Genomic DNA, 144179 nt, shown 5'->3' with positions numbered 1-144179 from the left:
CTTTCATCTTATCTTTTAACATTTCAAACAAATGGAATTCCATGAACTTGTATTTGACAATGCTGTAGTTCGTCTGCCAAAATTATGCCATCTGTGCAGAACAAAAAGAGGATTTCTCCTCAAATTAGCGCATGACAGAAAATCAACAAAACGCTCTGAGCTTACTGTTTTTTAAAAGGTATTTGGACTACAGTAGGAGTTTCAAAATGCTGCTTGCTTTCTCACTTTATTCCTAGGTATCTAAATTCCTGCACAGAGCTAACACTTCTAATGATGTAGTGGATTTACATGGCAAAGTTTTGGTGCCAGGGGGCCATAGGGGTGGCTTCTGTTGGAAGAATCTAGAAGCTGCCCCATGCTAGATAAGGGCCCTGCTGCTGACCAGAGCCGAACCAGTAAGTGATGTTGTTTGTGTCTCTGGGAGAGCATATTTACGAAAAGGAAAAATAAATGCTGCTACACAGCAGCTGGGAGAGAGAGAAGAATGAGAAACAGCCTTGCAGGTGCCAAGGTCAGTGAAGGAGGAAGGGGAGAGGTGCTCCAGGCGCCGGAGCAGAAGTCCCCTGCGGCCTGTGGTGAGGAACATGGTAGAGCAGGGTTCCACACCACAGCCTGTGGAGGAGACCACGGTGAAGCAGGTGGACCTGCACTGACGGAGGCTGTGGTCTGTGGAGGACTCCTGAAAGAGAAAATTTGGGGCTGGACCTGTAGGCCATGGAGAGGAGCCCACACAGGAGCAGGTGACCTAGCAGGAGCTGCTGCCCGTGGGAGACCCAGGTGGGAGCAGTGTACTCCTGATGGATGGACCCTGTGGTACGGTCCCATATCTGGAGCAGTTCCTGAAGAGCTGCTGCCTGTGGGAAGCCCATGCAGGATCAGTTCAGGAAGGACAGCATCCCATGGGAGGGATCCCATGTGGAGCAGGGGAAGAGAGTGACTGAGAAGGAGTGGCAGAGACAAAGTGCTATAGACTGACCAAAACCCTTATTCCCCCAACCTGCTCAGGAGGAGGTGGAAGAGGGAGGATGGGGGAAAAGGCATTTTTGGTTTCTTTTCCTTTGTTTCTCACTTCTCTAGCTTGTTAGTAATAGGCGATAAATCTTACTATCTCCCTATGCTGAGTCTGTTTTGCCTGTCATGATAATTGTTGAGCGATCTCCCTGTTCTTACATCAACCCTTGAGCCTTTTGCCTTTGAGGAAGGGGAGTAAGAGAGCGGCTGTGGTTGAGCTTGGCTGCCCACCTGAGTAAAGCCACCACAGATGAGCACTTGGGGAAGCCCTAGCAAAAGCAGAGCTTGTCAGGACACGTAAGGTGTTCCATTGTTATTCTTGCTTTATCAATCATTGTCTGTCAAGAAAAAAGTGAGCTTAGGCACTGAGATATAGACCACTCATCAAGGCTAGCAGAAACAATAAAGGAAAAACTTTGTTCTGTGAGCAAATGTATGGGAAGCAGCAGCAGAAAGAAAGATGAAGACAAAGCGGAAGGGACTGCACAGCTGCTTGCTGGACAGGGCAAACAGCAGCTGCTAGCACAGGGGATGTGCAGACATGAAAAGATTCATGGTGTGCATGCACTTCAGTTTTAAAACATTTACACTGGCCTTTAGATTGTATGTGAAGCACCAGTTTTAAGATACCTACCCAGACATACAGAAGGAATGAGATGTTAATCCAACCGTGGACCTGAACTCCCTGAGCAGGCAGGTCACCAACTGCAGAGCAGTGCTGTTGGAGCTCATACATCACTTGGTGTCTGACAACCTGCAGGCACACATCAAATTTTGCTAAATATACGTAAAAGATCTACAAACTTGTCCTGTTGCAAATAGTATCTCAATGTTTTCTCACAGTATGATTTACTTTCCCAAGCATTACATATTGCTAAAGAACAGACGCACAAATTGCTAAAGAACAAACGCAATGGATATCAGCAACCTAATTGCTGCTCTGAGGTACCAGCAGGGTGTACTAAAGGGTATTTTTTCTTTTAATTAGGATTAATAAACTGAATTCGCACACCATTGTAAGGAAACTGCATCCCATCATACCAGATTTATTATTTATTTAGGCCTATTTAGGGGCCGTGACTAGGCAGAAGGCTCACCCATACCTCCATTAACCATATATTTAAAGCCCTTTCAGCTATATCCACACAGTTTACTTTTAAAACTCTGCAGGGTGATTTCAAAACTTGATATAAAGATGTTTATTTCCCTGAATAAGGACTAAATAGTAAAACTTATGCACAGCTGGATACTAATTTTTATTAAACATGTGCATGCAAAAAAGGTACAGAAATGCAACTTGCAGTAGTACTTTGTAAGAAAAAGTATTATATCATAGAATCATAGAATCATAGAATATCCTGAGTTGGAAGGGACCCTTAAGGATCATCAAGTCCAACTCTCGACACCGCACAGGTCTACCCAAAAGTTCAGACCATGTGCCTAAGTTCACAGTCCAATCTCTTCTTAAATTCAGACAGGCTCGGTGCAGTGACCACTTCCCTGGGGAGCCTGTTCCAGTGTGCAACCACCCTCTCTGTGAAGAACCCCCTCCTGACGTCCAGCCTAAATTTCCCCTGCCTCAGCTTAACCCCGTTCCCGCGGGTCCTGTCACTAGTGTTAATGGAGAAAAGGTCTCCTGCCTCTTGACAACCCCTTACGAGGAAGTTGTAGACTGCGATGAGGTCTCCCCTCAGCCTCCTCTTCTCCAGGCTGAACAGGCCCAGTGACCTCAGCCGTTCCTCGTACGTCTTCCCCTCAAGGCCTTTCACCATCTTCGTAGCCCTCCTCTGGACACTTTCCAACAGTTTCATGTCCTTTTTATACTGTGGTGCCCAGAACTGCACACAGTACTCGAGGTGAGGCCGCACCAGCGCAGAGTAGAGCGGGACAATCACCTCCCTTGACCTACTAGCGATGCCGTTCTTGATGCACCCCAGGATACGATTGGCCCTCCTGGCTGCCAGGGCACACTGCTGGCTCATATTCAACTTGCTGTCTACCACGACCCCCAGATCCCTCTCTTCTAGGCTGCTCTCCAGCGTCTCATCGCCCAGCCTGTACATGCAGCCAGGGTTTCCCCGTCCCAGGTGCAGGACCCGGCACTTGCTCTTATTGAACTTCATGCGGTTGGTGATCGCCCAGCTCTCCAACCTGTCCAGATCCCTCTGCAAGGCCTTTCCACCCTCATTTGAGTCCACAACTCCTCCAAGTTTGGTGTCATCAGCAAACTTGCTCAAAATACCCTCTATATGTACTATTATAGTAAAGAATCTCAAATTTAAAATATGTTACTGTGTGACCAAACATAGAAAACAGAACTTGAAGTAATTTACATTGGCCTGACTGTTACTTTGCACAGAGAAGTGCCAGCATATATTCAGGAGTCTAGATTGGGAAATTCTGTTGCATATAAATAACTTGAAACATGAAAATGCATGCTCCATCCTCAGTGGTCTGAAGGGAATCAGATCAAGTATCTGACTATGTGTTTTCCAAATTAAAATTCAAATCAGAATGTGTAAAACAGTTTATAATAATAATTACATGAATTCCAACTAAGTATTACACAGTAATTACAAGGAGCGCTATTAGCAAATTCAAATACAATTTCAGTTAAAGCTACTATCGTGAAATACCACAACAGACAGGTGCATCCACACATCAACAAATGGCAGAGAAATTACAGATGCTTGTACATTACGAAAAAAATGAAATTATCTCATTTCTCTGTGTTCTATACTATGTCAGTCTACAAGAATGTTGCTGTTTATATGCCTTGGCAATAGGTTAAAGTGTTCTTGAAGAATGAATGCGGTGAAGAAATTAGGAAACAATTTACAACACAAAAACCATTTAGAACCAGAGAAATCTGTGTGTATTTGCCAATAACAAAAACAAACAAAAAAAGATTTATATAGATGTAAAGATTCGGTTTTGTTCTTGTCTATGCACCACGTGCTTCAGAGAACAATGCAAGTGATGTCCTGATTTTAATACATATAATCTGAACATTAGGAACATTTTACATCTTACATTTAATAAAAAGGTAAGAAAAAAGCAAGAGAGCTCACTTTAGATCACTTTAAAGCTCACTTTATTTATCTGTGCTTTAGTCTGTAGCCAAAAAAGCATGATTATATGTTGTGAAAAATGTCTTTGAAAAATTTAGCATCATTGGAAATATTTAACTTGAAGAAGCTGCAATTTTGGGGACATCAGTTTGTTTATTCTCTACCACGTGCTAAAAGCAAAATATGTAAAACTGAAATACACAGAAAAATGAACATGGTTCATTTTGATGAAACATTTAAGAGCATCTCTGCAATCCAGACTCTACAAGTTTCCAACTGTACTGTAAATAAAGAACTACACATTATATATCTGCCATTAAACCCAATTGAACCTCTGGTGGGCTCCTCCCTTCAACTGCTACAGTGATGCACTCAGAGTCTGTGGTCTGATGCTTTCATATTTGACACTATCTTTTCCTTTACAGCCTTCCACTAAATTCACCTGGAACTTCCTTTAATTTTCATCTGGATAGACTTTGTCTAACATACCAAATTTCATTTAGTGTCTAAAAATATATTGGTCTTACAAATTCTGTGGAAACCCCGTTTGATGCAACCACAATTACTAAATCGTTTCTTCAAAACAGAATAGAGAAGGTGAAGTCTCCCAGAAAAATTTCCAATCTGGTGGCACTTTCTATTTTCTATGATATAGCCTACTCTATATTCTAAAGCTGCACCTGTAATTATGCTTTTTCAATCGTAGTATTTTTCAGGGATCTGATTCCAAAGTGTTCCTTCACTAAGGCCTCAGACTGTTCCAGTGCTAAAATTTGTGGGGTCCAAATCACATCTGCTGGGACAACTAGAGCTAGATTCAAACAAAGCCTTGGAAGAGGGCTGAATCAGCTTTGCAAGCATGGTGGAAACTGCATATCATCAGTTTTCCATGTGTGTTCTCTTTGAAAGACCCAGAAGAAGTTCGGTAACAATTTTTCATTTGTTTTTCCTTCCAAATTGCAGTGATTTTACAAGCCATCTGATGCTCTCTTCCATTTAAAGATTTGCTATAGGTGGGAGCTTACTTATTCCTACCTGATTCCTAAGATTTACCACTAGAGAGATCCCTCCTCATTATGGAGGTGAAGACAGCTCACATTCTCAGACACAGACAAGTGTCCCTGGCTGCTCTGCAGCAGGATGCAGCAGCAGGACAGTGCTATATGTTGGCAACTTGGGCTCATTTTACTTGTACAGTGCCCAAGATTTCACCACTCATGGGATTCATCTCTACTCTGGCATTTGTCTCATTAATTTGCGATCCAACATATCCATTGTCTAATTAATGTAAATCACACCTTTGTTTGCACGGAGACACATTTACATTTTCCACACCCAGGGAAGCTACTACCCTATGGAAGAGTAGCATCATCTGTTCTAAGTTCACTTTACCACTAAGCTGCATATTTTCACTAACCCCTTTCATTTCTCAGTCCAGTCATAAACAATGACAATTTTGGATTTTCCCACAATACATCACATGAAGCTAAATAATATTCCTTGCCTTTCATTTCCTGATGTTTAAGTTTGCTTATTACTTTTTTCCTATTCTCAGTTCTTTACACCAAGGAGCTTCAGTATGGTCCTCCCAAGGTGTTGTGGTTTAACCCAGCTGGCAGCCGAGCACCACACAGCCGTTTGTTCACCCTCCCAGCAAGTATGCTCCCAGCAGCATATTTCTGTATAGAAACAGCATACTGAACAATGAAGTCAAGATTTCTCAATTTTTCTCCCAATTTTGCCTTTGATTTGCAAAGTAATAAGAACAGCGAGCTGGGAAGTTTACTGACCTAAATCTGTCAATACTTGCCAGCTTTTTTGAGTGTCTTCACTCATGGCAACCCATACTTACAAACTGACATATTGCTCTAAATGACAATAAAAGATGATACTGATACATCATCATAACAAATTTAAACTCGTAATTAAAGTGAACAAAGTTGAACAAATATGAAGTTATGTAAGCCTGGTGAAGGGAAAAGGAAAATGCTGAAACAGGCAGGGAGAGGATAGAAAAATACACGTGAAAGAATTCCAAGTTTCAAGAAGACCACAAATTTATTCACTTACTAAACAGTGTTATCTCACTCTTGCAATTGTAAATTAAAGAAATACTGTCTTAAAAAAAATAAGCTACAAATTACTACTGATGCTAAATCAATTAATCCTGTATATCTTTTATAGCCTTTCTTCCTGAAAAGTTCTGAAATATTTATTTAGGATGACGTCTAATTTGTTTTTGGTCTTTCATTTTATGTTACGTAGAGTATTGGAGTTTTAGTAAGCAAGGAGGAAACACAGCAGTTACAAGAAAATGTATGGATTTTTAATATATAATTTATATATATCAGGATAAGAAAGGCAAATGTATGCAATTCACATATTTGGTTAAAAAACAAATATGCAAAAATGCTTAAAATATTTATGCTGGCCCACTCTGTTTGAAAGCTCTTTGGTGAGAAGCAATTTTCATGAGGCAAGTGGAAGTACCATTTATCTACAATATTTCAAACCACAGTCACTTTAAATCCCATATTTCTCTATTCATTACACCACTAAGAAGAGAAGTCATGCTGCTAAAATATTAGATAGTTCTTTTAGAGCAGTATCATTACATAATCATTTTGAAATAACCTTATTTTTTCCAAAGTGAAATAGAAACAAATATGTATTACCTTGACTTTTAGGAGGTAGCTTGGGCAAGTCAGACCCAACTGTGCTATGCACATTTGGTGTAGGGAAAAGGGTAGAGTACGCCCAGGTGAGACCACACATTATGACAGAAATACAAATTCCATAGCTGCAATCCCAATCTGGGAATTTCACGTGCTTACGTGAAAAAAACAGAAACATCTTCTGAGTCCTATTCCAAGAGGTTTTTATGCCTCAACAGTCTACAGAAGCAGCAGCTGCTCCAAAGCCCAGAAGTCAATGCCCATGATGGTCAGTCACAGGGAGTCAACATGACATGTTTGTCCCCAAATCATTCTGACCTGTTTTAAAAATAAACAAATCAATTTCATTTTCCAATACTTTTCCAACTGTGATAAGATGTCTGATTTTCTATTGCCATTACCTTCATAAGAGTTAGTAGCTCAGTCCCTACGGTACTGTTCCTGATATTCATGTAGGAAAATGCCCAGAGTTGCTTCAGTAGCAATTAGCAATTACCTTTAAATACAAATCAGAGAATCACAGAATGGTTTGGGTTGGAAGGGGCCTTTGAAGTTCATCTAGTTTTGACCTCCCTGAATAGCAAAGTAGTATTTCCTATGTTTGAGCAGAAAAAAATTTTGCAGCTGTAATTTGTATTTATACTACTTCATCATATAGCACTGACAGTGCTGTGATGGTACAATGCAGCACTGATTTTCTATTTCATTTTAGAAACAGGAGTCTGAGAGATCTGGTGCCTTATTATAGCTTCAATAGACAGAAACTAAAAGACATACAACTATCTAAAACCCTACCTAAAACCCCTAGGGAAGGGGCGTATGACGATCATCAAGTCCAACTCCTACTTATCCTATTTTCATTATTATTATTATTTTTGTTTGTTTGTTTCCCACGGAACCTATATTTTACACCCAAAGTGCATGCAAATATGAAATGATACACTCCTAGAGCTCTGGATGACTGCAGAACTGATATGCAAAAAATGACATGCACATTTATGGCAGTAATCTAGGAACACATGCACCTACCCACAGAGACAATCTTACCTTACACTACATAAGCCAGATAGCTGAAACTGCTCAAACATCCTAATTATTATTTACATCAGTTCAGGTAAAAGAGACCAAACAAACACATGAATATATATATTTTTAAATATACCAAAGGAAAATGATCCAGAAGAGTCTAGAAAAGAAATTCATTAAATGGACCTGTACGTTTACAATGTTCATGAGTTTCTAAGCCTAAGTAAATAAGTCAACAATAAACAAATGGAAGCAACTCAGAAAGCTATCTGCAAATATCAACATTTCAGGAAGAATTTAGATTTACCCATTCCTTATTTCTCAGTTCAGGAAATTGAAACTGTTTGAAAACCTCCTCTTCCATAATGGGATAGAACAACACTTTCCTTCCAGAGAAAGGAAAAATAAGACCAAGCATGATATAAGCATACAAAAATGAATGATTCAGAATAGGTCTCTCTACGCTCCTATATAGAGTAGCCAAAGTACTAGTTACCATTTTGTAAAAAGAACGATCTATCATTAATTCTAGTGATATCTGATATGGGGTAGGCACACTACTGCTTGACCATACTTAGAAGAGGGGTTTAATTATATCCAAAATTTAAGTCCTGATTCCACCGAATTTATATTGAAAATTGTATACTGTTGTGCTGTTGGTCATTTTTAAGTTAAACTATCAGCCCTTACTTTACTGAATATCTAGAGAACATAATTTCACTGAAAATTACCTATGATTTTCTTTTCTTCATAGGTATTTTAAAGTAGTATTATTTAAGTTGCACATCCAGTGATTTACTGGTATTGTAGAAAGGGCACCTCTATGTAATTGCATCAAATTGGCTGATGACACATTTATTGATAAGATAGATGTAGATAATTTCTGTGCATTCAATAATCTGTGTTGGCTATTACTGCATCTATAGCATGGAATTGTTATTAGAAGAACAGATTCAGTCCACAATTGTTTAATAGCAGATGAAAATTACATAGCTGAAGGCAAAAATCACAAAGCAGACATGACAAAATGAGACACCCTCCTCCCCCCCCCCCCCCCCCCCTTTCTTAATATGCATTTTTAAAAATAATTTTCTGGAAGAATACATTGGCAGCAGCCATTTACTGTATCTGTTCATTTGGGAAGCAGCTTCCCAGTCTGAAGGATCAAATTTGACACAATTCATCAGACAATAACAGTGAAATCAAAAAGACAGTAACTGGAAAATGTAATCCTCCCCTGAAATTTCCTTCATCTCACCATCTGCTACCATTCTATTATGTCCCACCGGGGACTCCCTGTCTTGCAACTCGTTCTCTGGGTAGACCTGCTGCAAACCTAACAGGCAGGACTGAGAGCTTTGCTGAATGCCTCCACCACAAGGTTTTAGGTGATACAAAACTAGGCCTGCATGTTAATCTCTCTCTGACGGAGGAGAAAAGCAAACCAAGTAAAAAAATACTCACACAGAACCAAACACTGGTGCACTGCACTGGCGCAAAGCTTGCTCTTAGGTAAAACACCAGCTCTTCCCTTCAAGGATTGAGCCACCACAAAGGCAAATTTGCGAGCATTTTACTACACATGTTACTTCTTTGAAATATACTTGAATATAAGCATTCCGTCCTGCTGTCATTACTGGTTAGCTGCAGTGTTGGTGCGTAAGTTGGTTGTACAACATAACTACTTTGGCACAAACATCTTTCCTTAAAGAAATGCCTTCTGAGCCAACTCCAAAGGCTAACACCCAAGCAGTGCTTTTTTCTGTCTTACAATTTGAGTAAACAAAATGGTGAAATTCTATATTCAAAAGATACACAATCCCTAAGCATAGAGAGGCTATGGGCACGCTGAGACTGCATGGAGAACTGGAGGGTGAACACCAGCAGCCCACCCAGCTGCTCTTTCACTCCCCCCCTCAGCAGGATGGGGGAGAAAACACGATGGGAAAAACTGGGTTGAGATACAGACAGGGAGATGGCTCTACAAGCAAACTAAAACCACCTTCCTGCCAGCCCTCTTCTTCCCAGGCTCAACATCAATGTGCAAGGCATATGATATGCTCACAGACCTGAGAGCCTGAAAAAAAAAAAAGATCTATTTCTCTAGTAATTTGTTCTTAGTTTTCTAAAATTCCAAGTGCATGCTCTTTAAACACTATGTATAAATGAACATTACTGCTTCCAAAGAAAGCCTTTACAGCAATAAAAGAACAATAAAAGCAACCACTTTTTAACATTCCTCTGAGCATCAGCTCCAGTTGACTTCATTGTCCTGAAAATCTGATTCCTAAATCCCCCACCCATTCACTCAAAACACCTTAAACTAGGAGCAGCTAACCCGAGTCATTTCAGGGGGAGAACAAACTGCAATACCTAAACAGTCCTTAGTTGGTACATTCAGAGATTATTCAAATTATCAGGTAAAGTGTCCTACCCAAAAATTCAAAGGAGTTTTAGCCCAATTTAGGTAAATTCCTTTGCTCTAAAAATACCTATCTGTGCTCCTCCTTAACATTTTAAGATGTGTCAAGATGTGTTTAAGATGTGTTATTTTTTGTGTGTTGAAATTCAGGTGGTGTCTTCCTAAAATGCCCGAACATCCAAAGGCTTAAATGCTTGCACCTGATTTTTATACAAGGTCATGTTGATTTTTCACAATGAAAATTTCATACCTACCTACTTAGCAAAATCAGAAAATATTCAGAAAGAAAACAAAGTATGCTTAATGATTTACTGTTGATTTGCTGTCCCAGACAGGTAAACTAAACCACAGAAAAAAATAGTTCTTTACAACAGCAGTCAAGGATCATACTACATAATAACAGGACACTCCCAAAAGCTTTAAAAATCCTTTTGAATACTTTTTGCTAAGACTCATTTCAGTTCCTTCAAGTCTAGAAGCCTCCTGGGACTTTGGGCCAAAGTGTAGGGTCAGAGGGAGCTAACACCAAAATAAACGCAGGTTTGTGTCAGCAGAGACCATGATTCCTTGTGGCATAGGTATGAATACATCTCTGAAAATATACCACCTGAGGTCTGAAAGATTACAAGATCTATTATCGCAATGCATGCTGTCAGGGGACTTGAAATTTAATAATTTATAACTTTTTTAATAACTGTTTTAGAAGGAAAGTTCTGGGACCACATCACCGGTTTATGTAAATTTCTGTTTTAACGAGCCCCACCTGTCCTGAGAAGGTCAGGGATGTACCTGACAGATACTACACTTTTCTGTTCTTTATTTGTTAAATATCTTGTATATTCTACTAAAGATTACAAGACTATTCAAAACATTAGATAATTACTGAAAATGATGGTGTTTTCCAGTCATATTTTTCAGGTGTATTACCTCTGCTACAGCTGCCAATAACTAGCTTTTAGTCAGCTGTTTATGCCAGTCACCAGAAAGGCGCCTGTGATCTCAGCAGTCAAAAATTCTGTCCTACCGATATTTATAGCTCAGTAAATGGCAGGTGACCTGCACCAGATCAGTGCATGACACCAATGTTCAGTGTCCCAGTTCTCAATTTTAGAAAAGACCCTTTTACAACATCTTTCATACTTGCAATAATAAAATACAAAGCCCATCAACCTCACTCATTTTTCCCTGTAAAATTCACCTTTGCTTTAATGCCTTGCAATGCCCACCCCAGTTAACAAAACTTAGATTTATTTAGATCATCAGCTTTGCAAGGTAAAAACAGGTTCCTGGACTGATTTTATAGAGCAGCTAATATGCATGCTTAATGCAATACTGTGGCTACTAGGAATTGTCACCAATGATGAAAGTAAAAGCAGTAATAATGATGTGTGTGAATTATCATTTGAAAATCAGCATGTCAAGCAATTACTTCAAAATATAACATCGGTGCATTATTTTCTAAGAAACCTCAAAATGTGTGTCTTGGTTAAACAAAGAGACAAATTCAACTCCAACTAAGCATGAAATATTCTGTAATGTTTTCAATATGAGGTTACATACCAAGGTTGCTCATTAGAGTAAATAAGTAGGTGATAAATAAAAAATGAGTGAGAGAAATGTTCAAGGCATCAATGTAAGCTCAGCAGAGCTTCTGTTTTTCTTCGATAATCACTTTGTTGAACCTTTCTGGACTTCTGAACGCTAGAAGACCACTTCTTCCCCTTGTCAGTAACGCTGCAACTGTGATGGGTCAGGTGAGACTGCAGAAGCTGTCTGGAGGTGTCCCCAGCTGAGCAGGAAGGCTGCTGGCTGCTTCGCTCCATGGGCTGTGTGAGCACTGGGCTTCGCTGCCAAACTCAGCTTTGATTCGTGGTTTAGCGAAAACCACTTCATGCATTATAGAGTGAGAACTTATTATTCTATTTGATTTTAAAAAAGGCTGCACTCGACTGGTTTAAGTACAACTGCATGGAACCTAATGACAGGGAATCTGGAGTGGAAAACATCTTTTCCTTTACCATGCCTGCAAGTTGGGCTTTGCCCTTTGTTTCTTAAAGATCATTACAGAACAGAATTAACAGTATTTCTAGGATATATATACATTCATGTGTAGCTGTCCATTAGGCAGCATCAGAATCATTCTTTGCTTATCTGTTTTGTTGTAAAATAAAAATATGAGGAAAATATATACAAAGTATTTACAAGTACATTGTTTCCCTCTGAATGCACTCATTTTGATGATATTCAGCATCATTAACCATAGGGTTTTCTTCCATTTCTGTTTCTTTCTGTGAAGAGAGCTTTCTCATCAGCAGTGTTTGCACTTCTACAGATTTAAGCCCTCCCACTGGTGGGTCTTTGTACAAGTTAGATTCAATGAGAAAATCTAAATTACAGAAATATGCATATAAATATGCATTTCTTTAGGTTCTCATTTCCTCCACTTTCAAAAAAGCCTGAGTACTATAGTCAGTGGATTAAGGAATGGTCAGAGCAAGAAGCATGGAAAGATACCAGCTATCGTTCACTAATGCAGTGACCTTGTTTCTTGTAGTGAAAAGGACTCGAGACATTTTTTCTTAAAGAGTGGCCAGGCACTGGGATGGCCAGCCCAGGAAGGTGGTGGAGTCATCATCCCTGATGGTGTTCAAGGAAAGGTTGGACAAGGTGCTATTAGATATGATTTAATAGCTTAGTGGGTAGTTTTGGTGATAGGTTGGACTAGATGATCTTTTAGGTCCTGTCCAACCTTATGTTTCTATGATTCTATGTTACATTGTTCTATCAGAAATAAGTGTCTGCTGACTAATTAAAGCTATAAAAATAATAGAAACTATTAAAAAATAGAACCATAATAAATAATAATTTTGAGGTTGATTTCATGGACATTGAATGCAGATACAGTGATTACTACAGTATTCTTGGATAGATCTCTTTCAGATTTCCTTTTTGTGCGCATAGTATTTCAAATTCCTAGCGTCTTTTTCTCAAATGTGAAGGAAGAGCTACTAAGATAGAACATTTGTGAAAGGGACCTTTAAACCAGTTGGGCAACCAGATGACCTTTTTCATGGTATCTGCACTGAGACGTTAACATGTAAGTTATTTTTTTGGCATTGAATATTTCAGCAAATTGCAGAAGATAGAAAATAATTCATTCTATTTACATTAATGTATATACAACAAAACATTTATTACTGACTCATTAGCTATTATCAGTGGAAGAGTTTTCAGACATAAATTTTGCCCACAAAACTCTGGAAATGCTTAGAGCAATAGCTGCCTTTATTTATGAACAGCAATGATGATTCCCAATATAGATTGTTTCTTTTTAAATAAATCTGTATAAATAATAAATTTATAAATATATAATATTTATAGTATATAAATAATTGTGAGTGTTTTTTCGACTCTTTTGATGCTGGAATAAGGTGTCTGATAACTTGCTCTATTTGAGCATTCAAGGTCTCCAGCATGATTTTGGAGATTTGGTGCAATCCCCTTTTAATTAATCACTTTAAAAGTGCAGTGAGACTGAACAGCAAGATTGAAAGAGTGAAAGTTTTAAAATTAAATGACAATTATTCATGGGTCATCCTTTCTCAGATTTCATTTAATAAAAGACACAGTAAAATCACACACTGTAAGGTACTTTTTTTTATATAATTTAAAAAATTAGATTAAAAAGTTAAATTATTAAGAGTCATTAAGAGACTAATCTTGAGATTCCTCCAGTTTTCTTAATCAGGCACATTTCATTCTGGCGGTGGTAGCTGTCTAGTAAGACTCATTTAGTCAAGTAGTTAAATACCTGTTTAAGTATATCAGGGTGGCAGTATAGCGTTGAAAGTACATGTGTGCAGAACTAGAGTGCATTGGTAAATTGTGCCTACAGCATTATAATGTTAAGGAAGTATCCATACTATCATTAAGCTGATGATGTAATTTGAGCTGAATACATTAGGAAATTCCACTCTGATTTGGTATCTGTTTTCATGCAGGTTACCTTAAAACCTTCCTATGATACTGCAACAAATGAAATTTTAACTATGTACTGATCAAATATAGTCTTTACTTCTATCTGTTTTAAGATGTACAAAGCATAATTTATCACTTCTTTCACAAAAAATGCACTGTAGCCTTCTGTCTCTTCTTCCATATCAGATGAGAGGATAAAGCAGAAAACATTACCTGGCTGAATATGGCAGAAACCACAAATTTGTATTTGATTTTCATAGCTTTGTGAGTGAGGAAAAAAAGAGTTGAGAATACTGACCAAGCTGTAAATGATTGAGCCTGCAACTCAGGAAGTCATTGGTAAAATTCCTTCCCTTAAATAAGTCAGAAACAGCACTCTAGCTGTTCTATAGCATAATCCTCCTCACTGCTTCATGAAGACTGGTTTGTTATTTTCATTTTATACTTAAACTTTTGTATCAAATACATTCACTTCCATCCTTTACCACACTAAAGCTCAACTTATGAATTTACCAAGAATTACTGAACAATAAGCAAAATTTCTTAATTTAAGTAATCAGAAATATTTATTCTTATTTAACTCCGGGATGGAGTCTGAAACAGAACAGAGTGTACACCAATGAAAGACCTGATGAAGAAAAACAGAAAGGGGGTCCTGGCTATGCACAAATTCAAGTGTCATGGTCAGAGATGAAACCCAAAACTACAGTTATAAACAGGATTAAACTGCATTACTGCTAATGTGGCTCAAAAGCACACTTGAAAATTCGTCATGGTCACTAAATGACATACAAAATAGTCAGTGGTCTAACTTCTGCTGAGATATGAGTAGAAATCGCAAATATTCATCATTAAGCCTTCCTATGTACCACATAATCAAACTGAAACAGAAGCACACAATCGTTACAGCCATGATAAGGAAAACAATGCAACAAATGCCACAAGTACATGAATAACCTACTAGATACAGTACTAGGGCAAAGAACAAACTTTGCAAACTTTCTTTGCGTTCAGCATCTCAGATCTGACTGTCTCTGGGGCTTGGACATTTTTGAAAGAAGTCCATTAAAACAAGATTACAGAGTTCTTATAATGACAGCTTCAAAGCAATTCTGAACTTTGTCATCCACGACTCAAGTTATACATATAAATAAGAAAATACCTACTTTATCTGCCTGTAGTCTACCTTAATGGAATGCAGGAATCAAGGTAAATCAGTTCATCTTTTTATGTAAGAAACTTTTCAAATTGCTTATCTCTCTACTGTTTCTCTGAGGGTAATAGAAATCTGCTCTTTCTTTTGGAGCCTCACTTAAGCTGTTAAGCATTCAAGCTGCTGTTTGGTTGGTTGTGTTGTGTTGTTCTGCTCTGCTTTTTAACCTACTTAGTAGTTTGTAGAACAGAGGTTGAACTAAACCAAAATATTTTTGCTCTTTGCACTATATTTGCGACCTTTCTAGTATCTAATGTGTAATCTATATTAGGGAGGTAAAAAGAAGGTTTGGATATACAAGCTAAGTGCTCATGAACTCTTCTGTTCAGGGGTGAAGGGGTGACTTTACCCTCCCTCCCCCCCCATCTCCTGCTGGGATCTCTGCATGTGCTGCATACATAAGCACAAGCACATCTTGCCATTGTCATTCCCCATAGATGCTAGAGCACAGAAGTTTCTGCATCAGCAGCCCAGGATCATAATGGGCTGCAAGGTAAATTGAAAGCTGTTCATTTCCCTTTAAACTGCTGTGTTGGGGTCCTGATGTGCTTCACAAACAATTAAATTTAAAACATCTCCAGGAGATTTTGCTCTCTTCCAGAAATGAGTTAGTAAGAATTTTCAATTACTTGTTATAAGTCTTAGCCAGAGCTGGCAGAGCCAAATCACTCTCTGCTGTGTTTAACTCAACATAGTATGGTCTCTGGAGCCCTTTCCCCATGTTTTCTGCTTGTTGTCCAACATCTGAACTTTAGGTGGACCCTCCAATTTTGGTACATTTCACTCCCTATATAATGAGATCAATTACCATCATCTCCGTTTCTGTTACGGTAACAGAAAATGAAGTCTGTGACTGTTGTATATTTATATATAATATACTTACTGCCTCAACCTTCAGAGCTGTACAGAGATTCAAACAAACAAAAAAAATCACGTCCCATTACACAGATATATGGATGTTTAATATACAATCCTCAAACCACCTGGATACTGGCATGCAGCAGAGGAGGAATAATTACACTTAGAAGAAAAGGTGCAGAGAAATATTGCCCTATTCCGTACTATAAATTCAACACTAATAAGTAGTGATCAGTATCACACAAGTAGAGCTGTGTGAAGGAAAAAGTATTTTAAGATCCATATGAATTTTCAGATGAATTACTTTCAGCCGCTATCCTAGATGCCCACTTTCATTAAAAACAAACAAAAACAAAAAAAAAATTGTGACTAGTTAATACATTGTTGAGAGAATCTCAAGCCATTCTGAAAACCGGAAAGATATATATTTATTATGAAATATTCATTTAGCTCTGCACACAACTCTTTTCCTTAACCCAAGGGGATTTACTCTTTTTAGGCGATTATCTTCTACCGTAGCTCTGCTGTACTATAGCCTAAGTGAAACCATGTTTATAACTATAGATTGGTTTCCAGGAGTAGCTGTACTACAGCCATGATGTACTTAAAGAAACAAAACAGGGCAGGTGTTGGGACTACACTATTCCACTACAGCTGAGCTGACTGCCATTACCTGAGATCTGAAGATGAATTGCACCCTACATCCTCTTACTGAGAAGGTATTTTGAGTGAGGCACTGCCTTCAAGGCAATTGAGATACAGCACGATTTCATTCTGTAAATACAGGAAAGACCTTGTTATTTTGCCCTTCAGAGCACTTTTGTGTATGGATGAAATATGCTCTGCAAGCCTGTCAGGAAGCTTACATGCTTATGTGCCCTCCCCTCTTTTTTTTTTTTTTTTTAAATCTCCTGGGCAGTGCAGAAATCTTGCAATGTAATGATTGTTCCTTACAACACAAATTAGCATTCTCTGTTTTTAAGACAAAAATCAGACAAGATCATAACATCTGTTTACTGATGCAGTAGTAACCAGTTACTGCATAGAAATATACAGGTTGAGAATAAACACCTTATGAATATTTGTTGTTTCATTTTTCTTAACATTACAGATTACATGTACTGCCATACTTTAATTGTCTCCCTTTCCCACAGCAGACCCTTGCCCCCCTTCCCTTTCTTTAAAAGAACTGCTTCTATCATTGAATGGAGAAGCAACTCTTCTCCAGAAATCTATGTAACAAAGAAATACTAGAATTTCTACTGAATGCAGAAAAATAACCATACAATGATATAGAAGCAGCCATAAAATTCATACATCAAAGTCAAGAGAAATCTTTGTATTCCACTGGTAATGCTTACAAGGTAAGGTGGCATGCAGATTTCTTATTTAATAAATTCCCACAGAAAATTAGTTTTTCACAGTGGGAAGAATTTCAAGGCTCACCGCAATGAACAGGCAGGATCTAATCACTGTTCAGGCTTTGTAGATACACCAGGGCTTGCAGATATTTGAATGATCCAATTATTCTGTTGAGACACAATCACCTTACCTGCATACTAATCAAGTAATATGCAACATGAAACAACTCTGTTTTTTCTGGAAACTCTAGACTTATAAGGCTCCCTGGTTGACCTTCTGTCAATTACATTAATTTCAATTCTATTAGCTCATCTTTTGCCCAAAGGTGACACATGCACAGATCTATAGGGAAAACTGCCTATGTCAACTTTCTGCTCTACACAATGCAGAATAGTTGCTCAGCGATGTGAATACAAGGTATGAGTTGTAAAGCTGGCTTACAGTTTCTTGTCTGAAAAATGAATTTTTCAGACAAGAAACCTCTTCAGAAACTGTATAGTTACATTCCATTAAAAAGAAAAAAAAAATCTGTTTACTAAACAAAACACAATCCATTATTCAATTTCATACTTAGTGAATGGCAAATAAATAAGGATGGACATAGGCACAAGAGCATTTGTGCTATACCAGTATTTAGAGTGAGTATGGATTGTTGGGTTTCCCTTTTCTGAGGAGTCCTTTACATGAGGTAGTTTTCTCATGTTCCATTCTTATTCTTTGTGATTGTAAATTCAGATTTTGGTAAGCACACTGACATGAATTCTTTACTGACAGAATTCTGCATCACAGCCAGTAGACAGCTTTTTAATATTATATTTTCCAGCTGTGTTTCATTACAGAAAAAAAAAAAAAGTTTATTGCAGAGGTTTTTTTTTTAACAGCTTTCTCCTCAAAATAACATCTTAAGGAAGCCTTTTAAATATTTGTCTATTTCGGATAGTCATCTGTCATATTATTGTCTGGGATGGAGTTAATTTCCTTCCTATGGGCTCGCACTTTTACCTCTCTGATTCTCTACCCCCATCCCACCTCGGCTGCTTGGTGCTGAGACACCTGCAGGGTTAAACCACGACAACAACTCAGCTTGTAAAAGTCACCACCATTTTGTCATAATATTTCTGATGCCCCAAAACCTAGTAAACTAAGCAAATTTATTATTTTTTTTAGGCATAACTAGTTTAGAGAAATGATACGCAATTACTTTTTATTATTATTATTTTTATTCCAGCTGTAACATTATTTACATCAAGTGCCTGCTCTTTTTAAAACTGTATGACCGTATGCAATGCTGCATGTAAGGAGGGAGAGGTGAATTACAAAGGACTTTGAAGTATCAAAAGGTACATTATGTCAAGCCATTAATCTTGGAGCTCATCATTAACCAAAGTGACAGAATTAGTAGCTTGAGATGATGTAGTACAAACACATAACCAACAATATGATTTGGAAATATTACTCGTGATTAACAGGACTTCCTGTATTGTGCTTGTGACTTTACAGAAAACCCTCTGGTTTCTCTTTAATCTCTCTCTTAGATTGTCTTACTATTTTAACCTCTCCCACGTGCAAGGGCAGCTGGACAGGCCAACAGTACTGCCCCTTTATGAAGTACATGTGTGATGCCTCGAGTGACCCCCACAAACTCCCTCACCAGGCCCACTCCCACACCTCTGGAATTCCTAACTTCTGACAGTGTGGAGCTGGGGAAACTCATCTTTATTACCTGCAGAGCTTCAACTGAAGCACTAGACAAGGCACTGTCATTTTCTTGAGTCTGTAATTACCGTAGCAGTAGTTGTTTTAAATACTCTAAAGGTCTTAAGGAGAATTTTGCTTCATTAAATGAGAGGTAAAAGACAGATGTTACGTTTCTATTTCATTTTTCATATAAGGTGCTTGTTCAAGGTAGTAAGAAAATAACTTCTCAAGAACAATAATGAGGTGAATTTCTATTCCTTTTTGTACTGCAAGCATCTTACAAGGAATAAAAAGAAAGAATCGTATAGATTCTCTGGAAGAATAGACTTTGTAGAATAATAATATAGAAGGAGCACAGAAGGAGAACAGAAGAATAAGTTGCATGCACTGTCTTAGCAACAAAAGCACGCTTTATTTATTTTTCAAGGCCATTAATAATGTGATTATCCCCATGATAATTTTCTCCAAAAAGAACAGGAAAAAAAATAACAAGCGGGGTAAAGTGCTGAAGTACTGTGTATTTCATGAATATAAAGTTCATTTTCTAAAAAGGAGAAAGTCTGGTAAAAGCTATATCAGTGTTTCTGCACCTGCATTCTACCATTTAAATAACTAAACAAACAAAACAGAATAAAAAGGAAGAATTCTACCACCTCCTTGCATTGCACTGCTTATTACAACACAAATTTCTTACAGAACTAAAGATAGTTCCAAATTTTATAACCATTATTATGAAATACAAAATAAATTTGTTTCCTCTATAAGATTCATTGATAAGTTTCAGTAGTTCTAATTGTGGTGGCTGTTGTACTAAATACTAGCTGGACAAACTACATTCTTAAAGTATCGTATGTCTCTCAGAACAATCTACACGAATCTAGATATTGAGTGTCTAAAAAGAGAGGAGTCAGTTTTATGTATTTTTTCGATTTGTCTGAATAACCCCTTCCTTAAAATACCTACTGAACACTACATCCTGCTTACCACTTTCCAACAACTTTTATGGCACAATGTACTTCACATTAAACATGTGGACTAGAAGAAGGGGAAAAAAAAAAAAAAAAAAAAAGTCCTTTGTGGGGGGCATTGACTCAGCTACTCTACTGTCACCTTATAAAGCAAATAACTGTTCACTGGTCAAAGAAGTTACAGAGCCTAGTCTTCTACTTAGTATCTCAATTTCTAGGAATTATTCTTTCACATGGACTTAAGTTAAGTTTGGACCATTACAGTCAACAGAATCATGATAGGAGAACTAATTAAGCATCATCACAGATGAAAACAAAAGCTGTTTCCTTGACCGTGGTAGGAAAATTAGCTGTTCTATGCTAAAATAGTATTTCTAATATTTCTATAGCAACAGAAATCAGTTGATGACATAACTTAAAATTATAGAGAAATAAAGTGAAATTCTACACCTTGATCTGTGACTTCATAAACTGAAGTAAAACTACTTCCCACATCCTAACCCCAAATTTTCCAGCAAGTATTAAGTACTCAACAGTAACCTCAGTGACACCTCAAAAACTATGTTAAATAACTCTCGCTATAAGTATGATAGAACATAGAGAAGGGACAATTAAAGCGTGCATGGACAAATCCATGTAGCAAAACTAACAAATAAATATTAATTAAATATTAATTTATTTTTACCTCGCAAAAGAGACTGGAGATATTCCTAAAAATGTATAAAAATGTATAAAAATGTAAGTGTAATTTTCATAAGTATAATGGAGAATTAATATTAATATAGATTTGTGAAATATTTTTGATGTGATATCTTGGGCTCTATTTGAATTATTCACAAAAGGTTTCACTGGACATTTCATGTTAGTTAAAGCTAACTTTAAAATAGACAATACTGAAGCAAAGGTTGTACTGTGAATTTTTAATTTAATTCACAATGTTTATAGATTGCTCGATCATCTCTTCTGGTCTGAGTGTAGCAAATAGATATTGTTTAACATAATCATAGAGATTGTTTTGCCTCTCCTCTCCCCCCCCTTTTTTCTTTAAGTCCCTCAAGTATTTTATGTCCACAGAAAGAAATGTGTATGACCCTCTGTGGGTATATCGTCAAATATCGCAGACCTTTCAGGTTAGCCACACAGACTGTCTAGGCCATAATATTCTGGAAAATGCAGACAACTGAATACATGCTGTAATCATATCTCCTCTGGTCCTGAGTTGTTTCCACTGGGAAAACAACTGCATTAACTGGTAACTTGTTCCATCTGTAGAGTCTTTACAGTTTCTATAAACAATTATTTTTGAAAGTCACCGCACAATAACATGAATTACCAGAATGAAAATACTGATCCTTTTCCAGGCTTGAGCAAACACTTAGTGGCTTAAGCATCAATGTCTGATGCATCCATACTCTGCAGCCCTAAACTGCAGAGTGGATTGGTTTAAATAAATTAAAAAAAAAAAAAAGCCATATAATACACTATAACACTGCAAATAATTTTATTATTATTACTTGCTTGCTGAAATAAACATCAGAGACAATGTTTTGTTCTTTTCTTTCTTATTTTAATTTCACCCCCTCAGTCGCCCTGAAATTGCAATACATGGGGAAATAAATATATATTTTAAGAAACTTGCACAATTTTTATTTCTGTGAATGCAATAGCTACTGCTATTTCTCCCAATAGCTGCATAAAACTGATATTTTCGGTCTGAATATTGATGTACATTTACAGGCTGTGTCACCCATACCAACAAGCACTTGAGTGGCCTGAAACAGTGCCTGAGGCTTTTAACCCTGGAGAAAAACACATTCACAATGGATAACGCAGTCCTAATGTGGACTCTTGGGTGAATATTTCTTGATGAAAAGGAAGACAATAACTTTACAAATGTTTTCTGAATAATAATCCAAAAATTTGTGAATCACCATAGAGAAAACTTGCCATAGATACCTGTGAAATATCTCCAAGTCATCAGTTTTCAACCACATAAATGGAACCTTGTTCTGAATCAGTGATTTACCCAGCTGATACCAGGGAAATTTTAAAGATGAGGGTAAAAATGACAACCGGCTGGCTTGTTTAGGTTTTCTGATTTATGAGCTGATTCCCTCCAACACTAGTCATGTAGCATTTCTACCAGGAGGCTGGATGATTTCTGCTCTCATTCCAAACTTTTGTTGACTGCTTCTTTAACCTACCTAAAGCAGAGAGCCGAGCTGTCTTCCCCTCCTCCGGAGAGCTAAGGGAAGAGAACTCTAGGAAAGTCACTCTTCAGGGACTCTACAGGGCCAGCCTACAGAGGCTAAGACCTAGAAAATGAATTCTCATTCTCTAGATTTGTTACGGGGGTAGGCGGGGGGGGGGGGGGGGGGGGGGGGGGGAAGAGTAAGACCTGGCTCAAATCCTGAATTTTGGTCTGATAAGACTAATAGCACAGTCATGTAGTCACAGACAGGCAAGCAACTAAAAACTACCACCACTATTCCCCACCTACGACCAGAGCCTCACTGGACTTCACCTCCATTCCTGTAAGGCAGGCTCACAAAGCAGCTGAGGAAACTTGTAGTTTCCTAAACCAGGAGGTGCCTGCGTGCTGGGCACAATGTGCAGTGGGAGCTCTTAACAACTTTGCAACTTTAACAACTTTGCCACTCAGCTGATGCCAGAACATGACTCACAGCTATGGAGGAAAACTCCACTGGCTTTTGCTTTTTCTACTTCATCTTTGCTCCTGCAATCCAGGCCACAGCATTAGGTGACAGCATGATTAAGAATTCTCCAAAAGAACAAGAGATAGTTGCAAACCCATTCACTGCTTGGAGAGTAGACCTTTTGCCATCAGTGGCGTACATGTGTGCCTATACATACAACACCTGGCACGAAGAACATCACGAGTTTGTGCAGAATCAGAGCACTGCAAAATTTCTTAGCAATACAGAAAAATTCTATTTTGCAGTTGTGGCAAATTGACTTCATCAAACATTATTTTTTCCACAGAAAAGCCAGTATGGGTAAGCTGTCTCCAGTGAATACGACGGTGCTGGTGCCTGTGTATGCCTCTCAGTGTCCTTGCCCATGTGAAATGCAGGCATCTGCGCACCTTTTGATAGCAAAAGCCAAGCAGTGAGGGAAGTGTGGGCTGTCAGCAGCATCTGCCAGCCAGCCCTGCATCACCTCACACCTTACCTGTGAGTTACCAAGCCTGGCTATTAGCTCTTGGCTGTAGAGCTGCTTTGCTGTCACTGCAGGGTGAGGGAAGTTGAGGCAAGGTGCCACAGCTGCTGCTGACAGATGCAGTGAAGTTCTGTCACATCCGAGATTGGGATTTCACTGCTCTTGTCAGTTTGCAGTCCTTGGAAGCTACCTGTTTGCTCGTGCCTAAACCTGGTCCTCAATTCAAGTTTCCCTGAAGGCCACTGTAGCTCATTTAAAAAGTTAAATAAAGAGTTGGGTTTGGTCTAGGAGAGGTGGCCCTACTACATGACTGAAAAAGTAGAATAAACTACTGGTAAATGAATATTCACTACTGAATTTCCTTCTAACAGGTATGGGTTAAATGCAAACATCAACAACAGGATCCCAAGCTGTGCTCAGTTTCATCAGGGAAATGGTCAGTGCAAGCGACTGACTCAAAAGATAAATATTTAAAATAAAAATATGAACATCAATCCAGAGAAACATGTACTTGGCAAATCCAATTAAATAAAACCCCCAGGACAGGTTTTATAGTAATGATATCCCAGAAGCATTTATGCGTAGTTTTGTGTTAAATCAGATTGATACAGGAATTTACTTATAACCGATTTTTGAGAGATCTAAGCAATACACCATTGGTTAAGTACGAAGAAATAACGTCATTCCCTATGAACAAAGAGCAAAGCAGTTACTTCAGCATACTGTGCTGATGACATACTGTGCTGAGGTATGTGGGCTCCATTAGGGGTGACCAGAGCCTTCCTCATCAGTGGCATAGAAGACAAGAGGAGTAACCTGTTAAACCTACTGATGACCTGAAAAGCTTTGCAGCCACTTGGGGGACTTCTTGATTTTCTGACTGCTTGCAGAGTTTTACTCTTTTATCCTACTAGGTGCCTGAGAGATTGTAAACCAGACCAATAATCTGACGGAAAAATAACTCCAATGAAAAGCAATATTCTATAGGAAAAGCTCTCCTGGATTTCTTATTTACTCCCCCAACCAAATTCTCTTTCTTTTTTGGGACCACAATCTCCAGGGAGAACAATGCATCAAGGATCATTCAACAGGAATAAAGCATTAAAACACTTCACTTCCTGATCTGTTTTTATTCTCCAAATGAATTATCAAACGTTGAAGAAATACCACAAATTAGAATAGCAGACTATTTTTTTTTAAGTAATTATTTCCATTTCATTCATTTCAAGTGCCATCATTAACCTGAGCATGTTGACACTTGCTTTTGCAAACTGCATGACTTTTAACCTGACAGTAGCCATCCAGATGCTGCTAAAACCTCTTTGCCTTCAGAAATGACAACCGAAGGGCCACTTAACACCAAGCACTCTGACCACATATTTAACTATGTTCTACTATACACTAGCTGACAACCTTACAAGCATAGGAACATTTACCCATGAAGAACACCATCAAATTAAATTACTGTGCTAACAAAAGCAAAACAAAAAAAAATATTTAGAAAAATAAAAAGCAGTGAGGTTATCTAATTAAAAATATTCAGACTTACTTCATAAAAAAAAAAAAACATTTTTAAAGAATGCCACCATAGTACCGTACCCAGTCCATGTGAATTTATTAGCTTTGAGCTTTAACCCCAGAACTGTCAGCAGTGATAGGAAAAATTATGTTCGAGGTTTTGTAGCAAGAAGTGATTAAATGCATTTACAAAGTGAGGACATCAGTTCCCAACTTACCTAACATCAATTAAAGAAGGCCAAATTAAATCGATGTTCTAATTCCACAGAATTAATGGCAACTTTTTTTTTTTAATAGATGTAACAACATTTCCCCAAGGTCCTGTAATAAATTCTTATCACAGCAACTCATGTTGAAAGTAAATAGGTACCTGTCCATGAAAATCCAATGTTTAAAGTCAGCTATGGGCACAATAACAATAAGGTTTCTAGTGGCTTTCTGTCCATGTTCTTGTTCTGGGTTTGTTGTTACAAAGATCTCTACTTTTAAACACTAGAAAAGCATGAAGGAAAAAAGTCTTATTCATTATAGAAATATTAATTTTAAACCTTAGTTCATTTTAAGTAGAGCATTCCACTAGACTCACGGGATGAAGAGCTAATTAAGGTCACTTGTAATTACTTTTAATCAGAATGCAATCATATATCTTAACAACATTTCATAGAAGGAAAAAGGGATTTATATGTATATATATTTATATTATATATATATATATATATATATAATTTATTATTTTTTTTTAAGAGTTTGGTGACATAATTCAAATACTTCAATTTTCCACATCATCAGTCCTGCCCAGGAACCTGTGGTTGCTGCCTGGCAGTCAGGAGGGCAGAACTAGAACACAAAACAGATATGAGTGAAGAATTGAGAAGCACCTTAAAATTTTGCCATCAACTGGATGTGGACATTATAATACAGCTGAATCCAAATTCTTCTAAAAATTCTTAAAAAAAAAAAAAAAAAATGCAGACAGGACCAGAAACTGTTGTGATTGTTTCTGAACACTTGGAACTATTTTAATACTCTTTGATTTTTTTAAAATATAAAGGAATATTTGTAGAAATATATGTAATTGTACCTTCCCTAAGAGCCCAGTTGCCATTAGGCTAGAATTATGAATTTAAAAACAGCACTAAACTGCATAAAAAAAATACATTAAAAAAAAAAATCTATATCCATAACTTCGAGAACAAATTTGGAGACTTCACCTACCTTACATCAGGTCACACAACACTATTAGAACTCCAGCAGACAAGCCCATAGTCCTGCTAACATGGGATTGCTGCAGTTACGTTTTACCCCTGGCAATTATTTGTGCAAACAAATCAGGTAAAAACACATTTCAAAATTCAGCTTGAACTCTGGGCTGAGAATTGGCACCTGAAGCTCAGTTGTATGAAAGGCTACACCTGTGCAATCCCTTCTGTTCACAGACTTATCATGGCTCTTGGTGATAAGGAATTAAATGCCAAATCAGCTGTAGGAAAAGCAGCTCAATTACTATATCATCTGGTTCCTAATCTTTCACATTCTCTTCACCATAAAGCACTTCTAATAATTAGAAGTGACACATTTGACTATTCCATATATCTTCTTTAATTTGGTATTTGAAACATTCACTAAAGATCCATAAACATAACAGTCTTCTACCTTTCCTTCAGTTTTTGTAGCTTCTCTCCTAAAACACTGTCCCAAGCAGTACATAATAAATTCACCTGTATAACAAGGGAGGAAATACAAGTCAAAGACTTTAACATAGACATGAATAAATTAGTTTGCCTTTTTGGTTTGGCTTCTGGCTAATATTTGGCTAGGCCTTTATCTGCATATGATTCTCTTCTGAAAAGTAGACTTCAAAACTAACTTGCAAACGGCATTCATTTGGCTTCTTGCAAGTCAATGCAAGACATTAAAGCAAACATGAAAGGGAAAGCAAACATTTCAATATAGCAGTCCAACGAAAGAGAAAGAAAAAAAAAAAAAAAAAACGCCTTACCAGTCTGCCTATTCACTGTTGCAGCAAGCATTGCTTACAAAGGAAGTTGGGTTTTTAAGATGAACAACACCTTTCCAAATCCTCCTGGTGAGGGAAATAAATCCCAAAACAAAATACTGCTTGGCTCTTTATCTCCTTCTTTGTGACTTTGCTTATGGAAAAGGTACAACCTCCTTGTTTCCCCCAAACAGGAGAATGCAGTAGTCTGTAACTTCTGCAATCAAAGGTTTGCTCAATGTGCTGATGGAAAACCGCATTGCTTCAGCACTTCAGGGACCTTTGGGTTCTCCAAACTATTCACACTTTGTTCAGAAACTTTTGTGAGAATACTTATTTTGCCCATTTCATGCACCATGTTAAGTAACAGTACACAGCTTAATTAAGAGCAAATATGATCCTCTCTAAAATCATGTTTATCACATAACATAGGTTTTAACAAAATCTCAGGTAGTCTAATGACCCTTTAAAACACGGATCGCTCTTTCAGTGATTTGACAGGTGTATTTCTGTGTTTATCAAGTCCTGCCTTACTTCCAGTATCAGTGGACCTGCATCTTTTACCTATACAAAAGAAAAGTATATACCAAAAGTACTCGTATTTATGTACATGCATGCACCTAGAAACCATCACTATTACTTTAACGTCAGCTCACAGCCAACAAATGAGAAAACCTATCACATTTTATGCTTAACAGATCTTAGATGACTGAGAAACTGACCGAGACCAGAAAGGGATACATTGCAGTGCTTCTGTCTATTACATTAACTAAAGCATTAAGTTATACAACTATATAACTGCCAAAAAAATATTTTTGACCAGACTCTGCAGTCCCCAAGCCAACGGGACTTTTGCCTCCTTAACAATGAGTTGTGCTGGGATGGATAACTAGCAATTTAGACTCTTTAAGCTTCTGCCACCTTCTACCTAAGATCAAACTCACTGCTCTTAAAAACTGGCTCCATTAAATTTTATGAAGCTCTGACAATTTACATAGTAGAGAACTTGCCCTGTGGTTTGTTTAAAGGTTATAAGCTTTGCCTCTGACAACTGCAATTCCAGGGAGAATTCAGCTAGTCTTTGATTTATACAGCTGCCTGTGTCAGCCAAAAGGTCGTTTCTTTAGACTATCAATTAAATAGAGCCATGCTAGAAAATGCATTTTTATATCATGTTTTACATTGTACCTATGAAATTCCATCTTTTTCCCCCACTGTTATGAATGATTTTTGGTCAATATTGAGAAAAAAGATGAAAACTTTTTTTTTTTTTTTAATAGAATACAATGAAAAGAAAAGTCTTTATCTTGTCTACTTCCAGTAACAGAATTTCCAGTGTACACTGACAGTGTATAAACTGATTAACTAACTGTAACCTTGATAACCGATTTAGAATAGTCAAAAGAAAGGGCCAGACTTTACAGACTCCTCTGCTACTTCTATGAAATTTTTGGCAGAACTGCTGGGTCAGTAATTGATCCTTTATTACAGACTGCAAGAGATTTCAGTTGGAGAAGTCAACATAGCTGTCCCCTACTTTACTTGCCTGAGTGGATTGCAGCAAAAGTAAGCACCAGCCCTGAATTTGAGTCTTCTCAGTGATATCCCGGGCAATACAAATTTGCTCAGAGAGCAGTCCCCCCCAAATTTCACTAGATCTGAAGATGAAAGAAAACATTTATAAGCATCAGAAAAAACTTTACTTCACAATGGGTATCTTCTTATTTTAAATAACCACTGGTAAATACTAATGCATTTTCATTTAAAACTTCCTTTTGAGTTTTTCTGTGGATTACACTTTGTTATGTATTTTATAAACATGACGATTGTTGCCAGCCATTTTTCACAGCATATGGCCACAATTTTAATAGGTAGAGCATGCCTTCTTAACATTAATCCTTGCAGAAGGAAGAGGTTTATCTTCAAACAAAGATCTGCTTTGAGATGTTTCTGACAGCTGAGGAATTTATCTCCAACTCCTATTGCCTGTGGTGTGCCACATTACTATTTTTCCCATAGCAACATGCAAGAAGCAAACTAAGATTTCATATACATAATATGGAGATAAAAAATGACCCTATTTCCATGTCCATGTGATAAATGGAATGAAAGTTCAGTGAACACATATTTGCACATTAATTGAACTGCATGAGTCTGTCCTGTTCAATCAAGTCACTAGCATATGTACTGCAGGAAACATTTCCCCAGGAATCATTAAACCAACTTTATCGCTCAAACACATACACTTTTTCACCTATTTATCATCTTGCCTTGCCAAGTTAGAAAAAAAAAAAAGTTACCTCTGCGTATTCATATGATTGAAAACACATACACATGAATTTAGATATTACTGCTTCACATTAATATGACAAGAATATGAACTGTCACCCTTTGGTTTAATAATCACAGAACAAAGGCATTTGATCAACTTTTGTGGCTTATAAATATTTAGGAGACATTTGAGCTTTGAGAATATTAAGTTTTCCCTTAGAAATCAAGTTTCCTTTGGTTGATTTAATCATCAGGATCAATATGACATATCTATAGTTCTGACAGCATGATACTCTTGAAATTCTCAACAAAAGGACTGAGGAAAGTGTGATTAGTAGGGCATCTTTAAAATCTTTATCAAAACATGTTAGGATTCTTGTACGCACAGTAAAAACTTACAGCATTCAGCAAGGAGACACTGAGGTAACCTAAGAAACAGAGACAATAAACAAAGTACATTTTCATGTCAATTCTTCAGCAAGGCTAGCTTATAATCACTTCTGTTGCCACCGAATTACTGATGAATATTGCTGAAACATATTCTGGAGCCACATTGTAACAGGCGAAGATCAATTCTAAAAATGTGCATATATATATATACATGGAAGTATGTATGTGTGTATATATGCATATACAGTGTGTATATATATGTGTACATAAATATACACAGTATGTATGTACATATAAATACACACACACACACACATTGTCTTTTTATTATTATTATTAAATCTAATAAACTTCAGAAGCCTTTGTAGATGTCCCATCCAAACAAACCCTGATAATTTTTCAGTCTTGAACAGGGGTGTCAGAGGGTGATGGATGGGAAAACAGGTCACTCACATATATCCCTTCTCCTTTCCTTCCAATCTAGATGTGGAGAACAAAGTTCAGTTTCAGAGTTCCTGGTCTATATTAACCTAAACAGCTTTGTCAGAAATTGGGTAGATCTGTATAAGAAAGAACACTTCCCCTACAATAGCACACTTTCCAAAGCACGATGAAATACCAGTCCAAACGAAAAGCCAGATGTACGTTACACTATGTACTGTAAGCAGATTTAGAGCCCTGAGCAAAAGGACCAAGTATTGGAGTAACAAAAGGCCAAAAAGAAGCCTAGGTCAATTTCTCAAAACAGATCTCAAAAGACAGAGGCTTCAAAAATAAAATAAATCTATCCCTGCTTCCAGGGATTGAAAGTATATTAGGGAAGACTGTGCATCTTTAAATGAAGTCAAATAAGTACCATAGTCCATTGAAATTTTTTTGTATACACGTTAAAAAAAAAAAAATCCCAGTCTGAAACCTGCAGAGGTTATGGATTCTCAGCTAGCAGAACCACACATAAGAATCCATATGGCATGATAATAATAAAGATCTCAGTCAACAAATATTGCAATGCCCTTTTGCAGTAACTCTCCTAAGAGCAAAGTGAGCTACTTGGGTACATCCTCACACTGTGCTGGAACAGCTGAAAAAAGGCAATGTTAAGAGTTTACGAGACCTGAGCTTTTGTCACTGGAACTGCAGACGTAAGAAAAGACAATTTACATAAGCAAGTCTTTGGCAAATTAGATGACGGATAACACCTTGTATTTATTTAAAGAAATACAAAAATGAAGGCTAAAGTCCCAATTATATCTTTTATAAATGCTCTTTTTCATAATTTCTTATTAGTAAATTATTAGTAAACTGGATATGTCTAAAGTGATGTATTGCAAGATTTAACGTATTTGTTTTATGAAAGTTTGTAATTTCCATTCATTTTCTTATGTTGAACTATTTGCTTTCCAATGGTAGAAGCTTCTACTTATATCAGTAAAGAAGTCCTCAAACCATAAATCATACCCTACAGTTCTGACATCATTTATTTTCATAGCATTATGCATGCCAACCTTTTGACTACTCAAGATCAAAAGAGTTGCTCTCCAGGCTCGTATTTCACTGTAGGTCTCATATTTTATGCAGCAAATTAGACTTTACAGCAGCAGCTACAGAGAGACAGTCTCTCACTGCACAGCTTAATATTACTGTAGAGGATTTCACATTGAAGGAGAATGATCCTATAAATTCATATTCAAGTTAAAAAATGAATGAGAACTTTCTACAATTCCTTTCCATCCATTTTGTATGGTTTTTATACATATACATATGTAACTAACATGGCTAAACTTTTAAACTGTTAAAGGTAGTCAGGATTCTGCCTTTGATATGAGAAGTTGAAGGGAACCTAGCAACTGCAGCAAAGGCAGGTATTTCAAGTGTTCAGAGGGGGATGCACTCAGATCACGTTCAAAGGTCACCTACCAGGTATGCACTGCCATGAATTTCTTTTCTGACACATTTGGAATGCCCATATTAACTTGTCAAGATAATTGCTACAGCTGGGAGCTCCCATGACTGGCAACTGAGAGTTTATTAGGTATCTGAAGGCATAGGTATGTGCTCAGCAGGATTTATATGTGACATTGAGTCAGCTGCAGACACTTTTCAGTGGGAGTTCAGACCCTTACTCAGCTTGCATGCTTGTACTTTTCATTGGAAATTGCTTGCAAGTAAACACCAAAATCACAACTTCTGGATTTGTAAATACAGTTCTAAAAACATGACAAGTAAAGTTAACCTTGACACATAATTCATGGAAGTTACGCTTAAAATGATTAATATGCTAAGTAACAGTATAACTATGCAACCAACTAATAATTGATTGCAATGATACGTAGGTATGTACTTTACTAGTGATACGGTCCTGTTCATACACAACTTACAGCAGCTTATGACAGTCAAATTGCAGGATTACAACAGGTCAAGCAAAATGACCTCTTATTGTAATCCTTTTTATAAATTCTAATAACTAAAAAGTTGATTCAATCCTTATAATAATCATCATTATGATAATATGGAAAGCATTGGGCTGCACTTTTATAGAAATTGCTACTGCTCTTTAAAATGCAAGTACCTTCTTGCTCTAAATAATTTAAAGTTGTATATGTTAAAATCAATACTAATAGCAATTTTTCTCATCCGTTTTCTTATTCATCAAAACTGATCACTCAGTGCTCCATTCCTTTTTAGGGAAGGGGGAGTATACAGCTAGCTAGGAATAACACTTTATAGTGTTATTTTATTTTTATATTATTTAAATGCCTTGACTGATGCAAAGTATTGATGCACCAGGAAAAGGAGAGGCTACAATCCATTAATTCATTCTGAAAAAACAATCAGAATATAGAAATGGAAATGTCTTGTGTCCTGGGCATGTACTTACCCTGCTGTGATGGCAGAGTAGGTCCTTGTGTGTACTTTGGAGAAGAAAGCAGTGCATAGGAAGACTAAATGAAATATGTTTTTATCTATCATTGATTTTTAATACAACACCTGCAATTTACCCTAAGAGCATCTGACCAACTATTCATGTTTCCCCAAAGCAAGTTTCCATTGATATGACAGTTTTCCCAAAGAAATTAATCACAGAGACAACAGGATTTTAAAATTACTCACGTAGCAGCAAAAAGAATAAGACTGCTAGGTACAGAGCCCACAGCAAAGTACTGAAACAACTACAGTAGAAAAACCGGGGAAGATCAACGTCTTCTTAGAAAGTTCTCCTATCTGTTTCCATATACTCTTTTACTGACTTCATTTGAAAAATGATTTTTTGGCAGCAAAATTAGGAAAAACAAATAGTATGGTCCTGATGGCAGTAGAATCCTGCGGTTCTGCTACTGACTTGCTATATTTTTCTTCCTTCCTCTCAAGCTGTTTTGTGCCTAAACTACATAAGTGTGTAAGAGCTTTTTACACATGGACTATGTAACACATGCCTGTACATAACCTGAACAACTAGGATTCCAGCTAAGGCTGTAGGTATTAGTGTAATGCAAACAATGATATCAACAACCAGAAATTCTCTGAATGGCTTTCATACCGTATCTGCTCAGGACACCTTGCATATGCATCTCTCACATCATTCATACAAACGTATTTCCACAGCACAAGCACACGTGATTTTCATAAACGTTTTCTGAACAAAAAATAAATGAAACCATTGTCAGCCCTGTCAGAGGATTTTTCTCTACTCCCCACCCCACACACAGAGCAGCAAAAGGGCGACTGAATTGTAATACATTTATTGGCCTTTTCAGAAACATGCTGCTCACTAGGCCTGACCTATTCGTTCAATGTAAGGAACGTAGGGGGCTTAACAATGACATTTCCTGATAATCAAGGACCTTATGGATTGCAGTATAAATCAGCCACATTTTTTTGTTTTATTTATTTATTCATTTGTTTGTTAGAGCTATATTCTCTGGCTTGCTATTCTAAGGGTTTCTTTACACTCTGATTTAATAACCTCCTTAGCTTTGAACTGATTTTGATTTCCATTTTTATTGAGACATATTGGCAGCCTTTTCTTTATGAGAATAAAAAAGGCTACCTTGACATTACTCATATAAAAGTTCCCAGAGAACTTACGTGCAATTATACTAAATTTATGTTTCAACCATGACATGACATCTGAATTCTCCAAAGATGGCCGTGAACTACATATACACAAAGTATTATTTTTTAAGATGCTTCTAGCTTGTGTATTTACAAGACCAGGAAGCTAAAAGGCAGCATGGGCAGATTTGGCAATTATCCATGGAAGGTTTCATGCCTACAGTTTTGACTCTGTCACTACCGGTTGCCCCTTTGTGTTTAAAGACAGAATAAAAGTTTTTGGAGTACTTGACAACTTCTTGATCTAGGTATTTTTCTATAGTTTCTCTGTGCAACCAATGAAGGAAGGAAGGAAGGAAGGAAGGAAGGAAAGAAGGAAGGAGGGAGGAAGGGAGGGAGGGAGGGAGGAATTTATATCTTCCTAAAATATGCAAACGGAATGGAAACATGGTAAGTTTTCACTCGTACTTCATACAAAATTCATTAAGGGAACTTATGTCAACTAAGAAGAAGAAGAAGAATCAAATTTCCAGACTATTTGGATCAACAGCTCAAGAACTACCAAATAGCAGCTCTAATGAAATATTTTAGAAAGCAAACATATGTACTTGTTATTTAAAAAGCAAAGCAGACATCTTGCACCAGAAGCACTATACTGAGTTTTTCTCAGTAGCGAAGAACTGAGGAGCTTAAATGAGCTCCTCTTTAATGAGACCTAAAGCAAAAGTAAGCCGTAAGTCTCATGTATCACTCAGCACTGTTCATAAAGACCAAAGAGTAAAAAATAAAAATCAGGCAAAACAGTAGGTTTTAACTTGAGGAAATGCCCCATGTATTATTCATACAAAGAAATACTTAAGGCATGTCAGCCTCAACAAAATACACCAAAATTGTACTATGTTCTGCACGGCATGCAGTGCACTTATGTGGGTCCCAGGAAGAAATCTTGGGAAATTTGCTATTGTGTCAAAAGTGTCATTTCCCTCAAGTTGCAAATTGTCTCTAATACAAATATTCAACAACCACTTCTGCATGCTTAGTACTCTTAGTTGTTATTATTCTGAGATACTCCACTGAATGCATTAGGACTATTTACAAACAGCATTACTGCCCTTATTCAGGAAAGCACTTAATTATGCTTTACCTTCAATAAGCACTTTCCTGAAGAAAAGTAAACTTTGGCATTTCTTAGAAATACTTTTATGAGAAGGAGAACAGTGTCTAATGAAAACCTCTTGAAGATTGGTGCCTGTCAAGTCAGCTGGTCTACAGGCTGAAGCAAAAAGGCCAGCTGATAAGCTTTTTAATAGAACAACCATGTGTTAATTCTCTTAAAGTTTTCAAATGATAAAAGCACAAACAAACAAACAAACATAACTCAGGAACTTGTAATGTGTCTATAATTGTATATATGCAAAAGAAAAAAAAATGGGGGAGAATACTGATACAAAACCAACAGGCATTTAAACCAATGCCACAGTGAAAAATCAGGTACAAACCTACTTCCGAAACGCTCTGAGATGAGACAAGCATGCAACTGAGCCAGACCAGCAAGGTTAAACACTAACATTACAGTCTAAATCTAAATACAAATGAATTTTTATTCTTTTACAGTACATAAATGAACTTGTGTCCTCGCACTTCAAGGTAACCAGCATAGTTTATCTAGTGTCTCTAATAATGCAATTTAATTTACCGAAGTGTCATATTAAAAATTTATTTGACTACGGCTGTTGGAGTAACCTAGACATTTTGCTATACTTAATTGTTAGATTTGGAATTCATCACAAATTCCCTGCTGTGACTCCAAGACCAGATTCATATAGAAAAATTCTGATCTTTCTAATTGACATTAATTTAAATGAGTCAGTAACTGTGCACTGAATAAAAATACCAGTCACTAAAAGTGACTTATTCAGCAATGATGTTCAAAAGAGACCAGTGCAGTATAACAAACATCAGTGGTTACAATAGACTGCCATTTTTGCTTTAGCAAACAGCTATCCAAGATAAACTAATAATAATCATAATTATTAGAGTTATTCCACTTTACCTCTAAGAACAGTGTAAGACATACCATATAAAGTATATGAAAGATACTTTTAAGAATACTGATAAGAAAGATGCTGAGAAGAAAGATGGAGAGAGACTTTTCACACGGACAAAAAAGGAGGAATGCTTTTAAACTGAAAGAGGGTAAATCTAGACTAGATGCAAGGAAGAAATTTTACTATATTAGGGTGGTGAGACACTGCAACAGGTTACCCAGAGAAGTTGTGGATGCCCCATTCCTGGAACCTTCTTTTTTTCTTTCAGTAAAGAAATTATTTCATTTCATTGCTCTTCATGATTATTTTTTAGCATTAGCAGCTATTTTTCCTTTCCAAGACTAACCTTACTGAAAGTCATCACATCCATTCTTTGCTGTCAGTCCATTAGGCTTAACTGTCCCACTGTTAGTGTCCCCTCACAAGAAAGTCTTTCTACTGATAAATTCAGTACAGTCTCACTCTATTTACTACTTTTTTAATTACATCTTTCTTCACAGCAAGTGACTAGAAATATACATTGTAGAGGATATACCCCAAACCTAAATTAAAAAAAAAAAAAAAATCATTTGAAGTGGAGTTTCCTGATTCTATCATGGATCCTACTCTAAACCATCTTTTAGAGGAGCCTATCTATCAGCTATGTTTAGTACTGTGACTATAACTGAACAACAGAACAACATGACTATTCCAACTCTTTATTGCCTTGCAATGTAATTAAATACTCTTCCATTTTGATAATTCACCTTATATGTCCAAAGACTGTATTTGTCTTTTATACAGTTAAATCTTTCTGTTCCTCTGTAGTCATGCAGTGGTCAACTGGATTACTATATGACATATTGCTATGTCCAGATCTTTCTTCACCAGGTTATTATCTCATAATCCTTGCTCCATGATTGGATTCTTGTTAATTCCTAGAAATATGACTTTTTACTTGGTATTACTAACATTAATTCACTTCTCTTTTTCCTACCTGTGAAAGCATCCATCTCTTCCTGGATAACATACCAGGCTCTTGTATACTAGCAATTGCTTAAAGCTTTATTGTTATTTTTATTTATTTTTAACAAATGTCATTAAATCACTGTTATGCCAAGTGTACTAATGAAAAATTATTAGATGAAATGAAAAATCACTCAATATAGCTGCATCAATATATTGAAACTGCTACAAAAAGCATTATTTTGAACAACGCAACACCATGCTTTCACTTCTATAGCAAAGAAGTTTACCATGCAGTTACACCAGTTACGTTAGTGATATAGTCACCAGGCCTAGCTAGAGAGTCAAGAGGCTAGACGTAGTGGTATAAACATATCCTGTGGTACTTCTGAAATTTCTGTAAAGTGATTTTCATACCAGAGGAACTACTATCTATATAAAAGTATATTCATCACCATATAAATGGAGACAGAGATCGAATGTTTCTATTTAAAATAATGGCATTCCTCAAGCTAATGTTTAATTAATAAATAGTAAAACACATTCATTTTGTGTTATAGGTCAAATAACTCACATTAAATTAAACTGACTGTTGTTAGTCTCTGAAGACAATTATCTAAAAGATTTAAGAGAGTTTTATTTATGTATCTTTATGCAGAGCCTTACTATTCTGTATGACTGATTTCTTCTTTCCCCCAGCCTTGCTCCCCTCCCTCAGTTCCTGAAAATTAATAATTTCTAGACCAGCAGCTGTAACTTCTGCCATACTTTAAAAGTAAGCAAATGAAGACATGAGAGTACAATAATTTATACAGCTACTAAAGAATAGCAGTTTGGAACTTACTCTTTGCTGTAGGCTTTTCCAAAAACTGTCTGTATGTCACAGTGTGATTTCTCAATTAAATCCTCTGGGAAAGTACTGCCAGATATCCTGCTCCTTAAGCAGAACATACACTGAGATCTGTAGCCAAGGCACCTGAAACACAAAAGCACTTCATTCATCCCCATCCTGGGCAATCCCAAAGGAAGCTCTTATAATTGTATCTGAAATACCAATGGTTACCCGACTTTTAGCCTAAACAGGAGGTACAGTGCCGAAGTCTCATGCTAGTTTATGATATTGGAAGTACTTATAACCTAAATGCTTTTTAACCTAAATACCTGAATAATATCAAAGATCTATATTAAGTAGCTGGAACAGCTCTTTTTTTATTTTATTTTTTATTTTTTTTTTGGCAGCTATGGACTTGCATTATTATATTTTTAAGCCCTCTCCCTCCCCTGCCTTAGCTTTCTAACATGTCAGGCTCCTTGTTACAGACAAGCTGGGGAGGGAGCTAAGCCTTGGAGAGGAGAGGAGAGAGAAGTGGAGTGTAAACAATGTGCCTGTCGTAGCTACTTGATTGTGCTTTATAAGGCTGGTGGCTTTCTTTGAAGATCATTCTACCTGCCATAGCTTATTGTTCTTACCCATGATTTGTATTAAATGTAACATTCTTTTACTTTCTCTTGCTGCGTCCCTGACATTTTTGTACTACTTAATAATGCAGCAATTTCAGCAAGAGAAATCACAGCTTGGGTGAGGGACTCCTGTCTTTCTCACAATAATCCCTCTGTGACACACAAAATATGGTCATATGTCATTTTCCCAGGGAAGCTGCAGGGTTGTTTTTGTGTGTCTGTGTGCGTGTGCAAGAAGCTATGCACAGAGTGACAAAAACATCATTAAAAATGGCTTTTTTTGCTACTCATGAAAGTTGTACACACTTCAGAACTTCCCATTCTATATAAGGAATCCTGTGAATACCAATGAAAATGTATATACAGTGATAACACTGCAAAGACAATAAAAAGTCTTTTAAACTATTTTTGTTTGGTTGGTTGATTTTTAGCATTTATAAAGGTCTTTATCTTAGGCTGCCTGAACAAGCATGCATACATAGTTCTGTTTCTCCAGAATTAGTTAAAAGACTATTATTTGCAATTCAAAAAGAGCATTTAGATTGATGTTATGTGTTATTTATCTCAAGTCGATACATTATCACAAAGGAATCACAGATTCTCAGAAGGACTGAAGTTGGAAGGCACCTCTGGAAGCCATCTTGTCCAATGCCCCACTCAAGCAGGGCCACTTGCAGACAGTTGCCCACAGCAATGCCCACAACCGGACCTCTTTTGAATACCTCCACGACAGGAGACTCCACCAACTGACCAAAAGGATATTCCATACTCTATGACAACGTGCTCAGAAATAAAACAGGGGGGAGTTGGCTGGGGGAGCTGCCATTGCTTGGGGACTAGCAGGGCATCAGTTCACTGGTTGTGAGCAATTGCATCACTCAAAGTTTTTTTTTTCATTTTTCCTTTGGTTGTGGGTTGTTTTTTGTTGTTGGGTTTTTGTTTGTTTGTTTGTTTGTTTGCTTTTCTTTCTTATTCAACTGTCTTATCTCAACCCATGAGTTTTCTCACTTTTGCTCTTCTGATTCTTCCCTATCCAGATGGGGAGGAGTGGGGGAGTAAACAAGTGGCTGTGTGGTGCTTAGCTGCCTACCAGGGTTAAACCATAACAGCTGCTTTTAGCAGCCTGTAGAAGGCCTCATCCAGTTTTATTCTTGGTCAGGTGGCCTATGGCAAACATCCCCTACGGTGTCACCCAAAGCAATTTGCTCTTCAAACCTCAACCGTAAGATCTCAGTTGGCCCATCATCCATCCCCAGGCATGGATGCCATGCATTCCAGCTGCTCTCTCACGGAAAGGGCAACTTCACCTCCTCACCCTTCCCACTTGTCCCTCCTGAAGAACCTGTATCCCTCCTTTGTAACATTTCAGTTGGGTGAGTGAAGCTGCTGCATCTCCATGATTACAACAATATCATAGCCTTGTAACACCACTCACACCTCTAACTCACCACAAACATTATCCATACCATGTGCGTTAGTGTACAGGCACTTTAGAGAGGCACCCCAGCATTGCGGGATACTTGAAATGATTTGAGTGATTTCTCCACAATGATATCTCTTAGGCACTTCCTTGCTTATAATCAAGTGCTGGCAGTGACTGCCTAAGCCCCATTTTGTTAATTTTTTTGATCTCTCAGTCACACCACCCCTTGAGTTTTGCTCAGCAGCACTGTCTATTGCTGCCTCACAGAGCTACTGGATAGTCTCTTCTTCCCTCATCATTCCTGGTTTAAAGCCATCCTGATGAGGTCAGCCATCCTGTTGGATGACAAGAGGGGTGTTTTATTCCATTTTCTCCCATTGTTGATGTTATTGAAGTGACCTGAGAATTTTTTCTTTTAGCAGACAAATATTCTAGAAGGTAATTTTATTATAACACAGCTTTTGATGTATATGAGCCACCTCTCACATTTTTGGTAGGCTGCTGAAGACAAACATGAGTATCACTCATGATCATATACAGAACTATTGAAATTCTGTGCAGCAGTGAGGATGGAACATGTGGCTAAAAGGGCAGGTTGTATCTCATTCAAATTCTGCAATGAAAGACAGAAGTAAGACACAGTGAGCGAAGTTCCATCTCTTTTGCGAGGGTTTCAGTTCTTAAGAGTAGCATATGATACGTGACCAATAAGCAATTCTGGAAGAGACTGTTGCTATTTCTCACTGTTAACCAATACCTCCTCTGCTGAAGCAGTTGTACTGCAGTAGACACACTTGCAAAACAACTAAGATTTGCACAAGGGCAGAAATTTTACAAGGTTTTATGAATGGCTTCTTATTTATATAAAAAAATGTGAAATAGTACTGCTTAAGCATTGCCTCATTGGCTCAGGAAGTTTTTAAATTTTCCATATGAAAAAAGGAAAAATGAAAAAATGGAAAAATGAAAAAAGCTGCCATGGTGCAGCTTTTTATTAATTTGTAAATTCACCTGCAATTTGGGACAGTTTTTCCCTTTTTCATTTGCCTGGAGCAGTCCTTAGTCTGGCTCCTCGGGATTCAGCACTTAATTCTAACTATGATTCACACTCCATGCCACTGAATGTAATTTGAGTTTTTGGAGCTATTTTGTACCAGGTGGATGAAGAAACTAGCCTTACACAGTGTTCCTTGCTATTTCAGCACTCCATTATGTGAACAGTTACCTGCAACATCACTGATAAACAACAGCAGTAGAACAGGCTACAAAAAAAAAAAAAAAAAAAAAAAAAAAAAAAAAAGGAGCCAACAGCAAATCTATCCCTTTAAAAATATCATAATATAAAGTCTGACACTTTAATTTAGTATTGACAAAATTAGAAAAAAAAAAAAGCAAGACTAAGACTGTATTGTATTAATTCCTAAAGCACTGTGCCTATGAAACATAAAATCATAATGTAGCTAACCAAATTTATTGAAGTAATCATGATAAACAAAGCTATATATCTAAATTGTTCTCTTAACACATCTAAATATCTCCTTCATCATAAGCATGCAAAAATATGCATGCAAGGGTTATCACCTTCCTGCTAAGTCAGTCAGGATTCATTAGTTTTTAATCATAACCTTCATGTTTTTTAAAAGCAATACTGGAAAGCACACTAAAATTAAGTTATGCACCTACATTCTTTAGACTACCAAGAAATTCTAAACCTCCGGTTATAAATTTAAGTCCTTTAAGGAACTTGAGACTTGATCCAACAACATTAACACAAGTAGATTTTGTTGATGCTGTTGTTTATGTTCTTAATATTGTGCTGATTAATGCTAAGATACCACTGGTTTTTATTTATTTATTTTAAACTGGCTGTGAAGGCTTCCAGAGGCCTTATGATATTGACAGTCTATTGACAGTCTATAAAGAAGAGAAATTTTGGTGTAGTCTTACCTGGCCATTGAAAATAAACAAGTATATATTCAAAAGCTAAAGATTAATTTTAAAATGCCATCTGTAAATTAAGCCAGCTACCAAAATGTGTGCACACACATATGTAAGTACATAAAGCAGCTGGCAATGTTAAATCTTAATAATCAGACAAAAAAGATTTTTTAGGAAAAAATTTAGTCAAACACAAAGCTGGAGACAGATACTCCACAGAATATTACTAGCCAGGGCCTGAACTCAAGTGGGACTCCTAGGTCACAGTCCGATGAGGCTGCTCAGAGCAATTAAGGCTCATTTGTCTGTTCAGTTTTCACCCAGAGCTGTGGATGCAGCTTTAGTGAACTGCTTAGCATTGAAGTCAGCCAGTTCATGGGTGTATTATCATTCAGACCACAGTCCCACAGACATTTTATGCCATTGTGAAGTAGTTGTGCTGCTGGAAGTAGCTGTCTCATCCTTCTCCTGCCCTTGGCTTTTTTTTAATTAATTTATTATTTATTATTAATTAATTAAATTTTTTTAATTAAAAAAAAAAAAAAGAATGAAAAACAACACCATGTTCTCTCCTTACATCCACATAGTTGCTCTGCTCAAATAAGCTGTTTTATGGATATACACCAAACTGGCTGGGGAACTCCTCTGAGCTGAAACTAACAAGGACCTCATCCCCACAGAAGTTGTGTGGATAAAACACTCTTAAACACCTCAGCAATTGATCATGAAAGTCCATTTGAGAACCTGCTAGAATATACTGCAGCGCTGACTCTGGATCTTGCACCAAACATAATATTCTATAATATTCTGTTGCACATGACTGACCATTAAAAGAATCCAATATATTAAATACATACATGGGTGGAATGGAGAACAGGTAGAATCAAGACTCGTATTTCCTAGATATGTATCTTTAATTACCTTTTGCTCAGTTTACTTGCTGCTACGGACAACAGCATTAGATTACTCCAAGTGTATGGAAACTCAGTAAGTATACAGGCAATAACTTTAGCAGCTGATGAAAAATACATCTGCCCTTAGCTACTTTATAGTAGCATTTACAATGCTCAGTTAATATTGGCTAACTGTTTATGATATTCCAACCAAATTCACTATATATAATCAGGAAGCAAAACGTGGAATAGTTATCATGTATAATTCATCTCATACATTAAGTCTCTTTTGGTCATTGTGAAGTGAGGTAAAGAGCAAAGAACTGCCTCCTCCAGCTGCTCCCACCCAGGGCCATTCCTGCCTGGCTGCCGGGGCCCAGCCCAGTGCCACAGGTCTTGTCCAGGCTGGCGGACGCAGCTGCTGTTTTCCCCTTTGCAGGTTCAACTGGTAGCAAAGCTGAGCACAGATCCTAGAGACACACAGGACAGTGACATGGCTGGTCACACAGGCTGGCCCAACCAAGGCTGCCCCCAGCTGGTATTTCATACTTTTGGGTCACATGTACACATATATAAGAGCCCAGTCACACCAGTACTCCCCACAGCAGCTGGTTAGGGAGCAAACATCACTCCTGCCCCAGTGACCAGGAGCGGAAGACCCCGCTCACTCTAGGAGCTAGCACCACAGGCCACAGGCCTACACACCAACCCGACTCCAGCAGCTGGCATCAGCCTTCACTTATACCAGTCCCCCCAGTAGCACTCCGAGCACAATGTCTGTAGGATCCTTCCTAGATCCAGAGAGCTATGGTCACCCCCAGTTAATGACATAAGGACCTCCACTTGCTCCAGGAGCTGGCACCACAGCTTAGAGGCCTACACCCTCAGCATAACCCCAGGAGCTGGCACCAATTCTATTTGCACACACCCACGTCTCATCAGTGACTGACAATGAAACCCCAAAATCGCTCCAGTAGTTTTTTTATTATTTTGTGCAGGGTAATCTGAGTAAATCCTGCAAAGTAAGTAAATCAATGGAAAACTGCTCCCCAAACATTTGTTTTTATTAACATATTGTACATGTATATACTTCATGAAGGATGCTTTGTGCCTGTTACAAAACAGACAGAAAATGATGTGTTGGTTTTTTTTCGTTTGTTTGTTTTTGACAGAAATTGCCAAATTGTTGTCCTTTAATATTGGGAATAAATGCTATTACTCTTATAATGAGATAATGAGAGAAAACAGAAGTGCAAAATTAGTTGATCATAAAAAGTGCAAAGTTTTTGTTAAGAGTAAAAATATTTGGATGTTGTTAACTGTCCTTTTAAAAGTAAACCTAAGCCTAATTTAAACCTTCTGCAAAATATCCAGATATACATTTTTTTAATTTTTATTTGTAATATTATTTTTATTTTTTTAATATTATTTTTAATGTTTATTACAATTTTTTAAATTTCCATAGTTTAACCCAAACCAGGATTTCCCATTTCTTAGCTAGTAAAAGTTTATGAACCACTGAGAGCATGACTGCAATAAGCCATATCTGGAATTCAGGGTAAGCAAAGCATCTTTAAATAAACTGTTAAGCCACTAGAGCTTTTACATGGAATCTCATAAAAATTACACTGACGCTCCCTGCTTGGCTTCTTAACTTAGCAAGAAGAAAATTAACTTGAATGTAAATATAGGCACAAAGATCTCTGACTTTTTTTTTTTTTTCACACTATCAATTTTGTAAGGTTTAGAGAGTACTCGAGTGAGAGGATAGAAAGTATGAAAACAAAACAATTCTCTTACTCTCTATGCATTATTACAGCCCAGAAGCACAATTTTCATTAGTCACTTCACTTACAAGCAATAAATTAATATTTTTTTGCAATGTCCACATTATGTCAGAATAACATAAAAACAAATGATGAAGCAAAAAGGAGACAAATTTAACTCCAACATCCTGCAGTAGCTGCAATAATTGCACAGCTAGTTCATTATATAAAGTTAGTCCCTTGAGCCTGCAATGTCCCAGTTAAACAACAGTAATAGGAAGCAGCTGTATGAGGACATTAGGTCAGCAGAATCATTAGCCCCTAAGATTGCACCACTATCACTCCTCTTTGACAGCAAGGCTTTCACACATCATCAGGCTTCTAAACAGAAGGTCAAACATTATGATGAACTTAACCCAATAACTCCATTAACAATGAACTGTGGCTCAGAACTTCAAGGAAATCCACATCTCTGGAAACTTTCAGGAGCTTAATGATTTTCAATAGTCTCCCTTGTCTGTCTCTCAGGTTGCTCTGGAAATCAGGTAGCACATAAAGATGATTAGCAAAATGCCAGTGCCTGATAATTTCAATTAAAATTATCTTTTGTTTCCTTGAGGTTTGTACCACTGTCTCTCTGGAATCCAACAAACAAGAATAGCTTTCATTCAGAATACAGAAGTTGTGTAAAGATGTATTTATTGCTAATTTCTGTTAGTTGCAGGACCGGCCTAGTATGTACATAGATGTCTCTATTCCAAGGGAACAGTGCTTAGAGTCTGTAATGCACATAAATGAAGACAAAGTTCTTTGTCAATGCTTGTATATATTCAGATTAAAAAATAAGCCTGTGAAGTTAGCCAAGGTTTTCTAACATCTTTACACTCATTTACACCTTTCACAGGTGTTAGTAAAAGTGTCCCCAGTGTGCTGAACATTTTTGCAGTATTTAGGTAAAGCAAGGGCCTTGCCTTTGTGGTGTTGATGAATTTCAGTGAGAAAAACAACAACCCTTCTATCAATGTCAAAGACTAAATAAGTTTGACTAGATGCTGATGTTCTTCAAATTGTTTCTACTAGCAATAGTTCTGGATGGTTTGTTTTCGAGAAATTAATGATGATACACCAAGGTCATTGTACCTCTGCTGTAGTGAACAGATGTTAACATATTAGTGCCACATTCCAGTGCAGTACTAAACTAAAGCTACTTGTGGTTGTCATTGCATGAGGCAAGGCAAAACCAACCAAACAGAAAAGCCCAGTATAATAAATTCATTCTAAAATGGAAATATTTGAAGAAAAGAGCTATTGAACTTCTAAATGTATCATCCTCATCAAAACCACTAAGATTTTTTTTTAATCAACCCAAGCCTAGCAAAACAACAACAACAAAAAATTTTTGTTCCTCTCAGCAGTATAGACCGTTTTCAATGTCATTTATAAGCTATTTATTTCTAACACTCACAGATTTAGTATACCACAGCCTCTGTTATATTGAGGTAGAAATAGTCAAATATTTTTCCATCTTTTACTGGGATTCAGAGCTAGTCATAGTTATCCACACCTTTGCAAAACTTGTATGAGATTATTGTGGCAAACTCTGTATAGGATTAAGATTCTAATACTTCCAGAATGTGTATAGTCAGCAAACAATGCAATAGCTTGTTTATTGTGAGGGAGGAGGACTGGAATAGGTGAATGTGTAAAGTTTAAATATATTTTGACCTATAAGTATCTGTTGTTTAGGTCTTTTTTTAACCATTTTTTATTTTTATTTTATCCTCTCTGCCCCTTATGTCATACCACGAGAGACCGAGAACTGTAACGGAGAGATTCTGCAGTCTCCTTCCTTGGAGATCTTCAAAAGCCATCCAGACATAGTCCTGGACAGCCTGCTCTGGGTGGCCCTGTGGGAGCAGGGGTTGGACCAGGCGGTCCAACCCAGAGGTCCCTTCCAGCCTCAGCCATTCTGTGATTCTGGGAGATCCAAGCCTATTAAGTATTAAGGTCCTTCATCTAAGCTTTTCAGTTTAATTTAAATAAAGAGATTTCAGGCTATTCTTAGCAAGGCAACATTTCCTATCTAGTTCACTGGAGCCTGGTCTTGGCAATCTTAGTGATACGCTACAAAGGACTACTTGCTCTCCTCAAGCTGGTCTGTGAAAGAGGACAGCTTTTCATCTGTGTAGGGAACAGTACACAGCATTGCCTGTTTCTGGTTCTCCCTAGAGGGGAGCTGAATTTTATGACTGATGTGGACTTCTGTGGTAAAAATGTGCATGGCTTAAAGGAAAGAGATGAATGCTAAACTGGAATAAACACTTTCTTCTTAATAATCTCATTAACAACAATGCTTTTGATGATGCATTACATGGGGATACATCAGTATGATGAAATCAATGAAGTAATTCACCAGGATAAAGCAATACACAGGCCCTTTACTTCACAGTGATGTTTAAGATTTTCAGTCACTGTTGGTTTTAAATATTTAAAGCACTTTCAAGTAACTTTACTGTGTTTGAGAGATACTGATAGAAAATAAATTATTTAAATTGTCTCAGTACCTTAAGAGACACAGAGAATATAGGTTCAATGTATCAAAAATTCAAAATTGAAGTCATAGTTTTAAATGTCTGACTCCAGACAAAAAGGAAGTCACTTTAGCTGGGAAATGGATAGCATCAGGTTGAAATTCCTAGTTTTCTAAATCAATCTTGCAATTAGTATAGGGGGCATGAAATTACCTAAATCAGTCAATAGACTGCTTACACTAATTATTGTCATTTTGCTACTTAATTTTGTTTTTTGTTTTTTGTTTGTTTGTTTGTGGTTCATTGTTTAACACTTAACAAAATCTTTACCACATAAGTAATTTTTATTTGAGGAGATACTAATTGTAACTTCCTTATGCAAGAAACTGAACTGCATGAAAGAACCATTTCCTTTCATTTTCTGATGTGAAGCATGATGTAGCTCATATGAGGATGACTGCATTTCAATATAAGTTTAAGAAGTAATCTGTTTTGTTTGTAGATTGGAAAAGCAGTGTTCAACTGCCTCCAGTTCTGTTTTACCCAGAGAAAACTAAGGATTATGGAATAGCATCTTCAGACAACCATGTTTTCATTTTGACCAAAATAAAATTTAAAAAATGCTTGGTTGCTAAAGAAATATCAGTACCAAAGATGACCTTCTTGCATTTCAGTTTCCATTCCTTTTTTTTCACAAAGCATGTTCTTACATAAACAAAGCTCTAGCAGACAAATGAATACTTTTCTTTTGCTTGTTTAAGCCACCTCTGCTTGACCTGTATGCTCATCTCAATCCAGACATGATTCTTTCAAAGCAGATGAAAGCTTTCCTACTTGTAGGTGAGCCTTGAATTCAGGTCCTTAAATCTGTTTAGATGAAGAAGACAATGCAGGGCTCCACCAGTTCAAGAGGATAACCCAGAAATAAAAAAATAAAAATAAAATAAAATGAAATAAAACAGATTCTGTAGAGAGGAATCACACCAATATAAGACAAATGTAAATTCTCTTTCACTAGAAGGGCATTGTAGTGGTAAGTTGCCACTTACTAAAATAAACAAACAAACAAACAAACAAATAAATAAGAGGAAAATGGAACCATCTTAGAAGTAACAAAGAATGCACCAGATTGCAGCCAGACTGAATCCAGGACTGCAGAAATGTACACAATTGTGCAGTGATGTGCTAAGCATGGTATGTTTTGGCCCTAGGAAAGATATGTTGTACATTCTTTGGGTGTACACGTGCTGTTGGCTCATTGTTTTTTGTTGTTGTTGTTGTTTTGTTTTGTTTGTTTGTTTGTTTTGTTTGTTTTTTATGTAACATTTATTTGATTGTAAGGGAGGTGACTTTTTTAAATGATGACTAAGTTATTATTTGATGTTTCATAAAAATGAAACAAAACCTTTCATATCCAAGCGAACTAGGCAGAGGTCACCATACTAACTAAAGTTTATAAAATTATGCTAGTGATTAGTCACAGTCTTAGCACCATAGGCAATTTCTACATTAGCTGTTACTAATGGGCTTTGGGTGGCCTGGGCTGGGGAAAGTGTCTCTGCCTGTGGCAGGGGTTGGAACCAGGTGGGCTTTGAGGTCCCTTCCAACCCAACCCATTCTCTGATGCTTTGATAAATCATGGCTGACTGAACACACCTACCAATAAGCAAATAGGCTTCTTGATGCAGTGTAATAAATCCCTCACCTTTAAAAAGAAAATTAAACATGTTGTTGAAATGACTGTAGCTTTTTTATTGCACACAGGTATTTAGCTGTGACAAAGCTTGCAAAGATGGATGGAATGCGTTTTTTTCTATTTGAAAAACAAAACAATTTTTCAGAAACTTTAGTAAAGTTTAACACATAGTTAATGTTTTTCATAGCGCATCTCAGTAAACTAAATGTCTTTCTTTTTCTATAATTTCTGACATCTATTTAAAAGACCTACAATGAACAGCTATTACTGACAGCCTATTTCTGTCTCCCATTTTCAGAATCTCAGATTCACAGAATCCCAGGATGGCAGAGATTTGGGAGGGCCCTCTGGAGATGACCCAGTCCAACCCCCTGCTAAGCAGGGCACCCAGGTCACATCGCACAGGAAGGCATCCAGGTACATTTTCAGTGCCTCCAGGGAAGGAGACTTCACAACCTCTCTGGGCAACCTGTGCCAGTGCTCCGTCACCCTCACTGTCTCAAAGTGTTTTCTCACCTTCAGCTGGAAATTTCCATTTTACCTCAAATATTCTAGTGTCCCTTATTTCCTTTGGTGAATAAAACTGTTTCTACAGTATTACCAACACAAGATATTTGCTAGATTTCCACTAATTAATTTTCTGTTGTTTACATCATGAAGAACATCATATTTCTGCCTGAAAATGAATTAAGTCTTCTCCATTTCTTTATGAATTTATATTCAGAGCTCATCTGTGCCACATATTCTTTATAGATAATGAGCAAGGCATCTTCACTTAGCTGTCACTGTAGAAGTGAAATGTTTACAGTGTGCACTTCAGAGATTCTGGCAGCTTACATTCTAAGAATACTTTTTTCTTCCCGACAATAAGCATTGCTTTAAATTTCTTTTAAACATGAACAGAAAAAAATGTTATTTGAAAAATCCTTGAACTTTGTTTTCGCTTAGTAATGCTGTTATAAGAAATGCTAGTTTAGATACAGCATGCTGATGATATGTTTCATGAGATGTGACAAAGACCATTAGCCTCCTTAATGCCTTGTAGAACTTCTTGGGAAACCGCAAACATCTCACAATTAATTGACAGAGCGATAAATATATTTGTCAATGAAGCTTATGAAAAAAAAGATCCATCATATAACTTTTAAATGTATTTTCCAACATATTTACACAGAAATATTTTGGGAATCCACTACTGATACAAAAGAGAAACCTCAGTCATGAGTCTCCTGCCAGGTTTGAGCAGGTACATGAAATTCACTAAATATATTTACCTTTTAATTACATCTCTGAAGTCATCCTTTAATGAATTACATATGAATATACCTATAGTGAAGACTATTTTAAGATTTCATTTATGAGCACATGTCCAGTCACAAGCTTACATGCTTAAAAGCCTGGTACTGAACCAGGTTCTGAAAATATATGTTTTGTTCTTCATTCTTGGGAAACCTTGCATGGTTTGAATAAATCTTTGAAACATGACGACAAGAATCTCACATTAGATTGTCTTTCATTGAAATCATAATGTAAGATTCATTGTAGATACAGTTCAAAGCTGTCTGGTTTTGAATCTGTGCTATAAAAGGCATAAAAGTGACAGATTCTTCCCACCAGAAAGGATAAAAGTACCTGCATACAGACTTCCACAAGCCTTTTCTTTATATGCTTTGTCCTTCAATTAATCTGAGAATACTTGAACCTGCTGGGATTGCTTTCTGTAATCAATCAAATTTCCAAGCATAATTAATAACATAGTCTTAAATTAAATACATTAGATCATTGGAGCCAATTCTAAAGGAAAGACAGTTCCTGGATGTTGACAGTTCAAGTATCTCCAGTACCTACTGGAGTTCTGATTTAGAAAAACCTGGCTTGATTCCCAAAGATCATTTGGATTTCTTTTACTCCTGGAACAGTATCATTGGGTGAACACATCAGTCTTAACACCACAAATAATTCAAAAGTGTTTTGTTTTGTTTTGTTTTTTAGTTAATATTTGATTCACTGATAAAGCATTACTGATTTAACTTGTTTTCCTACAAACAAAAATTTGCAGATCTACATGTCCCAGTATAAAATTCCCTATAATTACTAGTTCCAAATGTATTCTTAAAAAATATTTAAAACTAAATTTACAGTATATTATCACTCTAAGACTACTGGAACTAATCACATTTTGTAGAATGCAGCAACCTCTGCCATTGTTAATTCTGCTAGTAGAATGACTCTTTAGGCATATTTACAGTTGTTTGGGTTTTTTTTTGTTTATTATTATTATTATTATTTTATTATTATTATTTACCTTAGAAAACTTATCAGGGAAAAGATATTTTTGTTGCATAAGATACTGTTACAGTGGGTAGAATAACAAACCTAATAAAATTAGATGGTCTCAGCTTTACTAACAAAGAATTACTTGGCATAGACTGAGCTATTCATTGATATCCTTTGAGAATACGAGCGTAACTCTTCTTTTAGTTTTCTACTAGAATTATTATCTGAAACTGTTAACCCTTCTCATTTTTATATCAAAACTCCAATCTAAATCAGGGACATTATCAGACAAAATAACAATGATTCAGTAACATCTTTAGTATTTTCTCCATCATAACATAGTAGTAAATCATTTTCAAAACATCTAGCCAAATGATGGTAACAGACATAATTCCAAATGCTCACAAGAATAAAGAAGTTCATTTGGAAGAACAAGGTGACATCAAAAGTTTAGGCTGAGTATCAGAAATGTTGAAATTGATCATCAGAAAACTTTCTTATTGTGACAGTAATGTAATCATTGTGGACAAAGACTGGTTAAACAAAAAAATCCCTCATTGGCATATTAATTTGTTTTGAAAAAAAAAAAAAATCCCACCCTAACTTTGTTTCTTCAAACATCATCTAAAGTAAAACTACAGAATGTTTCAAATCCCACCTTGCCCCAAAAGACTCAATTACCTCCACTGTATGTGTGCCATTTTTGTCCCCTTCTTAAATCCAGCTTAATTCACAGAACTAGAGAATAATAAACTAGAATATGGTCCTACTGTAACTGAAGAGCAAGAGGGGACCAGCTGTGGCTGAGCTGGAAGCAGAAATGAGTTAAACCACATGTGCCATCATTAGAATCAGTCTTGAAACTACAGTCACATCCCAGAAACATTACTTAATTCTGTGCTGCTACAACAAGCTTGTATGTTGAGGGAAACTGGCTATAGTGATTCAGCAAATTATCTAAACCAAAATGTAAAATTGCACACCTCCTTGAATAACTTTGTGAAATGATGAAGTAAACAATTAGCTTTTTCTGCCATTAGTCTTTTATTAGCTTTCTTCCTAATGCTGTCAAATTACCATCTTTACATCTGTAGAGTTTGCACCATTTTCAACAGATGCGCTTAAGTATCAATCACTGTCACACAGTTATAATTACTTTGCAGAGGTTGTTGTGCTATCTCCAACATGTTTTATGTTTCTTTCCATGAATCTCTCCTGACTTTGTGAAGAAAGGCTGCCCAGAACTCAACATGAAACTTCAAGCACAGCACCAGGAAAGCTTAATACAGAAATAAGGTTTCTGCAAACTCATGTTATACTGATCTAAAAATGGTTTTAAAAAACAGAATCTATCCATTTGCTCCCCTCATGCATGTTCTACAGTTTGCTGTTATTTGCATGGACTCTGAAGCATGTCTGCATCCTTTGTTCTGGTCTACCATCTTACACTGTCTCCTGGCTTTGTACTTTCCACAGTCAGCAGTACAGTGTATTTAAGCAAACCCTAATGTTAGAAAGTGGGGAGAAACCTATTTTGTATATATGGCCAATTATAATTGTCACTTCTCTCTAGCTAAACCAGGACAATTAAGCAGAAGCCAAAAATATATGGCAGCAGGCTGTACCAAAGTAACTCCTGGTAAAGCAGGAGAAATAACAAAGGTAATGTGGTAATGTCAATAGAATGAATAATGTAATGCTAGTACAATACAATACAAAAAAGCCAAATAGACGAATTTAGAGCAAATTATTATTGTAAAGACTTAGTAATCACAAGTAATTAATTCTTAATAAAATTATATTAATATTAGAATTTAATCATAACTTAAGTACTAAATTTAGTCACTGAGCACCAACCCTGAGAATATGAATTTGTTCTGAACAGAAATGAAGCAGGATTCTGTGTAAAAGAAACAGTATTGTGGTCTGGAATTTCAGCACCTTACAGAAGGTGCTAACAGATAACTGATACCATCAATACCAAAATTTTCTAAGGGGTTCATAGTACGTATAAAAATATATGTACCTGCTCCTGCATGGGCTCTTCTCCACAGCCTATGGCTCTGGCCCAGAATCTGCTCTGGTGGGGGTCCTCCACAGGCCGCAGCCTCCGTCAGTGCAGGTCCACCTGCTCCACCATGGTGTCCTCCACAGGCTGCAGCATCGAACCCTGCTCCTCTGTGGTATGCCATGGGCTGCAGGCAGACAGGCTGCTCCTCCATGGTACTCTCTGCTGGCCGCAGGGGAACGTCAGCTCTGGCACCTGGAGCACCTCTCCACCTCCTTCTTCAATGACCTAGGTGACTACAAGGCTCTTTCTCAACGTGGGGAGGGGTCAGTGTTTCTCACTCCTCACTCGCCCAACCATTGTTGCACAGCAGTTGTTTTTTTCCCTTTCTTAAACATGCTCTTACAGAGGAGCAGACAACATCGCTTATTGGCACGGATCTGGGCAGTGTCAGGACCGTTTGGAGCTGGCTGAAACTGGCCCTTATCTAACGTAGGACAGCTTCCGGAAACCACCTTTTCAGCTCACATTTTTGTTGGTGACATGGATGGTGGAATTGAGTGTACCCTGAGCAAGTTCGCAAATGCTGCAGCACCTCTCCTGTGAAGAGAGGCTGAAGGAATTGGGGTTGTTCAGCCTGGAGAAGAGAAGGCTCCGTGGAGGCCTTACAATGGTATTCCAGTACTTAAAGGGGGCTTATAAAAAAGTCAGAGAGCGACTTTTTATGTGGGCAGAGAGTGATAGGACAAGGGGGTAACAGTTTTAAACTAAAAGAGGGTAGATTTAGGCTAGATATTCAGAAGAAATTCTTCACTCAGAGGGTGGTGAGGTCCTGGCCCAGGCCAGGAGGAGCTGTGGGTGCCCTATCCCTGGCAGTGCCCAAGGCCAGGCTGGGTGGGGTTTGGGCAGCCTGGACTGGTGTTCCTGCCCATGGCTGGGATTGGAACCAGGCAGGCTTTGAGGTCCCTTCTAACCCAACCCATTCCCCAATTCTCTGGTTCTTTGATAAGCAACAATATTTAAGGAACAGAGTTAGCTCCTGATTATCAGCTTATTTAAGTGGTAAAAGAAGAATTAAGACTAGAATAGTGAAAATTATTTCAAATAGATATGAGTACCCATTCTTGGGAAAGATAATATTGTAGTAAGAATGAAGCACTTTTCTCCATGAATAAATGAGCAGTATCACCTGTATGGATCCTGTGTATTTGGTTTTATTTTATCAGTAAATTGTTTTGTTTCAAACTTTATAAAGATTGTTTGAATATTCTCCAATATGAAGATAACTTTTGCTGGCCTTGGACCTGATCTATTGTATTTGACTAAAAATATGTTTCAACCAGACTTTCAAGTAGACTTAACAACTGTTATTTCCAAAGAACTCAGAGACTTACAGAGATGAACTGGAATATTAGAGTCAATGGCATCTTTGGCGCATTCTCTGTACAGGACTGGTCTGTGGGGACAGTCATCTGGTTATATTATATGGGTTATCCCACTACTATTAGACACACTACTCCAATATAACAAGTGGAGCAGGCACTTGTGCAGAAAGTTACCAGACAAACTGAACAAAACAAAAACAAAAACAAAAACCCTGCTAAGTATTTAAAACCAATAAAAGCCGTTACAGTAAGTTAATAAAACTAGGAGTGCCTTCGCAGGATTTTCAAGATGGGCATTATGAGACCTTCCAGTCAGGTCAGTATACAGCACATCGTTACTACAGAACACACCACTCTAATTCTGGTAAAAATGTGGGCCATATGTGCAGGGGAATGGTGATCCTTGCTGAAAGCAATTAATATCTTCCCTCTGTATAAAAAGTACACTGCTATCAGTTTAAAAAGCAGAAAACTTTAGGGAAAAAAAGCTGATGTTGCCAATTTTTCAAATTAAATAAACTCTATTAAATTAGTGGATTTTACTCAGCAGTAACTCTCAGAAAACATCTACAGAATTTTTGTGATCCAGTTTATTCTTCTTTTTAGCCATTAATTAAAGGTAAGGGACTTTAAGAGCAGAATACTGAAATTTAGCTAGATTTTTCTTATTAAAAGAAGGAAATTCTCCAATAATTACCTCTTCCCCTAAATGCTTTTTGGCTCTCATTACAAGCAAAGTACTATGCTAATATACCTCATCTTGAAAAAGTCTCACAATTCCTGCTAATAGAATTAAACCTAATCCTCAACAAATAAACTCTCAATGCAGTTAATGGAAAAAAAAAAAAAAAAAAGGAACAGAACTACTTTGTCTGAGAATGGGTCATTACCACAGTTCCTAATTACAAATACCTTAATGCATAATGTAAAGCACAACATTATGTAGGCTCTTAAAAATTAAAGGTGTAGCAAGATCTATGATCTGATGTGTCCTTGGAATTTTTTATATGTACATTTCAAATGCTCGAAAGACAAAAAGAGCAAGCCTACAAAATACAAAGATTTACTCACCCTTCAAAAATGTTTACTAATAATTTATGCAGTTTACAAGACTGCATAATAAGACTTGATTTTGACTTCGGCCACATTCTGAAACTGATTTTAATTTGTCCACTCCTCAACCCTCTTGACAGAGGAGTTTTCACACCTACTAGTTAATGAAGGATTAGTACTTTCCTCTAGAGTAAGTTGCAAACACAACCAAGGTTAAAGCAAAGGACATTCATCCTGAATTAACTGACATAATGCTATTGAACATGAACACACGCGACTAATGATATATTCCTATTACCATACCAAGCATTTATCAATACTATACCACAAATTATTTCCTGTATCAGTTCTCTTATTGCCATGAGATGGTATATTCTGTTGAATTTACTTCACTGAAAAAGTACATAGAGAAAAGCACTGGTAACAGAACACATAGTAAATCACAGTAACCAAATTACAAAATACAGGATCTGACTTGCTAGTCAGAGTTTTGCTGTCTTGAATGACTTCACAAAACTTGTATTTTTTTTTCTCTGATATTTCAGAAGCAATCTGCAAGAAAGAGTATAGCAGTGATGCAGACCATAAAGCAGAACTCTTCTGAAACTGTAGGTGGACTATACCTTAACCAAGACTTGATGAGTTAAAACACTGCTTAGAGTGAAAAAGTCTGTTTTACCAAAGCAAAAATTTCCACTTTTTTTTTTTTTTTTTTCTGAAAATACTTTTCATGTATTTATTTTCCAGGAGGATTATTATCTAAAACTTTGAAACTTTCACTAGCATGAATATTTTATGCTCTGGCTAATTCTGGAAATAAGGAATTTATATAAATTTATATCTGGCACACTTATAAAGCTTCAGGATTTTACATCTGCAAAATTACTGAATGTTGTTGCCAAATTCATTCTTTATCTTCTCGTTCTCGTAATTGTTATTAATGCAAATGTCTGCCTTTCCCTATCGCCCTGATAACATAGATTCTGTAAAAGCTAAGGTCTTTTGATTTCTTTAGCTTTGTAGATATACTCTTCCTGAGGGACATGTAGGCACAGACTGGGAATTACGGCTATTGAAAGAAAATTATTTCCTATTTGGCATTGTGCAGAAACAGACTCTGGAGAATCCCATCTCTCAAACTGATCTTGTCCTGCGCCCCACAGACAAAAATGATTATTGTGAACTTAAGAACAGCAGCTCCTTCATGGCCACAGCGCCCTCCTTAACTACACCCCACAGTGCCCGGCCACATACACTCTTTTGCTCTCCTTTACAAGAAAAAGGTAGAAAGAAATATAATTAATGATGGAAAAGGCTTCTCCTAGGGGGTATACAATTCAGTCAGGTTGACAAATATTTACTTGAAGTTCATGCACAAGTAAGAGGAATTCACAGAATCATAGAATCACTAAGGTTAGAAAAGATTTCAAGATCATCAAGTCCAGCCATCACCCTACTACCAATGTCACCTAACCATGTCCCTAAGCACCATGTCCAACCTTTCCACAAACACCCCCAGTGACAGTGATGCCACCACTTCCCTGGGCAACCCATTCAGTGCCTGACTGCTCTTTCTGAGAAGAAATGTCTCCTCATTTTCACCCTGAACCTCCCTTGGCACAACTGGAGGCAGACATTCCATTCTCTTGGGAAGATAAAGAAGAATGGGAATGGCTCTCTAGAGGAAAGGGTCTCAGGAATAGGGGTTCCAAGAACAAATATGAGGAGTAGCCAAACTACAAAGCTTGGAGTAGAACAAGTCACTATGGTCGGTCTCTATATGGTCACTATGGACAGACTATGGCCATCCTCCCTAAAACTGAAGAGCTCTGTTTGAATTCCAACAGAATTATGGCTGCTAAAAGAACTGAAATATTTCTGCAAGTGCTTGGGATGGCATGTTGTTGAACATAGATATATGCAGTATCTACTTGCAACAATGCATAATTAAGGGTTAAAAAATAGTTGCAAATATAAATTGGTTATGATAAATAGCCTTCCATATCATTGTTCAACTAATATTGCTTACTTCATTTTAGTAGAAATTAAACTGAAAGTGGTCTAAGTGAAATAAATCTATCTGTATTTAATAACCAAGGATAATTAGTGTGTGCAGTATGAATAACATAAGTTACCACAAGGAAGAACATGCATTTACTTTGAAGTATGACAGCAGCTAACGCTGTAATCCAAAATGTCACAAGAAGTTAGGCACCTGGCATGCCAAATAAGCTCTACAGAATTTTCTTGTACCAGGACATTGTAATATCTTCAGCTGTCACTGCCATAAATGTACTTTCAGCTACCTTCAGGTAGCTGCTATTTATTTCCCAAATGTGCACAGAATACCAGTGTAGGTCAGAGCTGCAATTTTCTGTTTTAGGACTGAAGTTAGCAGTGTGGTAATGCCTGTGGAACCAGTAGAACAAACAAACAACTCTTTCAAATAAGACTTGATGTACACCATTTCAAATGCATCATGTGTCAGATGATCTAGTGTCAATCCCAGCCTGTGCAACACCTCTGTCTTCCTGTCTTTTGCCAATATGTAAAACATCTGTGTTAATATAGAATCAAATAAATTCTTTGAAGTAGCTTGAAAAACGCTGACATCACATCTGAAGTGCCTTCAGCATCACTTTCATGGAACTGAAAGCCACTAAGGCAAATACTTACTCTTCCCTTTCACACACAGCCTATCACAGAACCACAGGATTACAGAGCAACTCAGGTGGGAAGGGACCTCTGAACAACAGTTATGAACTGTCTATGTCCCCTCTTCTTTTCACCTTGATATTTGGTGCTTGGTCCACTTGCCTTCTTTCCTACGTAATTTTACTGTTATCTTTAAATGCTTATGTTAATATTTTCCTTCTTTTCTGTGGTAAAAGCCATGGAACTTTAAATGTGTGTAGAAGGATAACATTTGAGTTTGCCACACAAATATATGTGCGTGTAGCTGAGCATCAGAACTGTGCCCATATACACACACTTTTCTCATTTTCCCAGCTGGTCTGGGCTCAAGACAACTAGTGTGATGTGACTGACTGAACCTGCAGCTGCTTTCACAAGGTAAGCTCATCCAGTCTGCACAAACCTGCCCTTGCAGAGATGCTCCATACAGTGGCTGACCATCCTGCTTGGGAGACCTGAATCCTACATGAGTGCTATTCTCTACAGAATGTCCTAGCAAATGAGATCAGTTGTCTTTTTTTTTTTTTTTAACCAAACAGTCTGTCTGTGCAACAGTTCATAAAACCAAGTAATGAAGTCTAGTTGTAATGACAGAAGGCTGGAAATTTGGAAAAGAGGCTGAGGGAATTTTGAAAACTCATGTTCGATTACTTTTGTAAAAAAAAATCAGGAAAACTTATTTGAAAGGTTTCAGGGTAAAGTACAAGCAACAGTTGTTGACCTTTTTGAAGTAAAATTCTTTATATCTTTCTTTTTATTTTGAACAGTTAGTACCTAAAATGCTGAAAACAGAACACTAATAGTGCAAACCACAAAAAGCACATTTGGATTGAGACATTAAGTAACTAATGGTATTATATTTCTTTATAATAGTGCAGCTTGAAGAGCACAGTTAAGGATTATGTATATTTTGTGTATAGTTAAGTAATTTTAGCCTACAACAAAGGAATTCCAGTCCTTGAGTCCTGCAACTGCTGGTCACAGAAAAGCCTGAATTTCTGAATTGAAATGCTATAAGACCAATATATTCAAAAGCTATTCCATTGTTCTTTGCTAATACATGTTACATAAAAAGTATCATTATTTTTCTATATTAGCCTTAAAGCAAGAAAAAAAAACAAAAGATGTTATGATCCTTATATTTCCAGCCATACATACAAGATGTTACCCATTCATAAAGTGTTCCCAACAATAGAAGAGAGAGAAACCAAAGTCCTTTCCCCAGTACAGAGAGGAACTTCTCACTTTAACTCTGTGCTACTTGCTTTGTGAACAATGTAAGTCAAACCCAGATGATGCTGGGCATACCTGCAGTACACACCATTACACATGACAAAAGCAACGTCTCTGCCTGTATTTCTGCGGGCCTTAGTCGGCTCATAGGTGAAGCAGTGTGCCACGCAGCCAAAGAGGCAAACTGTACATACAGACTCAGGTGGCAGCAGGTTGGCTGTTCTTTACTGATGTGAATGTCTCCCTGTGCTGCGAACTTCCCCTAGACCTGGGACTGCTGCTAGTTAATGTTGTCATGCGGAGCATTGAAATTCTTTGGAAATAATGATTTAAATCTTTAGATATTTATTGATCTGGTTGTACTTAGATTCCTAAGGAACATCTGTGCCTGTCAATGCTTTCTCGCAGTTGTAGTTATGGAAATAATTGCAGTAATTTTTCTCTGGCTTAAAACTTAACATAATGGAAAAAGTAAATGTTCAGAATAATTTTTAGGGGAACAGACATGCAAGGAGCAATTGGCTCATGAAAAAAAAAAAAAAAGATCAGGTCTTCTGAATCCACTGGGTACTCCGTACCCCTTTAATGAGCACAAGAAGGTAAAGCAATATCGTGTTTGAGACCTCCATCTCCTCCTAACTGATTCATTTAAGGTTATGTGACTCTTGTAACTTCTGAAAACAAAACACCACAGAAAATGCATTGCTTTTTCCACTTTAGTTTGTAACAAGGCTATAAACTGTGTGACTGATGAAGTAAATTGCAACAGGATACAAGCTCCTGTCTGCTGCACACAATACAGATACAGCTGTGTTCCAGCATTACTACTGAGCTTTGCTCAACTATGCAAGTTACAGTCAGTTCAGGCATTGCTCAAAATGACCACCAAACCTTTCAGTTATTACAACGAAACAGCAAAACACAACCAAGAGCATTTTACAATGCTGTTCTTAAATGCCTCGCTCCTCAGATTTTGACAGCACTCAGGTAAGTATCAAACAAACTTTGTCACCAAAACTCGAGCTGGCAGACACCCAGCCTTCCTGACAAGACAGCTGCTGCAGGGCCTCAAGAGGAAAAAGAGTTTATGAACTCTGGAAGAAGGGCAGGCAGCTCAGCAGGGCTATGCAGCCCTAGTCAAGCTGTGCAGGGAACAAGTTAGAAGGGCCAAAGCCCAGCTGGAACTCAATTTGGCTAGTGTAGTAAAAAGCAATAAAAATGCTTTTGGAACTACATCAACAACAAAAGGAGGATTAAGGAGAATCTCCATCCTTTACTGGATGTGAGGGGAAATGTAGTGATAAAAGATGAGGATGAGGCTGAAGTACTTAGGAACTGAGTTGGAAGATAATGATGGAGAGCAAGAAGAAACCTGTATAAACCAGGGCGAAATTGTAAATGACCTCCTACATATTCTGAATGTTCATGAGCCTATGTGGCTGGATGGGATTCATCCAAGGGTGCTAGAGGAGCTGGCAGAAGTGTTCACCAAGCCACTTTCAATAAGTTAGCAGCAGTCTTGGCTAACCAAATCCCAGCTGACTGGAGGTAGTGAGTCTACAAGGACAGAAAGGAGAATACAGTAAACTGGCAAGAGTTCTTTACATCAGGAGTATCATGAAGGCTATTGATCTAAGCATCATTTTGATTATCAGTAAAGGCTGTAACTCTCAGCCTGCAAGAGCATGGAGCTAGGCTATGGATTAGGGTTTTTCTTAAACCTATTGATGTGACACACTCAAAGTTTCCGTTCTTGGTCCCAATTTGCAAATCTGTTATGGATAAGGAAATGACACATTGAGAAGTCATGACAGAAGAGAACATATTGTGCTAACTCATGAAATTAAAGAAATTAAAGTTCCTTTCTGAACTGCTCTGTAGATCTACACATGCTTTCCATGCTCAGTAAGTTTACAGTCATACTGTCCTTCCAAATCAGAAAATAAAGAACAACTCATCCCAAAGGTTTGCAAGTAAATTCATCCTGCTTTTGACTACTCATTACAAATGATCAAACTCCCTAATTTTTACTTCATTTGTAAATCATTGTGTATCAGCAAGAAGACAAGATACCCGCCACAGAAAACAATGAGCCAGTGTTTTCTTAAAAGGTTGCTGTTCATTTTAATAAAAAACAAGAAGAAAAGGCTCACATTTCTATCTAGAAGAAACTACAGCTCTAAGGTTATTACATTTAAAATAGGATTCATACACCTAAAACACTGCAAAATCAGTACTAACTACAATTTAGATTCATATTCAGAGTCTAATTTTTTTGTTCCTTATTTTTCAGTCCTTTCACACAGACACAGCACAGAAAGATTTTGTACTCTGATGGAGAGAATGAATCAAGCCTATTAAATGAATGGAGTCCTGTCAAAAGCATTTTGTAATCAGCACTCTGCCCACTCTGATGTGGTGACTGCTGACTTGCTGACTCCTGTAGGAACTCTGCTTTAATAAAATAATGTAAGCTGAAATTCACATTAAGCATCAATATATTTTCACAGTAGGTGCACAACACGGGGGGAGGGGGGAGGGGCAGAAAGTGACTGCATTTTCTTTGCTTAGTTTATGAAAAATGAATCCCAAAATACCTTTAAAGAACCTGTTTTTCTAAGTACCGTACAGTGTTTTGAATCTCTAGGAATTCAATTTTTGTTGCTGCACTGATTACATGTAATTGAGTCATGAAAGTGACTTGCTAAAGATTACAGAAAGAATAAATAAAATAAAAATGCAAAACAGTATTTTTTTAATAGGTATATATTTTTCCCTAGGTTTTCTTTGCTTTGCTGCTGATCATCACACTCTAGATATCTGAGATACTTTTCCTAAATGGCATATTTATTCTGTTTTTCTGTCATCTACCTCATCAGTTTTAGTACCTTTCTGCACTGTCTATTTTTGATTTTCTGTTTTGTTGTTCTGATTCTGTTGTTTTCATTTTGTGGATGTCAAAAATTTACTAAATTAATTTCTGCCTATTCTCTTTCTGACTCTGCTAGTCAGGATTTTTGAAGCAACTCATGTGGCTTTGTAGCTTCAAGTGCAATAATGCAGTTTGTATGAATTAACTTTACTACTCACTCACTTAACTCAGAAATACAATCTTTTTACCAGCAGCAGAATAGAATCATAGAACCATTAAGGTTGGAAAAGACCTCCCAAGATCTTCTGGTCCATCACCCTACTACCAATGTCACCCACTAAACCATGTCCCTAAGAACCACGTCCAACCTTTCCTTAAACACCCCCAGTGACAGTGACTCCACCACTTCCCTTGGCAACCCATTCCAATGCCTGACTGCTCTTTCTGAGAATAAATGTCTCCTCGTTTCCAACCTAAACCTCCCCTGGCACAACTTGAGGCTATCCCCTCTAGTCCTGTCACTAGTTACCCATGAGAAGAGGCTGACCCCCAGCTCCCCACACCTTCCCTTCAGGTAGCTGTAGAGAGCAATGAGGTCTCCCCTGAGCCTCCTCTTCTCCAGACCAAACACCCCCAGTTCCCTCAGCCGCTCGTCACAGGACTTGTGCTCCAGGCCCTTCACCAGCTTGGTAGCCCTTATCTGGACACGCTCCAGGGCCTCGATGTTCTTCTTGTAGTGAGGGGCCCAGAACTAAACACAGCACTCAAGGTGCAGCCTCCCCAGAGCAGAGTACAAGGGGAGGACCACCTCCCTAGTCCTCTGGCTACTCTATGCCTGATACAAGCAAGTCTCCAGTCATGCTAATCTCTTTCTTGGTTACTGAGCTGACTTTCAGAAACACTCTCTCATAGGTCCATGTTTGGTACATAGTTTTAATTTTGTCATTTTGAAACAGACAGGATAAACATTACACTGTTAGAGCAGGAGATGAGAATCAGTCCTTACCTTGTGACTTGCAGTGTTGCAAGACCAGAGTCTCTCATTGATCTTACTGCAACAATAAGGAAAGAAGTATCTGCATTCTCTCTGTCTTTCTGTCTTTCTCTCTCTCTCTTTTTTTTTTTTTGGTTTGTTTGTTTTTTCTATTGGCAGAAATTGAAACAAAGAGCCCAAAATGAAAAATGACAATATGGTCAAAATTGTACTAGAATCATGAGTTCCTAGTTAAGTAATTAGGGCAAGTGAAAACTCAAACTCCAGGTTCAGAAAAACAGCAAAATGGAACTTGCAATATTTTAACTCTAGACATTAGCTAATAAAATGAACAAAGAAATTATTTTAAAAGAAATAGAAAACACTTGAAAGAATATTAAGTAAACTTTTCTTAATGTTAAGAAACATTAATCTGTAGTTCAAAACCATTTTAGATATTTAATAGTCAAAGATAGATCTCTGAAAGATCACCAAAAACAAAACAAAATAACAACAACAACAACAACAACAAAACTCATCCTGACTTCAAAAAAAAAAAAGAGATAGAAATATAGAAATGCAAAACAAGCAAAAAGTCATACAATACTTTACAGTCTGGAAAGTTTTTAATTCTCTTGTCTCTTGGAAGCTATTTGTTTAATTATTATTGATGCACTGCTTTGAGTAACAGGTCAGACATATGTAAATGTCTGTATGTCAAAAGAGAGAACTGCACCATTAACGTACTGCCTCATGCTCCTCAAGCTCCTCTTGAGGAGGAAGAAGAGAGAATCTGCACTTACAAATGGAAAAAGCAAGTATAAGTTGTTTTCAAGTCTCTGCTGAATATAATTCAGAGGGCACAGACAAGAATCCAACAAATAGCTGGGCCAAATACATTTGTGAAAACACGCTCAATGGGGATGCTTCAGCTAAACTTAAACAATACTCAGTTGTTCAATGTTTACACTTTGAAGGTAATTATTTATAAACCTCTCTGCACATAGTATTTTTTTGGTTTTATTTTAAAAGCTATCCTGCCACTTCCTTTGTCTCTCCTCCAGCCTCTCTTCCTGGTTTTTGTTTCAACTCGAATTTGTCCATCCAAGTACGTTTAAGGTTGGCGTCATCTCTGCCAGTCTGGAGACAAGTGATTGCAGAATACTTCTACTTATTATCAGTTACTTGATTAACACATATGTGTTAATGTATAAAGTATGTATGTAAGATTTATTTACCTTTACCTTATACAGGTAGTATAGGGCTCCCATAAATAATATTTCTGATGGCAATGCGGTGAGGCCCTGGCCCAGGCTGACCAGAGGAACAGTGGTTGTCCCATCCTTGGCAGTGCCCAAAGCAAGGCTGGGTGGAGGTTGGGCAGCCTGGACTGGGGGAGGTGTTGCTGCCCATGACAGGGGTTGAAACCAGGTGGGCTTTGAGGTCCCTTCCAACCCAACCCATTCTGTGAGTCTGTGGTTCTATGATTAGAAATCGAAGTGGTGCAGAATTTTGTGCTGCACTGTAATTCATATGAGGGACAAGAATGAAAGATAGGAAGTATGTGTGAGAAGTTTAGCATGATCAATATGAAAGTTTTCATTAGGCAAAGTACTGATACTAGAAACACTTCCTTTTGAAGTGTGGGATATATTCTTAATTTATCAGTTATACAGAACTGCACTGGGATATGTTTTCATTATTGTGAAACAATGAAAGTGAAACAAGGAAAAGCAGATGTACATTAGCAGAGATAATTTTAAATAATGCTAATGGAAAACAGTCAATCTAAAATAATATTAAGAAGAAGAAAAATGAGAATGAGACTAAGACTAAGAAGGCCAAACTAAAAAGAAAAACCTCCCAAGATTTTCAAGCACAGTATAAATCCAACCTCCCTGCCAATCTTTCTCCATGCAGAAACAGCTCTCCTATTGATGTACAATAAGTTGTCAAAATTTGGAAAACACACTCATTACAGATTTTTTATAGAGGTAAAAATGTTCTACAAAGCAACTTTGATGCTTGCAGGAAATACCATCAAAAAGGTTTTTGTCTTTCCTAATGGTAATATGAAATTCTCCAGTGTCTTTCTGCTCTACTCTTGAACTGAGCATTCCTATGGACAACTGATTATAGAAAAACAACTACAAATCACATTTCCCTTGCACGAATCTATCTAGAACACATCTGCTTTTGCTGGACAGCTAAACAAGCTATCAAATCCAATGATTCTATTTTAAGGATTACAGAAGAAATGCAGCTATTTTTTGAAAGTCAAACAAAAGCCAACTTTTTAAGTTCTATTGACTTGCAGAACTCTTCAGTAAGAATCAAGTCACAATAAATGAATGTAAATATGTCATAAACATTTTCTATAGCTATAGCTGCAATCCCTTTAAGATGTTTTAGTAAAGATGGCTGCTGTTGGTCTGGTGAAAAGTTGTCTCCCGGCAGAAATATTTGCTTTTTCCAACAGAGGTCATGTTCTCAATTTTACTGTGGGTAAAGCTAAAGCCGTAAGATACACATCTTAGAACTGCAACCCTGTCTCTGTATCTGTGTTCTTCTCTGCTGTCATATACCTCACTGCAACATCCGCTTTCTCCTTTGCTGCCCAAGATCATGATAACATTCCATCTCTTGCCAAAGAAGACCCAAAGCTACTGATTCGTATTTGGACACGCAGCTGTGGATGAATAAAAATAAAGAAGCAGCAAGGTCATTAATTTTAAAGTCCTGAGCTGTAAGCAGTAAGTTCTTGAGTAACAAGACAGGAGGGAAATGTAAAGAAAGAAGAAAAAAAAAAGTAACCGTTTTGGAAAAAAAAAAAAAAAAAGAGAGAGGGAGAGAGAGAAACCCCCCTGTCATTTGTGACAGCATGACAAGTCCCACAGATATGTGAGGTTAGGACTTTTGAGTTGTGGACTCTGCTACCATATAACCCGCATATGCCTAAGGCTATCCCACTGGAAGGGGAGAGAGAATAAGAGAATAGTACTGGTGCAGTCTCATGATTCATTATGTCTGAATTCTGGATAGGCATCTTTTAACCTCCTCCCGCCTAACAGCTGCACCCTCTGAAACCTGTGTGGTGGCACCACAGACTCTTGGCTACTTGTGTTCCTGCCCATCTGCCTGGATGGCATGGTGCCATGCAAAGGGCTTTGACTGTAGCAATGAAGCCTTGAAACCCAACCACAAGCGGTTCAGAACAAAAGCATGGTGTACATAACACTCCTACAGCACACAAAACAACCTCTCTTGGTGACAGAACAGCCAAATGCTTCTGCACTTTTAAGGATACATCTCTACTTAAAATTATCTGACAGGTAAAGAGTGCAGGAACTGCAGCAAAGAAATGCTTGTAGATGCATACCAATTTTCTCAGCAACAAGCCGAGCAACATTGACATATTTTTACACAAATACGCAGTTGCATCTGTTGGATCATTCAGAAAGGCAAAATTCATAGCACAACAAAGTCAAGCCAGATGATCACAAAAGTTGTGAGTAGGCTTACAAGTTCAACAAAACCTCAAAGTTGTCTGGCACTTATTCATAAAGGTGCAAAACTTCAGTATTTGTGTAGAGTTGCACCCTCCAAGAATTGCAGAACTGATGACATTCTGTAATGTTAGATGCTATTGCATTTAACACTGCCACTTGACATGGCCTTTATGTCAGGAAAGTATCATTTCTTTATACTCTGTGCATGTACACAAAGGCTCAGCTGATCTACCTGTGATGAAATGCACTGGCATTTCCTGTAGGTATCAGGGTGAGGTTCTAGTCAGTGAATTAGCAAGCAAGCTCTCTAGATAATTAACAGAAAAGCAGCATCTTGCAAATGTATATAGTATCATAGTATAGTATATATATAAATGTATATATATAATATTACATATAATATATGTATGTATGTATATGTATAATATATATTATATGTAATATAATATATGATGTATAATATATATAATATCATTCATGTATATATATTAATTATATATTATATATTATATTATATATTATATATGTATGTGTATAGTGTATATATAAATGTATATAGTAAATTTCCTTATCTTTCTTTTCTCACCTTTTCTTTAATAAAGATCTCTGGTGGGCTGACTTCACCTGGATGCCAGACCCCCACCCTGTCATTCTCTCACTCCTGGTCCTCACCAGGACAGGAGGAGAAAATAAATGATGAAGTTTGTGGGTGAAGATGAGAACAGGGAGATCACCTGCCAATTAACACCATGGGCAAAGCAGACTTGGGGAGATTTAATTTAATTTACTGCAAAATAAAATAGAATTGGATGTTGAAAAACAAAGACAAAATTGAGGGTTATCCTGACCCACCCTTTTCCCAGTCTCAACTTCATTCTTTTATTCCCAGCTCCTCCAAATCCTCCAGCTCAAACAGCATAGGGGGAATGGAGAATGGGTGCTGTGGTGATTCCATAACAATTCCTCTCTGCTCCCCTTTTTTGTCGCATTTTTTCCCCTGCTCCAGCTTGGGTGCACTGAATGGGCTGCAGTCCTTCACGAAAAAAACCACCCACTTCATTGTGGGCTCCTCGTCACCAGCCGCTGGGTGCTCCATTGGCAACTGTCTGCGTACTTTGCTTTCCCCAGGGGCTGCAGGGGAATCTGCTCCAGTACCTGGAGCCCCTCCTGCCCTCCTCCTGCTCCTGCCCCGGTTGCTGCAGGGCTGTTCCTCATCCTTTCCCCCCCCCCAGCCAGGCTGGAACCTGTGACCCCACAGCTGTGCCCTGCGGTGATGCCTGGAGCCGGCTGGGCCCAGCTGTGTCCAGCACAGGGCAGCCCCAGCCTCTCCTCACACGGACCCCACCGCCTCAGCAGTGCAAAACAACATTAGGGGAAAAGGGAAAAAACATTTTGGATATGTTTAATTTTCCTTCTCAGCCAAAGTCAAAGAATCATAGAATAGTTTGTGTTAGAAGGGACAGATGTGTTCTTTTCTATTTGTTGTTAGGTTTTCACTAATCCAGAAAAAGAGATATTTTTACCTTATTATAGTACTAAAAGTTTAAACACCTATTGCAGAAAATTCTCATAAAGAGAGTTTCAAGTTCTTTCTACAGTCAGCTCTGAAAAAATGATTTTGTGAATAATATAAGATCAAGAATGTTATTGATTTTTTTCTGTATACATAAAAATAAGGAAACAGAAAAATCAGAAGTTTCATGGACATCCTGCACAGAGATGGCATATAAAGAAGAAATACAGTGACAATTGTTCTCAGGACTGTAACTGTTTGTTATATATGGAGTGGTAATTCATGTTGAGAAGATGGTCAATATTAATAAAGAAGGGGGAGATATGGGGGTGTGGCCATGGGGGTCAGCAAGCCCCATGGTTGATGATAACATCAGACTCTTAACGACGAGGCCATCAGGAATGTGAAAGAGTTTAGAGGGAACAAGGAAGGGTGATTCAGGAGATGCCATGCAGGCTCAGGGTTGCTTGTTCTCCAGCTGATAAGGCATGGAAGTTTCTGGGTGTTTGCTGTTGCTGTTATACGCAAAGTTGTTTGACCAATGAAAAGCTGTTTTGAAAATAACTGCTGTGGGGAGAAGGGTATAAGAGGGGAGCCTGTCCTCAAGATGAAAAAAAAAAAAAAAAAAAAAGGTAACATGATATGATGAAGTTATGTCATCAATAAAGAAGAAGAAAGAAGGAATGAAAAGGAACAGGCTAGCAGAACGGAGACCAGGACAGGAACAGGCACATTGATTTCCTCATGAAGATAGGTACGGCCAAACTCAGCAAACCGCTCAGAGAAGCTCATACTGAAAGTTGCTGGAAATGGGCACACCGGAGCTGGGAAGAAGCTCAAGCTGAGAGAAGCGGACCCACGCACACAGCTGCCCATCGCTGGTCAGCAGCTGCGCATTATGGGGAATCATATGTCTTTGGAAACAAAGACTGTCCTGGTAACCTTACAGCTTATTCTCTTTATTAACAATCAGATAGTTTATGATCCTGAAATATGGGACCAAATTGAGGTCAAGGTGTGGGACTCTGCAACTAAAAACAACAAGGTTGCAGTGGGCTTGCTCGGCACCTGGCGAACAATCTCTGAGGCCTTAAAGAGCCCTGTGGGGCCACAGTCAGAAACGTGTGGTTTGCCAGATAGTGAGGGAGCTGCGGGCTCCTTTACTGATCCGACTGCTACGCCCATTGGCCCCTCTGCTGCTACAGCCATCGAAGGGTTTTGCTGTTCCGCCCCCTGGTGACCTGGACGTGCCTTTTGACCCAGGCCCTATTGGCTTTGAAAAGGAGATGGATATGCTTTTCTTCGATCCTGGAAGAATAGGATACATAAGGCCCAAAGGCCGAGTTGCTTGACAACTTAAAGCGAGACATGTTGTTCCCACGACTAGCCCTGGAATTCTCCAGTGTTTGTAATCAAGAAAAGGAACGGAAAATGGATACTGTTAAGTCATGGAAGATATGGGAGCACTTCAACAAGGCCTACTATGCTCCCTCAGTCATGGACATTAATAGTAATAGACTTAAATAATTGTTTGTTACCTTTTCTGATAGTACATATGTATAGGTGTACCTGGGCTGTGGTATTTCATGTCTGCAGATGTGGACAGTGCTGAGTGGGGATGGAGCTCTCTTCTCCATTTCAGTAACAATGGATCACACACTTTCAGAATTTTTGTGGTGGTTTTGTTAAAATTGTCAATCAGAAAAACTTCAGGAGCTATGTGATGAAGCTTAACTGCTATAAATGAGATCAAAGTTTTCTCCGAGTAAGAAATTGATGTCAGCTAGTGATGGATCTGGACTGGCTTGTAAACTGTCTGATCCACTTAAAATCCCTCTGAGGCAGTTTCAGACAGAAAGGGGCACTATGTCACGCAGGATGATTTCAGAATCCAACAAACAATGATTTAGTAGGACAGCAGCTACTATTTTTCTGGAAAACGTGTTTATGTTTTCTTAAATTAAAATTTCTGCTACCTTAAAAAGGGGGAAAAGACCCTTCTCAATTTTTCTGAATTTCCAGAACATTTAGAATAAACAGTGTAATGAATTAATTGCTGCTGAAATGACTTCTTACTAGCTCTTGGTTTTGTATCAAACACTCTTTAAAGCATTTCCACTCTATTCAGTATAATTCATGTAACTAAGAGTGACCCTTGAATTAGAATTTGATGACTCAAAGAGATTTGGTACCACAACACTGAGCATACCACCAAGGTCAATGGTTTGACTACAACCTTTCCTAGCAGTAACCAAAAGTACTTTCCAAATGAAAGCTGGCTAGTGGAGTATTACACATTGGTGGATTACAACAACACCCTTGCAAATTCTTGCAACCTTGCGCAATTCTTGCAAAAAAATCCAAATCCATTTTCTCCAAAATCCCCCTTTTTATAGCCAATCAAATAGTCACTTACTTATTAAATAAAAGTGTTGAGGATTATTTGATTCTCCCTGTGCTTTGAGCATTGGCATTGCTGCTCTCTGGTTGCTGCAGTAACTGTTATACCTTTGGGGATGAACAGCATGAGTCACATGTACAAGTACAATAAACCATGACAGACTGAGTCCAGAGTTCTAAATTCATTTGTCTTGCTACTACCTGCTCCTTTTTTTCTATTACAGATTAAGTATATTTACCTGTACTCTAATAGATTAGAATCTTGAAAGTAAAGGGTTTTACTTAATTGTCTTAAACAACATTTCTCTAACATTTGTACAACATTTCTCCAATGCTGAAGATAAGAGTAAGGCTGATTTCTTGTGAGTACATGAATGAGTAGGACAAATGCATGTTTAGACCACACCAACACTTTACAGAATATTAGAAACAGAAATGAACCAGAAAAAGATAGAAGGGAAAAAAAAAAAAGAAAAAAAGAAAAAAAAAAAAACTCTGCTTTTCCAAGTTATTAAATACAAGAAATGGGATAACAGTAAAAGCATATCTCATATTTTAAAGAACGCAGAATACTGTGCACAGCATGAATAAAGGTTTATGGACTGTTTCTATTGCTGACCTATGACAAGACAAATAGAAGTGGTAATCTCAATATATGAAGGCAGTTCATAGTGAACACAGTCAAGTAATGTGGTATATTCCTGATTTGTCTAAACAAGTTCTATTTTGATATTATTTAAAGGAAAATGCTTAGTGGCTTAAGTTCCCAGAATTCTATAATTAAAAAACAAACAAACAAAAAAAATGATTTCAGCTAGTAAAAAAAAAAAATGTTTATTAAAGGATTAGATATGTTTTAACCTGGTAAAGTGTAAAGAACTCATGTTAGGTGTTTTCTCTGACAGACATGATCCATCACATTATTTTCTTAAACAACATGAGATTTCATAATTGTTCATGAGGTTTCACATCTGAAGCCCTTGACACCTATGAGTGCAGACTGCTTTGAGAGACAATGCAAAATATGTGCAAGACTCTAGTGTGCCAAATACACCGCACAAAACCAGAAGGGTATGTTAGGTGTGTTATTAGTTATTACCATCATGTTAATACCTTGGGAATCATATTTGGCTTTGTCACAACTAGAACTCAATATCAAAAAGAGTTTATTAAAGACAAAATAAATGCTGAACTGGACTTTCTTGTTTCTCTTAGTGTTCCTTTTACTTAGAGTCTTTTTTCACATCCATGTCTTAATTTTTGCCCCAGTAGTGATTGCTTGTCTTCTTTGATCTTAACTAGCATGTGAGACAAATCATGCTGCTACCTTGAAATGTCTTGGCTTTAGGGAATCAATTAAAAATACCAGTTATGAATCTCTTTGAACCTTTATAGTTTTTTATTGTTAATAAGAGCTATCCATGCAGCTATTCAATATTACACACACACATACACACACACACAAAATGATGATGATAAGATCACAGGATGAGAAAGAATTTTGAGAACAACAAAGAGAATGTGAGGTTTCCAGTAACCTATATAAAACTCAAAGGCCTTCTGTACATAGGAAATTATATCGCCAGACACAGCACTCTTTAGGACAGTAGATATTTGTGCTTTCTATCTTAATTTTATTTTAATACCTCTTTTTCTGAACTTACTGTCTTCAGAATGACTTTGGGAAAGAAGATAGCTTGAATAACGACAGCAAAAAGTATTTAAAACCCTTGTGAATTTACTCATTCCCCTTACTTTTATTCAAGCTGTAAAAAGTATAAAAGCCATCACACAGTGCTTCTTCAGTGGTCTTCTCAGAACAGTTTACAAATCCAAAAATGTCCCTAACAAATATGCCTAGAACATGAATTGAATCTCTAACAGGGACAACAGAGAACCTTACTCTCTTCATCCCACGAAGAGCACAACATAGAAGACCTTTCCCCTCAGTTTTCTACAGCCATACCATTTTTTATATTACCAGACCTTGCAAGTGAAGCAGGGTAAGACAAGACAGTATTCATGTTAGACTTTCCCATTCTCCAGAGAATCCGTTTGCCATGGAAAAATGGTGTATATATTCGGTGTTAGGATAATGGACCTCCATACCTAGCAGGCCTTTCTGGGAAATGATGTTGAACAAAAGTTCCAAACCTTGTTTGGAGTACCACACATTTTTTGGCAATTTAACCAACCTGCCAGCATTTCAGAAGAGGATCTCTCTTCTCTTCAGAGTGAGCTAAACCTTGTGCACATCTTCATTTACATTAACTTTACATTAACTTCATTAACTGTTTATACCACTGAAAAAGATGAAAATTTTCACGTGTCAGCCAGCATGTTACCACTTCTAAGCCTTCTTCAGAGGTCTGTCTACTATTTCCCAATTCTAGTTTACTTATCCTTATAAAAGATTACTCACTTCCAACTAATTCAACATCAGGTTAATGTTTGCTTACTTGAGCTTTTTCTTTTCATTTTTACTAATCACAATAATAGCAGAAACAACAGCATATGATGTCTCATGTTGGTAAACCCCCCAAGCCAATCATTCAGCCATGAAAATAGTATTGCTATCATTTATAGTTTTACTTTATTATTGAATTTCTCCTGAAGCCTAGACTCCTTTTATAATTTTTATGAAGAATTTCTAAATTTTTTACTGTGTTCAGTTTTGGGCCCCTCGCTACAAGAAGGACATCGAGGTGCTTGAGCGGGTCCAGAGAAGGGCAACGAAGCTGGTGAGGGGCCTGGAGAACAAGTCCTACGAGGAGCGGCTGAGGGAGCTGGGCTTGTTCAGCCTGGAGAAAAGGAGGCTCAGGGGCAACCTTATTGCTCTTTACAGGTACCTTAAAGGAGGCTGTAGCAAGGTGGGGGTTGGTCTGTTCTCCCACGTGCCTGGTGACAGGACAAGGGGGAATGGGCTAAAGTTGCGCCAGGGGAGTTTTAGGTTGGATCTTAGGAAGAACTTCTTTACCGAAACGGTTGTTAGGCATTGGAACAGGCTGCCCAGGGAAGTGGTGGAGTCACCATCCCTGGAAGTCTTTAAAAGACGTTTAGATGTAGAGCTTAGGGATATGGTTTAGTGGGGACTGTTAGTGTTAGGTCAGAGGTTGGACTCGATGATCTTGAGGTCTCTTCCAATCTAGAAATTCTGTGATTCTGTGATTCTGTAAAACTCATTTTTGTGGGTTCCTTCCAAATTTGAGCCCTAAAAGTTCAACTAGCAGAAAGCAAGCTCAAAGAACACAAACCCCACTATTTTTAGTCTCCTATTTTTCATCTGTTTGCTCTATATTACAGACCTTGTGTTATCAACTTTAAATGCAGTTTCTAGCTGTGCATTTGTGCTATGTGGAAGCATTTCTGAGCCTCCCTTTGGTCCTTCTCATTGTGATTTCATTAAAAGGAGGTTTCTTTATTGACATCTACTGCCATATTGACTGGATGCTTTTTTAAGTCATATTATATTCACATACTTTTGAGCTGAAATCTGGAACAATATAAATCGAAATAAATTTATGAGGTTAGGGAAGAAATAGTATGTTTTACACAAAAAGATCTACTTTTTGTTTTTAAGTTCACAAATGCATTTTTTTCTGATTACTGTATGACTGGAGATAAATTCTCCTACAATACTCTCCTAAGATAATTCTCTAAGTTTCTGATGTAGGCTAAAGGGACTGCATATTTAAAGTTTTCTGAAGAATTTTTAATTTCATCCATATCTCAAACCTTTTTTTTTTGCTACTTTGGTCCAAAACAAGAATTTGTATTTCTGGAATTTTTGTCCCTTAGTCATTACAAGAAGCCCCTCTCTCACTTTCTTCTTCTTTTCACTGAGCTGCATTCTGAGTGAATATTTTATGCTTTAGTTTCTGGAAGAAGCCAGTGCTCATAGTATCGAGAGAAAAAATTCACATCAGAACCAGACAGGGTTTCCACATGGAATACAATGCTTTTCATTTGCACTGGCCATCTCTGTAGACAGCACTCACTGCTTCTCATTCTTCATTATTATTATATTCATAAAAAAGTACTACGCACATGATTCCACTGAACTGCTTTTCAAAACATTATGGAAATCATTTGCAAGCTGCTTTTAAAATACTCTCTATATATCATCAAAACAGGTATCACTTTCACCTTTAATTACTTACAGTTTAAATTAGGTTTATGAATATTTTTGGCAGAAGAGACTTAAATTATTAAATTCTGACCTGCAGCTAAGTAAAGATAGTTTGTGTTTTTTTGTTTTGTTTTGTTTTTTCTTTTTTTTTCTTTTTTTTTTTTTTTCTGAAACAGCTTCAAAATCAAAGACAAAACTAAATATACAACTCAAGGCAATTCACATGATCTAAAATTCTCCAGTAAGTATATTTGTGAAAGCTTCCGTAGTAACTGCAAATCTTTTTAGCTCTAGTTTTAAATAAAATGTATGTTAGATTCATATGATCTGCTAAGTGTGCTTTAAACTAAGTGGAAAACCATCCAGAGAAAATAACCAAAAACTTTTAAACAGATTCTTAATCCTTAATGTAACCCATACCCCATAAATAAATGACATCTATCTTTCTTTTCTCAAACAACCCCCACCAGAACGTACAAAACTTCTTAGAGTTTATGTTGCTGAAGTAGTTTAAAACTGTCTCAATTACAGTAAAAGTTACTTTTGTGGCCAATCATTAATATTAACTCAGGAAGGCAGTAAGGTTCTACAGATTTAATTAGCATAATACTAACTAAAAGCATGTCAATTAGAAAACATTACAAAATCACATTTTTTTTATAGCAGGAGAAATAACTTTTTGTTCTTATACCTTATGCTGTCAGCAAAAAAGACAAGAGAAAAAATGTATAATAATTTACCACAGGCCTCTAGGAGAATCTTTATATGCATGTATGTTCTTTGTGTGGTTTAATCTAGGACCCACATGTATTAAGTTAAAAAAAGTCTCAAACTATGTAAATTAAACCACTTCCTAATTACAAATTCAATCACTTCCTAATCTATTAACTACTTTCGTTTCAATATTGGTATTGGTTGCTTTTCTACTTTTAAACAGTAGAAGTATTTTATATTTCGTGTCTCAAAGTGTTTATTTATTTTTATTATTATTTCTGGAAGTTACAACAAACTGAAATGCAAAGAGTGAACTGTTCATTGCTCTGGCCTAGCTCTTGCTTTTTGTACTTCTCTGACACAGGTAGATGAAGGATAACTTTTCTATCAAGATTAAACCAACTACAACATTCACTGTTCTGCTTAATTTCATAATTCTTCTTTCCATATAATTCATCTTAATGTGCTGCTTCCCATCAGAAATACCACAGTACTAAAAAACATAATCTTGCTGAAAAATTTTAGGTTCAACTTTCCAGTGGGTATGTTGGATACTGGATATAGCCATGTCCATGAAAGGAAACCAAAAAATTATGATCAATAACAACTTGATTCAGAGTATTTATTTTTGAGTAATAAAAGTATACGGTAGAGTAGCTAAACTAGAATACTAAATTATTATATACCTTTACAGGGAAGCAGATGTATATAGTAACTGATGCCTTATGATTCTTTTCAATAATATATATTTTTCATTTACTTGCTGTCAAACCACAGCCATGGGGTTTTTGGGGTAACTTCAGATTGTTCTATCTGCAACCTCTATTATTCCTACTAATGTTACTAAACAAGATTCATAAAACTTTAATTACTTCCCTTGAAGCAGAGAAGGAAACCACTGTAAAAAAAAGATAATTTCAATGTACTAGTTATATACAACAAAAAGAATTTGCAATATATCACTTCTTCCTGATTCCAGACCTCTGTATAAATGACATTCCAGCTCCTGCAATGCATTCATCCCTCAGAGGATCATTCTTGGCCTAGAAATTGTTTGACTTAAGTATTGTAGCATTACCTGGAGACTAAGTGATTTCCATAAATGGTCTGTAGTTCATTGGAAACATGATATAATTGAGCTCAGGCTTTCTAACCCACTGGAGAAAGCTCATCTCATTTCTCAGACATCTGAGAAAGAAAGGATGTGAGAATTACAGGTTGATTTTGGCAAGTTACTTCAGAGTGAGCTCCAAACACTATTGGAATGTGGATTGATTGTAATTCATTTTCTTATACAAAAAAAGACTGATATAATTCCTAGACACATATTAGTAAGTCATTGATAATTACATACAATAAATCAGTGATGAAGCCTTGCTAATGTATTAATAGAAGGAGACACATTGCAAATACTGGGCTGATGTGCTCCTGACAGGAGATGTATTACTTCTGTGTGTAACATGTAATAACATAAGTTTAATTTTCAAAGTGACTTTTGCTTTTGGTGACAATTGACAATTATAAAGAGTGAGATTTGTTTGCAGGTAATTCAAAAACAAAAGGAAGTCATGTTATTAAACTAACAGCAGCAACTGCAAATGGTGTTTTCAAAGAAGAAACACAAATACGCACACATGGAGGCTGTATTTGTATAAATTGTCACAAAGATCATTTCTCCCTTTTAATCTCATCACAATATTAGAATACTATTACGAAAATGTGAATGAACTTTAAATCTAAGTAAATAGCTGGAAAACCTGATAAGAAATTATTCTCCCTTTTGTATATCTTAGTACCTTAAACAAACCTTGGGTTGTCTGTTAGGCAATTCCATGTGGACTTTTGTCTTTTCTGTCACTGTTTTACCGTTAATGTGTCTTGTTGTAAAGTACTAGAGACTTCAGAGACTTAGACCAATATAAAAATCTCTGCAGTATGAAGTAATTCTATGTCAATACCCTGGTTATTTCAGAATTGGCTGCAAATAAGAGCCTGAGGGTGATTTAATGTGTCCTCGACCCATCACGGCCATGGTTAAACAAAATAAACACATCAGCCTTTAGCAGTTATTTATAACTGGAAGAAAAAGCAATAAACAGCCATGATAAACACAGTTCTATAAAATATTCTGAAGGGAAATAACTAAAAGTATCTGAAAAAGTCTTTCTTTACATGTTGCATTATTCCATTTCTCAGTAAAATAAAATCCCAATGAACATCCACAGGAAGAGTTATTAGAACTAAAATCACTTCTTCCAAATAAGGTCCCAAGATACCACTGCTGAAGTGGAAATTTCAGAATTCATATCTGATTACACACGAGCAACTGGTAGTTCTGCATTTTAAAAATAGATTAACAGGCCTTCAATGCTCACAGAAAAGCATCACTTCTTTAAGATGGAAAAATATAAACTCATCTGTGATAATTTGGCTCCTGCAGTGGTAACTGCATCAGTGACCCAATATATAGCACTGATACCATTTCATTTCAAATCCTCCCAAAGGGATGATGTTAGATATCTTGCTGACTAAACCCAACTCCTTCAGCAGACTACAGGTCTTTACCCCTGTACTAAGGACTTTCTCTACATTCGAGAACAAGGACTTGCTCTCAATGGTATGCAGATATTCAAGAAGGTTGGCTTCGTTTTTGCATCAATAAGCCATCTGTTCACAATGTGGCCAAACTTAAAACACCTGTTTACATAACTGCAAGGATAAATTAATTTGATAAACTGGATTGATATCAATGTTTTTCACATTCTTTTCATTGATCTGTCTTTGCAGTAAGAGGAAGAAAAGACTGGTATAAATGAAAATGGTGTATGTGTACCTTCAACCACCATGTTAGAAATTGTTTGAAAAGTGATGTAACCTCACAACAGGCTAGGAGATGTAATTCCAATTATGTTTTCTCTAATACAGAACTGGAAATTTTGATGTAGAAGTTTGTGATTTCCCTTCTTCTCTTGCATGTCATGCATGTCATGCAAGAGAAGTAACTTAGAGATCAGAACAACTTTATTCTTCATCATATAGCCCTTGCATACTGTGACTGAGAGTAGGGATTCTGGGAGAACTCTGCTTTGTGGAATTAATAGACAAAATTCTCTTTCGAGTGGTATTATTGCATGTTTAGAATAGCCAAGATTTTCAATAAGAGTCACAACAAGCTAAAAAATCTGATTATTCCCAGGTATGAAAAATAAGACACTGGAAACAAGTACTGCTTTTCCTGTATTAGCTTTATGATTGCTATACTCAATATGGAAAGTCAACATGGAGGTCTTACTTTTGTTTTAATGATGCAGAGTGTAAGTACTGGAAACCATACCAATGGCAACACAAGATATGTTTAAAGCTTAACTTACATCTTTTTTGCTATCTGCACTGTGCAGACTCAAATCATAAATACAAAATACATGCTTAATTTAACGAATTTATACAATAAACATATTCCTTCTGCAATAATAGCTTTGCTGTTTCCTCTCTGTTTCCCTCTCTTAACTATATAATACTTTCTGGGGCAGAAGATGCCTGTTATTTTCATCAGTGAGAGATAAGAGATGTCAGCATAGAATCGAGCTTGAGCTATTCTTAATCACAGTCCTCATATCACTTTAAAAAAGCAACTGGGGATTTCTTTCAGTAAAGCTATCAACTGGGATTGAAACAGAAATACAGTTTAGGCACATAAGCTTAACTGACTTTCAAAAAGAGATGAGCATTTAGGCTCTTCTGATAATACCACCCTTAGTAGCTCAGGTTTATGTATACATGTGTAGCTTTCTTAAGGAAAAAAATAACATAAAATTAGCAACGTATAAAAATCACTATCTTATGCCTGTCTCTTATGAGACAGTTTAAAAATATGTTGATATATTATTCTTGTAAAATTATGTTAAATTAAATAATTCTCACAACCTGAATTCTATATGCTGTTATTTTTGTACCATTTCTTTTTTCTTTTTCTTTTTTTTCAGTATCACATTGAAATGCTGAACAAACAAAACTGCAATTACATTTCATAGGAGTTCCTAATGTGAATTATGTACTAACCTTTATAACTTTTTCTCTTTTCTTTTTTTTTTTTTTTAGCTAATAATTTGTTTGATCAGAGAGCCATTGTATCTGTTCTTCCTTTCTTACAATTCAAGACATACAAGGTCATAAAAATGACTCCCATTTTGAATGAGACACTAAGAACAGGCAACACAGTACAATTGAAAAGAAGGGGGATTCCATCTAGACTAGCATAGACTGAGCTTCGTGCTTCCCATTAGGGTTACTATGGGTTGTATAGCTCAGTCCTGGTGTATCCCAACCAATGCTCGCTTCCTTAGCTAATACGCTCCCATCTTTTAGTTTTCATAGAGGAAAAATTATTTTTGGAGGAAAAAAAAAAAAAAAAAAAGATCACAATTTAGAAGCAAAATTCAGAGTTGGTCCATGTTTATTCAATTGCTTCAATAGTGTTAAAGCAGCACATTTCCACTTCATCTGCAAAAGTACTCAAGTTAGTCATAATTCTATGAGAACCATTAAAAATCTGTCAGAGAAGTGCTGGTAATGGCAGAAACATTTTTCAGAAGCTGTCAATTTCCCCAAATATCCATCAGTGCTACTAGGCACAACAAGGGATTCCTCATTTAGAATGTGTCAATTCTTATTATTAATGTCACGATGAAAACACCTGCTAAGTGTATGTTTCTGGCAAAGTGAGACTCAGTCACAGAAATGAGAGGGTGAATGCCACTCAGATTAGTGAGCAAAGAAGAGCTGAAGACATTTTTTTCCCCTTACCTAAGGACAAACACTCTATCTCAAGCAGGATCTGGTAAAGGTAAATTTAAGAAATGCACTGAGTTATAATTGATAAAAGGTAATGTGAATCTAATTTATTAGATGAAGATAATCATAGCTACTTGTAAAATTATGTGTTTGGAGAGATTAGACTCTTGGTCATTTGTTTGGTTTGCAAACTCCAGGCATAACGTGTATTGGAAGCATTATACAGTCTGTTATGCTGCGGATGTTGGCTGTTGTCAAAAGTTTGACTGCTGCTCCTAAGGACACACCAAATCTTGATTTAAGCTAGTTAGTCTGGCTACTGATACCATGAGCACCCCCATAATCATCACAGACACACACACCTTTCGAGAAAGGTCTTTCCACCTAAACTCAATCTCAGGGCATTGTGCTTGACTGCTACTGCCAGACTCATAGAGCTCTGCATGCTGTGCTCTGCTTTTAATAACACAAAGAGAACAAATTTATTGTATGTCTCACTGCAGTGTATATTCTTGTACATGTACAGTTACTGACAAAATGAAGATGGTGACTGCTGTCATATATATATATATATATATATAAAATCACTATACCCATGGGATTATGTGAGCCTCCAAGATTATATCATTTGTAAAACATCTTACTGGGTTTCAACGGCAAGACTAGGAAGAGAATTTCAGAGTTCTGCTTCAAATTAAGACAAACCTAATTCAGTACGAGGTTACCATTAAAGAAAATGTTCAATGAATTCTCTCCTTATTTCTACATCCACGGCATAAGGTAAGAAATATTTTGAGACAGAGGAAACTACTGGAAACAACAGCTAATTAATCTGGCTATGTGATGGCTGACAGGAAAGTTGCTCACTGCAAATTAGCAAGTCCTTTCCAAAAAAATTGTAACATCTTAGCTGGTAGCAGGCAGCACTGCATTCTGAGGCTGATACCACAGGGCACTTAAATACCAATTTAACATTAGGCTCATGGCTTTAAGTACATGGCATTAACTTTAATGAGCACTCTTGTATATAATCACATATCTGGATTCACTGATAGAGCAGGCATGAAGAAATAATGGGCCATAGCTTCAGTTTGTGTAAATGATGTGACCTAATTGAAATGAATAGAGTTGTGCCAATTTCTACCAGCCCATAACCAGGTCCCAAGGGTTCAAAATCTAGCAAAGTGGAAGTCAACTTACAGTGCAGCTATTACTGCAGAGTTGTCTTTCTCAGACAAACTACCAAAATCCTCTCTGCCTTTCTACCAAGCAAGAGTTAATGATCTTTTGAAAAAAAATGATAAGGATAACCACAGTGCCTCAGCCAACCCTGTGTCTCTCAGTACAAGATATTATGAAGGCCATGTGTGAGTTATTACAAAGAGCACTTTGGCTGTCACATTTCTCTGCAGAGCTACTGCAGAGATTGCAAAGTACATAACTTACTGTTTTACTTGGTGCTTTATAAGCTTTTGTATATGCCACTTCAAATAGAAAACAGAAAAATCTGCTTTTAAATAGACTTAATTTAGATTATATTTAAATTTCATCTTTCTCTTCTTCTTTGCAAATACAAGAGTCTGTCCACTGGGATCAATGTAGCCCCTCCATCCTTCTTGCACAGTGGCCTATAGTTCTGGAAGAAAAGTAGGATTTTGAAGTTTTTCAGATTTAAAGTTATATGATTGCTGCTACTCAGCAATGTGGAGATACTTTATCCATAACATCAACATTGAATAAGATGTCTGAAGTCAAACAGTGCAACTATATACCATCATAAGCTACTTACTTGACTTCAAAATATCTATTATATATCGAGTAAATGAGATACATATGTTGCTACAGCAAGGGGAGAAGCTTAGAGTTTTAGTGACAGAAATTGCTCTTGGAAATAAGAATTACTCTTGGCAACCATTCATGGTCCTCACAGAAACAGAGAAAAGTAGATCACATCCCATCAGAATGTAGGGGTTACAATAATTGATTGATCACTGTTTTATGCCTTCCTATTCCTTTTAATTCTCAGTCTCTTGTAAATCTAACAAAAATCCAAAGGGCTTCCTGTAATACCACCCTTTAGATTTTTTTTAAAATAATCAACAATAATGAAGAGCAAAGCATTTTTCTACTTCCATGTCCTGTGTATTAGAACCAAACTGAAAAAATACAGACAAAACAAACAAAACAAAACAAAAGCAGAAAAATAGTTGAGTTCTTAATGCAGGATATGGACATGAAAGGAACACTGAATTCGTTCACTTACTGTAAGGCAGTAACCTATGCAGATTTTAGTTTGAATTCCTCTCCTCTCTACTACTTTTTTATATTACTTCTTCAGGCAAGAGATACAATAGGACAAAAAAAAAAGAGGCACTTTTGTTTCCTTTTTTTAGTGAAAAATTGGTGAATTTTCATTAAAATTCACATTTACTAAAAAATAACCTTTTTTTTTTATGGAAAGATTTTAGGGATAAACAACATGAACTAAAATATCTGGATAGCTCTACATATTTTCACTTTAAGGCCTTTCCGTCTCACTTTGGTATTTAGTGTTAGCCTCCATTTCTGGAATCCATCTAGCATTAGATCATTCCCCTTCAGGGTAAGGATTGTCTTTTTATGTTCTCTGCACCTTGCCTACCACCATTTAGATGCTTGACAAGCTATCAACAAGAATACTGAAATATTATTATTTCCTATTTTTTATCTAAAAATCTTTTCATAGTATTACCAAAATAATGTAGATGTTGAACACAGCATGTTCTAATAACAACATTTTTTGCCTGCATGATTTGCCCTCTGCTTTTGCTGTTTCTTGATTGTTCATAAATCCCTGCTATTCTTGACCATCATATCAGTATTTCTTGCCTAGTTAGCCTCTGAACCCCATTCCCATAAGACAAAATTAAGAAACACACACCCACTACACTAACCACCACTGCATCCAATCCACATATGGGTTTTATTGTATGAAACACTACTCTAATGATAGTTAAGCATATTACTGCCTAGAAAATTAACTCACGCTGTGAACAAAATAAAATAAATTTGTTTTGCTACAAGGTTGTTTTCCAGCTGTTTTAATGCAGACAATCTTTTCCTGAAATGCAAATTGGAAAAGAAAGAAAGAGAGAAAGAGAGAAAGAAAGACTTTGAAAATCTGCATAATTTGAAAGTGTTTAATGCAAATTGGGTAGATCAGCCTAATTTTATTTCAGTACTTTTTAATTGCATTTATAATTAATAAAATACATTAATGTGCTACAGAGAAGGTCAGGAGTTCTGGTGAAAGAATCTAATTAAAATGCTCTACTGCATTTATGTCACACATACGCTTTGTAACCTTGAGGCTTTCCTTTAGCAGCAGTTTTTTATACATCTGTTATTTATAAATTTTGTCTTCAAAACAATAGGCATGTTTGTCTGGGAGTAGCACATGTAATGTAAGTATTCCAATATCTCACCCTACATGCTCAACATGTTGATTATGATGATCTGGTTCATTTCATAGCATACTTTTTGATGACAAACAAATAAAAACACATTAATTCTCTTTATATTGAGGACTCTTAGATGCCCATGTGCTGCCCAGTCTTTTCCTCTTAGCTGTCGTGAATCAAGCTGTGCAACATAACATTGGCAGCCAGAGAAAGAACTGAAGTTACTACCAGCCAGAAATGTGAGTAAACATGACATCAGGTATTTATCCTACCACTGGAATCTGCTAGATATTTGTATTTAAAAAGGTAAAAATAAATTTAAAGAGAAGCATACAGCAATAATCTGCAAGCAATAATTAGTGGTGCTAATTTTTCTACTTAGAACTCATATTGTGATTTTATTACATTTAAATTACACATGCTCACATGTTCAAATGCTTTCTTTTCATCACCCTCTTAGGTGGCAAAACATCATTAACATTCTTCTGGGACTGGAATGATTGCTCAGTAGGATTAGAGATTGCTGCCTCACTGAGTTTTATACATACTTCTGCTATAGACCTGAGCAAAGCCTTAGGGAAAGAAGCAAACAACAACAACAACAACAACAAACCACTTTATTGTGTGTCCTTCCAGCTTTTCTCTGTGTACTAGTAACATAACTTACATGTATACATTTTGGAATAATCACTGGAATTATAAATTCTGGAAATACCAGCTCTGTCTGCAGCAGAAAAGATATCTCAGCCTTCAATAGGAAGGAAAAACATAAGAGAATGATCATTCATCCTCAGGATAATGCACTGAAGCTTTCAAAGATCTGTTGCTTCTCTCCAGCTGTAAAGCCTGGGCAGTGTCTGTGGTCAGTTTACTAGTCCTAACATCATAGGAAAGAAAACAAGCTCTGAGGTATATAGAATAGGTAGGCTAAAACATATGTAAAAATGAATGACATCCAATCCTTTCTTTTACAACCTCTCCCACCCATTACAAAGCAGCCACCAACTCCTGTGGAAATATCCATGATATCTGGAAATAGAGCAACTCAGTTCAGTCATTCACTGTCTGCTTTTACCTACTGGGACTGAAGGGAGCGAAGGCTTTTCTGAAATGAAGTGGTTTTGAAGAATGTCAAAACCACTTGGGCTGTATGCTCACTTAGCCTGGTAGGACTGAACTATTGAAACCTTTGCCTGCCTATGGGACAGAATTGGCTCAGATAACCAGCTAGATGGAAACAAACTTTGAAGAACTGGCAGCCACAAATACAGAACATGAATTGGCAACAATGAATGAATGTGTGAACCGAATATAGTATTAGAGCAGTGTTTGCAGAGCAGCAAGAAAGAAACTTTGGAATCTGTGGACAAGCGAGAGAAGTGACATTGACTCGCTTAAATTTTGCTTTGACACTCTAACGTAAATAAATATTGTATTAGAGATGGCAGGTAAATACTGCTGTGTTTTGAATGGCTGGCAATGCTGTCAACCATATCACTTTTGGTGTCCAGCATCTACCAGGGGACCAACCTCATTTAGGTTCCACAAAGAAATGAAGGAATCTGAAAGCCAGGTGGCCCAAACTCAAAATAGTTCAGCTTCATGGCTTGCAATTGCAGAGATGTGGAGAGCTCAGAACTTGTGTGGAGAAGTGAACACTCCCAGGAGATCTTGATAATTCCTGGGAGATTTCTGTTAGCAAAACTTGCTACCCGAAACCACGAAAAACATCCACTTCATTAACCTCACCCGAGAACCAGTCTTCCTTTCCCTTTAGAACCACAGCCGTAGATACGAAGAGTTGCCACAATCACTGTATGATGCATGATCCACCTTTTAAAAAATTTCCCCTATTCCAGCTAAAACTTTAAAAATCAGAATATAAGGCAGACATTATTCTGTCATATAGCCTTAATGGTGCTAAAATTCATTAACAACATCCTGAAATTTTATGAGGATATATCTTCATGGGAATCTAACTCAGAAAGTCTGATATATTTAGGGAAAAATACAGTTAGCTCCTCTAATATGAGTGATTGCTTTCCAGATATGCTATATATGAGTAAATAAAATTCACTCGAATAGCAAAAGTACTGACTATTGCAGAACAGAGATGGAAACAAAAATCCTGGATTAGGCAAACAAAAAACCCCATACCTTGACACTTCACAGTCCATAAAATTCATAGAGAGATTAATATGAAAAATAAAATATGGCAGATAGATAATATTAGTCTTTTTTTTTTTTTTTTTTTTTTTTCCCCTAATGATTCAGACTTGCACTATTGTCTCAGTTTGAATCTAGGTGTCAATTTCTCATTACACATGCAGACTCTAGGTCAATGTAATGAATATCTGCTGGTAAACGCTTATTATATCTTAGCCTAATTCTAGTAAAATGTAAATGGTCTATTTTTTTAATACATAGATACGGTTCCTGACTGCAATCTGTCTTTGATTAGCTAACAAAAGTGTATGAAAATCCTGCCAAACTGATGATTCAAAGTATTTCAGGCAAATCATCATTGGCACACTAAATAATAATAATAAACAAACAAACAAACAAAAGCTATTAACTTCTCTTTAGTACAGACTTTAAAAATGGTGCAATCCCCATGTTTAGACTACACAGACCTTCTCGGTCCTTTTTCATCTGACACTGATAAAACTAAATCATTTAACTATTGGTAGAAAGCCTCAAATGAGAATGTGCATTCTGGAGTAGGGCCCCAATGCCAAGTAGTTCACCTAGGCATATGGATAAGATAACTCCAGTAAGTTTTTTTTCATCTTTTGATCTCATGAGATTTAATAAGGACATTTAAAGAACAATTCTGCTGTCTCTTTTAGATGTCTACGTCAAGGATAACTACAGTCATGGAAAAGTCCTCACCCAAAAACCTGCTTTTTACAGCAAGGAAAGCCCTTGCACTAGCCAATTACACACATTCAGTGTGTCTCCCTACAGGTTCAAAACCTCCAGAAACGATCTGATGACATGCTCACACACAGCGCAGAGCATGTTTTGCACACACTGATGACACACACCCTTTCTCCCTTCCCAGTCCCATGAGCAGGTATTAAAGAATGAACTAGTGGACTTAGCGAATATTTCCACAGTAATTGTACAGTTGACCAAAAAAAGCAAGCTGTTTCCCTCCAAAGAAAAAAGTTATTCTATGAACAGCTTCAACCTCAATCTAACTGAAAACCTCAAATGCAAAATAATTATTATTCATTTCTACCTCCAACCAGAAACAACATGAATTTCTGTTTTATGCTGGAAACTAGTCTGACTATTACCGTGTTGTTATATTGCAACACTGAAAAAAATCCCATAATTACCAATACAAATTATTCAAATTTATCTGTACTATTCATTGTGAAAAAGACACAAATGATGATCTAACCACAGAACTAAACAACTCAAGGAAGTGGATATTTAAAGAGAGATAATATTCAGCTTTTCTCAGCACAGTAGTATGAAAGGTCACAGGAATATAAATGTTTCTCAGCTTTAATTATCTCTGAACTGGTTTATTTTCTTTTTTTTCTTTCTTTCTTTTTTCCTTTTTCCTTTTCTTACATTTTAATTACAGTTGGCAACCCTAAGTCTCCTGCTGGTAGATTTAATAAAAACTGAAAACTGGAAAATAATATATTCCACTGTATAGCATTATTGCATCCCAGTGCAAGAAACAATAAACCAGTACATTTTTTAAAAAATATACAAATGATATTGCAGCTCTCTTTACAGTAAGTAGTTCAGGACTTTTGAACCAGATCTCAGTACCTTCCCAATCATTTATGAATACACCTCCATACCACATCTGTCTTCTCTTGTTTCCATCAATTGTTCTTATTCTATGTGAATATTTCTACGCGTCAGAAGTCATGAAGACTCTCGTGTCTGCTACGAGCTTCAAACAGCACTGTGAAGCATCAAGCTGCACTGGTCAGAGAAAGCCCCAGATGTAACAACATTATAGATTCCTGAGTGCCATCTACTGGAACTTTAACTGTTAACTAAACCTCACAGAAAATTGCAAGTTCCATATCAAAATTTTGTATACAGGTATATTTATTTTCCTTCCACTTTGGGTTAAATTTCTTCCTCATTGATACTTACTGCATAATATTAAGTTCATGGGAATTTTAACATATACTTTTTTTTTTTTTTTTTCATTCTGGTGTATTCACTTGAAATGTTGTGACATTATCTGTTCAGTCATATTTTTCTATGTCAAAATGAACTGAAACGTTTCACTTAGTCTTAGTTCAAGAGTGACATGTCTGGCTGTACTCATGATGCCTTATGGAAATGATGCATATGCTCATTCTCTTATATAAGCAATGGTTCTTCATAGGAACCATGTACGTCATGATGTGTCATTACAACATTTTCAGGACATAGTTTGATAGGGATTTTTTTGAAAAGCACAGTCCAGGAAAGGAGCCTGAAGGTTGAATGGAGGTATGAACAGTAGAAATTACAACCCAGTGGATGAATATTAAGGTAAACAGCATCAGGGAATTGGTAGGGAGGATCTCAGGCATTTCTGAAGGGCAAAGGAGCTCAAAGCAACTGGCAGGTCTTTAAAGAAAAAACACTGGCAGGTCCTTAAGGATAAAAAGGTAAAAGAACAGTTCATTCTGGTAGTCAGGAAACGGAAGAGATGTATCAAGACACTGACTTAGCTAAGCAGGGAAGTCATGACTGATCTCCAACAAAATAGGCTGCATATGGAGAGTAAAAAAAAGTGAGGCCAAGCTACAAGGGAAAAAGACAGAAACATTGTTTAAGTATGCAAGGAAGGTGGTAAGAAATTCAAAATGAGGACCAGTCATCACAGATTTACAATGAGAAGTCATACCTGACCATATTGACTGCCTTCTGGGCTGAGTTAACTAAGAAGTTAACTAAATTAGTTAACTGAGTTAAGTAAGAAGTTGGACTAGGGGCTTCCTGAAGTCTGAGTGATTCTATGATATGATGACTTTTAATTTTCAGAAAGGCAAAAGATAAGCAAATAAAAATAATAATCCCCCTAACTGTATCCAGTGGTTTTAGACATTAAAAAAAAAAAAAAAATCAAAGCCCACCAATAAATAAATAAATCCTGACTAGCTATAGCTGGAGACTGCAGTGGAGAATCTCTTGACAAGCATTTCTCAGGATTGCACCAAGCTATTCCTTTGCCCACCGCAATGTCTTATTTGGTGAAGTCTGTATTGTGTAAAGTGATCCAAGACCAGCAGTCTTTTACACAATTTCTTAAATAAATTGGCAGATTAACAGATAGATGGGGGAAAAAATAGTAAAATCCTTCAAGAGAGAAATCACAGTTTAGTTCAAAGATGTTCAGTGGTTCCTACTTCTTTCAAGCATTTATTTTTCAAATAGTATTTAATAAATTTGATGTCTTCTTAGTCCTGAGAAATATCTGGCATCTTTCTCCTTTTCTTTTTTTTTTTTTTTCTTCTTTTCCATACAGAGTACATCTAATAACTAGGCAAAAAACATCTGAAACTTGAATTTCAGTAACTGTACTTTTATTCTGGCTCCCTGAACACCAACAGTAAAGAGGTGCTAGTTCATGAACAATGTCTATTAAAAATTTTGGTGAATAAATAAAACACATGGGTTTTAAATTTAATTGCACTACATCTTAATCAAGAATCAATTAAATCAATAGATTGATATGGATAGATTGTAAAGAAAATATGAGCCAGCAGTGTGCCCTGGCAGCCAGGAGGGCCAACCGTGTCCTGGGGTGCATCAAGCACGGCATCGCTAGTAGGTCAAGGGAGGTGATTGTCCCGCTCTACTCTGCGCTGGTGCGGCCTCACCTCGAGTACTGTGTGCAGTTCTGGGCACCACAGTATAAAAAGGACATGAAACTGTTGGAAAGTGTCCAGAGGAGGGCTACGAAGATGGTGAAAGGCCTTGAGGGGAAGACGTACGAGGAACGGCTGAGGTCACTGGGCCTGTTCAGCCTGGAGAAGAGGAGGCTGAGGGGAGACCTCATCGCAGTCTACAACTTCCTCGTAAGGGGTTGTCGAGAGGCAGGAGACCTTTTCTCCATTAACACTAGTGACAGGACCCGCGGGAACGGGGTTAAGCTGAGGCAGGGGAAATTTAGGCTGGACGTCAGGAGGGGGTTCTTCACAGAGAGGGTGGTTGCACACTGGAACAGGCTCCCCAGGGAAGTGGTCACTGCACCGAGCCTGTCTGAATTTAAGAAGAGATTGGACTGTGAACTTAGGCACATGGTCTGAACTTTTGGGTAGACCCGTGCGGTGTCGAGAGTTGGACTTGATGATCCTTAAGGGTCCCTTCCAACTCAGGATATTCTATGATTCTATTCTATGAAAACAATTTGTGTTGCATATTGGAAATCAGAAAAAAAAAAAAAAGCATGAAAGACAGCCACTGAAATGCTTGTAAGATATACCATACAAGTTCATTTTTATTCAAAATATATGGGAATAAAAATGTAATAATACTTGCTTCATTTTTTATTTTTTTAATATATTGTAATTAGAAGACTCTAAGTCAGAAAGCCTCAGAAGAAAAAACCTAAGGTACTGACAGGAAAAAATCAAAATGATAGATATGAATACCAACCACTATGGCTACTTTTAACTTTCTCCTTAGAAAAGTCTTTCTCACATCTAGATTACTGATAGAGCAACTATTTGGAACATTTAGTCTTCGGTTGTCTGTGGAATGTTTCAATTTAACAATATTCTACATTGCCTAAACATTGAAGCTTGAAAACTCCTACTTTGGTTAGGATCCTGTTCTTTGAAAATAACATCTTTTTGCTGTTCACAACATTAGATTTGCTGATCATTGGCAAGTCTAAACAAATTTACAGCATGTGAGGATCTGCACAAACTTGTCTCTGAACTTTCATTTTTTGAAAAGAAAAGGACTCCTCTGTGATTTTTGTTTATATATGTCTTCAAAAGACTGAGGTGTTTTTTTTTGTTTTGTTTTGTTTTGTTTTGTTTTTGTGCTAGCAGTTAGGGATTAATATTTAACACAGAGCTTCTATCAAAAATACTTTTCAAAACATTATTTTAAGAACAAGCAGTTTCTTTAACCTTGTCTTATAATACAAGCATTTTCTATATCAAAGCTGCTCCAGAGTAAAGTCTAGTAATCTGGAAATAATTTAGTCTTAGGTATTCATTATTAGTAGCTACCTACTTTCTCAGATGCCTTTTAGGTTTCCTTTTGATTATTTTCCCCATTTAGTTGGGTGTCAGGTTACTTATAAGCATAATTAATTCATGCTTTGGACTCTCAGGATTATGAAGTATTTTAGGATGGCAGTGCTAAGACACAATGCTTTAATTCACCAGCTGTCATGTATTTAATTAGAGATTTTGAAGAATCTTTCCTACTTATGTGAACCTTCATACTCTGTGTTCAGGAAAAAAAAAAAAAAAGAGAGAGAAAGAGAGAAAAAAAAAAAGGCCCCTTAGTAAAAAGGCTAGGACTCTGATAAACTGTTTCCTAGCATGACAGACTTTAATTAATGTTAGACCTGAAGTTGTACAACTTGTCATCTGCCAACACTGACATTTTCCGAGAAGCTGGACTGTGGGTGCAAGTGAATGAAGCTTCTATTAGAGAGACAGAAGGAGCATGGCCAGTGTTGCTTTAAAAAGCACACAAGCTTCATGAATTTCCACTCTCTTGTGAAATAAAATGCAGCAAGATGTGTTTTGTGTCGTTCAGATGTTCACAAAGGTTAAACCAACAAAATTCTTCCACCCAAAAAATCTACACCAACCTTCAAGACCTCAAGATTTATATTTTATATATTCTATATAAAGTAAGAACATTTTAAAAGTATTAAAACTGGAATATTTTTAATGTATCTAAGAGATACATGCAATCTTTATGAGCATCATATTAGCTATTTGTACTGGGTCTGGCTGGGATGGAGTCAACTTTCTCTGCAGCAGCCGACAGAATGCAGTGCTCTGCACTTGTAGCTAGAGCAGCACTGGTGTCACACCCATGTTGTGTCTGCTGCTGAGCAATGCTGGCACCGCATCAGGACTCCCTCCAAACCCCCCAGAGACAGCAGGCTGGGGGTGGGGGCAAGAGTTGAGGAAGGAACATCACCAGGGCAGCTGACCTAAACTAACCAAAGGGATATTCCATGCAATATCCCTCAGCAATAAGAGGTGGACAAAGGAAGAATAAGAGAGGGATGGGCTCTAGTTGTGAAAACGTCTGTCCTCCCGAACAACCGCTACATGCGTTGAGGCGCTTCTTCAAGGACAGGTCAAGCATCACTTGTTGGTGGGAAGTAGAGAGTAATTTCTTTCCTCTGCATTTCCACGTGGCCTTTTTTATTTTTTTTTTCTTTTCCTCTTTCCTTTTTTCCTTTAGTCAAAATATTTAATTAATAATATTTTTTCCTTTAAAATTATTTTTCCTCTAATTAAATTATCCTTATCTCAACCCATGAGTTGTTTCTTTCCTTCAATTCTTCCCCTCCTCTTCTGAGGAGGGAGAGTGAGAGTGTAGTTATGGTGGACTTCAGCTGCCTAGCAAAGTAAAACCACCATATACTGTATATAGAACAAAAAGTGTATAAGAAGAGGTCATGAAATTGTGATTCTTATTTACGCTATCCTGACCTATGCTTTAAATTACTTTTGCATTAACAATTCTCTTGTTATAATGGTAGTATGTAATGCATAGGCTACACTGTAGTATTTTCAATATCAGTGGCTACATTAATAAATGAAATACCCCTCTTACTCTGCATTGTGGTTACAACTGTGTAAATATTTAAAATTTTAGATTTTTTTAGATGGATTCATGTAGCATCTAAAGTATATAATAAACCTTTGCAATAGGAAAGCATCCTTCTATAATTTTATCTTGAATCTTATTTCTTTTTCTCAGCATGCATATTAATGAACTGATTTAAAGATGTGCCTTTCTAAAAAGCTTCCAGTTTATTTAGGTTTGGCAAGCCTGACTATCCCATGAAAATATAAGCAAAGTTCTTGATAACCGTTTCAGTTAGGTGGCCTAATGACAAATCAGAAACAGCGATCAAAGGACAACCGTTATAGAGTGCAGAAAGAATATAATGATAATTTTAAAGAGAAACTTAAATGTACTCATTTTATTTCTCTTTTTTTTTAAATAGCTCTACCAACATAAGGTTGTTCTTGATGGACTGTATGTATCTTATCTAAGGCTAGGAATTATGTAGTATTAATTACTAGTTAATTAGTATTATCCACATCTGTTCCCCTTAAAGTCAATGTATGATTCAACATTTAAATGGAAAAAAAAAATCAAATCTGGAGTATTTCCTTCTTAAGAGACTGTGAGGAAAAAGACTAACAACAAAAAGGTGCAAGAATTGTTCCTTAACGTGTCCCTCTGCAGTAAAAGTATAATGACTGTGAAGCTCCAAGTGCAAATAAGTACTATTTTTCTGGTTGCTGCCTAAAATAAGATGTCTTATGGGAGTGGGTAAAAGGAGCTAAAAGAAGATCTTAAGTTTATGATCCTTATAAAACATTCTCCCTGGAAAGATTACTCACCCAATTACCAAGTGTTTGTAAATAAGATTGGTAGCAAACTAGAGGCTGTGTAGAAATTGGAAGTTTTCATTTTGGGAATCCTGTTGCTGCAGACATTAACACGGTTCTTAGGCCCTTCTTTTTCTCATGCTCTCCCCACTCCTCAAAGCGCTCTGCACCATGGAAAAGCTGAGGATGGCAGCCTGGCAGTTATCCACATGGCAGCCAAGTAGACAAACCACAGTACTTTTAGCAACTTGGTGCCCTAGGCTGCTTGTTGTGTAGGTATTGGGCAACTAATCAATAACACTAAATTAGTAATCCCCGGAGCCAGCCAGCAGGGAATCCCACAAAGTCTAACTCTTGGAAGGTGTTGGCTTGCTGGTCTTTGCAGACACGCCAGCGAGGGAGGAGAATATATGCTTAGCTAGGGACACAAGCAGCATGGAGTCCATTGTGTGGGATGCAGGACTGAAATACCTCGAGGATCACAAAATCTTCTTTATTTCAATTGGCTAATGCAGGAGGAGGTTGGGACTGGAGAGAGCAAGAGAAACAGTAAAGAAGCAAACTATTTCCCTGTCTGGTTTCTCTCAAAAGTTTTAGTGAAATCACCTTCTCAGCTCATGTCAGATTAATAGCACTACTAATCATCACTGAACCTCATGGCTGATGGCCTCTAAGACATAGAGCAGAGCACTTAAAAAGTGACTATAAAAAGCAACACACTTTCCTGAAAGTCACTCAAAATAGTTTTGCCTGTACAACACAGTACATGCTGTAATGTAACCTGCTGTTTACCACACAACAGAGGTGTGAAAGGGCCAGGGCACCACAACTAAAACAGCAGTGGCACAGAAAATTGCTTCCTGAAGCAGCAACCTGAGCATGGGGGTGCAGGTTGTTGGAATCCCTTTATTACACACTTGTGTGATTGTTGGAACAAGATTTTGACTGGAGCCATACCAAACTATTTTCACACACCAGGGACAGAAGTGATGGCCAAAAGGAGTCTCTGACATAAAAGGGATGTTAAGCTCTACTGAAGAAAGCATCTTACCATTGCTGTTGGCTACTGAGAGATAAGTTTCTGTATTTGGCTGTGTTTCAGAACAGTTTTATCAAGACTAGATTCTGGTTACATACACTGACTTGGAATAATTTGCCGTATTTAGGAGGATGCAGAAAGATTTTCAGAAACCTGCTTTTGTTTTAAAAAAAAAAAAAAAAAATCTATTTGTTATGTTCTATAATTAACAGAGGAAAAACAAAAGCTACACAAGATTATTGGCTGGCTTGGGACTTTCTGAGAGAGGTATATCCTCTTCTTCCAGAAAAACTTTTTGTGTCTTAATCTGTTCTTGGCAGTGTATCTGAAAATGTTATTTCTAAAGAAAATGCAGATTTGCTCTATGTCTATTGAAGAAGCCTGGAATTTTGGATCGTGTTCAAAACAATAAAAGAGCTGGAAGCTGAAATGGTTCTTCAGACCATGATATATACCTGTAAAGGAAATCTTACCTAATGTGTAAAACATTTTCACTTGCAATTCAAAATGTTTTCTACTGACTGAAAATAACAAAGAGCTACATACGCATATAATGGCATATCCAGATTATATTTCAGAGACACAGAAAAATGTAGTGATATCACTGAATGTCACAGATTGCTCCATCTCAAATATTAACACATGAATTAATTTGCTTTATGAAAACTTAAATTGCCCTTTTGTTCCTATGGATACAGGAGATGACTAAATCAATGGCAAAGTGTAGCCCAACTACCCCCAGGTCCTGAATTTCCAGTTTCAGTGAGAGAACCAATTGCAGGACGAGGCTTCAGAGGCAATACTACAGACAGAAAAAATGTTATTGAACAATACTCCACAGAGTTTGCAACAGTTTTCTACCATTTAATGGAGTCTGATTATTACTGCTACAGTTTCTCTGCAGTAATGCCACATGCAGTATTCTTCACATCACAATAGGATCGTATTTCGTCATATATTCAAACTGAACTACTTATTCTTGACATATAATTTACTTCACTTTCCCTTCATCATCTGTCCTTCCTCTTGTCCATGTATGTAAACCAGCAGCAGTGGAACAAGATAGTTTATTATACTTTAAAATGAACAAATGTGTAATTTGTTTTCATGATGCACTTGGTAATTTGCATCACAAAAGTACTTGATCTCTCAAAAATTTTTCAAAAAATCTACCACTAAAAATTATCTTTGCCATTATATCTGAAGACTAATCTCACTGACAATGCCTTTAAAAGAAATTGTGACTTCCTGTTAGTTCTCACATAGTAGACAGTAGAAACAATGATTAAATTAAATTTTAACTACCTCTTCCCATGGGACATTTGCAATGCATGATTTTGATAGAATTATGCCTATTAAATGAAAAATAGTATGACATTTTGCAATTGTTTTATTACCTGTATGAGCTATAGGCACCTATCAAAGTAGAAAGTCCTGCAGTGGAATTTATCTCCATAGGACAAACAAAACACAGTTAAGCATTTTCTTGACTTAAGATTATGATCTTGTGAGAAGCTGAAGGACAGAACTGCTACTGAAATATTTTTCTGACAGTACTTTCCAGCAAAAAACCACATAACAAGCCTGCAAGCATCCCCCATTTCTTTATAAGTAGATAGATATACAAGAAGATGTAAGATCAAGATGATCCCTACTAGATCTAGAATAGTCATTATATTATATATATATATATGTTTCTTTTTTAAAGGTAATATTTTCTACAGCATGGCTGTGCTACTGGGGAATACCATAGTTTTCTGGAAAAGCATATGCTTTGTTTTGGTGAATAAATATAGGTGAAAACTGCCTCTTTGTAACTCTTTCGCATTTTATCGACGAATGCTTTTAATTGATTAATATTTTCCTCTGAAGTATAGTAAACAAACTCAGGTAGAGGAAACTTTTTGCTTTGCTATTCCCAAAATAATAATATTCCATAAGAATACCTGTCTGTATCTGGTGTGTTTACAGGTGACTGGATGCTCCAGAAGAAAAAGGAAAATCTTTACTCTGTGAATAACTAGTTTGTGTATAAATCATTTTCAGAAATATTTATGATGAAACTTCCATTCAAAATAAAACAGACAAATGTCTTTAGCCTAATGTAATTGCACAGTAAATTATTTCCAAGAACATTCCAATGTCAAGGTAACTCTCTTAATTATCCATTATCATAGAAATGTAGACATAGTGTTAATTAAAATGAAGGGGCAAAACCATTTACATTTTTTATTAAGATCCATTGGCCTCTTGAACAGCTATTAGCCTTGCTGCCAGGGTTAGGTGGAGGACAAAATTTACCCTGGTAGGTAGAGCATTGCAAGCTGATTTAAACAGCTTAGGAACTGCAATGTCATAATGAGAGGCAATTGAAAAACTATCTTCAAGCCATTTGTATTGACAGCACACGGGAAGCTTTTATACAACGACCATTATTTCTGCAGTGTACTTTGCAGCTGCAGTGCACAGCCACCTCAAACAATGAAAAGAATTATCCATGCTTGCAGTTGAGAATACAAATATACCTGTGCAGTGTAGGCAATTGTGACATTCTCCAAACAAAATCTTCCAACAATATACATATCTTAGTTAGAACTTTGTCAGATTAATTATAGTGCTTGCACACGCAGATGTTTATTTTAGGAGTGGATTATCATATGGTGTAAGAAATTTTACCTTCAGGGGTGCAGAGTGTAGATGAAGGAGAATGAAAGGTCTTTGTGTCTTAGAATGTGCCTTATATGTTCTGGTTAAAGTCATCCACTTGGAGAAACTTAGCTGTAGAAAAAAAAATGGCAATTTCAGGAATCTTTTATATTCCCTTGTGTCTGTACATTTAATTACAATTCCAAAGGAGATGTTTTCTACATGTGCCTAATACTGCTATTATAAATCAGCAAGTGGTCTTTTGCAAATTAGCTGCAGATTCGTAGAACATAAAATGCTGCTCTTCCCACAATAATAGCCCTACACCAACATGGCAAGCAATCACTAAAACAACAAAACAGTGCCACCACTTGGACCTTGCTGTCATTATGCTGAAGTTTATTATTTTAAAATATATTTTTATCTAAACAAGTTGCTGAAGTTAAACATTTCAGGAAACAAATGTTTACGAAACAGATGCCTGTACAATTCTGTTTTATAGTCCTTTCCTTTCTTTGTGCCATTCAGAGATTTGAATAAAGCTCAAAAAAAAAAAAAAAGGCTTCTTATGTTTTCTTTTTCTTTTTAAGTAAAACATTTACTTAAGTGTTTTGAATGATTGGAGAAATAGCATTAAGCCTCTTGCAAAACTGATCTACTGCAAAGAATGAAATGAAGTAACTTTGCTTTGTTCCACATTTAGCTCCATACCATTTTATCTTTGATTCATCCTTATTAGTCCAGAATTAAATTCAAATTGCCGTATTTATTTTTCTGATTTCTATTTTTCAAGGTATATATTGTACATTGAAATAAAAGGAAACAATGGTGGTCATGTGGTTAACAGGAACCATCAGGAACCATTGTCAGTGCTCACTCATACATACTGAGTTAGCTTATTTTAATTTAAAAGTTCAAAGGTATGTAGGTTCCATTTTGATTTTTACTGTAAAACTTAATGCTTGAAACATATGGATGAATAAATGCTATAATACAATATTACATATAATGTATATAATGTATATAATATATAATTATTATACAATATTATTTTACAGTAAGTATTGTATTATATCTAAAAGTGTACAGATTTAAAATTTTATTCATAAAGTACATTTCCACTCTATCATATTTAGGTAGATTAAATAAAATGCACATTACGCACATAAAATGTACATATGCATATTAATACCATTCTTAACATCACTGCAGATTTTCATGGGTACAGTGTTTCATGAAATTTAAATTATACATTACCTACTTCTATTCTTTGAATGGTAAATTATAATAGCTTTAGTAATTTAGAATGACTTAACTTTGAATTTAAGGTAATAACTGGCTTGCATATTACCTAACATAAAACACTTTAAAAGTAATTGGGGACATATTAATTAACCAAACCTTTTCTGACCAAAAAAAAAATATATATATCAAAGGCACAATCACTCACTACAAAAAGTTTCATTACAGAGTGCTAATGTTTCTAAATAGTTTTTAATTTGCCATTTCTCTGCCAGTTCCCCAACAAACCAGCCACACTCCAAGAAATTCAGTGTATCATTGTTACTTACTAAATGCCTAAACCTTTTAATATTTAAATCAGAATTGTTCTTGACTATTATCTTTAAATGTGTGTTTGTTTGTTTAAATCAATGCAACTAGCTCTCTGCTTACTCCAGAGTAAGCTTATGTTTTGTTTTCAAATTTCACATTTAACAAATTGCTTGGATATAAATTGGAATTCTGCTATAATAGGAAAAACAAAGAAAACAACAAAAAACATTTTGTAGCACAACACTAACTGCACTGTTAAAAAAAAAAAATGCTCATGAAATAGAGCTCTCTAAGGATTTGGGTGCTACTATGCTGCTAAATATAATTTAAGAATAGCCAGCAATTACAGAACTATACAAGTACTAAGAATTCTCAAATTTTTAAAATGCAAGCACACACACACAGTTTTAGTGTGTGAACCACCTTGGAAAGCGCAGGAAACCACATCCATGAAACTGGAAAAGGAAGTTAGAATAGCAAAAAAGAATTAATGCTGTGTGGGTTCTTTTCAGCTCTCCCAATCTGTTCACAACCTTCTTTAAGCTAACAGTGAGACTGGGTTTTGGAGGGAGATGTCATCTCTTCCTTCCAACAATCCTGTGAGGTCTGAGGATGTAAAGTAACAGGTGCCTTCTGAAGTTCTGGGGTTGCTTTCCTGAGGTTGGAATGACCTCCACAGCACCTCAGGGACTTCCTCATGGCCACATCACAAGGCACCTGGGTTGTGCATCTCAGTAGCTGCAAGGCAGCCTCGCTAACTGTCCAGAAAGCTTGGGGTCTCGGGAATCATGCTGAAACACAAGTTTTCCCCTACCCTACATGAGAGATTTGTGTGGCATTTTATCTCTAATAATCAACTTAATCACATCTGAAGAATTCTTAAAATACTTTGTGTTTAGGTCCTCATTTTGTAGAGTTCCTGTTTCTATGGTTACCCGTACAGTCCACATTTCAGAACTGCCACAGTAAGACAATAATAAAAATGAGCCAACTTAACATAATACGAGTCACTGCACATCTAACAAGTTTTCCTCCTATGATCCCTCCCCCCTGCACTTTATAAAGCTCTCTCAGATCTCTTGCTCTACACAGCCTCTCAAGGAAGGCAAATGCCTTTTTTACTGAAAACACCCAATTATTGGACAAATTTCTTGCCTCTCCCCGAGTAACTTTATAACTCCTGTACATATCTTAACAACAAGGTGCAAAGGTTACCATAGCAACATCCCTCTAGTTATAAATAACACTATTTTGCTTCTGATTCCTTTCAACAAATAAACAAAAAAAATGAGCACTCTGAATTAATGGCATAATTTATTTAGAAGCCTTCATAGATCATTATTTATATTCAAAATCGCCAGCTAGTTTTCATTCAGCACATTCTCCTAATAATCAGGACTACATCAAATAAACAAAATATTCTAGTTGCACTAGTATTGTCATCTCATTTGTCAGAAGGCAACAACTGACAGTGCTGAATTTATGCAAAATCACATTAGATGCCTCAAGGTCATCAGCAGGCTTGACTGACTCTGAGAAACCTGGCCTGGGCCTAATACCCAGATGCCCAGGAGCTACCATTAAACTCAGGCCCTTGGCCTTGCCTCTTGCCTTGCAGGTACAACCACAAGAAGTTGCAAAGTAACTTGGTATGCTTCTGGTTTCAACAAAAAAAGATCCTTAGCTAGGATTTAATTCTCTGAAGGGAAGTTCTGATTTAAACTCAACTGCATAATTTGTTCTTATTGCACAGATACAGACTGATTAAAAAATTAGTAAAAATAATAGCCAAAAACAAATGGTCACTGAGAGTTCTGTATAGGGCAGAGGTTGCACAGAGAATCAAATCTCTTCAAGAGGCTCACTGGTGTCTGGTCACATCATGAAAGGAGTCTCTGGTGTGAGCATGCTTGCAATGACATTTTAAGGTGGATCAGGTGAGAATTCTTACATGCTGGGTCTGTGGGCTGATGTGACCACCCCAGCAAATGGATGATACGTTTCTGACCTTGCATTACTTACAAAACATCCAACTATCCTAACTATCCACAAATGACTGCCCTATGTCACCACTCCTGCATCCTGCAGGGTCGATTTCTAGTGACTGCTTACAGCCTGGAGGTATGCTCGGTCACGTCTGCAGCAGAACTGCCTATGAGGGCCTTCCAGGAAGAATCCCAGACTGCCAGATTTGCCACCCAGGGGACTGATGAACACACTGAAGCACGCAAATTGGTGCATGCACAGCTGGCAATGCCTAGGGGAATCCGAGACTGTCCTAAAATTCCCAGCATGACAGCCGCAGCAGCAGTTAGTCATTTGCTTTACTGTGAAGGCCCCAGGCAGTTCAGTCAATCAAGACAGCACAACTTCCCAAACTGCTAGTGACCAGGTGGGGAGGTCCTGGACTACACGAAGAAGTGAGGACTTAAGCGCTCTGAGTGTGCACACTGTGACAGTCCTGATACCCAGCTATCCTGTAATTGTTCCTGTGGGACCAACCTGAATTTTGACATTGCATTTCATGCAATATAAATTGCGTGTCTCTTGACACACTTCCTAATCCAGCAAAATTTAAATAGAACTGACAGAGTGGAGAAAAAACATACCATTATGGCAGTGTTTAACTGAAGTTTAGTTTAGAAGAAATTTACTGAAGAAGGATCTCAGAGTAATATTAAGTGGAGATTTTATCAGAAATCAGTGAAATGCGGTAAGGAATTACCCATGGAAGAATCATCAATTATTATGCAATCAAGATTATTCTCAATGTACTAGTGGTACAAAAGAGATGAGATGGCCACTGTTCACATTCTAGTCTTGCAGTAATTCAGATTATTATGTGTTGTGGTTTTTTTTTGTTTGTTTGGTTGGTTGTTTTATTTTGTTTTGTTTTTGTTTTCATTTGTCTTGTCAGGTTCAACCATTCTTAACCCTGTGACAAAAGATGAGCTTCACCTTTTGGCAAACTCAAGGCTCATTGAAAAGATGTTATTCTTTTTCTCTTTTTCCACAAGAGAGTACATTAACAGACATACATCAGATTCACTGCGGTCAAACAACTACTGCACTTTCCAAATATACTTTTCCACACAAATAAGCAAAGAATAATTAGCTAATTTCATACACAACTGTTCTGAAGACCAGTTACAAAGGTCTGTTTGCATAGCTTTCTGCAATAAATCCTCTCTGTCTATATGTGCAGAAATAGAATGAAAAATCACACCAAGACATTGCACACAGCCATGTTAAAATCACTGAGGATTCAGCAATGAGTGATTAATGATCTTGTGATTAATGATCACAGACTGAATGTGATCACATAGTGAATGTAACACATTGGACTTAAATGCCCAGCACTAGATTGGAATGCGGGACTGGCAAAGAGTCACATCAAGTCTCCTGCTCATAATAATGCAGAAGTTTCAGAAGGCATGCAAAACACCCTTTCCACATATTGATGCTTAAAATAGGACAAAATTTCTTCCCTGAAAGCTTACAATGTCCTGAAAGTTTGCCTGTAAAATGAAAGTGACAATTGCAATATAGTGCAGGAAGAAAGCAAGTTGTAAAGTTGAATGAGAGACAGTTCAAACTGAAACTCATGGGAAAGCAGCTCACCCTGAGCTCACCCAGATGGGAGCAGTTACAGGGATAACCTGGCTATACTGAGAAAACACGGACATAAAATGGCTGCCAAACACTGACAGGAGAAAATGTCTATTGGCCTCGAACTCAGCTAGCAGACATTTTCTGCTGTTGGTGTGTAGGAACTTGGCCTGAGAACTAGGGATGACCTTGAGGGGTGCAGGTGGCACCCTGAGAACTGGAGACATCCTGAAGACATCAATAAGGGCAAAACAAGAAATGAGGAACAACTTATCATCTCAGAAAGCAGGGAAGAATTTGGGAAAATAAAATTTTGATTAAGAAAATAACAAAATTAAAAAATCATCATCTATTGACTGTCACAGCAGAAAGACAGAAATTAACGGCATCTCTTGGTTACTTGATATGGTAGTGTCCTATGCCCTCTTATGTCTCTATAAGATAAAAATGTTCTGATTTCTACCCAAAAACGGAGCCTTTTGTTGTCCAAGAAACTTCCCACACTGCATGTACTTCTCTTTCTATCATTCTAAACAGGTTGAGGTGCCACTGGAGCATGGGGTTTACTCCTAACTGTCATATTGTTTCTCCAGTGCTCCCCACCCTGTGATGAAGACCAGATTCAACATGAGACTGTTACTCTGGGCCCTTTCTGGGCCCACTTCTGAGAGGTTCAGTCTCTTCTGAGATCAGTTTTCTTAATTAGAAACTTTGAGGTCAGTAGGACCTTGACACCATCCCCAACTGCCCCAGCCACCTTCTGGGCTTGGTTGGCTGGACAGCAGAGCTCAGAGGGTTGTGCTTAGTGGTGCAGAATCTAGTTGGAGGCCTGTAGCTAGCAGTGTCCCCCAAGGGTCAGTACTGGGTCCAGTGTTGTTCAATTTACTCATCACTAACCTGGAGGATGGAATGGAATGCACCCTCAGCAAGCTTGCTGATGCAAAGCTGGGAAGCATGGCTGATACCCCAGAGGGCTGTGCTGCCATTCTGAGGGACCTCAACAGGCTGAAGGGTTGGGCCAAAAAGGAACCTCATGAAGTTCAACAAGGGCAAGTGCATGGTCCTGCACCTAGGGAGGAATAACCCCAAGCACCAGTACAGGCTGGGGGCTGACCTGCTGGAGTGCAGCTCTGCAGAGAAGGACCTGGGAGTCCTGGTGGCCAGCAGGCTGACCATGAGGCAGCAATGTGCTCTTGTGGCCAAGAAGGCCAACGGGATCCTGGGGGGCATTCGGAAGAGTCAAGGTCAAGTCAATTCAGAAGAGTTCAGGAGAGGTCAAGGGAGGTGATCCTCCCCCTCTGCTCAGCCCTGGTGAGGACAGACCGAGAGAACCAGGGCTGTTTAGCCTGGAAACAAGAAGACTGAGGGGAGACCTCATCAATGTGTATAAATATCTCAGGGCAGGGTGTCAAGAGGACGGAGACGGTCTCCTTTCAGTTGTGCCCAGTGCCAGGACAGGAGGCAACAGACTGAAGCACAGGAGGTTCCTGTTCAATACGAGGGGGCACTTCTTTACTGGGAAGGTGACAGAGCACTGGGACAAGTTGCCCAGAGAGGTTGTGCAGTCTCATTCTCTGGAGATATTCAAGACTGTCGTGGTTTAACCCGGCCGGCAGCTAACCACTGAAACCAGGACACAAACCCATGTGGATTCCATCCTGCGCAAAGTGCTCTAGGTGATGCTGTTTGGTAGGAGGATTGGACTAGATGATTTTCAGAGGTCCCTTCCAACCTTGGCCATTCTGTGATTCTGTGATTTGGTACAGGTTATTTTATGAATATATATACATATACATAATCTATCAAAGTATAGGCATGATAACTATAACCTATCATAACTATACTCACTGCTACAGTATTGATGTTTGTAATCTAAAATAAGTATATTCACTGCCATAGTATAATCAGTAAGTTTGTTGAACCTATAATACCATTGTTGCTATAACACTGATTTTACTACCTCTGTTTGCTGCTACTATTAATTAGGGCTGCACTCTTAATATTGCAATAATACCTTGTTATCTGTCTATGTTGAAGACATATATTCAAGAAGAAAACTCTTGAAGGGAAGTATATTGGTTTACTTGCAGTGAAAGAAAAATCGGATCAAAATCACCACAAATAAAAATACCAATGAACAGTTCCAGTCCTTAAAACACTCCAAAGTCTGGAATTCCAAGTTGATGCTCTTTTACAGGAGACAAAAGTGCTGAGTTTTGGAGTATTAAAGCAACTTTTTTTTTTTTTTTTTTTTTTTTTTTAATTGCAAAAGCAGTAATACCAGAGACTTTTCTCAGTTTTTACACTCTTAGCTGGGAGCTAATTAAACATACGTCCTAAAGCTGAGACAAACAGAAGTAGTTCATGGAAAAAACAAGCTACAAAAAAAATAGCATTTTTGGATTATTAAAGAAATGAAATAATCACATTAGCTTTCATGTCTAATTCCAAAACTCCTCCTACTTATGCTCACGAAGATAAATAATCATATAGATGCTGGAAAAGTCTAAGATAACTTCAGTATTACTGCAGATTAGACACTAACACTTTGTTATATAAGGAACTTTAGATAGATTTCTAGCTAATGGCTATTTTCTACTTTGTACACAAGAACTCTGGACTTTCGACATACACGAAGCTCTTATCTTGTGCTATGATGATGGAAATACATCTAAAAATGCATTGAAAGTTTTACTGTGAAGTATGCAAGTATTGTATACTATGAACAGGGTCTGTAAAATGCATGTGGTCATTTTTCATGCAAGGCTTTCAGACAATTGTAAAATACACAGTAAAAGTCTAAAAACCTGCTTCATTATAACTGTTAAAATACTCTGATATATGAAATGACCTTTGTTAATTCAGTTATTACTAAAAATCAGGACTACTCAAAGAATTATTTCATGTGCATCCTCTGTAGTATGAATTTTGGTGCATCTGTACAGTTCTATTCCTGAATATTCTAAATCATGTTTTATTATTTTCAGCATTATGTTGCTTCTGTTATAATTATGGAAACTTCCACAAAACATTGTGCCTAAATATTTTTTTTCAGTTCAGAATTTTCCACTAATTGTGTGCTAAAAGTACAGCAAAGCATAAAATGTCTATGCTATTAAATTGGGATGTTCTTCAACAGCACATAACAGTTTTCTTTTAGACTATGAATAGTAGAAATTATCCGTTTATTGGGCAAAAACATAATTCCTAGTGCAAATGCTGACAGCAAATATGTTTATGTTCATTATGTAGAACAGCTAAAAACAGTTATGATCATTTTCATATTAGCTGTGAAAATAAACAGTTTGGTATTAATGAAATGTGAAAACAGAATTGTGTAATTGCAATTAGTATGTAGAAAGCAATTTCCATTTGTTTACATAAACGTGATTCCCGACCCTCTTTTTCAGCTAATTCTTAAATTCAACTTCAAATGATAAAAATAAAATTAAAAATAAAAATAAATTGCAACTCCTATGAGTGTGTGCTGTAGGAATCTTCATTTAAATTCTGTCTAAGCTCCAATAACTGTTCCCAAAGCACCACTGCATTTTCCATGAAGACCTCTTCAGTTAAAACAATTCCACTGAGACACAGCATTATGCTTCTAGAAGCATTCAGTCAGAAGAAAGAACAACAATCTACTGAAGTCTCTACCCAGCATAAAGCAACCTTGGTAAAACCTATCCTGGTCACTTCTGAGGACTATGTTTCACTGACAGCTGCAGGTTTTTTTCCCTTTTCCTGGGCGATAACAATAGCATAAGGCCATGGAGCCATGGCAGGGTGTTGCTCCAAGGACACGGAACTGTAAACAATGGAATGTGCCTGGGAGAAAGGGCTAGAAGCTGCAGAGCTTGGCAAAATAGTCATGCAAGGGGCTGGTGGTTCAAGGAGAGAGAGACACACAACATGTTATGTGAGCAGATAATCAGGCCTCAGGATGATGTAGGATAATAAAAACCAAAAAACATCACTATGAGCTAGAAGACGCTGCAGTTTGCTGATACAAAGTTCTGAGTAGAAGCAAGGACAGCATGCAGACAGGAATTGCTTATTAAGTTTCCTATCTCAGTTCTGTTTTACCTAGTCTTTTGGATTCTTTCCTGTTGAAAAGCTTGAATAATCAAGTATAACTTGGCTTTTCTGACTGTGAAAGCCATTTGCTCTTCTTTGAGTAGCTCACTGGAAGAAACAGATCTAGGCAGATATGTTTCAGTATTTGTTAAGTGGGGATTTCCATTGCAGTCACAGACATTAAACCCCAGCTGTAGGTGTAAAGCTCAGAAGCATCAGAGATCATTACTGGCAGTGCTTATCATAAGCAGGGTTGTGGGAAAGGCAAATTAAAAGCAATCAAAGAAACACACTGTAAACAATACTTGCTTCTCTCCCTTTCATTCAAGTCAAATCTACTGTTTCTCCAACTTTAATATGTTTCTAAAGCCTTTTAGACCCAGAAGCACCAGGCTATTTTCTGCCAAATCACCCTCATTACTGCAGAAATGGTTGAAGTCTTTATGCAATAATAATCACTCAAACTTTATTGTTCAAACTTATTGTTCAAACCATTAAGAAGAGAAATAAATACACATAAAAGAGGCATGATGACCATTCACAAGACATGGATTTTTCTCTCTTGAATGAAGTGAACAGTTTATAATTCAAGCAAGGTGAAGACTAATAAATTATAAAGGCCTCTCCTCTTGAGTGCAATAAATCTTATGTATCATAAATAGCAATTAGATATTCCATATGCAATGTGGAAAAAATAATATTTTCATTTTAATATTGTGAATTATGTTCAAACTGATTTAAAGTCATGTGATATAAAATACATAGAACATGATGAGAAAGAATTTCTAAACCAGATACACATCATGGTTACAGTAGAAAGCAACAGAGGCTGTTGACAAACCTACACCTACTTCTAATGAAGAAAGAATTGTTTCACTGCTGTACTGGTAGCCTGCTGACAGCTATGGTTAATGAGTTCCTTGATTCAAGTTTTTCCTTGATTCAAGTTCCTTGATTCAAGTCGCTTTTTACCTTCTCGTTGTCTCCCTCATCCCCCTGGCAGTGAGTGAGCAAGCAGCTGGGTGATTTTTGGGTACCTACTGGGGTTAACCCACAACAGTCCTTTTTTCGTCCCCTTGTACTCTGCTCATTAGGCCATACCTTGAGTGCTGTGTTCAGTTCTGGGCCCCTCACTACAAGAAGAACATCGAGGCCCTGGAACGTGTCCAGAGAAAGGCTACAAAGCTGGTGAAGGGCCTGGAACATAAGTCCTGTGAGGAGCGGCTGAGGGAACTGGGGGTGTTTGGTCTGGAGAAGAGGAGGCTCAGGGGAGACCTCATTGCTAGACTAGAGGGGATGGCCTCAAGTTGTGCCAGGGGAGGTTTAGGTTGGAAATGAGGAGACATTTCTTCTCAGAAAGAGCAGGAAGGCATTGGAATGAGTTGCCTGGGGAGGTGGTGGAGGCACTGTCCCTGGGGGTGTTTTGAGGAAAGGTTGGACGTGGTTCTTAGGGACATGGTTTAGTGGGTGACGCTGGTAGTAGGGTGATGGTTGGACCAGATGATCTTGAAGGTCTTTTCCAACCTTAACGATTCTATGGTTCTATATTTACAATCAGATAACTTACACCTTTTTTCCTAAAGTGAATCCCTGTTGTTTTGACTTCCTGTCAGCAGCATTTGTGATTTTTTTATTATTATTTTTTTTCTTTTTGACTGTAAAACTTCCATTAGCAAAGTTTTGTTCCTGATTTAGGTACTGTCAGTTTGTGATCCCATAACCTCCTCCTGGTTAACCTCATCAGATTTTGCTCCCAGAATCTCTCACTACAATTGAAACTGAAGGGTAATTTAACTTGGCTGAAAGTAATTACATGAGTTAGTCAGAACCTAGTGCTAACAAGCCACTTTGTATAGTCCTGTGACATCATTAATGACCACAAGCCCTCCAGGTCTCTCAATTTTTACTTTAAAGAGAGCTTTGAGTAGGTCAGCATCTCTGTGAACTATGCTGAAAAACAGGTGATGAAAATACTCTATAATTTTGTGTTTAAAATCATCTTTCTTTGAATCCTGCTTTACTTTTAACTTTTCCAAGAGCACTTGGCTTATCTTACTTTCTCTTTAGCTTGTGAAGCTTCTAGTTGTGTAGCTGGGTGCATGTTAAAAAATACAGTTTAACTAAATGATGACAAAAACAATAATATATTCCTAACATTGAAATTAATATGAAATTAATATTGCATTTATAGCTTTGCCCTATGCTTTATCACAGCACTGCAATCAGAACAGCTCCTCACACTAACTGAGGTATGAAATAAAGATGTTAAAATCTATTTGTGACTGTATTAGTTAACATTTTACTTTGTCAATCTTTTGCTTTGTTTCAGTTTTGCAGCTCTTTCATCTTCCTCTTACTGACTATCAGATGTGTGTACAGCTATATAACCCACACTAATTACTTAGCACTACATAGGAAATCTAGTAATTCATTCAGCTTTTTTAAGATGTTACTACTGGGGTTCTTGAAAATATGCAGATATAATCTACTGACTCTTTGACACTCCTTACGCATTCTATATTAAATAAATTGTATGTGTTGCCTTTATATATAAATGTATTTTGCATTTGGTTATGTCTGCCATTTAAGTAATAATAGACTGCAGATAAGAGTATCTCTGGAATTTCCCATCAGCTATCATAATAGTTCATGACTTCTAGCAATTCCTTGATAAATCTCTTAATCAACAACTGTAATCCCTATGGGATTATTATTCTCCTCAACTATGGTTATGCTTAGTCACTCCCTATTTTGACCACATCAACTCTGTGTTAATGCTGGATTCTATAGGTAGCTGTAAACATAAGCTTAGAAATCCTGGTGAATTGAAACTGCCACAAGTGAGAAAAACGAGCTGCAAATTTCTGTTATCTGTCCCTCATTCACTCCCCATCCCACCCTTCCCAATAAAAAGTTTGTTTAAAATTGCAACCTCAAATGCAGAACAGCACAGGCCAGAAGGAAACATTTCAAAGGTGGACTGAATAGCAGCCAGTAGTGGCAGATGTTTCATAAAGTTTTAGACATCTTAAACTATAGTCCTTCCACTTGCTGAAAAACCTTGAGTGATAGTTTTGATGGTATTCACACCAACCTTCTTTTGAAGGGGCTGGGATTTCCAAGAAGGCACCTCGTGTATTTTCTTTGCAATTTGTCCCACACTGCTACTCTGCTCCTCCCTTTCATGTCAAAATGAGTTACCTATGTGTGATACAAGGTAACGGTTAATGGTAATTTTGACCATTATCACAGATACTTTAAAAACTCAAAATGTATTTTCATTTTTGAATTTATCTAAAAAACATTTAAAAATAACTTTATTTTCAGTTGTACATTGCTTTCACCTCTATGCTGATGCCTCCTCTGCAGTCTATTTTTCCCATGAATAAAGAAACTAATATGAGACTCTTTTCTGACTGTCCTGTGTTAGAGGAGAGTAAGCACTTTTGCTTCAGTTGTGATTTTCTGTTTTATTTTAGAGCTAAAATGGGCTTTAGTATCCTCAGAACTAATGGTAAAAGGTTTGGAGGAAAGTACAAAGCTGAAGTCTTTACTAAGCATTCTGTGTGAGAAACACCTTCAAGAAGATATGTAATATATGTAATGTGCTTTTTGACTTTGCAAAACATGTAATATACTACTACCCTATGGATGAGATCCTGTTCTGATTCTGGTCAGAGAGGAATGTAACTTGGCTTGTGTTCACTGCCTGTGATGAAGCAGTGCAGAAGACAGAAACATAAGGTTCCTAACTTTATGAAGGGAGAGATAATCTATCACAATGAATTAGGTTGTGTGTGTGCATTCCCCATTTAGAGGGTCTGTGGGGGACTTTTCCTTAATGCCCGTTTGTGTGAAACTTGATCAAGATTCACAAAGAATCTAGACCAAATCCTTTATTTCCAAGAACTAGTTTAGGTGAGTTATAATAAATAATAGATGCACTGGCTTTAAAAAAATCTGAGCACTTATAGTAAGAGATATTTTGGCACTGTACTGTGATAGATTTTCTAAGTTAAAACTGCAGGATATGTTCTATTTTATAAACCAGTTACTTAAGACAATGTCTATTCCATAGTTGGCATTTAAAATTAACTGGTAAAATAAAGACTAAATAATCTTTAAATAGTCTTAAACATTCAGAAGGATTCAGAATTTTCTCTTTTTTTAACTTGTCTAGTTAAACCATACACTTTCGCTCCACAAAATATAATATTAAGACATTTAAAAATATAAAATAAAAGCCATCAGCTGTAACCCTTTCTCTGTAATCTGTGCTGTAAACTTCCTCCCACCACAGGCTGTTTAGAAGCCAGCATATGAATCCATAGCTCAGGATAGGCCCAATCCTGCACAGCTGCCTAACTTCTACTGAGACTGCTGAGAAAGAGCTGTGAGAAAGTCTGTAAAGAGATCAGAAAGGTAAAAATTACTGGCAAAGATGGGACTGTTGAGACAGAATCAAGGATTCAAGGGAGAAATCATCAGTATACAAAGGAAGATTCGAATAGAGTAAAAATATAAATAAATAAATAAATAAAAGTGAAGACCAGTCAGTTGAGTTAGGATAGTTGGGAAGAGCTGACCAGATAATCAGGTTAAACCATCAGTGCCATCAGTATTAATTGACCTTGTGGGAGGCAACTTGGCCACACTGACTGCTTGTCCCAGAGAGCTTCGGGGGGGGGGGAGGGGCAGACTTTCCTGTGCTGACTAATGGGAAAGCCTGTTGGGGCAGCAAAGACCCTTCAGGTGCCTTAGGAAGAATTATGATGCTAATTGTTATTCTAATAGCTCATAATATATACTGTCTAGATTTTGTGTGTCAGACAGTAAATAATTGCTTTTCTATTACTATTTCACATTGTGTTTCACTTTGAGCCTGTTTGAAGCAGCCTGAACAAATGAAGCCCAAAAATGAGGTGCAACATCCAAGTTATCTAATTTATTAAAAGCAGAGGAAAGACTTTTTTTTTTTTTTTCCTTTGCCTACACCTTAAATTTTAAAGAAGTTTCTACTCCAAGTTTCACTTTCAGTGTAAAATACGCCCTTGTGGAAGCTGTTACAAATGTCAACACTTTAAGGAGCGTGGATTTATGGTGGCATTGAATTTTAATGGCACTATAAATGTCTATAGTAATGGTGATATATCTATAGCAATAAATTTCTAGGGAGAAATATAAAAATAAATGTAAGATAAAATATTGTGTATAAAATATGTTTTTACATACTCTTTAATGATTAAAAATCATAGAAAAGTAGAAGTTATAAATCAATGAAAACTGCTGTTATATTTTACATGCTGTTTTCCTCATATAACATACAGATATGATTCCTTGGTCAGAAATTGCATTAACTTTAATGAGGACAATCCAGGTGATTTTTTTTGTTGTTGTTGACTTGAAAAAAACTAATTGACATTAAGGACACCATGGAAATACTGATATGAATGACCCTCATCACTGAAACCATGCCTGCTATGAAAGAAACATTTATAAATGGTTGGTAATGCTTCCTGCCCTCCTATCCCCCAGCCAGCTCCCTATTATTCACTGTATCTCATCTCATTTTGGCTGAAAAGACATGTTCACAGGGTAAAGGTATTTTCAGAAAATGGTAAAAGGAAAACTTAAAAAACAAGGAATTCATAAAAATACAGAAGAATATACAGCATTTTCTCTGTGTACATCAAAAGTATATAAAAGTATATCATGAATGATCAGTCTACACTTCCATTAATTCATTGTCTTAAAAACCTTTATGTCCTTCATTTATTTTCTTAAAATGGAGGCAGCTGAAAATTACAAGATGGTTCCTTGTCAGGCACTGATGTTCACATCAATAAAATCTACCAGTCCAGGACTATTAATGGAAAAATAAGAAACAAATAGAACTTGTTCAGAGATGAATATTAGTTAGACAAAGCAAACAACAAGAATCCCAATAAACACGCCAGGCTGGGACAGGAGGGTAGACAGTAGAAGATTGTCCTAAGAATTCACAGAAGGCCCTGAGATACGGAAATGACCTGGAAGATTAAACAATGATGCTGTAATTTATGTGCATGCAGAATTTTGATGACTGGATGAAACTGACTCCATGTATTATATTAATCTCAGACAAGGGGAGATGAAATAGGAAGAAGCTACAGATATCGGGGTATCAGAATAGTTCCAACAGGGCAAACTGTAAGCCATCATGTTTATACACGGTCAGTGTGTATACACAAGACAGTGGCTGATATAAGCAGCAAAGACAAAAAGATTATGCATACATCTGATGAAACAAAAGATGCTCTAAGGGACTTTCTGAAAACCTACTTGCAAGCTGTTGGTCTGATCCTCTGCTTCTGGGTATCCCAGCTATAGCTCCAACCATGCAGCTGTGAATGCGTATCTGCATGTGGTCTGTCTGCAGGAATAAGTAAAAGTATCGTGTGAGCTGATATCTGCTATTAATAATTAGAGCTTAAAGCCATTAACAGTCTAATCAATAAAAGGTGTCTAAAAACCTCAGCTATCATTTGGGTCTCCTCCTGACTCAATCCACTGTCAGGAAAAAAGGGAGTTGCAACAACACAGCACAGCAAGGTGTCCGCCTAGTCTCAGTGTGAGTGGGCACAGGGCCCTGAAAAATATTTTCAGAACTGCCAGCTCACTTTCATAGAGCAAATCATTATTCAAAAGTGTTGAGAACTGATTACATTTAATTCTTAAAGAAATAAGGACAACAGAATTTAAGCAATGCTAAATGGGTGGGGACTGTTTGTTTGTTTTGTTGTTCTTTTTTGTTTGTTTGTATAAATCCAGCTTTCTTGTTTCTCCCTCTAATAAAAGGGCTCATTGAGACACAGACTTTCAAACAGCTTATTAGAGGGACAGCCTCACCCAGGACATCCTGGCTGACCTAAAATGCATAAAGGTACCAATTACACATGCCTGAAGAAAATGAAAATGAGGTTCAAAGAAAAAAGTGTAGGAATGAGCAGGCTTAAGCTTTCTAACAAATCAAGCTTTTCTAACTGTCCAGTAAAATCAAGTTGGGGGCTTATTGAAAAATGTCTGCAATACTGAGTACAAATTACTGTTATTTACACTGCATATTCTTAATTCCTACACTGGCATTTGGTATCACATTCTTTCTGAAGCCTGATTACATTAGAAAGCATACAGTACATGTAAAACTACATACTCATTTTCCACATCAACCATAATCCCTTTGCCCCTTGTGCCTCTTATTTCTTTTCCATCCTCTGCTGGAAAAGGAACACAATTGTATCACTTTAAAACTCATGTAACAAAGGCGTGTATTTGGTAAACTTTTTGCACTGTGCATTCCATTGTCTTGCACATTATCACTGATGCTCAGGCATACAATGAATATCTACATTACACACAGTCTCTGGGGAAGAGGTGAATTGGAAAACAAGCAAGAAAGGTCACCACTTGTCTGCTTTGCTTTTTGCTACTCAGCTTTCAGCAGACTGGTGTGGCTTCCCTGCCTCCACCTTTAAACTCATCATGGGACGTATTCCTTATGTAAGAATACAGCTTACAGAGTCATTTATTTACAATATGGTGCAAAACACCTCTTTTTTTTTTTTTTTTTTTTCCTCACATTATTTATTTCTATCTTTGACCATTACTTAAATATCTTATTTAGTTTCCATTGCATGGGGTCTCTTGTCTTTAAAAAATGTGAACAATGAAAGACATATTTCCCTAACAGATACTGAAGTTTTAACGCTTACACCCCAATAAGAAGCAACTTTAACTGTTTGCTACAATTAAATATATATATATATATATATACATATTTCTGTCCATTCTGCTCTTTATTGTAATTTACTTTCACATGACAAGGATACAACTTATTAATAACTTAGACTTCATTTTATCACTATTAGATCAATACATATTCTTATTAAAGAGAAACAAATATCTGGGCATATAGAAGATTCCATTAACACACTGCAGATAAGATATATACATTCCATTGCTAAAATTGCATCATTTCCTTGCTGAGACATGAACTTTCTAACAAAGTTATCACACAAATGTTTCAAATGTAATAGTTTCTTCTTAAAGTTGATTCTCCCTTCATACATAAGAATCCCACACCAAGACTGTAAGCACTTTCAAAAGCCTCTCTCTGTGCTTGAAGAAAGCTCATGCAAATGTAGAATAGTGTTACACTACAGTCATGCTCTTCCTGTTCTTTCCACAAGAAGCAGATGAAAGAGGGAACATGATGATAATATGGATTTTATTTTTGTTTTGTTTTGAGTTCTCTTCCTGACTGTGCTAGGTCTGGACTCTCAGAAGTTTTTAGCCAACCTAATCCCTTGCATTTAGTGTCAACAACACTTCCATTGGATTTCCTTTTCTTTGACATATTGGTATTTCCAAACCTATGTACTTTACATAGAGACAAAAAGGGGTTAGCCAAGGAAGATGAAATGATCCAAAGGAGGGAAGTAGAAATGATCTATACCAACTGAATGGACAAGGCATAAGCTGCTATAATTATATGCTCAAAACAAGTTTAGTATAACATGAAAAATGGAAATTAAAAAAAAAAAAAAACTTTCTACCAGATGCAGTCACTTGGGAGTGCTGAAAATCTTTCTATCCATGATAGCAAAATGAACAAACAAGAACAAACAGACAAATAAAATAAAATAAAATAAAAATAAAAAAATAAAGGAGAGAAATTGAGAGAAGTGAAAATCTATCCAAAGTACTATTCATTTTTGCCATAAATAACAACAGATGGAACCTGTGGCTTTACCCAAAATAAATGAGATCACAGGCAGAAGAATACCAATGCTATTGTCAAATGAGTAAGCATGGAGTTTTCCTGAATTTCTAAGCCCTGAAATTGATGCCATCTATGCATGTGTCACATGGAAGCATTCAGTTTAGGCATTTACAGTGATGTGCATGAACCACCTGCTGTCACGAAGCACGTCGATACATCTTATCTCGATGTAAAACAATGTGCTAAAGTTTCCGACAGACTTCATAGATAAATGGGATAGTCAAATAGCGGGACATGGCCTGTATTAATTAATTAACTTTATTCTCCTTAGAAAACTACTCTCAAAGAAAGGGAAAAAGGATTTTAGACATAGTTTATGGTTAAGATCTCAGTTGCTTAGACCATCACAGAGTATTTGGAGCTACACATTCTAGACAGAGAATGTATAGGGGACATTTTTGATTTTTTGGTTTATCTGTTGCTGCATGTCATTATGTTATTACTGTTGGCTGTGTTGTTATGGCTGAACACAGACTTACAGCCACGTACAGAGACTGATTGGAGAGGTAGCCATAAAAAAGAGTTCACCTACAAGAATCCACAAGGTTTTCATTTTGGGAAACATTTCCAGATAAAACTTTCCCTTTCACTCTGATTAATAAAAGGAAATGTCTTTGTCATCACTTATGCTACAGACTGAAAATTGATTATCCATAAAGTGACCCATCTGATGGCAGCCATCATAATGTATCTGGTACTCACATAGCAGAAGATTTCTACAGATGCTTTCCCTAAGATCTGCATTTATAGAACACCATCTGGTGCTTCGCACAGATCAAGTTTTGCTATTACCAACATACCACAAGCCCTTGTTTCCCTAAATATAGAAATGTTAGAATTACCCACAGTTATTCATCTATTACACTGAGCTAAATAGTGCTCCCACTGATTTGTGATTTTTTGTTATTGTTTTCTTAAAATGTATTCACAGTATAAATTTCACCATTTCAAGAGACTGTTTGATGATAGCTATACATAGATTCTTTTGGACTGCTGCTTTCAGCAGACTCCGAAATAAAAATTCCTAAGAGAATCAAATTTTTGGAACAGCACATAACCAAAGCACATGACCATAATGAATACTATTTGCAGTTTTGTCACAAACTAGAATGCCCTCTTGGTCAGAAGAGGTCACAGAGACACGAAAACATCAAACTGGAGATGATTTGCCATGCTCCTTTATGTAAACATAGATGAAGCATCTTGGGCCAGTGCTCTCAGTTCTGCACTTTCCCTCAGAAAATAATTAAAGAGGAAAGATACACAAAACCATTTCCTAAACCTCTCATTAATATCCCTCAGACATTTTGTGCCACATAGTGCAGCAGTCAGAAGCATTGTATTATCAAAGCTGATACAGGCTGGAGAAGATAACATACTCTGCTGATACAAGCCATGAGATTTCTGTCAGCCTGGGGATAAGTAGTGTAGCCAGGGTATTTAGTTGCAGCTAATCCAGATACAGATACAGAAAAAATGAATGAAGAGAGAAACTTGGAGAAACTGTAAGACAAGCTGTAAGAGTTACAACTAAAGTAAAAATAGCAAAGAAGAAAATGAACAAGTGCTCCGCTTTCAAAAGAGAAACCACTGTTACCATCACTCTGAGTCCCAACACGCACCACACGTACTCAAGCACTGACACGCCACATGCTAACTCCCTGAGGAGGCGACAGGAGTGGAAGTACAATTTAGCACTGAAATGCAAATGCCCAAGGGAAAACCTGGACACATTCATGCAGGGATAATCTACAAAAATAAATAAATAAATAAATAAATAAATAATAATAATAATCTGGAAAATCTGGAAAGGACAGGGGGCTGCAGCTACCAAAATGCAATCCGGAGGTTTGGAAAGGAGACCAAGGACAACAAAATACCTCCTCACCCTTAAGCAGCACTGGCACAGAGGCTGCAACACTGCTAGGCCAGAGGGCATGGCTTTCAGTCACAAAAACCCCTCTCCACTTTTAGGAGAGGATTAAGGGTAAAGGGTAAAAGCTTCAGACTCATTTTATGGCTTTGTTTTGGATGCTGTTGGAGATACCTGTCACAAATACACTTGTCAGCCTCAGTGTACTGACATGAAATATGGGTTAGCACTTTACAGTGAGTCAAATAACCTTTTTATTATGCCCAAGATACTCTAAATGATTTTCTTTACCACCATGAGACTTTTTGCAATGTTCTTCCTGGTTGAAAGAAGCAAAGCTCAAAGAGCTTCCAACAGACAGGTTTCTTAAGTTGTTCTTTTCTCCTTTGTGTCATGATCAAAGCCTGGGAGTTGGTTAACTATATACCTTAAAGGAAAGTCAGTGCTTAATAATAGTGTTATTATCACAGTGTACAAACCACCCAGGATTATTTGTGATGGCAGTTCAGTGAATTTTAGTCTGATTAGTGATTCAATTACTGTGAAGAAATGTTTATTTGAAATTACTCATAGCTGAATACTATTATTCCCATTTTATTCTTTAAAAGTATTCTAAGTGAATTTAGTCTGAGGTACTAAAGAATACATTACTGCCACAGTACAATGATCTGCTTCAGATTTTTTTCAACATTGATTTTAAAAAGTCAGTTTATGTATTCTCTTTAGGCTGGTAAAGGCTTCTCTTCAGCTCTAAAATAACAATCTGTAGCTACATGGTAAATAAGATTCAAATTTTATCTGGCATTTTAGCGCTAGGACTAACATAGCATGAATGTTACCATCAGGATGTGACTGGGGGTGGAATGACGGACACAGGCCACATGCCCATGAAGCTCAGGGAATGATGCAGGGTGCGACTGACGGCAGCCATTGCAAAAAAATCTTTGCCTCAACACAAAGGTGGCAAGAGCGTGGCCTTTATTTTAGGTAAGCATATATGTCAGTTGAGTGAGTCAGATGAGTAAATTAACTGGTGGTGTAAATGTTTTGACCTGAGTTCATTACGAGTGTGAATGTCTTCCGGGGTTAACCAGACCCACGTGCAAGAGCGAATACATGCCTCAGCCCAACACGGAGTATAAAAACTGAACAACTAGCAACACAATTTTGAAGAGAGCAACAGGACTGAAGAGGCTTAACCATCTGTTCCTCCCTGGCAATCGGGCTTGTCCATGATCGTGATGGTGAGCAAACAGAACAGGAATGGGAATCACATTTATACAGTGATTTAACTGTATATTGCAAATGCTAGTTTGTGCTTGTATAGTGGTTTCCATACCTTGCTGTATTACTTTTCTAAATCAAAACACTGCATAGTATATGCAGTGTTTACATATCTTCCAGAAAGTAAATTTGGTATTAAATATGACACCCTCCACATGTGGAATATCTAAAAGAGCCCGGTCTGAATGCATAGAATGCTGTCCCAGGGTACCACAATTTCCGTGTTAACCTTTACCTGCAAGAACAACCTGACTAGTCACTCAAGAAGAAACAGCTAAGGGACTAACAGCTTCAAAATCACACAAGTAAGGAAAGGTTATATTGTACAAGCCTCTGGCCAACCTAGACACAAGACTCACAAGGGCCTACCATGGCATTTTGCCTGAAGAACAAACTAATTTCAGCTATGTTTTGAGATGGTTAAAAGCCACACTTATTACAGTGAAAAAGGAAATTAATTACAGCTCCATGACTTCTAATAAGCACTCAGTTTTAGCAGTATTAGCTCTCCCACTCCCTCAATATTCCTCAGAAGTTACCATAAAGTCCTATATCCATTTGGGGTGATAGCTATCCTAAAAAAAAAATTAAGAAAGTTCTCACTGCAGATTAATGAAAATCATGGTAGTTTAATCTATAACTACAAGCATTACTGAGTAAATTGAATCACAGTCTTCTCAGTCCTGCTGTGTGTGTGTGTGTGTGTGTGTGTAAGACAATTTGAACAGAAAATCTTTAATACAGGATATATGAAAAAAGTAAAAAACAGAGACATAGTACTTAGATTAATGAAATAAAGGTTACAAATGGGTTCCTTTTTTATTTTAATAAACGTCCTACAGTAGGTACTTATATTTCAGCTGAAATTGCAGCCCACCTGTGTGTGGCACTGCATGTTTTATGGGATCCAGATAGACATAAATGATAATAGATTTTCTGGTTCCTAAACAAGTTATCTCCTTTCTAGACAATGGCATTTGCTGGAGTTTCTAGTACCATCACCTAACAATTGTTACTGCACTAAAGTTAAGAATCATACAAGCCACAAAAGAGGAAGCAGTAAATAGAAATATACAATCAAAATCAAACACCTCAATGAGGGAATGTGCTAATATGTTTTAAAGGAAGACAAGAAAGTAGAAAAATCCAGTGATTAAAAAGAACAGTGTGAGAGGTATGATTGGACAAAACACACTGGTATTACTTAAAACACTTACAGCTACCTGGAGGAATCAAAAAGTTAGAAATTACCCCAGTGGGACATAATGAAATATAATTTTTTAATTTTTTGAAATCTGGAGATGCTTGTGGCGGGTTTGCAACACTGCACCCCTACTTACTGAACTATACTATATAGTAAAACTAATAAAAGAAAAAAAGAAAGAAGGAAAAAAGAAAAAAGAAAAAAGAAAAACAGAAATTAAAATGCAATTTAAAAAAGATCTACAGGTTTTAGTTACCATTTCACACCAATTTACCAGTATACTAAAATGTCTGTAATTATTACATACATGCATCTCAAATTTCCCCACTGCAATACATACAACAGGGTGTTACACAGCCCAGTCCTAATTTAACTTGAAGAGTTTGCAAACCTACTCAGGTGTTTATATACCATATGTCCAGGAGTGATGTGAATGAGGGGACACGGAGCCCCTCTCTTAAACATCCATTTCCAAAACAACAATCCATCCAACCCCGTGTCCCACCTCTGACAGTTTCTGATAACTAGTTCAAAGTAAAACACTTCAGTAGGCTTTTTCTGGTTAAGCCTAATTAAAGTAAATGTTTCTTTTTTTCCCTTTATAAGGGATTAGTTAATAACTTGATTCTTAAGAGTTATTAAACTTTTTGAAGGTCTCGGTCATTCACATGTTGACATTAAAATCTGGTAATTCTGGCAGCTGTATGAAGCCGGACAAACAGCATGCCCCAAGTAAAGCTACAATGAGACCTGTCAGTCCTTTGCTGACATTATAAACCTCAAGAGCTGACCTAGCATCTGCTAGTACATTGTATCACAACATCCTTTCCACTTTTCTGGTGATTCCCTGAGTTACCCAGTGTCTGTGCAAAGCCCATTGTCATAATGAACTGCAAGACTGATGCATTCCTTTCTGTAAAAACAAGGAGATAATTTATAAGCCACTGACTCATTTCAGTTATCTAAAAATTCCTTCTAGCAGTGTGACTGAATTATATACTCTATAACCTCGAAACTAAGAGTAAATTCAGCTTTGTTTGGAATCGTTCCCTTCAAAATGATTTCCCAGATGAGACAACAGCAGGTCCAAAATGTCTTTTTTAAGCACCTTTTTACTTTTACAAAAACAAAACACCAATAAACCCACTAAACAAACAAAAGAAACAATTAGTGGATTTTACCAAAATGTATTTGCTGAGTATCCAATCCTGAATAGTATTAGCACTGCTTGTGGGTGGTTTTTTTTTTTTTTTTTTTTGTTTTGTTTTTGTTTTTTTAATTATTTCTACAAATGCTTCAGCAGGAATACAGACTATGATTATCAAAATAGAGAAACAAAAACGTAAGTGTATGTCAGCTGGAAAACACTAAAGTTTGTAATACAATTTAGATTGGTATCTTCATTTAATCGTGTTTAATCATGTGACTAAGTGTTTATCTGAAAATTAGTGGGATATTGCTAGTATGATTAATTATCATAAAACCCATCAGCCCTGGAACGTTTCATTTTAAAGTGTGAGCATTTAAAGTTTTTCATTTCCTGCCACAAATAATAGCTTGGTATTCAATAGTGAACTATGTGTGACCCAGAACAGCTTCAAAGTCAAGCTACAGATGGTGCCCCTTGACTTGCTTACACAAGAGACAAAGTCTGAGGTTGGCTTGCATAAATCAGCAGCACATTTAGGATCCCTCCCACCCAGGCTCCAATTTGTTTCCTGCAAATGTACCTGAATGATTGAAGTTATTGTAAAATTGTATCTCTAAATACCAAGATACCAGTTTGCAGGCTTGTCTTTACAAGTGGTGTACTTTTCTCAGTTTACAGAGTGCTACTGAAAAATAATCTGTCCAGAATTAGGCACCTTCACCCAGATTCCCAAAATGAAACTGAGTGAGCCACACTTTCTATTCTTTAAATTTACAGGTTTGTTTTTATAATCTAATATGTTTAAAAATAATAATAATAATAAAGGAACTTTTCAAATTTTCCTTAAAATAAAATACTAGAATTTAAATTTTATGTATGCATGTTTCGCATTCTTGGTAGACTAGGCTGTTCCTACACACTTTTCTTCACTTGCAGTATTGCCCAAAATAAATGGTTGCCCTTTAAATAATAGTGACGATGAGAATGAAATAGCATTTTTTAGCCAGTCCTCAGCAGTCAGAGCTGGTTTTGATCCTTTACACATTCAACTATCTTTGATTTTTTTTTGTCACTAACTGACAGATTCTAAATTTAAGCATGGCAACAAAACAGAATAGTTAAGATTTCCATCTAACAAGGCAGTGGATTCTTCTGATTTTTCTGGTAATAATCTTCTTTATTCAGATAGCAAGTAAAATTCATATCCATATACATGTAGCTTCTCTCAGTGCTAGTCCTATCCCTGCTGACACCTGAGCCTTTGAAAAGGCGTCTTCAGGTACTGCCCATACGAAAAAATGATCACAGTGAAGTCCTCCGAACAGCCTACACTTTCCATCACCCTAACATCACCTTACTACTCCTGGGTACAAGGGTTTGGTTGTATCCCAAAGGTGACAATGAAACAAAAGAATCCATCACGGATATTGATCAGTTCTATTCTTACTCCAGCTATTGCACTTTCCTTTCCAGAGGTGGATTTCCAGAGAAACGTGATATCAAAAATTCAGAGGAACACTTCAGTCTAACATAAAGGAGATGATAGATACACAGGAATGAAAACACAAATAGAAGGATAAAGTAGAAGGAAAAAAGAAAATAAAAAGTAGGAAGACAAGATACCAAAGTCCATCAGTCTTCCTACAAACAGCCTCATCTTGAGTAAGAATTATGATGAAGACTTTTGCAAGGTCCTATCTTTGCCTAACGTACTACCAAGAAAGCATTAAGGAACAGTCAATTTCCAATAATACTGAACTTTCCTTTATTGTTTATCTTATTTGCCTACTTTGAAAGATAATATCCAGATGAGGCTAAAGCACAGATGTGTCCTAACAGCTGTGAGAAAACTGGGGAGCATGGAAAGTGTGTGTCCGAAAGAAAACAAAATGTGTCATTGTATCAGCTTTCTGATATAACAGGATTTCTAGATTCCAGATAGAAAACCAATACACCAAAACCACAAACTCTACTAGGATTTAAGAAATGGGAACAAGATTTAAATGGAATTTACATACTTAAACCTTGAGATGCAGACTTTTAAGTTAAACTTAAAAGTCCTACCTAAAGAGAAAACCAGCCAACCAAACAAGCACACAAACAACAACAACAACAAAAATCAACTAATCAATTAATGAACAAAGGAAAAAACAAACAAACAAACAAACAAAACTGTTAATATATATGTATATATTTATTTTTTATTATTATTTTTTCTATGATTCTCCATGCCTGGAGAACAGTTTGGCTTTTTTTTTATTTCTTAGTTCTAAAAAGATTGTGGTCTATCCCAAACCTAACTTATCGTGATCCGCTATCTGTTTCCTATGTTGTTATCTGCTTTTTCAGAAGAATGTTCACAGGGATTTTCGCACAGCTTGCCATGGCCTAATCCTGGCAACTGTTATACCTGTCCTCAGTTTGAGTATCTCAACTAGACCACACCACTTTATTATGCCAGGCCATTAAGTTGTCTGGAACCCAATCAAGACATAAGGTGCTATAAAAGACAGTCAAAAGAGATTTTCAGTCTTCTCTGCAACCTAAAGGCATTCTTGGTGCTTCCACAGTCTCATACAGCCCATCATCCATGCATCCAGACCTTCTCAGTAAGAAAAGAAATATCGAGCCTCATTATTCACATTATCAGAACTGTTACTAAACTACGGAATAAAATTGATCACCCCCAATTTTGACGCCTAGCTCCAGAAGACATGATCACAACAGCGTTGGGAAGAGGAATGTGCCTCCTGTTAACTAGATACTAAAATCCGTTCAGCAAAGGTAAAATGCCAGGATCTATTTCTGAGATTGAAGTGCTAACTTTTCTAGATAGGAACTGAATGCCCTGTACTTCATAAAACAATGGCTTGGGTCTCTCCTTTAGGCAGCAGATGCATAAAAACACCTTCAGTGGCTAATTTATTTTGCTCAAGCTTAGCCTCTTTGAGGCTTTTAGTCTACATGACCTTGCCCCGGTCACACACTACTTTTGCTCACAGCAAGAACTAAAGGCTGACACCATAGAAACCCACGTCTCAGGCTGAAACCATGGCAACGGGAGCATCTTTCTTCAGGCATACACGAGGTATGGAGCACAATTTCAAAATATTCAAATTGAAATAAATCATTCTCAAGCATTTCAATTTTCTAACACTGATTCCTTCCAATTATTACAGCCCAGGTTCTCAAGATGGCCTCTGGTTCCTATGAGAACTTCTCAGGGTAAATTCCTAAAAATAGTTGACCAGTTACCTTGATGCATCAAAGAAGAATGGGTAGTTTGAGAACTGTCTCCAAATTCCTTTGAAACAGCAGTACACGAAGATTTCCTTCAGTCCAGCTGTTCTTAAAAGCCTTTTCTGTGAGTTTCTCCCCTAATGCAGAAAGAATACAGAAAGTACTACCAGTCACACAGTCTAACCAAAATGAAGAAAACATCAGAAGAAAAAGCCTTTTTCCACTGACCAGCTCCTTTCAGTTTCTTTAATCTTCAGGTTATTTTGTAGCAATAACAAGTGCAAAATTTTCAGACAGAAATATGATGTTTTTCCTTTAAGTGACCAGTAATGCAGGAAAAAAAAAAATGTACCTTACTGTTCAAGCTTTTCTATAGGCTGTATGGCAATTCGAATACAGAGACCATTTATATGATTTTAAGTGGTTCGTTAAGTATTATGGAAGAAACTTTTTTAATCAGTAGTTTTTTTATATAGAATACAGTAAGAGTTTTCCGTAACTTAATGCCAGATTGATTTAAAAGGTTTGTAATTGCCTGATTTGCACTGAATTATTACAGAACAGCCAGTAGGGAATGTCTTTTCCTAATGATAGCTGGCATGCACTTTTAAGTAAGAGAGTTTCTTAAAAATCTCTAATATAACTGTCAGTATTTTATTATCCACATAGATGTCCTTTTTCTTTTTTGTGAATCATTAATTTATTAACATCAAACTTCTGAGAAGTAGCAACACATTTTAATTATGCATTGCATAGCATCGCTTTTAACCAGTTATGGCCTTTCATCTGAATGAATGTCCTTGGCTTCTTATATTATTAGAAAGGGGAAACAGAAACACAACACTTAATTTTATGCCATTCATTTAAAAAGTACTTCTCCATTCTTTCTCTTATCTATTTATTACTAAATAAGGAATTAAGGGTATCTTAATTATTAAAATAAGATATCTTAATTATTAATTAATTATTAAAATAAAATATCTTAATTTTAAAAAATTAAAATAAGGAATTAAGGGTATTCTCAGCCTGGAGAAAAGGAGGCTCAGAGGCGACCTTATTGCTCTCTACAGGTACCTCAAAGGAGGCTGTAGCGAGGTGGGGGTTGGCCTGTTCTCCCACGTGCCTGGTGACAGGACAAGGGGGAATGGGCTTAAGTTGCACCAGGGGAGTTTTAGGCTGGATCTAAGGAAGAACTTCTTTACCGAAACGGTTGTTAGACATTGGAACAGGCTGCCCAGGGAAGTGGTGGAGTCACCATCCCTGGAGGTCTTTAAAAGACGTTTAGATGTAGAGCTTAGGGATATGGTTTAGTGGGGACTGCTAGTGTTAGGTCAGAGGTTGGACTCGATGATCTTGAGGTCTCTTCCAACCTAGAAATTCTGTGATTCTGTGATCTCTAGATCAGCTGCCCTTGTCCCTGTGGGTGACTTCAGCTCCCCAGATACCAGCTGGGAATACCATGGAGCCAGCACAAAGAGGTTGAGGAAATTCCTCAGGCACATTGAAGTGAACTTTTTGGTACAGGTGCTAAGGGAGCTAACTAAGAAAGGTGCCATCCTAGACCAGAGAGGGTCTCATGGGTGATCGCTGGCTGCCTTGGCCATGGTGACCATGAAGCAGTCGAGTTTAAAATCTATGGTGGTAGGAGAAAAGCCGCCAGCAAATCTTCAGCAAATCTTCAACCATGGATATGCAGAGATATGATATATATACATGCTCTAAAAACATTAATAAAATATACCTAGACTGTGACTTAGAGCTTCAGTAGTACATATCCAAATGACAGGTCAAGCTGCAGAAAAGCACTTATCCAGAGGAGCTCATTGTTATGGATAGCACAAAGGATTCTTCTCAGTTGAAATACGTTTTTCAAAAAATATTTCTTCTGAGCTTTACACGATTATCCCTACTCCAAAAACTCCTGCAATCTGACTGTTTTTAACAGACCTGCCAGCACTACTCTAGTCAACAACAGGAAATTACTGGAACTGCTTTATTCACCTTGCACCACACGTTCCTGTCTACACTGCACTCTGACTCCATCGACATGGTGTTCTGGAAAGCTCGTAACATTAGCCAGCATTCGTGATGCCTTCTGCTGGGATCAAGATGCTGAAACAGTATATAAATACATTGTGACCTATATATGCAGACCTATTAGTGGATAAAAACCTTCCCTCTCTCCAGTTTTGGAATGACATTTTTATATGCATTTGAGCTCTTTTAAGGTCAAATTCACCTGCAGGTAAACATGAAACAAACCTGATGAATCTCTGGCAAATAAGGTGTTTCAAGTAAAAAATGAAAAGAAGTTGCAATTCTGACAGATAAGCTCTTTTGCTCAAGCTTTGAAGCTGCTATTATGGTTGGAAAAGCAGTTATACAAACAGCTCAGAAATTCACCTTGCTCTACTGCCCATCCAATATCTTATTTCTCTGATGGATTCTCATTTCAATGTAATCATATTCCTAGTAAAAATGGAACAGTGCAGGAATGGAAGACTTGACACAAGTTATTCAGTTCAAAATATATGAAACAATATTAAACCTGGCCATAGGGTTTTTCAGGAGGGGGAAGAGAACGTCTACTTGACTAAATTTAAAATATATTTCATGTGAAATTTTGATTTTATAGAACATATCCTTGCTGATCCCTTTGCTACTTCCTTCTGTAGTAAACATGAACTGGTGGAAACATAGGGCTTATTTGAAATCCTAAAAAGTAATTAAAGCTGAGACAGCCAAGAAAAAAATAAGTTAAAAAGTAGAAGTGGTTCACTAGTGGTTCCTCTGTGCCTAAGGGAAGTTTTAATGAAAAGTCACATGAGAATAATCCGCAAGAAACAAAAATGAGATGGCTGCTGTTAATTTGCCTAGGTCTCAAACAGATAAAGGGTAAATATTCAACAACAAAAATTGCTGTGATTTTGTTTATTTTAACACTTACTGGAAAAGCTGTTCCCTTGCCTTCTTACTCCTGAGTGTTCCATGGCAATACAACAGCCTTGTTTGCCCAAAACTGGGGATGATTTTTGTTTGTTTTCTGTAGCATACACTGAGCATTGAGTCCAGTATTACATATTTTCTCCAGACTGTCTGTTCCTTTGGAGCGAGGAAGGATTCCAGTTCACAGACTGTGAGAATCTGTGGAAGAGCTCTGAAGGTAAGGAAATCCCTTTTCCTAAGGCAGGTGAGGATTCCCACTTTTTGCTCTCTCCAAGTTCTACAGTTGTCTTCATGAGCCAACTGAAAGGGATCTCCTACATGGGATGACCAAGTTTTCTTGTCTGTTGGATAAAATGGACAGGCTCACACTGTCCGTGCTCCTGATCGAAGCCCTAAGCTTGCAGTGATAACACAGAATACAGGTTTAAAAGTGAACCTGTTAACTCTCTGCCCACCAAAGATGTCAGTCTCAAGTGCAGAAATCAGTGTTATCACTTCTGCTCTTAGCCTGCTAGAGCCCTGCTAGATGTCAGATCAAGGAACCTGGGATATAGCTTTTGTTTTAAGAACATGTGGATACATAATTACCAAAACTGCATTAATTTGCTGACCAGATGAGTGACTGACATGTATTTCATTTCTTTCATGCCTAGGGCAGATTTCATTGTAGTTGAAGTTACACCAGTTACATTTGCTCCAAAGTCATCTTACCCCAAAGTCATCCCAACCAGACTGTCCTCACAGAGAAAAATCGAGAAAAAATTCCCCTTTTTTCTTTTCAGATCAGTTTTGTAGAGCCTTTTTCTGCATTCATGACAAAGAAAATCATGCCTATTTTGGGTTTTCTTCTCATCATACAAGTAAAAAAAATTCTACTCCCATTTATCTACATCCACAGTCATTTTGAATTTTAACAGGAGGGCAACTACACTTATAATTAAGACATTTCCAGACAAAATGAGCAGAGAATCAGTTCTTCCTACAGTGAATGTTGAATTGTGCTATTATCCTACACTCAGCAGGTGCCAATTTTCTACAAAATCATGAAGTGTCATAATTATAAGCAGAATTACTTGTTAAAGTTTAAGAATCAGACAAATAGCAAATGGGAATGTTGATTATCCAACAAATGTAGGGGAAAAAAGTAAAAATAACTGTGTCTGATGAAACTAGTATATTATTTATGTTCTAAGGGGCAAGACGTATTTCTTTAAAATGTAGTGGTTGCTTCAGAATTTCTAAAGACGATTATTTCAAGTGTTTCTTGAGTTACCTATTTAAGCACTTTTCCCCTGCAATGTTTACAGATACTGTCATTAAATCTTGTGGCATTGAAAAACAAAGAGATGCTACATCCACTGACGCTGCTTGATAGCTATGATTTGAAAAACCTGAGAGAAAAGTGAAGAGGCAGTGTCCAAACTTTTCTATTTATCTTGTAAGTTTTTTTCTTACCATAGTACAATAAGACATCTTTCATTTGGAAGCCCTGATTCCAAAACCACCTGTATGGGTGAAACTGGTATACTCAGCTGAAAATAGTGAAAATAAGGTGAGTATGACTGAGGTAAAAGCCTTGCTCCTGCTTCTTTCATGTTGTAACAAATGTCTGTCTCATGATTCTCCCACTATACTTAGCACTCTGTGTGTGCAGTACCAGGCTCAACAATATAAAATTTATTTACTGTTTCAGTATTATTTATTTATTTATTTACTGTGTCAGACACAGGAACAGGCTTCCTAGTGAGGTATTTGATGCCCCAATCCTGTTGGTGCTCAAGAGGCATTTGGATAATGCCCTCAATAACGTACTTCAACTCTTGGTTAGCCCTGAAGTGGTCAGGCAGTTGGACTTGATCTTTGTAGGCCCCTTCCAACTGAACAGTTCTATTCTATTCTGTTCTCATCTAAAATACAAATTTTCTGAGACGTGAGGAAGTAAAAGTGAAGATAATCAGAAATGGATATTTTCTTTTCTTTCTTAATGACGTTAGTAATTGTTTTATTCATTCAACACCCAATCAAACGAATCAACACAAATTAGAAGTGGTATCCTCTGAGTCACCACTCCATGGACACAGAAAAATGCCACAGGCCTACAGCAGTTGAAGCCTGCAAGAATGCTCTATTGCTTAACTCATTACAGTGCCCTAGTCTGCACCTTTACCTTCCACAGTCAGGTCCAGTGGAGCTCCATTTTACCATTTGTTTGGTTGTTCCCACTATTCCCACCAGAAAGAAAAAAAAGTTCCCCATATATTTCCAGTCTCAGCTGACTTCTGTCCAGACCATGCTGTGTTGGTAAGACAATGAAGACAGGCAAGATCCTAGTTTCTACTTGATTTTTCTGTTATTCTCAAATTCCATTGCATTTGGTCCTACTAAGTTTCACTCCTTTTGTACTATTTTATTTATAGGTGATATTAATGTAGTCTATGTCCCTTTTTCTAGGAAAAAAAAAAAAACATTTCCCTAGTATTAACTTAAAAAATCAGGTCCTAGAAAACAACACTTGCAAAAATCACACTGCATGTAACACTCTAATCCACTACTCTGCTTTGTGAAGCCAATGTACATTAGGAATTGACAACCTTTACACTGCTTAGCCCTGGCAATTATTTATCATCATCAGTTTAATGCAGTAGGTAGCATGTTGTCACAGACCAAAATCTTACCCATTAAATGAAGATTTTGACAGAATGACATTGTGGATATTTTTTCTTCTATAGAGAAAATCTGTATAAAGACCACAAGTGTTAGAACTTCCAAAAGAAAAAAAAAAATGCAAATCATCTACAGGATTTTAACCACCCTCTGTCAAAGTAAACATAAAGATGGTTACAGAAATAAGTTTTAAGCCATATTGATGCCTAATGCTATTTACACACACACACACAAAATGTCATAGTGGAGCAAATCAGCAGTTCACTCACCTACTTCTGCTGCAAACTGTCAGATGCTCTGAGAGAACTCTGCAAGAACAGCTTTGCATGGATACCCTTGTGTGCTTAATTACAGGCTATCATGCCGCTGAAGAAGTTTTATTTCTAAACTCTAAAAGAAGGAAACTGTTTAATCCTCTACCATGTAGCAAAAGAACTCAAAAGGAAAAACATCATCATGAGCTGAAAAAAAACTTAGGTTAAAAGTCTTTGAAATAACATTTTAGCTCATTTTTTACAGTGAAGCTCAGCAAAAATATCTGCAAGATTCAAGTGGAGCAAGAGACTCTGTAATCAGAATATTTGTCAACATTTTAAATGGCTGGCCATGCATTTAACATACGAAACCTCTAAAATCTACATTTCCTGGTATGAGTGTACCTGTAAACAAGCCTTCGAGACAGTTCCCCTTTTAATCACAAGTAAATACCTAAATAAGCAACCACATCACAAAGCTGAACTGCTTGGGTATGAAAAAAAATAAAAACTGGAAACACAGTGGATAAAAAACCGCTTCTGGCAATTACAGCCCATGGAAGGGAGGTTGAACTAGATGTCCTTTAAGGTCCCTTTCATCTACAATTCTATAACTATTAAATAACTAAGACTGTTGTAACTATTAAACATTGACAAAGCTGCAGGTGAATTACAACCAAGAAATCTGTAGAAGAGTGGTATGGGGAAGAGAAAAGCCCTTGGCAGGGTTTCTGGTAACTTACTAAGTATGGAAGGGAGTATAAGAGAACTGGAGTAGCAGCTAATGTAAATTGTGCAGAGGACAGAAAATTATCAAACTAAATTTAGAAATGCATGGTTCAAAAGACCATGATAACAGGCTGAATACATAGGAAAATGAGTTGATGACAGAAAACCTTACTTGAAATTTTTGAATGTTACCTTCCTTGAAAACATAATACGCACCTGTAGTTTGTGGCTGGAGGAGAAGAAAGCTAGGTTTTAGGGATTAAAAAAAAAAAAAAAAAAAGATATAGAAAATGATCCGCTGCTCTGGGGAAAAACCACATATGTTGATGAAGTTATAGACTCCTCTTGCCCTATAAAGATATTACTGTATGTTTCTATCTTTTATGTGGCAAGACAACAAGATTTCCTGCTGAAGTACCACAGACTGCTGATTTTAATGGCTTGAGGCACACCCTCTGACTGTGAAATGAGGAATTCAATAACTGCCAGTAAAAGGTTTCAGTCAAAAACATTTTAGGAGAGATTTTGGATTATTGGATTTGTTACTTAACACATGCAATTATACCCTTCATGTTAGTGAAATCCTTATGCCATTCAACTTGGATCCATTTCATAACCGTCATGTATCAGAGTGGACAATCAGAAGAAAAGGCATAACCTCCAGCAGATGCCATTAACATCCAAGAGACAGCAGATGCTAACTTTTGCTTTCATGTGAATATATATGTGATCTGCTGCTGCACTGCTTCTGTCCTTACCTTCACTAGCAAAGCTTACAGTGATTGTTTTGGCAGAGCTGTTACCTAACGACTTCCAAGTAAAATGAAAAAAATATTTTGATGTAAATTGTAATGCCAAAGTCAAATATATGCCAGCTAAGTGAAATTAACCTTCAAGTGATACTTGAATAATGGTAAACCAGAAGGGTATGTGAGAGATTAGATATATTGCAGTTTAATTATGTTACAATAATTCACCTCATTAATTTCCTAAGAAACAATAACCACAACAGTTAAATACTGTAATTAAAAAACACTATTTCAGACCTAATTTTAATTTTATGTGACTTTGCAATATTACCCAGTGCAAATATAAAAAAAAAGAAAAACAAAAGATAGAGCAAATATCAAGTTCTCTGAAGAAGCCGTAAAAAACATCCTCATCCCTTTAACACATGACAATAGAGAAACAAGGTGAGCACTACTTTGATTTATTTCTGTCTCAGTCTGTGCCACAATGACCCCACTTCTGCAAATAACACCAGCAGGAAGCAGTTCACAGCTTCTGCTAGGTCGCAAGTACTCTGGGGACATTTTTGATTCTCTCCACTGTCAATATGCATGGTTAAAATAACACCTCCCTGGGAAGACCATCAGTTTGGACAACACTGTACATGTAAATTAAAAAAAAAAAAAAAATTAGTCCTGCTACTTTCAGAACAGACCATGTAATTTGTAAGATCCCACCATACATGCGGAGAACATTTCTCCACACCGGCAATGCTGCTGCCTTGGTCAGACATACATGTACTAATACAAATTTATGTAGAACAAGAATTTGATATAAATTGAGCACCTCAAAATGACAAGTAAGCCCGACACCTTCAGCACTAAAGCTCAGATGGTGTCAATACCAGAGGAGAGTTTGGCATGAAATCCCAGGAAAGCAGCTCCCTGCTGCTTCGATACACGCTGAAGCATCAGTTTCTGGGGGATCTTCTATCTGTTTGTGAGCTAAGCAGAATTAGCCTTTTTATTTAACAAATTCATAGCCTACGTTGATAACACCTGCAGGTATTTTCCACATGGATTAAGGCAGGTAACAGTTAACAGCTATAAAGAAAAACCTCATGTTAAGAAAATTCTATATAGATTATATCCTTCATTCAATTACAGTGCCAAATCTAAAGTAAAAGGTTTGTTTTGATTACTTGATTTTAGATTTTTTATTTATTATGTTTTTTATGTTATGGTTTATTCCACAATATTGTGCAACTACACTCTTATTACTTAGCTGTGTTTTTTTGGTTGGTTGGTTGATTTTGTAGTGTTTTGTTTTTTTTTTTTTTTCTTTATGGCTCTCAAAGGAAAAAATGAAATATCTTTTTAAAAATGGTGAGTAATAAATGAGAAGCTTGTGTTCCCATAGAACAAAACATAACAGAATTGAGAAAGCTATGTTCAAATATATAAATACTGCAGCAAGAATAAAACTCATTCATTTGTAACATTTTTCCATTAAAACAAAATAATAAGTACTGAAGTTCAAATGATATATGACTATCTCCTTGAAGAAGATATTCTTTACATCTGATAAACCGTAAATACTAGAGAAGGTACCTCAGGCAGAACACGCACATTTGAGTGATCTTGGAAATATACAGTCTATATGAGGATGAGTTATGAAGGTGAACGAATTTAATATATCTGGTTGCCTGGTGGACACCCACAATTTGCAATTTAATCATCCACAAGTCATGGTGTGTTCATAATTGTATTAGACTTTGAAATAAGGCAATACTGGTTATGCGGAGACAAAACAAAACAGCCCACCTTTTCATGTTTATGGTAATTCATCAAGGAAATGGTAGTTATGCGCAAGGTGAATTAAAGCATTAGAGCTGCACTGCATGAAGAGAAAATATATTGCAGACAGATTTTTGAATCTACAACATACAACAGTGCATCATTATTGTCCCTTCAGATTTACACAAGGAAAATAACACCTGTACTTTCATTCTATATGACGAGCAAGGGTTGTTTTTTGTGTTTTGTTTTGTTTTGTTTTTCTGTAAGATAGTCTTAAGAATATCAACATTTCCAGAGTCAAAAAAAATGAACCTCTACTTAAAAAACAGAGGCACAGGCATTAACCCTGTAATCCCAGACCCTCGCAAAATAAGACTTATCAGAATTGTTGATATACATTAAATATTTTTTTTAGAATCACTGAACTAGGTAGGGAAGGTTATTTTCATATTTTCGTGGCTTAGACTCTCAACTGCACAAGGATTTTCTTTCAGTAAGCATTTAATTACTTAGAGAAAAGAAACTGATATCTCCTGGAAGTATTGAGGGAGATCATACTACAATAAACCAGGCTAGTGCACATTTTTTGGAAGTAACAGACCCAGGTCCAAATCTCTGCTTTGAATGAAGAGAACATGTAGACGTGATCAGTAATCCTATTTCACATGAAGTAAACAGTTCTGGCGACAGGCACTGAAGGAGACCTTCCCTTCACACTACGGCTGATCATTCTGTGAACAGGATGCTTTGCTGTGAGTTGGGAGACATATGACCCTTCAGGTACAAGGAAGTATTGAAACTCTTGCACATCTTCAGATTTGACCAGAGAGAAATACCTTTTGAGCTTGTTGTTTTGTCAATAAAATCTAGGAAGAAAAATCTTATTTTGGGTTGATTTGAGCAAATTCTTTTTCATTTTTTTTTTAGTGTTACCATGGATTCAAAAGGAAAAAGAAAGCAAACAAACAAAACAAAAAACAGAGCAATACATTAACTCACGTAACTCATATCCACGTACGTTCGTGGAGGAGGAAAAAGGGAAGAGGTAAACTAGAAAAGGAGTAAAAGGAAGAACCTGCAGGACTGCAAGACATTGGTCTCATAAAAAATTCAAGCAAGGCACTCTAGTCTGGTTTTTTTTCCTCAGTAGAGGAAAGCTCTTTGACCTTCTCAGCTCACAGTGCCCCCTTCCTGGTGCAGAATCAGGTCCTCACCAGCCCTGAAACCCCTGGGTGACAAAGGCTGGGTGGTGCTGAACAAAAGACTGGGTTACTCTCAGCAAGACACTGAAGGGAAAGAAAAGAGAGGTCTCAGTTGATTGAATTCTCTTAGAGGAGGGGGACAGGTTGACACTGGGTCTGTATTTCTGGTTTCTTTTGCCTCTTGCAAAAGAACTCTCTTAGACAGGGAGTTCATACACATAAATGAATATGAGCAAGGGAAGTCTAGTAACTACCACTCTTAATGGTGTTTAGAAATATTTTCAAGTATGGATCAGTATGCACTGATCAAGGAAGACAGAATCACAGAATCACAGAATTTCTAGGTTGGAAGAGACCTCCAGAACATGTAGCTGTGCAGCTCCTCAAGAGCAAGCAAATCTCCTTCACTTGGAAGCTAGACTACAGTATTTCAGATGCTGCCATAGAAAGAAAGAAAAAAAATAAAAGAGGTGGTTAACACTGCTATTAACCCTGAAGTCTTCTTGCTCTGAGTATTATCACTGAAAGCTTTAGAAACACCACTGTATCATAAAGTCGTCTCATTCCTTCCCAAAAGACAATCACATAGGAAGATCTCTAATAAAAAAAGAAAAGATTAATTGGAGAGCTGTCTTCAGAGACCAAATGTTCCAGACCTGACAGTTCTATAATGTAAGTAATTAGGGCAACTTATGAGTTACATTATCAGAGCAAGCACCATGATCAGCAGTTGTTTATATTTCAGGGTCTATTCACGAATACAGTATACAGAAAGTAGAGCACTAAAGACAGAAGAAACAGATGTTGCCAGAATAGAGCTGACTTCTCAGCTGATTGTCATTCTCTCCCTAACAATGCCTTCAATGAATGCATCTTCATTAAAATAAATTTAATCTTCAGTAAAAGCAAGTAAACTGTTGCCTGTCAATGCAACCTGTAGAAGTAGCAAATAATGCACTTCTGCAGATGGCACATCAAGTCAACTTCTTTTGTAACGTGAAGATTAAAAAAAAAAAAAAAAAAAAAGTGAAGATTAAAGGTGAGCATAGCAGTTCAGGGGAAAAAAACACAACCATTTGCACTAACCTCTGCTCATTTCTGCAACTGCATATGACCTATATTTCTGCTAACGTTCTTAAGTGCTCATGGCCACTGTTGGGGGAATACCTGTGGCTCCTCCTCTAGGCATATGACTGGCTAACAATAGCTGGAAAGAAACAAAAGCCTAAATAACCAAAACTGAGGCAGCATTTGCCCCCATACTGGTAATGCTAAAGATAATGACCATTTGCCAGATAAAACAATTAGCAGGGAATTGCTAAGAGGAAAAAAAAGGAGTCAGCTTGAAAAAAAAGTATACAGGAGACATGGAGATCTGCAACAAAAAGAAGAAAGATGAGGGTGACACATTTGAGGCAGAGATGAGTTTGATATTTGCCAGCAGTCACTCCGACAGCATCACAACCTCTGCCTGGCCAGAGCATGGGGTGTTGTACCCCACAACAAAGACTTCATGCAAAACAGGGCAAGTCTCTGAAGTGGACTGGGAACTTTTGGGGATTAGTTATAGAATAGCATAGCACAGAACAGTAATTTGTAGGTACTTCTCAGAACTTTGCAAGTGTCAGGTATTGTGATTTATAGTATTCTATAGTGACCTATGGTATTACTGATTGGGTTTGAGTGCATAGTTCAGTGACTGTTAATTACACGCCATTAATAAATCAATAAATTGCTTTGATCATGACTGATTTAAAGAATTTGAGCTGAGGTTTTTGTCTGACAGTTTTTCATTAGATCTCAGTGTTACTTACTTAGCTTTCGTTTTTCTAATATCTTCACTTGTCTGAGACCTTAAGTGGTACAATACGCTCAGGAAGTAATTTCAGCTGAATTTAAACCTGATTTGAAATCAGTTCTGTTTTTGGCTTTGTCAAATGAAAACTTGATAAACATCTAAAGGATGACAGATAATAACACATGGGATGTTTATCAGAAACAAAATTATAAATGGTAATACAGTTTGTCTCCCAACTCAAAAACAGTGTCATGTCTGATTACACATCAGACACAAAATTCTGCAAGCACATGCAGTGCTTTCCTACAGCAAGAGTAAGCACATGATCACAGATGAAAAGTAACAGTAAAAGTAAAGTTAACAAACGCAGTGTGTCCAACCTGCATGCCCCTGCAGCAAGGGGCAGTGGTACTTCTGTAGAGGCACTAAGAAATTACCATTCCCTCTGTAGCTGCTTAGTGCATATGGTGGGAAAGGCAAGAAGGTGAACGTTCCTTTAACTTTGTCATTGCTCTCTCTCTAAAATCTCATTACGTATCTGATTTTACTCCTGATGTCCCATTGGCTTGATGGATTTTTACCTATTCAGACTTACAATAAAATGTAAGAATCAAGAATCTAGAATGCAGGATTAGTATTTTAAAGAGAACATTCCCAAGCCTCTTGAAAATTATGTTTTCTATCTGATTCTCTTATTTCTATTACATAAAACATTGGTGAGAAATTACATTCAGAATGCTTCTCTTTCAACAGTAACACAGTAGTCTTATAGAGAAGAGTGTAAAACATTTTTACTACACTCTCACTTTCTGTGAGGGAAGAAACAGTTCCTAATATCACAGACAGTATCAAATATGTAGTTTTCTATTCAAAGTATCACCTTTGGTCTCATTATTTCACAGAATCACAGAATTTCTAGGTTGGAAGAGACCTCAAGATCATCCAGTCCAACCTCTGACCCAACACTAACAGTCCTCCACTAAACCATAAAAACTAAACCATAAAAAATATTTCTCATATCTCAAAAGTTATATTTTGAGATATTTCTCATATCTCATATATTTCTCATATCTCAAAATATAAGTGTATAGTTATACGGGTAAAACCAAAAACCACAAAAAGAATCCCTTATGGGAAAAACACGACTACCTGAAAAGTAGCTAGTTTAGGTAGTTTTGGCGATTAATGCTACAAAATGAAAACAGTACTGAACTTAGAAGTGAACTTCACACTTGATGAAAACTCCAGAGACAACTGAAACAACACAAGTTTCAGTTACTCAGTTGTTCATTCTTGTAGAATATTCTAGTCAAAATGATGATATAAACAAATTCCTTGGGAAAATACATCTTTAATGAAGAAATTCTATGAAAACTATATTTTAAATCATCCTTCTGATATATAAATCTTTCTTTATGATCTTACAAACAACCTCAGGAAGACACCGGGGAAATAAAAGGTATGATTTGTGTTGCAGGAATGAAATGGGAGCCAGCGGCTTCATGCTGAGCAGACACAAGATACAGAAATAGTTTGTTAACATATGCATTGACAGTTTAGGTAAAGAGACAATGTTCAGCTTAAAGACAAGACTGGAATAGTTATTTCAGATAAAAATCTGGATTAATTAAAACTTTTACTTACAACTTATATGGAAAAAAGCCATGACTACATTTTTGAACTTCTGTTGTTCTCTGGGCTGTCCCACAGACATGAGTATAATGGTATGAGTTCATGTGGACATGTGCACCATGAATAGCATGTATTGGTGGTACATACAGTGCTAAACAGGTCAGAAAGTACTGCACCAGCTTGTGTTGGGACACTTGGTGTCAGGCAGCACACAGCTTCCAAATGCAACACAGCAAACAACAAGCTTTCCCTTTACAGCATGGGAAAAAGGAGCAGTGCTGGCACTGCACAATCTTAACTTACTCATGTCAGTGCTGCTGGGACTACCGCTCGTGCAGGTCCCTGCCCACAACTGCTGTTCACTCTGAACCACATGGATCTAGAGGTTAATATCCACATGTCTACAGCATGATCAGCTTCCTATCAGCCCACTGTATGAGCTTGGAACACAGAATATCTTGAACTGGATGGAAAGGTATGGGTTTGGGCAGGGCGGATTTCACCTCAGCTTTCCGCCTGATGAGAACATCTAAACTCTTTAACAACTTACATGTTTTTGTGGTAATTTCTAAGAAATGTTAACAGTCTGGTCTATGTCTACTCTAAGAGACTGATCTTTGACTAAAGCCACTGAGGATACCCAAGTAGATAAATATCTTTTTCTTCTTTTTTAATACCATCGAGGTAAATTGTCTTTGCAAAATAGTGTAAAGTGACTTTGGTTCCTGAGCACCAGATCCTAAACAGCTGATTCAATCCTTGCAATACAGATGGAAAAATATAAAGATATTATGCATCATAACAACAAGCCAAGAAATACAGCCATGTTTCGTAACTGAACGAAATGTTTAAAATAATTTAACAAAGAAAAGTAAATAAAGTAGCAATGATTTATCTCAGAGGAATATTGCTGTAACCATAGGTTAATTACAAGCACCAGCATTTATTAGCTTGCAGAGGAGCTAGATCTGGTTTACTTCCAAAGCAGCTCAAAGTATAATAAGACAAAGAAATTGTTCACATGATAATAAATCATACACACAATTCCCTGTTTGTTTCAGTAAACATCTTTACTCTGGAGGCACTGCATGCAGAGCTTCTTCCTGACAATAAAAAAGAACTCTGTGTAACTTACAGTTCCAGGGATGCATTGTGCCCCCAGAACTCATTCAGCTGAAAAAGTAGAAATAATTTCAGTTTACAGAAGTTTTCTCAAAATGATTACAGAACTTGCCATATAACAATCTCCAAAACAAACTGCTATTTTCCTTTTATGTTCCCCTTGACATTTTTAGTTCTTTAGCTGTTTCTAAGTTTCGATTTTCACAAGCTTGGCAATGGTTTCTCTGATAAATAACAGAAGTTTAAAAAAAAAGTCTCAAGCATCTGTGATAAAATGGAAGGACAATGTCATTAATTACTTTGTGCTTATATGTATAGAAGAAAAATGAAGTGACAGAAGGAAGAAAACATTTTGAGGTGTTTTAAACATATTGCTTCTTATATAAGAGATAACTAACAAACTCATTTTTACCTCTGTGCTGGGTCTGGCTTGGATGGAGTCAACTTTCCCTGCAGCAGCCCATACAGTGCTGTGCTCTGCACTTGTAGCTAGAGCAGCACTGGTATCACACCAGTGGTGTGCCCATTACTGAGCAGTGCTGGCACTGCATCAGGACTCCCTCCAAGCCCCCAAGGGCGGGGGGGTGGGCAAGTGATGATGAGAGGACATCACCAGGGCAGGTGACCTAAACTGACCCAAGGGATGTTCCATGCCATGTGGGGTCACACTCAGCAATAAAAAGTGGGAAAGGGGAAGGAGTGGAGGGGCTCTCATCATGGAAGCTTCTGTCCTCCCGAACAACTGTTATGTACACGTATATTGAGGCCCTGCTTCCCGGGATGTGGCCAAACATCACTCATAGGGAGTAACTACAAGGTTAAAATATAAATGATTATCCTTAAATCTGCAAATCACTCACACAAATATATTGCAATGTCAGAAGTATAACAATGTGTAGAAATTGAATTGTCTTTGCATAAAGATTATGGTACGTGTGTCAACAGAACGAGCAAATTAATACCTTGAATATTTCCATTCGTGTTTTCTGGTCACAGAAAGCTATTTTACCTTTGCTCACTTTTGTGGAGGTTATTTACCCTTTCCTGTAATTGTAAAACTTCTCAGTATGTGCAGTGAATTCCTCTCTTATGATTATTTCTAACTAGTTTTTTAATGTCCTGTTGAATCTAACTGCTTAACAGCTTCAACTGCACTTTTTGAACTTCCTTTCCTTATAAATACTGACACTTTTTATTAATAGGATTTCCAATTTGATATGCCCTGAGTTGCAATGCCAGAAGGATTACTTAGATTGTTGAAATTTATTTCTAAGTCTTTGTGGATTTGATCACATAACTGAAGAGGCTTTACTCAGGATTGCAAAAGGACATGCCACACAGAAAGTTTAGAAAACCAGTAGTTAAAGGGCAGGCTGGTTATGTGTTAGGTTTTTCGACTATGGGTCTAAGTGCCATGGTTTCTAATATCACAGTTTCATATATTTCTATTTAGATATTCTAAAGGTCAAGGTCAAGCCATTCCTAGGTCTCTTAATCTCAAAGTAAGAATGAGGATGAATGACAAAACAGTTTATCAGATTTATCATGTTGCTGGCACCTATGCCACGAGGTAATCAGATCCTCTGTCATGAATATTTTTGATTTTGGAGGAGGACTTTGCTCTTTTTGCAGTAGGCACAGGAGGGAAGAAAAAAAAATGAGTATCAGGGTGGTGGTCCCTGAAATACAAGAAGGAAAAGCATGAGGAACATGTGATGCATGAAGACTAAATGATGCAGACGTTCAGTAGCTGACAGAAAAGAATTTCAGACAGCCCACACCATCAGAAAGTCCAAGCAAACTGACTGTTCAAGTCTTTTAGAAAAGTTTGTTTATAAGCTAATACATACTAATGTCTCTTTAAGAACGTACTTGTGTTGTCAGCAGGTTGTCAAAGAGCTGTCAAAAAGTCTCACCACATCAAAAGTTTATTTAAGGACAGGGCTTGTATTTCAGGCAAGCTCACATCACTTGAACTTCCTGCACTGTTACGCCAGCTGCAGTTTTTGTGTAGAAAGTAAGATTTTACACTAAACAGCTTTTCATGTAAAAAGCTAATTTGTGTAGATACTTTTCAACAAAACTTTATCAGACCTAAGATGTGAATCTGATGTCTTCAACGTCAGATCTGCTTATGTTCTTTAAATTTGGTGCTTAAATATACACATCTTATCTTGCTCAAGATTCACAAAGTTCATTTCCAGTCTTAAAGATCCCAATGTGACCGTACTGAACACAGCACACAGAACATTTTATGTTCCGTTTAAACTCACTGTGTTCACTAAAACTGTGTATCGTACTTTATTACTGTGAGAAGAATCACATGTGGTAAATCACATCACATCAGGACTTATATATATAACAACTATAACCAATACAAAAGTAAATGAATCTTCAACATATATGAATATCTTAATTAGATAAACTAATGCTAATCAATGGAATGAAATCAACTGTGATGAATAACAAGTTGATTCTTAACCATGCTGATTCTAAAATATATACCAAAGTCCTCTCAAAAATCTGCTCGTAAATGCAAAATGTCAAAAGGCATTGACACCACAATCAACATGGGATTCACACACAGGATACTGCAGATATTGAAAATGTGATTAGTTCTTCTTTGACTGCAGCTACTACTTCTACCATTTTCTCCCCAGTATTTTTTATATATGTTTTCTATATTTGGACTATCTATATTTTGTATTTTATATTATCTGTATTTTATGTTTTATATTATCAGACTATCTATATTTTCTATATATATTTTCTATATTTGGTGATGATCACCAAAGTTTGCTATTTATTTTAGTAAGAGCAATGAATAAATTATGTCAGCTCACATAAATCTATGAGGAATGATTTTCTCCCTGGATATGCACACATATCAAAAGCTCAACCTCATCCCTCACCTTCCCACAATGTATTAGCATCTTCACTAAAACACTGTCACTGAACTATCCAGGGGTTACTTCAGGTGAATAAGACATGACTGTTTTTTATAAAAGACATTAACTCTTTTAGAGCAATTTCCCTATCTAAAACTGTTTATTGATAATTTCATCTTTATTTTCAATAATTATGTTTCTACTATAAGTTATACTCCTATTAGCTGGGAGAAAGGATTCACACCCTCCTCTGTTGTCTCCTCTTCACATAGTAACTAGGATCTACACAACCAGCAATACTGCATAATGGTACATTACACCATTATGCAGCAGTCTTCCCTCTGTGAAGTTCTCTTACGATCAAATACATTATTGTCTGCAGAAAACACACTTCTTAAATTTTTTATTTCTTGAGTTATAACTGGGATCATACACACACAAACATGTAGAACACTCTGGGGCACCAACTCATTTGCTACCTTGTAAATCACTGTAATTCATCTGTTTTCATTATATATACAATATTTATAGACATATTTGCAAAGTTCAGTTTTAAAATCATATTTTGTAAGAAATGGAAACCCAGTGATTAATATATAATAAACTATTAATTACTTTTAAATGCTATTAAATCTGCTGGGTGTTTCTTCAAGGATGGCTGCCCATATCTGACAATTTCAAATTTCTCTGAATTTCTCTGGATATGCCTATCCATTAAATGAAAAAAATGTCAAATCAGATATCTCTCACTTAAGGCATCATTCTGTAAGACAAGTTTTCCCTATCCCATGGGATGTCTCTTGATAAAGGTAGTAATATTTACAAACAGCTATCAGACACCCATTTTTTCAAAAGGAGTTTATGAGCCTACTTGGCAAAACTGAAGCTTAATTTCACCTTATTTATTTATTTATTTATTTTTCCAGTTATGATAACCAGTTGTGGTATTCCTTAAAACCAAAAATGGATCAATCATTCTTCTACTTTGTGATAATTCAACATATTAAGCACAAACCCAGAAGGAAATGATCTCAATGAATAATATGTCAAAATAATGCAATGCACTTTAGCTTATATTCTGCTGATGGATTTTAAACAAGTCTTTAGGAAATGGTAATGTTGTTTTGAAGATGAATCTACTCATAACTGACACACTATGACAAACAATTTATTTTCAAAGTAGCAATTTATGAGAATCAGGTGAAAGATGATAAAAACTTAATAAAAGTTTGAAAACATTACAGGATTGAAGGCAGCGCATCAATATCTGAATCTCCAATCAAGAAAGTACCGTTCTTAATGTTTTTTTAGAGCTCTGCCTCTCAGAGCTATAACGTTAAGTTATCCAGGTCATGAAGCTCCGATCTTCCCAGTCTGTTTTCTCCTCGGCATGAGATTATGAAATCCATTTATCTTAACCCAATAGAACACTCTATCTGCAGATACAACACATGCTGCTATCAAAGAAGCAAACAGCATTGGAAAGCCTTCTGATATATTTATTAACTGCTTAGTGCTACTTTATTAGAGGAATAATATAAACTCACGCACAGGCTTCTTCTTGAAGCAATGGGACAGAAATCTGAGAAGACGTGCTACTGCAAGTGGTGCTACTGCAATGTCCAGATCTCCAACTGACAATAAACTTTTCATTAATATTACACTCTTAAGTAAAAGTAAGTATGCTGCTTCCTGCCTCTTAAGATTCATTTAGTTGCTGAAGAACAAATAAAGTTCAACTGGTAACAAGTAGGTAGAATAAACAGAACAAGGAACATGCATAAGTTCCATGACACGAAGCAAATGATAACATTTTATTGAGTAATCTAAGCAACTTTTTGCAAAGTGATTACAAAGCAGAATGAAATAGCTGAATTCAATGAACACACGTATACCTATACACAATACATCTATCCTACTGAGAACTATTGCCAGCTTCCAGGAATCAAATTTTTAAAACCTAGAGGACCAAAATTGTTCAGACATGTGGCTGTCAGGTATGTTTTTGTGAAAAATGCAGTCTTTCCCAGAATCTAGTATCAGTTTCATGTCATTTTTTACTCTCAATTTTTATTGTCACTTCGTCAATTTAGCAGCTAACACAAACAAACGCCCCTGAATTTCATATTCTGGTTGCATTTAATTAATGGTAGACTAAAATTGAGTTACTTTAGACTTTATTTTTGAGGACCTTTATATATAGTCTTAATATTTATTTGCACCACTTTAGCCTAAAATGCCTTTGTCCTACATCCTGTGGACCCCAATCACTGTTTACTAATATTCCAAAGGAAAAGACAAGAAATAGAAGATATAAAGACCAGACCTAAGAAAGAAACAAATGCTAAATGCTATTTGCCGTCTCTGTTGTCAAAATTTTGAGAGGCTATCTCAGCATAGGGGAAGAATCCTGAAAAAATAATGCTATGGCTTTACAGATGTAAACTGTCAGGATTTCAGTACTGACTTACTGAATGAGAGATGATGGGCAAGACCACGCCCACCTATTAGTATTAAAAGTGATTGATGCAGATTGCTGGACAAGAGTCCAGAACAGGATGGATAGGAAGTTCAAGGAAAAGGGTTACTTTTTTTTCCCTGTCAATTTGTCGCTTCCTCACCTCTCTCTCAAGGGCCATTGGATGAGAAATAAAAGACAGAGGTAGAGAAAAAAGACAGGAAAAGAGTAAGCCTGAGGATGAGAAGAAATTACAAAGGCAAATCCATTGGACTAGATGATTTTTAAGGGTCCTTTCCAACCCAAATCATTCTATGACTCTACAAACTTTCCATTAACACCAGTAGATCTATATTCCCACATTTTTCTAGCTTGCCACAGTTATCTGCTTCCTGTGAAGCTATTTGAACTGGATTATTAAAAACAAACAAACAAACAAACAAACAAAAAAAACTCTCAATCAGGAAAATACATATTCTGTTGCATCCTATAATTCCATTCTTC

The sequence above is a fragment of the Aythya marila genome, assembly GCF_965140915.1.
Source record: "Aythya marila genome assembly, chromosome: 15".
Taxonomy (NCBI): domain Eukaryota; kingdom Metazoa; phylum Chordata; class Aves; order Anseriformes; family Anatidae; genus Aythya; species Aythya marila.
The sequence above is the reverse complement of the archived record's forward strand: the minus strand, read 5'-3'. Positions refer to the sequence as shown.